This window comes from Idiotropiscis lumnitzeri, chromosome 17 (genome assembly GCF_059441095.1).
Source record: "Idiotropiscis lumnitzeri isolate Australia: NSW breed Sydney's pygmy pipehorse chromosome 17, RoL_Ilum_1.0, whole genome shotgun sequence".
In the NCBI taxonomy this organism is placed as follows: Eukaryota; Metazoa; Chordata; class Actinopteri; order Syngnathiformes; family Syngnathidae; genus Idiotropiscis; species Idiotropiscis lumnitzeri.
This window is the reverse complement of record NC_142407.1, coordinates 10131731-10251203: the sequence shown is the minus strand read 5'-3', so window position 1 is coordinate 10251203 and position 119473 is coordinate 10131731. Positions and strand designations below refer to the sequence as shown.

The 119473-nt window shown below is 42.7% G+C and overlaps 6 protein-coding genes across 16 annotated transcripts; 4 read left to right on the top strand and 2 right to left on the bottom strand.

Annotated features, from left to right (window-relative positions):
• Positions 1–1416: 1416 nt before the first annotated feature.
• ltbp3 (latent transforming growth factor beta binding protein 3) lies at positions 1417–30393 on the top strand. 4 transcript variants are annotated; one of them, XM_088278861.1, is made up of 28 exons: positions 1417–1979; positions 15320–15598; positions 15722–15885; positions 15953–16058; positions 17915–18001; positions 18870–18986; positions 19074–19220; positions 19342–19449; positions 19539–19595; positions 19801–19878; positions 20940–21065; positions 21932–22063; positions 22144–22272; positions 22349–22468; positions 22557–22679; positions 23396–23518; positions 23648–23767; positions 24493–24621; positions 24998–25168; positions 25641–25721; positions 25817–25945; positions 26098–26235; positions 26307–26447; positions 27869–27997; positions 28456–28617; positions 28696–28785; positions 29172–29300; positions 29542–30393. In XM_088278861.1, exons 1-28 carry the CDS (start codon positions 1742–1744, stop codon positions 29691–29693), a joined length of 3705 nt encoding a protein of 1234 aa, XP_088134987.1. In that variant the 5' UTR covers positions 1417–1741; the 3' UTR covers positions 29694–30393. The 4 variants fall into 4 exon arrangements, with proteins under 4 accessions (XP_088134987.1, XP_088134986.1, XP_088134988.1 ...); XM_088278860.1 differs by having other exon boundaries at positions 20937–21065; XM_088278863.1 differs by lacking the exon at positions 1417–1979 and adding an exon at positions 14054–14108 and having other exon boundaries at positions 20937–21065.
• Positions 30394–33943: 3550 nt separating this feature from the next.
• On the top strand, positions 33944–65934 carry sptbn2 (spectrin, beta, non-erythrocytic 2). Its single transcript, XM_088278904.1, has 40 exons — positions 33944–34460; positions 40933–41128; positions 50940–51091; positions 51252–51425; positions 51512–51603; positions 51726–51806; positions 52569–52684; positions 52893–53005; positions 53084–53271; positions 53350–53467; positions 53552–53710; positions 53800–54102; positions 54195–54348; positions 54430–54824; positions 54924–55187; positions 55271–55482; positions 56016–56153; positions 56236–56455; positions 56531–57067; positions 57317–57519; positions 57610–57700; positions 57795–57941; positions 58040–58303; positions 58391–58615; positions 58713–58802; positions 58952–59230; positions 59315–59445; positions 59530–59734; positions 59827–60201; positions 60343–60587; positions 60656–60794; positions 60889–60973; positions 61080–61276; positions 61358–61485; positions 61581–61656; positions 62101–62178; positions 62928–63100; positions 63545–63718; positions 64313–64355; positions 64440–65934. The coding sequence occupies exons 2-40, from the start codon at positions 40972–40974 to the stop codon at positions 64659–64661; spliced, it is 7143 nt and encodes a 2380-aa protein (XP_088135030.1). The 5' UTR covers positions 33944–34460; positions 40933–40971; the 3' UTR covers positions 64662–65934.
• A 2040-nt stretch (positions 65935–67974) lies between these two features.
• On the top strand, positions 67975–74643 carry dpf2 (double PHD fingers 2). 2 transcript variants are annotated; one of them, XM_088278892.1, is made up of 12 exons: positions 67975–68118; positions 69301–69461; positions 69646–69753; positions 69844–70022; positions 70450–70542; positions 70639–70720; positions 70913–70954; positions 72252–72392; positions 72472–72603; positions 72679–72791; positions 72888–72969; positions 73319–74643. In XM_088278892.1, exons 1-12 carry the CDS (start codon positions 68087–68089, stop codon positions 73399–73401), a joined length of 1248 nt encoding a protein of 415 aa, XP_088135018.1. In that variant the 5' UTR covers positions 67975–68086; the 3' UTR covers positions 73402–74643. The 2 variants fall into 2 exon arrangements, with proteins under 2 accessions (XP_088135018.1, XP_088135019.1); XM_088278893.1 differs by lacking the exon at positions 70913–70954.
• A 115-nt stretch (positions 74644–74758) lies between these two features.
• On the bottom strand, positions 74759–88843 carry LOC148320151 (sodium/potassium/calcium exchanger 3-like). Of its 2 annotated transcripts, none has more exons than XM_088278881.1 (17): positions 88656–88843; positions 85140–85238; positions 81355–81431; positions 81201–81275; positions 81028–81112; positions 79877–79980; positions 79717–79791; positions 79544–79569; positions 78135–78188; positions 77909–78051; positions 77572–77738; positions 77203–77398; positions 76965–77131; positions 76761–76875; positions 76177–76289; positions 76032–76097; positions 74759–75957 (listed from the first exon to the last, which is right to left on the bottom strand). In XM_088278881.1, exons 1-17 carry the CDS (start codon positions 88753–88755, stop codon positions 75847–75849), a joined length of 1773 nt encoding a protein of 590 aa, XP_088135007.1. In that variant the 5' UTR covers positions 88756–88843; the 3' UTR covers positions 74759–75846. The 2 variants fall into 2 exon arrangements, with proteins under 2 accessions (XP_088135007.1, XP_088135008.1); XM_088278882.1 differs by having other exon boundaries at positions 85140–85235.
• Positions 88844–89841: 998 nt separating this feature from the next.
• On the top strand, positions 89842–94303 carry rab24 (RAB24, member RAS oncogene family). Of its 2 annotated transcripts, none has more exons than XM_088278903.1 (9): positions 89842–90106; positions 90793–90921; positions 91188–91256; positions 91392–91470; positions 92165–92232; positions 92301–92400; positions 92594–92644; positions 92875–92934; positions 93265–94303. In XM_088278903.1, exons 2-9 carry the CDS (start codon positions 90805–90807, stop codon positions 93330–93332), a joined length of 612 nt encoding a protein of 203 aa, XP_088135029.1. In that variant the 5' UTR covers positions 89842–90106; positions 90793–90804; the 3' UTR covers positions 93333–94303. The 2 variants fall into 2 exon arrangements, with proteins under 2 accessions (XP_088135029.1, XP_088135028.1); XM_088278902.1 differs by having other exon boundaries at positions 89844–90106; positions 90716–90921.
• On the bottom strand, positions 89960–118797 carry nsd1b (nuclear receptor binding SET domain protein 1b). Of its 5 annotated transcripts, XR_015839553.1 has the most exons (30): positions 118652–118797; positions 115219–116057; positions 113884–114025; positions 113631–113806; positions 105964–113542; positions 105400–105512; positions 105080–105329; positions 104907–105007; positions 104643–104685; positions 104294–104508; positions 103914–104051; positions 103595–103718; positions 103273–103473; positions 103029–103208; positions 102585–102741; positions 102222–102427; positions 102036–102148; positions 101458–101604; positions 101202–101324; positions 101001–101117; positions 99946–100087; positions 99740–99846; positions 99028–99229; positions 98084–98680; positions 96662–96753; positions 94837–94936; positions 93866–93973; positions 93245–93383; positions 92867–92948; positions 89960–92755 (listed from the first exon to the last, which is right to left on the bottom strand). XR_015839553.1 is itself a non-coding variant. In XM_088278858.1 (25 exons), exons 2-24 carry the CDS (start codon positions 116038–116040, stop codon positions 98091–98093), a joined length of 11988 nt encoding a protein of 3995 aa, XP_088134984.1. In that variant the 5' UTR covers positions 116041–116057; positions 118652–118797; the 3' UTR covers positions 95017–96753; positions 98084–98090. The 5 variants fall into 5 exon arrangements, 3 of the variants coding, with proteins under 3 accessions (XP_088134984.1, XP_088134983.1, XP_088134985.1); XR_015839552.1 differs by having other exon boundaries at positions 96662–98680; XM_088278858.1 differs by lacking the exons at positions 89960–92755; positions 92867–92948; positions 93245–93383; positions 93866–93973; positions 94837–94936 and having other exon boundaries at positions 95017–96753.
• Between the last annotated feature and the right edge of the window lie 676 nt (positions 118798–119473).

Sequence of the window (119473 nt, the reverse complement as noted above, 5' to 3'; positions counted from 1 at the left end):
AATAATAACCTAATTAACAACACCGCTGCCACTGAGTGGCCTAATAGCATAATTACACGTTATTTTTTTTATATATTGTCAAAGTATGGATAAATAATACCAAGATGCTTGCTCATTTGTGTGTGGGTGTGTATGTGTATTCTTCTTTTAGGTCTATGTCAGCCATCTCTTAATAAGCTGCACAAATTGAACCGAGGTAACTGGACTATTTTTTGTTTGTTGTTCGACTCACAATACGGAAGAAATGCAAACATAATTTAACTGCTAGTGACCAAATCCATTTCTGCCCAATTGGTGTCCATGTTTTTTTTTTTTGTTCATTCCACAGGATCATTTTGGACTAAAATGATCTTCGGTGTGCTATACATTGTAGGCTAATTGTTTTGTGTGTGTGTATTTAGCAGTTATAGCAAAGAGAGATGTCAGAGCAGTCTGTGAACTCCATGGAGTCATTTCCTCAGCGCCTGGAAAGTAAACACTCACTTTTTTTTGGGAAGAGGAAGTGACTCACTTTCCCTCTCTCTCATTCTCATTGTGTCTGTCTCACTTTCCCTTGTTGAGCACATGACCCCAAATAGCACCTTCCTCCCTTTGGGACCGCGGTGCACGTCCATTCCAGACACACTTGACTTTTCCCAAGCATAACATCATGTTTGGAGTCATTTATAGTGGGGTGGGGCTGCCGACAGATGTGTTACGTCATTGGGCTAATTTACTCTAATCAGTCGACAGTGAATAGTTGACGGTCACATTGTTTGGTCACGTTAAATATAGAAGGACGCTGAACTTATTGTCGGTTGTAAAGTTGGATTGTTTTCGTTTTCAATCATAAGCTTGGAATTGTAAATGACTCCCTTACTTACAAATGCATGCATACATACATGTATAAAGTATATAGTTGAGAAAATCCATACAAGTTATTTGATCCCTGAACCCTTGGACAGAGACAGGGATACATGCTATACCTGTGATTATTATTACATTAATTATTCATATAAAACTTAAAAATAAAATAATCAATTTGGAGCGGGATTTGCAACTTAGGCTTCTGATTGAAAACAAATTGATTGTGCAAGCGCACCTAATGTTTTGGCAATTATAGGGGAGACCGGGCTTGTCACTATTATCTTCTACGCCATTGGACGCAACAAGAAAGTTAAATACTAGTTTTCTGTTTTATATGGTTGGGACTCGTATAATATCTGAGAAAATAAGTCACATTGTAAGTTGAGGTGAGTGCCAATTAACCGTTTTGCGGTAGTTTGAGTCGCGGCTTGTGTTGCGTTCAAGGCTGGAGCAGGAGGTGGGAAAAAACGCTATGGCTGTCTAACCAACTAGAAAAGCACTTTGAGCTTCAGCTTCACTTCTGAACCGCCTGGCTGGCCTGCTGCCAGTCTTTTTTTGCACGGAGGGCTGGCTCACTTCTCCTCCTCCCTTTTCTTCCCTCCTTCTCCCCGAGCCGCATACGCACTCCCGGGAACCAACAGGCGAAGAAGGAAGAGAGGAGGAAGAGCTGCGAGAACTTTTTTTTTTTCAGTGGCAACTTCCAACCATGCCAAAGTGGTCGCTTTTACGGATGGATCACCAAAGTACACCGGAGGAGTGATAATTTTATTCCTTCTTTAGGAGGGGAAAGCCCACAAGGAGCTTCATTGTCGTCAACTGGCGAGCACAGCGGATCGCCCCCGGCTGGTGGTTTCATGTGTCCGGCTTCGTGAGCGGGGCGCCAGAGGATGCCACGATGCCCTCGCTGATCTGGCGCGTGCTTCTCCTGTGGCTCAGCGTGCACAGGCTGGCGCGGTGCACGGAGCGCTTGTCCACGCGTGAGCGCTTCAAGGTTGTCATCGCGCCGTTCATCTGCAAGCGGATCTGCCTGAAGGGTCAGTGCCAGGACCGCTGCGAGCAGGGCAACAACACCACGCTCATAGCGGAGAACGGCCAGGGGACGGACACGCTCATCGGACAGGGCTTCAGGGTCGGTGAGTGGACGATCAGCTTGCATTTTATTTTTTATTAATTTATTTAGTTTGGCGGTAGGGTGGGGGGTTGCGTGGGATATAATTAGGCTGCTGGGATCAACACCGAGTGGCGCTCTGATGACTTCAATTTGATTTTGGATGTGCATCTGTTCATAGCTTGTCATAGTGTGAAAAAGTTTGATACCCGTCGTCACAGGTGGGGAAAAGGAGCCAAAAGAGTCAAAAGTTACCCTAAGAATAATTGTGCGAATCGGATTGATTTATTTTTCAGTCAGCACGTTAAACAGGTTGTATTGTCATAATTTGCTGATCATCAATCACGTCACTGACAGGTACTGCTAGTTCCAGGGACAATCTGTGTTGTTATTGTTAATGATGTTTTTCAAGGTATTTTGAGGGAATATGTTTTTTCCTAAGTGTGTATCAAACTCGTAGCCTTTCACATTAACCAGTTACTAAGAAGTTTCAAAAAGGTTGGTGACCTCTGCCCTCATCATAGTGTAAAAGCTCACCGTACAACAAAACAGCTTTGCGATGGTTCCCAGTTTTAATTAAACCATTAAGTAGTTGCTGGAAAATGCGTTTTTGCTTGTTATGTTCCAATCCCCTGCATTAAGTATTTATACCCTGGCAGTAGTTGCTGCACTTTTGATCAAAAGTCATAAATAGCCTGCTCATGATGTACATTAGGTGCTTCTCAAACTGGGCCCTGGTGGTTTACGAGTCTTAGCTTGGGGTGTCTTCAAAGTAATTTGCAATCACTTATGTCGTATCATTTTAAAAAGTGCGTACCACCGCACCAATAAAACAAACATAATAAGCCAATTAATCCTCCCTTTAGGGAGAACAGTCTTAACACTTTGCACTCTAACAAATAAACGTTCAACATAGTACCCAAATGTGGTTCTTGGTCTTGGAAGTGCTTTTAGGTACTATTTGGCAACGATTCCCATTAGTTAGCCAATTGTTCTATATAGCACGCACCAAATGAGAACCAAATGTATCTTGGCTAACATCTCCATCTGTGGTCTTTGAAACTCTAAAGTACTCCATGATGCTAAACATCACCTTTTTAATAACGCAATGAACTCCTGAAGAAGCCCAATGGGATTTTTGGACCAAATTAAAAGCTGATAGGATTGTGACTTTTTTTGTTCAACTTTGACAGTAATATGTTAATAATTACACTTTTATCTTTTTTATTTGTGTAGTGACAAAACCTACTATGCTCCTTTAACTGACAAATGGGCTTTGTTTGAGAGATTGACTTAAACCCGGATCAAATGTCCCTCAAAAGCTGAAGGTGATTAACATAAAAATTACACAACCCAATTCATTACCTGAATTGGATGACATGCAATACAAGAGGTGGATGAGAAGCCTCATGACTGACATTGGATTTGCTGCGGTGTAGAAAAGCACTGCGACATACTGACAGGCAGCAAACTTGCAATGGAACAAGTTTTGTTGTTGTAAAATTACAATATTTCACAAGAAAAAAATAAGAGTTTAGTGAACAGTAGTTCCTTTTATTGATTTTTTTTTTTTTTAATTGATTCCTTTATAACAGTGCTTCTCAAATAGTGGGGCGGGCACAGTGCGATGATGAGAGGGGTGCGTGTGACCCAGTGGAACATTCTTTTTTTTTTCCACCCCACTACAATAAAGTGTAATTGCACATCCACTCCAGTAGTTGGCAGTGGCGCTCTCCTTGCTCGTTAACTCTACGGTGTAGGTTTGTTTTGCAACGAAAATGCTTTTTCTTATAGTTGCGGTGGAGAGTGAGTGGTAGTGTGGGAGGGCGAATTGTTTTCTTCTTGCTAGGCGGGAGGGGGGGCGTAACAGAAAATAATTGAGAAGCACTGCGATATAAGAGCAGTCAGAAAATTCACTTGATCATTTTTTTTACTCCCTCATGTTATGAGGTCTCTCAAATGAAATAAAAAAATCAGCTTAGATGTTAAATCCGTATGCCTTTTTAGACGCAATTGATAAAAACTATTAGGTGATGAAATGAGGTGGAGTTCCCTCCATGCGTTATGCCTCCCTGGAAAATGTTCCCATATCACACTTTAATTACTGAGCCAAGGCTCATTACATGGCACATAAATGCACTCTCAGATCTCGACTTTCCCCCCAGTGAGTGGAGCAGCGTCTGGTTGGCGTGAGTGAGAAAGTCTTTCTCCGCTCCATCACATCAAATGTGGCCAGACGTGGAGCCTTACTGTCTACTTTACTTGTCCAGCCCACAATTAACTTCAGTCCTTACTCACTGTGCATATAGAACATGCACACACACACACACACACAAAGAAGTGAGGCTGATTGCTTATCTCAGAATGTTCAGTTGATCAGATAAAGGAACTTGTAAAAAAAAAAAAAAAAAAAAAGTAGTGGCTGGTGAAGCTGAGCCATAAATGATAATCATGGTCCAAGGTTGCAGATGTTAACCATCACTCACGGCGTTCTTTTATTCCGTCATGGGAATGAAATATAGTCTAATATCATAGTAAAATAAATACAAGTCTGACATATTGAGTGACAAATGAAATTACCCTCAGAATTTGTATCTGTGTTATATATATATAAATGTAAAAAAAATCCCATCTCTCCATCTGTGGAAGTCATTAGTGAGTGAACTTTTTCGTCTTTCCATTACTGTATATGCTTGCTGGAAATGAAACGTCTTTGACTCCCGTTCAAAGCAGCCGTGCGTATGCAGCGTTATGTTACACACACATGAAAGATCATCCCCCCCCCCCTCTTGAAGTCTCATTTCATCCAGTGTCAAAAGTTCAAAATTGTGATTATGTTTTTGTTTTCTCCCCCCCTTTGTCCTCGCCTAAATCATGTCGCGAGGTTTCTGCGTTTTTTTGGGGGGGATTGCACCTCGCAGCTGCACTCGGAATATATCCGTCTGGTTCTTTCAGATAAGCCTCCAAACCTTTTAATGCATGTCTTTATTCATATGTAAATTCACATTAGCCCCATACTAAATGACATGAATAGAAATTGTTTTTTTGCGGGCTCACTGCTGCTGTTAAAAAAAAAAAAAAAAAAAAAGAAAAAAGAAAAAGTTTATTGACCTGCTAGGTATTGAATTTAACGGTTTAACGGTAACGGTTTAACATTCTTCATGGTCATGACATATCAAAACAAGTTCACCACTCTATAATAAAGCTACGGTGAATAAAAATCAAGTGAATTGACCTACTCTTTGATAACATGTGTTATGAAGTGCATATAAAAATGTCTTCACCACCTTGTTCAAATTTCAGGTTTTTAAGATATTAAAAAAAAAAAAAAAAAAAAAAGAATAATAACCAAACTTTTTTCCACCCTTAATGTGTACAACTTCACTGGCATATTTATTTATTTATTTATTAAATCTCGTGGCAAGGCTCGTAAAATTAAACAACTGGAAAATTTTTTGCAGAAGTGTGCACACCCTCTTATAACTGGAATGTGGCCGTGTTGCGTTTGGTCCCATTGTCACCTGCTGCCATTTGAACAGGGGTGTGTAGACTTTTGATAACCACTCTAGCTGACTTGGGAGTGTGTATGCCAGTCATCTTCCATCAATGTTGTTGTCGAAATAAAATATTTTACTGAGCAGCGATGCCTTTAGCGCGTTCTTTTTTTCTTTCGCTTTTTTCTTTTCGTCACTTTTGGTTTAAAATATTACAATTGTGAACGGTGAAACTGGCATACGTGTAAATAATTCCATTTGTACTCAATTTTAAAGTTGATGGCAAACTTCAGAGCGTCCACTTTATTACTCTATTGGAATGTAAATATTTTTAACTTCCAGAATCCCGACACCACTTGCGGGGCTCTCAATGCCGGCTCATGTCGACAGAGCAGTACATGCACAGATTCAAAGAGTGAGCGTTCATCCCTCAGCTCAACAATTCTTTTATTCCATTCCAGAGAACACTTTGATTTACTGGCCCGTTGTGGCTTTTTAACCTTCAGACAAGTCTTCGAGTTGAGCATGTCACAGCGCTGCGGATTCTTGCATCCTCCGATTTGCTTGTGTCACATTTTGGAGCTTTTTGTGTCAGACGATTCCGGTGTTAGATTTTAAATTCCCGGAATAACTGCCGATTGCGACATTTGTTCTGGAAATGTGCAAGCTGCTCTGCAAAGCACCTGCATCCTGGATTTATCATCCATAAAAAGAGTGGAAAAATGGGACGGGGCTGTTGCGGCAGCCTGGAGGAGCATTTTGGCTTCCTACGCCACACGAGATGCGTGTTGTTCTGCGTGAGCCCTGGAATGTGTGCGAGAGTGGACGAGTGGAAATTTCTCTCCCCTGTGTTAAATCGGCCACAGCTATAGCGGCAACAATATGAAGACTTATCCATATTTGTGACGTGAGCTCAGCCTGAACAAACCTGTTCGAGTGTGTGCCTGCACACAAGGGCCCGAGAAGGACGGACAAAAGATGACTTGGGCTGATTAATTCAGAGAGTGACAAAAAACAGTCATGTTAATTTGGAGGTCTGTAAGCAGATGATTATGACTCCTGCTATCGATAAAAACAAAGAACAAGTATGAATACCAAAAAAAAATTTTTCCACATTTCCGCTGAATAATGAATGACAAACTGGTTTCTATTTTTAGATTATCTATATTTCATACTTAAGTATAATCTGTGCATAGCAGCACACTATTTTCCTCTCGAGGGATATGATTGAAATTTTCGACATCTCATAGATTTTGGTATATGAGACAAAGTGACGTCAAAACCACAGTAGCGTGTTGGCCGACTAAAACAACACACTTGAGTAAGCCCGGTTTGTTAAAAAGTGACAAACTGCAACCTTGTCAGTCTGTCAGTATCAAAGCGTGCAGAGTATTTGAAGTCTCTCCGACCTGCCTTTGAAAAGTAATCTGATGCCTCTCGCCACCCTATATAGCATCGCTAACGCTGCGGGCCGCTAACGCTGCTGGCCGCTAACGCCGATAGCTGCTAACACAGGAGCCACCGCTAATTACTGGCAACATGCGTCGTCGGGGATTAAACGAAATAGTCTTGATAAATGCTCACTACAAGTATCAGACATTTCACTGCTATGAAACATTTTTTGATATTCTGTGTCCAACTCAATGCTAATGGTTTAGCTAGTTGGTTCTTCTGAACGTAAGTGCCTCAGTGTAATATGACCATGCGAAACAGCAGTAAGGTGGAACTAATTATCTGTGCCACACAAAATTGATTGATTATGTCAGGACCGAAAGAAAGACCCTAGGTTGTTGTCCTTAGTCTCCCTGTCAAGCGCATTTCTTCGGTCATTTTTCAAAAGTTGAGAAGGTGCACTACAGCTGTTGAATAACTCCGCTTGCCGGATACTTGATTGGAGTTGAACTTGGCGCTGTAATGTTGTTGCGTGCGATCGTCCACAATGTTATTTTGTGTTTGGCTGACAAAGTATCCAACATTCATTTGCTTAAGTTTGTTGGCCCGTGACTGCATCTGCTTTGGTTCCTTTTTCTTCAGTTTGATGTTCGACAGAAAAAATCTGGGGAGGCACCTCGCAATCTGTTATTTGGACTACACGTGAATCATTCGACACCATTTAGGAGCATTTCCACATATAGTCAACCAAGGAAATCTTTTTTTTTTTTTTTAATGAATTGAGCCCAACAGTCTCTTATCATACGCGGATGTTGACCTCTTATGTCACAGTCTGGGCTGGTGTTGCTGAAAGTGGACCTCATCATCATTAGTCGAAATGGCTATTCTGGAAGTTCCCATGTGGTTCTCTATTTTAGGTGAATGACAGTAGTAGCCTGCGGTTTGTTTTGTTTCCCCCCTCCCAACCTAGGTCAGAGGTCCATGGGAGTTTGAAAATGTAGACAAGTCGCGGTAAATACACTTGTGTTTGCTCCCTGTCTATTTCGAGTGGGCTGGTTTATTTTACACTGAAGACACCACACACACTCCGTTCTTTCTTTTGGTTCTGGGAAAGGGACTCACACGCTCTCGTGGTGGAGTCAACGCATGTTTGGGGGGGAGGCTGATACACATTCGTTAAGTACTTTCTTCTGATCGTCATCAGAAATGGGTCACAATCTTGTTTTCACTGCCTCTTTGTTTTTCAAATTTAAAGAATTTACAGACAGCAAGGATTTTATCACAAGTAAATAAAATGTACTTTTTGGCTTTTATATCCGTCATTGGCAGTGAATGAGTTAATCAGAATACCGTGTTTAGTCATGTAGAGCATATTATTGTAAAAGCAATTTTTGATTTGACTTCCTAAATATAGCTCGTTTTTACCTGCCGGTTGAGTGGAGGCACCTGCCTGTGGCTAAAGCCAAACTTTTCCTTTCTGCAACTGGATTCTCCACCCCTGCAAACTTTCGTAGGTTGTTTTGTCTTTTTACCATTTTCATCAGTGAGCCTCAGCCCTTTTCTGCGGTCGGGGAATACTGATGGCCGAGATTGCCATATTGTTGGCACGCACGACACAGAAAAATGATCACTAATATTAAAAAAAAAAAGATTTTCAAACACCAACAGAATGAGTTTCCAAGTCAGTCAAGGCAAGGCTTTCATAACATTTTGGCAATTGAACCGCAAGTCATGTAATTCGCGACTTAACCCGACATAAGGCCAAGTCATGTGATTCGAGTCCCCCACCTATGATTGGCTGATTAGACAAGCATTCCCATTTAAATTCACTGAGTGGGAACTGAACGCATCATGCGTTGTCCACCAGACAAAACATTCCCTGAATCGAAACATTCACTTCAGCGAGACCACCCCTGCGAGTCATTTCAAATCAAATTCCTCCTTGTCATCACTTTCTGCAAAAAGAAACAGAAAAAGAGCCAGTCACTTGCATGGGCTATGAAGCATTGCAGTGAAATAATGTTTGGAAAACAAAGCAGCAATTAGGGTTGTTTTTTTGGGAAACGTCACAAGGGAACAGTGTGCATGTACGCACGAGCATGTGCGCCCGAGTGTGCTTGGTGTTCAAACGCTGTTTATCGACCTGCAGCTCAAACAAACAGCCTTCTTTACCATCTTTAACACTCTCCTCCCATTTGCCCGGCCAGGGGGGGAGAATGGGAGCAGTTATTTAAAGCCGCTTGGAGGAATGCGAGCGCCCGGGACTGCCGCCATCGCGCGGGACCCTGTAGCTGTAGCGATTAGCCAGGGTAAACAGAATAACACGGCTTCTGCCAAAGCTGCCGCCATGCTCTTAGACTGAGCTGCATTCAGAAACCTTGAAACGGACACACTTACCATTAATGACTCTTATCTTACTGAATAACATCTGTGCAATGAAGTATTAGCATTTGCAGTTGACAGAGGTGGCGGAAGTACTCACACTCAGTTCTAGTGGAAGCACACTTGGAAAAAGACACTGGTGTGTGTTGGTTTAAAGACAATGTGAAATCAATGAAATGTATGAAAGTAAGAAATGTAGATAATTTTTTTAATCACCAATTATATGTGTATCATAAAGTGCACCTCATTTATTAACATATATATTGAAAAGAAGGGGAAAAAATTGCGGTATGTAGCATGTTAAGTGCTAGCTAGCGTTATTTCAACGTTTATGCTAACAGAAAATAGCATATCGTTGCTAATGTGAAGTGGAAATGTTAGCAAATGAAAAATATGCCTTAAATGTAAGGGTTTTTCAGATTTGTGGCATGTTTAGTGCTAGCTTGCGTTGGTTCAACGTTTATGCTAACAAAGCTTACCATACCGTTGCTAATGTTGTGAAGTGGAAATGTTCGCAAATGAAAAATACACCTTACATAGAAGAAAGTCAAAAAGTCAAACAAACATCGCTTGAAAATTGTATCTCACAATACTTTTTCTCCTCCCATCTTGCACTCAACAAATAGGTGATCGTCATTTACTGAGAATGTCTGACTCAGCCATACCAACCTGAATGACCGCTAGAGCTAACCTTTCCCATTATTCATTAGCATGACGCTAACGAACTTCACGCAAATTTACGTGGTTGTTTTTAACAACACAAACAAGTCATTCTCATTGTTTTGTGTTGCAACACTATTTTAGAGATCAAGCAGACTGAGTACAGAAAATCAACAGCAAGTGGCTGCAAACCAACTAAAGACTGCCGACGGATAAGATGACAGCTTTGTCCCATGCAAAAGTGCTAGTTTGACGCCTTTGGACAGATGCTTTGAGTTTTATGAGAGGATAGATATGAGCAGTTGCATTGCTTGCCAATAAAGCTAGTTAGTTTAGCCTAGCATTTTGACCGCAAACAGAGAGAAACAGTCAATCCCCCCCCTTTGAGCACTTTTAAAGCTCATTAGCGCTATATCTGTTCTGTTTTATCCATCCGGGGTTTAAGTGCCAAACTATTTCCTCCCAAGGGACTGCCCCAATGCATTATGCAGTGTGTGTGCGTGAGTGTACAAAAATAGACAGCTGTTTTCTACTGTCACACTTTGACCATAACAGTTTAGACAACTGCTATTAGGGTCGTGTTTGTCTCGAGATTATCTGTAAGCGCGAGTCTACCGTGCTGTCATAACATTGACTAAAATACATTTTTGTGTTCAAGAGTGCAAGTAAATTATTTGACATCTTAGTAAAGATAGTAAAGATTGTTGTGACGTACTACTTTTGGCAGGTTTGTTTCGGTAAAACGATACATTTATGTTCATGTATGAAAATTGTATTTTAGAATAGAATAATACACCACTGTGCATTATTGGGTAGCACGTTTGCTTCGCAGTCTAAAGGTTCAGAGTTTGAATTTTGCCATTTTATGTTCATGACATCGTTTTGTCATATGTGAAAGCTCAAGTGTATTTTTAATTGGCTGTTGCATCTGCAATGTTGCGATGTGTGCGTGTATGTGTGCGCGTGCGTTCTGATCATCCAAATGTGAGTGCTTCCTTTATTATAGACTTTTCTTCTCAATTCCGACAACACATTATGAAACGATTCAACCTGATTTACAGCGTAATGCGTTACCGTAAATGCTGCTGTGTGTTTGAGTCAGCATACGAGCAGTGCGTCAGAGTTACAGGCCAACAATACGAAAGCGACACCAGTGGAAACGCGCACAGATGAAATGTGCGCGTGCGTGTTTGTGTGCGCTGCCATGTGCAAAAGTAGGCAACGTAGCCCAGAAAAGAGAAACAGTGTCTATATTTAATCTGTGTGTGGGTTGGTTGGTTGGTTGGTACAGGCAGGCCCGTGAATCACAGAGAAAGTGACTCAACTGGCGTCATTATTATTTTACAGTTGGGTTCCTTTAATTGGGGGCGTGGCTAATGGTTGTTTGCAGCACTGTCGTCGAGTCGAGGGGACGCATCAGGTCATTGTGTGTGTTCGTGCGTGCGTCTGTTTGCTGCAGTCAGCTGTATGTGCAACTTTTTTTTTTTACTCTGTGTTTTTGTGGTGTGTAATTTGTTGTTTTTGTGTGGGAAGGGTGCGGCTGTGGCTGGAACGACGCTGGAGGGGAGGGTGGTGGGGCTAGTTTGCGTTAAGGTCGATGCGTCATCCACAGACACCATCGAGTGGGTGGTCGCGTCACAGGGCACTCTCAGGGTAAACCTTGCTTTCTTTTTTTCCCCCATTCTCTCTTTCTTTGTTTTTCTATTTTTTGTCTTTCTACCTTTCTTTCCTTCTTACATTCTCCACACAATGTTTCGGTCTTTACTTGTTTTGCACTTTCGTCTCCTTCCTCTCGTTCTCTCTCTCTCTCTCTCCATCCCTTTGCAACTTCCTCCTCACTTTCATTTCTCTTCAGATTTTTCTGCCTTTCCCATCTTCCGCTATATCGATTCATTTATCATTTTTTTGCACTCTTTTCACTTCCTTCCATTTCCATGCAGCCTTTCTTGCATTTCTTTTTCCCATTCTTTTCCTCTGTCTTTCCTTCCGTCATCCCTTCCTTTCTTCCAGCAGCCAACCCTTCCCATCCCCTTTTTTTTCATACCAAAATCTTATGTTCTTTTCCATGCACGTACATGGTTTTTGTTTTAGGTCTGTGGAATGCGAATAAACTTTTTTTTTAAATAGAAGAGACAGGTTATCACAAGCTCTAGATATCAAATTATTTTCTTTCTTACATATCTTCTTACTTCATTCCCTTACTCTAGCACATGCTCTATACATCATTTTTCCAGTGACACTCTATCCCTTCACCACTCTTGAACATAACCTGCTGTGGAGCATTCAACGCGAGTGTTTCCCTATAAAGCACATGAGCAAAACCTTTTCTGTCAGGCCAGTGAAAATCCTACATTTCCTCTCTGCCAAAGCATGGCAAAACTTTTAATGGCTTAACTGAAACCACATGTACAACGACGACATGCGTGAAGGTGGCGAAGGGCGAGTTGCAACCGCGATTTTGTGATCTCTTTCCATTGTCGGGGCTTTTGCGAAAAACAAAATAATTGCTGTATCGTCCCTTCATCACGCCATAGATGGCTCCCGTCCCGCCTCCCCCCGCTCACACAATCGCACAATCGCATAGCTCAAAGGAATATTGCATTTGATTTTTAATAACACCCCGTCGCAGGAATGTGTTGGATCCTAAAAGACAAAGGCGTGGTACATGCACAGAAAGCCCGTCTTCCAGACTCAAAGAAGCAAACTGATGAGTTAATGAGCATGGGAGCCTCTTAAATTCTGTGCTGATGAAGGCAAAGTCTTCTATAGATGTGAGCAATTTTGCCATGTAGATGCAGTTACCACCCTACATTCCATTGGCAAGCAAACCTTTTTAACTCAAAAAAATTAAAAAAAAATCACCAGAAAGCCTTGGTCTCTTTCTCACCATTATGTGAAGTGAAGAACCACTTGATACCATGTAAATCATAAAGGATAATCATAAATGTGTCAGTCCTGCAGCCTCAAAAAACAAGAGGACAAAATCCAATTAGCAGAGTAATATAGACAAGATGTGTAACTTGGAAACTTTTTTTTTTTTTTCTCGCTTAATAAAGCTGCTGACTGTAAAGTGGGTTTTACTGATTTACACACTATTGCAACCACAAGTGGTTGCTACTGTAGAAATGAACTGAACGCCTTTGGTGGAAAGGAGGTTAATGGGAAATGGAGTTAGCGTCTAACTGTACACCTTAATCTGATAACCAAAGTACGATGCGTATAAAAAGTCTGCGAGTTGAGGTTTTCAAGCGTGCAAATAATTAGAATCATAACAACTAAAATACGCACTCTTGTACAGTAAGCAATCAAACTCAAATTCATAAGTCACAACACACGTGACACTATTCCAATTACCTTTGATGAACCCTTAAATCCATTTCGGATGTTCTAGTAGGCTTTTCCTGACATTTGCTTTCTAAGCCTGAAGGGTTTGTGGTAACACTCAAATTGTTCGCATTTTCCTCCACATTGTCTCATTTCTCATTATAAATCACATGAAATTATTTTTTTGCTCCAAAAACTTGGCACTTGCAACAGGGGTGTGTAGACTTTTTTTATATTAATGTATAAGCTCTTAGTAGGACGCCGAGTCGTTCTACACTTCTAAATATTTCCTGAAAACTCAAAATTGTACACAGCTGTGAATGTGAGTGTGAACGCTTGCTTGTTAAAGTTAGCTAAAGTAGGCTGCAGCTCATCTGTGACCCTAAACAGGAAAAAAATGAAGAACAGTTAAAAATGGATGAATACAAAAGTCCGATTCACTTGAAGGCCTTTCCCCACACTTGAGTAATACGACCCTTAATTGCTGGATGACCTCTCCGTCTCCCTTTGAGTTTCGTTAAGGTGACGTCAAAAACTCTCCCTGTTCTGTTGTTTTTTTTTGTTTTTTTTTAGTCAGACCGAGGCTCAGCTCAGCTCCACTCTTCCCGAGCGCAATCTCTGTGGCTTTGTGTGGGATCGTGTGACATTGTGTAACATTTGGGGGAGGAAAAAAAAAAGAGACTCTTTGGCTTGCATCTGCTTCTGTTATCGTAATTTTCCTCCCCCGCGTCTTTCCCAGTTCCCACCTCAGATGCAAAGTGTAGCCGCAAGCCGATTTTGGAGCGCTTATGTCAGGGGATGTCTGGTAAAGATGAGTGCTGAGTGTGTGTTCTGCTCACCTACTTCCTGTCATTCATGCTGCATGTCGCTGCCTGCTTGGCGGTTTTGCACTGTCACCTTGTGTAAGTGCGCATGCTTGTGAAAAATCTCGTGCGTTGGCGTTTTTATACAAAAGTATTTGGTAGGTTACAAACATTGCAGTATTCGCTACCAATGTTAATGTTATACACCTTTGTGATTTATTACGGAGTGATAACTTACTATTATTAAAATGCATTTGTACAAATCAAAAGCTCCTAAAACAGCTTCCTGTGAATAAACACCTTTTACTTTATTTTGTTCAGTAAATAAGTGTAAATTCATTTCACAGCTATAATCGGACTTTTAGACCGTTTCCTCACCATAAACCTTTCCGCCACGCTGGCTTATTTTTTTTCTCGCGACCCTTTCGGATTGGATGCCTTTTGTCTTTGTCGTTCCGAGGATGTCCCCGCTGAGTTTCATGTCTTCCAGGCCCATAATTACCCCGCAGTCCAGACTCGCTGGCAGTGCTCCCATAATTGTTTCCATGTGGATGCTTTCCTCTTTGTTGTTTGAATACAATTTGTTACCAGCGAAAAGGAAACACTAGTTTGTACACGTGTAGTGGTGAGTAGCAGTGAAAGTGAAACTGCCAAAAGCTCTTCTCTCTTTTCCTGAGAAGTCCCCAAACAGCAGGTTAAAGGTCCAAAATGGAGACTTAAAAGTTGCAGCGATTGCTCGCTAGGCCGAGAACCTCTTTTTTTTTCTCATACATTCTGTAGATTGGGAGAAGCTTCCCCCATTAAGGCTGCTAAACACATCAATGACATCACCTTCTGTTATCCTGCCAAGAGCCTGCTTCTGATTGGCTGTCGGGACTTGCTAGGAATAAGTGGAGGATTTTTGTTTTTTCTCAAATCCTTGTGCAATGTAGACTGAATATTACATTTGACAATTTGCTTTTACTCATGTTTACACTTTATTAGGTTGTTGCATCATTAAATGGAGCAAAATAGCCGATCTTGCAGAGCGAGCAACAATAAAATGAATAAAAAATATAACCTTAAAGGGCAAGTCAAACTCCAAAAATATTTGTATTAATATGCTCAATGTGCGATCACTAGTCGAAATGACGTTCTGGATTAATATTGCAGTGGACATGATATTATTATTAATATGAGTGAAGCAGTAAAATCCACCCGTTTTTTGTTCATCTGAGGGAGCGACCATTTTACCACTTGCTGTTGACTGAAAATGACGCACCGTCTTACGGCATATCAAATATTGTCTCCTCCCTTCTGTGTTTCCACAGTTGTGTGTCCCCTCACGTGTTTGAATGGTGGCATGTGCAGCTCCAGGAAACACTGCCTATGCCCGCCGGGCTTCACGGGCCGACTGTGCCAGTTTCCTCTGCGGCTCCCCCAGCGAGTTCAAGCGGCGCGAGGCAACAAGCAACCCGTCTATCCCATGCCCTTAAAGCCCGACGGCCAGAAGCTTCTGGAGCAAGCCAGCCTGGGACAAACGCAGTTGACTCAGTCGCACTCGGTTTTCTCCATACCGTTCGCACAGCCGGGTCACCACACCTCTGAAGGTACAAATACATGCAAAAACAATTGCATAGGAATGAGTGAACAGTTTTAAAAGCCCGTGCTCAAAATGAAGTAGCTAGCAAGTCATAATTTATCGTCAATTCACATCCTTGCATTGTTTTCAGTGCAGATAAACGTGCATGTTCACCACACGCCAGACACGTCCGTGGTCATTCAGCCCGTGGTCCAAGCCGATAGCAAAGCTCCCCAGAAGACGGGGCTGCGCCCTCCGCCCACGCGACACAAACCCAAGGGGCGTTGCTTCCAGGAGACCACGCCCAAACAAGCCGTGAGTTCACACGTGGAGACCAGGACCCAAGAGATGCTGTCCCTAATCATTTGTCTCATTGCATTAGTGCAACAGCACCCCGCTTCCTGTTCTGACCAACCAGGAGGACTGCTGCGGCAGCGTGGGCAACTCGTGGGGGCAAAACAAGTGTTACCAGTGCCCCAAACTGCCTAGTAAGCCTTTTCAAACTTTATATTTGCATTTTTGCTTTTTAAAAAGAATTTGCTGTGTTTTCTTACAAGGTTAAAATAAATATAAAAGTGGACGATACGGATTTCATTTACAGGTTTGAGGTTACAAAAAAAAATAAAAATCCGCCTGTTGCTGACACAACTTAGCTGAAACATTATTGTAAAATTATTATCCAAAGCTAATACTGGTAACATTGTTAGCTAACACTAATTTGTGCGAACAACACTGCAGCTCTGCTTATCCTTTAACTTTGGACGTGATGCTTCTTACGCCACCGCTCCCAAGTGATTGTCTTGCTCTGGAACCTCATCAGTCCTAGCTGCCCAGTCATTAGTTATTTTAATTAAGTTATTATGTTAATTAGCCCCATAGTTACATAACACAAGTTCAGAACAGACATATATTCAGAAATAAGCAGATAACTAAAAATACACTTGCTTGTTTAATTTCACACTTGCCGAGTTGACGGGTTCTCCCGAGAGTTGTACACAAACAACAAAAAGTGTATTTGACATCATAATTCTCTTTTGCAGTCAGCACAGCAAGAATATCCACACACCGGCAACGTCTAATGAGCTCAGTATCGAAAGGTCTGCCTTTAACAATGTGTTTATTCCTTTGCCCTTCTCATGCACTGCAGTCAAATGAGGTAGCCGAACCGAAAAAAAAAAAACATGTATCGGATGTGTCCAGTGAGCTCAAAAGAATTCCGTTTAAATAAATTAAAAAAAAAAATGTAATCATACAAGTTTTGAGGAACGTGTGGTAAATGTACAAAATCAATCCGATGGTTGCTTGTTTCTTAGGATTATTTGCCAATCCATGACCTTGGCGTCCCCGGCGAGTTGCACCTTCCAACTTTGAAATGTGGATTTGATACCACTGTACATGAAAGTTACTGACACACACACACACACACACACACACACACACACACACACAGACAGTGAGCCAGAGGAGGAGAATGTGGAAAATAAGGCTCTCCGACATCGCCATGTTCCGATTGGCCTGCCCAGCGCAGGACTGTCATCACATCGCCCAAGGTTGAATTTCAAGAAAATGTTGGCTCCACATTCTTTCCACTCGACTATTATTCCAGCTCTCGGCACTGAGTCACACAATACAGCCTTTGACAAAACCCGATACTGTACGTCTGAATTTAGAATTTAGACTACAGCCCCGAGCGAGTCCTGTACGCTTTCTTCCATCTTTATTCATTCATCTCTCATATTTTTACACTCTTACTCACATTGTATGCTTTGATCTTATTTTTTCCAGTTTATATTCAAAATATTCCAGTTCAGTCCACCCACAGCTCTCTTAAATGTATGTATTTATTTTTTTTATTTTTTTTTAATTTTTTTTAACTACCTTTTGTTCCATAAAATTCAGCTGGGCCAGAAACTGCAGACAAGCGAGCCTAATGCATTGTTAAACTTTTAGAGCACATTTCGAGATGTGTGATTGTGAGACGGCATTTCGAGAGCGGGACGGCTCATAAAAGCTATCATTAGAGAAGCAAAAGAGAAACAAAATCGTTTGTTTAGCCGTAAAATGTGGCCAGAAATCTTTCACTGGCCCTGACAACTGCAATTTCTCAGACGTCGGTGCCAAAAATACACGCTGGCGCTGAAATGAGACTTCTTTACCATTTACACTGAAACTCAGAACAGTTTATTGGGGGTAATTTGATTATTTTGGGAAATTGACTTGATTGCCCTCTGCTCGCTTTTCGGCACAGACTAAACTGAGAAGTGTTAATGAGTCAGTTAAAGGTTTATTCTTGAAAGGTCTCTTGATGCTATGTTTACTCGCGTGTGCTTTTCCGTGTCCTCAGATGCTTCTGTCAAGCAGACAATTGTCGAAGATTACGGATCCACCTGCCCGCAAGGCTACAAAAGATTCAACAGCACACACTGTCAAGGTAACTGCCTGATATTTTATGGTCATGTCATAACTGACTGCTCCGTTGATGGCTTATTTATTGTCTTTTCCTGGTATCATGAAATCTGCCTGGCAACACGAGCTCTCTGAAATCTGATTGGCTAAAAATTCAACACTAGGATATAAGATGACATCAATGTGAAGAATATGATCATGATTTCTTCATTTTGTTGGGCCAGCAGAGAAGGCCTTGACTGTCCGCCACTGGATGCTATATATTTTATAGTTTAAGCAGAATGAGAGTCCATTTAATTTGCGCAATCGTCTTGGAGGTGGAGTGATTTATTTTATTTTTTTTTTTTGTGGCAGTAAAACAGGCCAAAATCCAGTTTTGGGGTGAGGCTGCAGGGCGAGGGAGTAGTCGCCAACTAGGTGTGGTGTGAGCGTGTTGAAGGCTTTCTTAAGTCCAGATAAAAATATTTCTTCCGAGATTGTTGCTTTAATATCCTTGGGGAGGGCATTCAAGAGTAATGGTGAAGGCTCTCACTAGTTATAATTCATTTATTTTTTACCTCTTACAGTGCTTTCCTTCATCTTCGTAAATTTTACACAGTCTTTCATGGTTAGATGCCAGACTAACAAGTGGTTTTCAGCTTTCCAACTTGATTTTTTTCAGGCTCTGAATATTTTATGATGGCGACAGTTTGAGTCTGTTCCACTATTTCTTTGGGAAAACGTGTTTTGAAATCAGAACAATTTGGAGATTGACCGGGAGTAGGTTATAACTTCCACGGTACTTAAAGAAACTGTACTCACTGTTCTCCTGTCTTTAAATAGAGATCAGACCCGACAGTGTGTATCTAAGTAACTTTTCCATGTTTTTACTCCCACGCCGGTCGGCCTTGAAGATATCAACGAGTGCTCCATGCAGGGTATCTGTCAAAATGGAGATTGTTTGAACACGCTGGGGAGCTTCAAATGTTCCTGCAAGGCCAGTTTTGTCCTGGAGAGGAATCGATGTGTCGGTGAGTTGAAATACGGCTTAAAACATTCAAAGGTCCGTACTTCGGCCCTCGTCGAGGTAAAAGTGTCCCGTTCCTCCCCGCCTGCAGCCGAGTTGGCTCAGTGCTTCCTGATGGCGACCGACGTCAGGGGTTGCGAGCACGCCCTGCCCACCCAACTCACCAAGGACATGTGCTGCTGCACGGTGGGCAAAGCTTGGGGGCGTAATTGTGAACGCTGTCCGCAGGTGGGCACAGGTGAGGACACCGGTTTTTATAATCATACTTTACCGCCAAGTTTGTGTTGCCTGAAGCTGCAAATGAATAAGCGTACATTGTATGCATTTAATTTCAATGGAATTTCATTTTTGCTCCTCAGTGGCCTTCAGTAATATCTGCCCTGCTGGCAAAGGCTACGTTCTCCATAATATTCGAGAAACTTTGGCCTTCCCCCCGATGCCCTACCCTCACAAGCCTGACAAAGAAGGTCAATAAAGTCTTTTTTTCACACATTGGTACTTGCAAGCACAATCACAATTATAATATTTATGACATTTTTTTTTTGTTCTCATCCAGAGACAACAACTGTTGTGCAGCAGGTTCCAACCAGCTCTCACAGTCAACGCGTTCCTGGTAAGCCAGGAGAGTGCCACTGCTAACTACTGGAGTGGATGTGCAATTACACTTTATTGTAATACGTCGGGAAAAAGACTCCCCAGGGTCACACACGCCACTTTCAGAATCGAGCCACAAAGTTGACTCCTTGTTGTACTTTCGTGTTGACTTCAACAGTCAACTGCTTTCTGTCCTATCCATTTTTTATCTGTTCTGCCGGCAGTTGTCAAACCCACCCCTCCGACAATCATCCGAATGACCCCTGGCAATGACCCCTTTGAAACCCAGACCAAAGTCTCACGTGAGTTGTCTGCGAATGTCAAATTCATCGTTCAGTGTCGTCCACCCCGAAAGATCAGCAGAAAACAATGGGATGACTTTTAGGCTAGTAGCTCCCAAATGAGAAGCTAACGCTACTAATACGTTTTTTTATTACGTTAGCATGCATCTGACTTGTTTTTAGTAAGTACAAAACTGAATCTTTTTCATTTATGATATGCATTCCACTAAATGATATTGTCTGTGTTTTGGATTAAAACAAGTTGGCACCACTGCACTACATTTTAAAACATCTCATTGCCATTTGTCCACATAACTCACCCATTAACTGACATATGAATCACAGCACCTTTAACCATAAGTGTTGGTCTGGTTTTTTTTTTTTTTCTCACGCTGCCAAGTGCCGATTGGTGCCGAGCCTAAATTTGAGCATGACTGCTAATGGAATGTTGCTCCTTACCTCTTCATCTTTTTCTGCTTTCTATGCTTTTATGGTCCTACTCGTGCTTCTTTCCTGAGAATTTTAACCCACTAGAAAGCCAAGCTTGGGCATTCAGTTCATGTCTACTTTGAACTGGATGTGTATGCACTCACCTGTCACTTGATTTGGGTCCACACGGGCTTGGTTTAATGATAAAAAAAAAAATAAATCTGAAGCCGTAGTACTCTGGTTGAGCACGAAACGTTTTGAGGTAGGCTACAGGTGACCGAAACTCTGAGGGCTTCTTGAAAATTTGACGTTCAGGAATGACAAAGCGCAGGTCGATCCCTAGCTCATTAATAATTCAGGAAGCTGATAACGTTCTGATATTTTCTTCTCCATCATCATATTCCTCTCTGAATTACAATCGTGAAACAGTCATATTTCTTTGGCCCAAATGGCCTCGTCACTCATGACAGCTCATTAAATATCCTTTCGGATGGATATTTTGTGGCATCATAAATCTGCGCATGGAACAAATGGTTTTCCCAGAGTGCTAGCAAACGTGTTCGCTAATAAGGTGCCCGGTGAGTGTATATGCATGGCTGTACGGTAGCAGATGCTGGCCCACTAGTATGTTGTGTGTTTCCTCCCTGAAGCAGAGACAGATGAATGTAGGCTAAGCAGGAACATTTGTGGTCACGGCGAATGTGAGAACAGCCTGAACGGCCACATCTGTCACTGTCACCCCGGCTACCGTCTCAGCCCGCAGAGGAACATCTGTGAGGGTAAGAGACGATGGCGGTTAAAGGAGGTGCACACCTGGACCTTTTTTGGGGGGGGGACAATACCAACAGAGGAAACATGCATGCATGTCCACTTGCTTCCAGCAGATTGTGTCCTGTTACATACTTTTTTTTTTTCCAAGCTGCATTTTCTCATTAGTTAGTAGCGAATGAATGGGTGCTGCTTTGAATATTTCATGAGGGGCACACTGCAAAGTGTAGTGGGATGCAAGACAGGTTGAGAGAGAGAGAGAGTGAGAGAGAGAGAGAGAGATAGAGAGAGAGAGAGAGAGATAGAGAGAGAGAGAGAGAGAGAGAGAGAGAGAGAGAGAGAGAGAGAGATATTTAGCTTTTGTTGTCATTGAGGTGAGTTTGATATTTATATCTAAGCGGCTTTCTGCCGTTTTTCTTTTTTAAGAAACATACAAAATATCCTTCATATTTTGAGACTTATTGAATCTCATGAAAATATGCTGTGTGCGCAAGGTCAGAAGATGTCAAACAGATGAAAATGTAATATGGAAAATCCATGCCCGCTTCAAATCTGGCCTAATCTCATCAGATCAGTTAGTGATTTTTTTATTTATTTTTTTTCCTCTCTCAGAGGATCACTGCTACATTTTTATTCCTTTGTGAAAATCATACACCGTTTAAGCTATTGCGATTCAACATTGTTGCAATTGGCGCATTGATTTCCCAGACGAAAAAATGTTAACTACATCGGCGGAGTGCCGTGCGCTCTAATTGCTTTTGTTTGTTTTTGTAAGGGCAGAATTTAAGATTCATCTTCTTTGTATGGGTGCACTCAGTGTTGTGTCTGGTGAGTGCATGTCAAAAGTAATGCGCGGCCATTCCTCCTTCCTGTCCAGATGATAATGAATGTGAGTCGGAGCCTTGCGGTCAGGGCAGAGGCTTTTGCGTCAACACAGACGGCGGCTACAAATGCCACTGTCACCAAGGCTACAAACACATGGTACAGCATGGGAGGCTAAAGTGTGTCGGTAAGTCAGGCTGAGTTATGAGTTACGACCACAATTTTTATTTTTTGTCAGGTCATGAATTTACTTCACTGTGTTGGCAGATGTGAACGAGTGCTCTAAGCGGGACATCTGTGGCGCTGGAGGCCAGTGTGTCAACTTACCCGGGTCTTATAAATGTGAATGTCACAGCGGCTTTAAGAGCAGGTCGCACCGTCATCCTGTTTGTGAAGGTAAATCACAGGAAATAAAAAAATAAATCGTTCATTATGTGTGCCAGTGTAAGTTATTTAGATTTTTTTTTTAAAGATATAAATGAGTGTTTGAGTCCTGACACCTGTCCGAATGAGCAATGTGACAACACACCCGGTTCCTATGAGTGTGTTCCTTGCTTGCCGGGTCACGAGGCCCGCTCTGGCATCTGTTATGGTGAGTACAATAATGCATAAATCCACATAAAAATAAGTTATTGCTTCAAAAAATGAATTAATAGCTCATTTTAATGTTCGTTCAACAGATATAAATGAGTGTCAGAAGCCTGGAATCTGTCCTAACGGGAGGTGTGAAAACCTTCCTGGAACTTACCGCTGCCTATGCAATGAGGGCTTCCTCCCTTCTGTTGACAGCAAAGGCTGCAGTGGTGAGTCACATGTGAGATGTTGATGAAATGTTTCTCGAGTTGTTGCTGTGACTTCAATGCAAAATGAACGAATACGAATTTTACCATGCATTGTAATTTACAGCAATGACCTTTCAGAAAAAATATGCACCTGTTGATGAACCTAACCCTTAATTCTTAAGTATTATTATTATTATTATTTTATTTTTTTTTATTTTTATTTTTATTTTTATTTTTATTTTTATTACTACTAATATTTTGCATTATTATTATTATTTTTATTTTTATTTTTATTTTTATTTTTATTTTTATTACTACTACTATTTTTCATTATTTTTATTATTATTATAATTATTAAAAACTGATCAGAATCAGATTTATTGGCCAAGTATGCAGAACACACAAGGAATTTGTCTTCCCACATATGACGTGCTACACATTTGGAAGCAGTGCAAAAAAAAAAAAAGTTTATTTGCATTTCTGATTAAAAATACTGTTAAAAAAAATATCGAGCAATGTTATGAATGTTAATATTTTCCACTAAATCCTCACAAGAGCACGTCGCTTGCACTTATAGTTGATTAATTTCCCAGAAAAGTGGTAATGCATAGATAATGACTTGACGTGGCTTCAATAAGATATATTTTATTATTCAATCGTTTAATGGTCGTGCGGAGGTGGAAGTGTGGTGAGAAATTAGCTTCCCACTCATTCCGTGTTCCTTTTATGGCACGCAGACATCGACGAGTGTGAGGATGTCAGGCTGTGCGCGTACGGCCGCTGCATCAATACTGAGGGATCCTTCCAGTGTCAGTGCTACCCCGGCTACCAGCGCACGCAGGAAGGCAGCCACTGCGAAGGCATGAATTATCTCCCAACTCTTTTTTTTTTTTTTGGACGTGGTTTATAGTGTACATAAAAGTTCATCATTTACTTTGCTTAGCTCAGTTTGTGGAGACATGATTTACACCTTGCCGTTGTCCCTCCAGATATCAACGAGTGCGAGAGGCCATCAAACTGTCAAAGGGGCCGCTGTATCAACAGTATGGGCTCGTACACCTGCGAGTGCCAGAAGGGTTACACTCTGGTGGGAGGCCGGCGATGCCAAGGTCAGTCGGCCCAAATGAGGCCGCCTGGTTTATTGCTCGTCGCGAGCAATTAATGCAACAATTGAGTTCACCTGGATTGCATCGGATTGTATTTATTAATTTTAACCACAGTTATACTGATAACCCCTTTCTGAGTCACGTCAGAAGTTCTGACTCCAGGTCCGGTCGTTTACGGCAACGTTAGTTGCGCGTGAGCGTCTTCGCCATGCTCCTTGCGAGTGTTTTCATTTCGTATTTGTGTCTGAAAGTACTTCGGCAACTGTCGCTGTCCTTATGTTTTTTTCCCCGCTTGACTCAAGCGGGGGATTATCTGAAGCTCGGTCAGAATTAAAAAACGATAATTGGTCAGAAAGTCAAAGCTGGTAACTTGAAAGAGTTAGTAAATTGTAGTAGGGCTACTTAATTCTGAAAAAAATATTAATCACGATTATTTTAGTAATAATTGAAATAACAATTATTCAAACAAATTTTTTTTCTTGGTACAAAACAAAAACAAATTGTAAAAAAATATATATTTTATTAGTATCCCTTGCTCTACGCGTCCACAAATATGATTTGTCATTGTTTTGTGTAATTTTCCAAACATGAGTCTGCCTATTTTTAAAATGTCTGAGCAAATACCCCAATAACGCACTGTTTTCACACTTTAATCTACCAAAACATTCTTTCGGCTGGTGTTTAGATTGGAATCAAAAAGTTACATCACGTGTTTGTTTTCTTTTCAGACATTGACGAATGCGCATCCGACTGGGGTCTTTGCCAGCCGTACGGCTCTTGCGAGAATCGGCCGGGTTCGTATGTGTGCGTCTGCCATCACGGCTACGTCCTCTCCGAGGACAAACACAGCTGCGAGGGTAAGCTTCCTCTCATTCCTCCTCCATTTCTTGATGACGAGTTTAAACCGGGCTGGAACATTTGAGTCCTCTCAGTCTCAGACTCCGGGTCAGCTCACGTCAGACCACTTACCGAGACGTACTCCCTTTTAAGGACGTAAAAAGGAAATTCCTACTTTAATTGTGTGTGCCAAAGTGAATACATGCTACTGCCAAGCTGAAATGACAAATAAATCAATCCGTGGTTATCCTCGCTAATACAGCATAGGCGGACTGTAAAAAGTCCAATCAATTTACCGCAATGCCATGACATCATTGTCTCACCGTTGATTTGATTTGATTTGATTTTTTATGTTGTTACTGGATAATGACTCAGCATTATACTTCCCTCCCACAGCACCTCAGATGGTCGCGGATGAGAAGAAGGAGTGCTACCTGAACCTGGATGACACCGTGTTCTGTGACAGCGTCCTGGCCACCAACGTCACCAAGCAAGAGTGCTGCTGCTCCATCGGGGTCGGATGGGGAGACCACTGTGAGATCTACCCGTGTCCCGTTTCTCACTCAGGTACAACCGAAACATACTCAGTGTGACAGCAGCAACTGTAGTTAATGCTCAGAGCACGTCTTTAATTTGGTTTTGTGGCGTGACACTATCTGAGCAATATCAACATAAGCAGTAAAATGAACCAAATATGTTCCGAACATTATGGCCGTTACTCAACTAAGCCACAAGATTTAGATCTCACGGCACGCCACCCCGCCAAAAAAAATAAATAAATCACAAAATGTGAATCTAATTGAACTAATCAGTTCGAACTTCAAAAGTCAGTTAACAGTTGACTGATTTACGCTCAACAAGATGGTTTTGTGGAACATTTTTCGTGGTATGGAAATAATAATACCATAAAGTCTTGGAGCATTCTTGCACGACAGTGGAATTCGAATTTAGCAACCAACCCGCGATGCATTTTGGGGAATATCTGATTAAAGTGTTGTGAGAAAATATTAATTCCACTTTTGTTCTCTTATCCACGCAGCCGAATTCCACTTCCTGTGTCCTCACGGGCAAGGTCTCTATTATGACGAAGGACTCATGTATAGCCGGCCTGCCTACCAGGGTAGATATGATGTCATCGCTGTCGCTATCTGCCCTACATCATTAACCCTCTTATTAACTGTCATTTTCTGAGACTTGTCCACGCTTTCTTCGCAGATATTGACGAGTGTTCTCTTTTTGCCGATGAAATCTGCAAGAAGGGTCGCTGCCAGAACACACAGCCGGGATACGAGTGCTACTGTCAACAAGGCTTTTACTATGACGGCAACCTTCTTGAGTGCATTGGTAGGTGTCGAAATAAGTACCATTCCCAGCAAGCGGGACTATCTCCAAAGATTAAATGTCAAATCCAACTGAGCAATACTAGCCATTGCATCTTTTAAAATGATGCAGTTTGAGAATTTAATTCAGTAAATGACACTTTTGTTTTCCCTCAGATGTGAATGAATGCCACGACGAGTCTCTGTGCAGAAATGGCCGTTGCGTCAACACCGAAGGGTCCTTTTACTGCAACTGTAAGCAGCCGTGGACCCCAGACGCCAACAAAAAGAAATGCGTGATCGCTGCAGTGGCTGGTGAGTAAGCTCCAATCTTCTCCCAAAGACGTTGACGTCGGCGTGATGATGTGTTGATCTTTTTTGCTTAGATGTGAATGAGTGTGAGGACCTCGCCAACTGCAAGAACGGTCTCTGTGTGGACACGCCAGGGTCTTACTACTGCATCTGCTCCCCGCCTTGGACCCTCGCGATCGACCGCAACCGTTGTGTGACTCCCGAAGAGCAGGCGGGTAAGTGGAGACCCTCCTATTAGAAAGCAAGCCTCAGTTCCTAGTTGGCGATGGAAATGTAATCGGAGACAGCCAAACAAAGGAAAGAATATTGTCTTTCTGGATGAGTGCATGCTTTGGTTTCATTGCAAGGCAGGAAAGCAGGTGTAAAAAAATAGACCTTGAAAGTACACTAGAGTGCGATTATTAAATTTTTGAGTTGCTCCCGGAAAACATTTTGTCTATTCCTTTAATTAATATTTAATTAATTAACAAATTACCACTGTGCATAAATATATGAAGAAAATAAACAGCATATGTAATTAATCTGTTGCACATAAGTTAAATGAAAATTGTACCAAAATATTGAATGCAATATGTGAAATGCACTATATAAATAAAGTTGTATTTTATAGTATAATATTGAACTTAAAAGTTAAATACAACTGAACTGTACTAAGTAGTGATTCTTTCAATGACCACCAGGGGGAGCAAGCGAGTGCCACATAGAATCACAAGACTACATCATATGAAAACTGCAGTTCTTTTTTTTTTTTAAATTCCATTTTTTCTACAGCAACAAAAATCGTTCATGATTCATTCGAAAACTAAATAATTGAATATTTACAAATTCTAGTCGACGCAGCAACTTTAGAAAGATATCTAATCCTTGATCCCTGGTGCAACACTATTAAAATGCAGCTAATGCTGCGTACAGTGCAGACGAAGAAAAAAGTCAAAGGCTCTTTTTGCTAAATTCCTTGTTGTACAAAATAGGTTTGCTCTGATGTTGTACTTTGTGATACCACAAAATGTCACGCATAATACTGAACGCGTCTTTTAGCTCGCGTGTCTTTGTTTATGATAACTGCGCACGAGGTGTCGACTTTCCAGCTTAGCGTTGGCGAGGCCGAATGCTATTTATTATGGATGAATTTGGGCCTGTGGTTTTGTGATACCAGTTGTTTACCACAACAACAGTTTGCAGGACGGTGTGAGGTAGGATTAGTCCAGATTAGACAGGAGAAAATTGAAAAAAAAAAAATCCTATACTCAACTGCCCTTACCGTTTTAGAAGGGAGCAAAAAGCCGCATTGAAGTTTCCCTGCAGTTATTTTTTTCCAGGCAATATCAATCTATTTCTTTTCAACAACACCTGGTAGGATTTTTCTTTTTTACTAGCATTCAGATATGACTGACACGTTTGAGAAAACAAGAGGGAGGGATTGCCCCTTCAATTTCATGGGCAGTGCACACATCTCATTCTGGCATCTTCTGTTCCTCTTCGTCAGACATGTAGTCAGTCCCCTGGTCAAGTCTGAACTGTCTGAGGTTCTTTGTTAGCAATGACTCAACTGTTTCTGTGTCCACCACTTTGCCAAGTCTAGCCGGCCCCAAACAGATGTTCATACTGTAACCAGTGTCTGTGGTGCCCTTTGCAGATGTGAATGAGTGCCAGGATCCCTCGTACTGTAAGAATGGGAGGTGTGAGAACACGCCCGGCTCCTTTCACTGTTTTTGTGACCCTCCACGCACCTTCAGTGCAGCGCTCAAACAGTGCGTCTATGACGGTGGGTAAAATCAAAATCAGCTAGTTTAAAAAATCAATAAATAAATTCCAGAAAGACTCTTGGCACCACGGTGCTACATGTGATTTCTCCTCATTTCGATGTGTTCATCCGCAGCATAGTTGGCGGCAAGCTTTTTGTCACAGTTCATATTATTATATCTGCTTGAGCATTTAAATGAGCTAAGTAAAATAAATAACTGTGTTGTTAAAAGTACAGTGCTAGTTCTTGAAACATTCTCATCTTTCTAAAGGCATTTTTTTGTGATACCACTTTGGGGCATTTTAGAGTGTGCAGGTGTGCCTTAGGAGGTGAGCAGTTTACTACTCAAAGCTGTTATTTAGTCTGATTTCAAATTCCTCAACGCCATGCATTTATATTCGCCCATTTATGACCATGAAAAAAAAAAGGTTTTCTGTACTCATTCTGTAATTCAATGTAATGCTGTTTTCTTCCTTTAGATCGGACTGCGGCCCACAAAGACGTGTGTTTCCTGCAGGTGGACGAGGGTTTGATCTGCAGCGATCCACGGAGCATCATGCTGGTGACCTACTCGGAGTGCTGCTGCCACTACGGACGCGGCTGGGGGCCAGAGTGCAACACTTGCCCACCGAGGCATTCGGGTGAGTGAAGGTCAACGACACGCTGCCGTGTTGCTGTCACTTTGAGTTTTCCTGAAGGTCTTTCTTGTTTGTACGCAGAGATGTTCAACCATTTGTGCGAGATGCACCTGGAGACGGAATCAGACGGGGAGCAGGATATCCTGACAGCTTTCGCGAACTATAATCCAGGTTAAATTTTTTTTTTTTAAATATAGCGTTCACACCGTGTGTGTTTAGTCCACTAGGCCCCGCCTCTTAAAGGCACATGCATGTAGACCCACAGAGAAAAACTACTCCTACTACAAAACAGTCTATTCTACTATTTTCTGAATTTTGTCGTGGATAAAGTTTGCTGGATGATACCTATCAAGAAAAAAAAAATCAATTTCTGTCTATTTTGTTGTTTCTATTTTGGTGCGTGTTTGAGACAAATACAAATGAATGTTTTTACGAATTGATATCGGGCGATGAAAAGTAAAATCGATTATTTTTTTAATTTTTTTTATTAAACTCAGCCAACCATCCTTTTCCATCCATGCCACATTTTTCCAAATATGAAAAATGTTCTCTTTCAGGTGACAGTTCGGAGGAGGATTCCGACGAATGCAGCTGTGCAAATGGCCACTGTGTGCGCTCCTATCTGGGCACCATGTGTGAATGTAACCAAGGATTTAGGTTGGACCACTCTCACACCCGCTGTATAGGTTTGTACTTTTATTTTATCGCACATTGAAGTGACTGACAGAGCAGACGTGGATTTCACGCAGCATCAGTGATGGACATTTTATGCGAATATGAGTCCATTTTTACGAGTACCAGTGAGTGGTACGCCCTGTTGTGTCAACACAATCGACCTCAACGTTTCATTTTCTACCATGCTGAGTTGGACTGTTATCCGAAAACATGCATTTTGTGTTTATTTCTGCTTTTGATTTCAACCCCCAGATATTGACGAGTGTGCAGAACCAGGAGTTCGCAGTAGCCCGTGCGAGAACGCGCGCTGTGTGAACACTGTGGGCTCATACAAGTGCTACTGCAAACACGGCTTTGTGGCCACACGCAGGCCAAACAAATGTGTCCGCCGTAGAACCCAGTAACCCCCTTTGACGTGTCGCTCTTATTTATCCATGCACAGTATACGCAATACACACTCCATTTAGAACAAGGAACTGTGTACACACACAGTCGATATAAAACCGTGGAAGGAGCCGTGTCATAAGATTAAATGCTGTTAGCTCCTTTCCTGCCCGTTAAAAAAAAATAAAAATAAAGGGGAAAAAAATTGGGATGATAAAAATTTCAGTAAATGTTTTTGTAATTAAATATTGAGAACTTGATATTGTTTTTTAATGTTTTTTTTTTAGCTGATGTTTTCTACTGAAGCCCATTTGAGATTTGTACATTGTTTGAAGGCTACGCGTAGCGCTATCCCTCTTTAAATCTTCGTCCGCATTCATTACTCCTTTGTATTTAATTCTAAATTGCCCTACTTTGAATTGTGTTATTCAAACGCAGATTGTTGATTGTGTTATTGTACAGTTTGTGGATTGAGAGTTGCTGTAAAACTTGTCCATTTTGTTGATGTAAAATATGAGAGACCTGAAGTTTTTGTATAATTTGACATGTGCACCTAAGCTAGAAATTGAAAAAAAAAAAAATAAACATACACTTAGCAATGAACGGTGGGAGTGTTTGCCAACTGTAGCTGATTTTGGAAAGACGAGAATGTTTTGCTGCATTGAACCATTTTGAAAATGTGTTAAGAATTTAATAATAAAACAAAAACGTTTCAACTAATTTTTGCATTTGCATTTTATGTCTGTTGCTTGAGCGTATGCGTGCCGATTGAGAATTTGCAGCTCCGCCTCGTATTTGAATCGTTTGGTCCCGATACAAAGATGATGCTGCTCATCCTGTGAGCTCAGGGACTTCACGTCGCTACAGCGCCACCAGCCCCCTCGCTGTCCTGGTTTCAATCTGTCAGAGCATTATGTAATTTCAATCTGGAACATCAGGGTGACCTTCAGCAACTAGTTTAGCCAGATAAGAACGAGGTCACGGCGCAAAGAAATGGAAGCTGAGCAACAATTACAACGGAAATAGCATAGCTGCCCTTTTGAGGTGACTTGGAAAGGTGGCGAGAGGATATTTATACATTTTAGTGGGTCGCACTGCCCGGAGAGTAAACCTCTGATTGCTCTGCACTGCATTCACTGAACTCAAGTAGGTGTGCTGCGGGTTCGGCGGAAGTGGGGGTGGCGGGATAAACATACCCAGCAATGACTTTCTGAAATGACTTGTCTCCTTCTATCAGTCCCGTGGTTAACTACAAACTTGTTTTTATAGAAAGCGCAAAGCCATTTTATAATCTTGGCTACTTTAGAAAAAATGTGTGTGGCGACGAGCGGAGAGCAGACAAATAGGTAATGTAGTTTGGAATGATTACGCAAACAACCAACCTTTTAAATATCTTGCGCCAAAGTTAAAACCGGTGAGGTACAGATAGTTCCAAAATATCTCCAAAAATAGTGCGAGATGCCATGCTTCAAGTTAGTCATCGGGTGCCACTTGAACAAATAAACGCCTCTCACCAAATAAAGCTGACATAACTTGGATAATTTGTTCCTTGCATCATATACCCTTTTCATATGACAGTACATGATCAGGGTTTAAATTTTATGGCAGTCAAGGACTTCAAAGCCTTCTCAACTGGCCTAACATAATCAAGAATAAATGATCATACTCTTCACATTGATGTTATATTATATCCTAGTGTTGTATTTTTCAGTGAGAGTTTTTATCCAATCAGAATTCTCCTTGCTCGTGTTGCCAGGCAGATTTCACAATACCAGTCGCACGCACTATTCGTCCGAGGCCTTCAGATACAATCGTGCGGGCGACTGTCCTGTCAAAATCAATGGACTTTCAGAGTAGATAGACAGTTCCGATAGCCAATCAGATGACGAGTTGGTTACAGTGAGCCTTCTCACTGTCCTTACGCTGAAGGTGATGAACGCCTCTTGTGATTGGATTGGGGCGGCGCCATGCGGGATCAACACACCCGGAAGTCGTTACTAGCGACTGTTCGAAAATCTAAAATATATTCTTGCTTTTTTTAAACCACAATGGCCAAAAGAGGGAAAAATGTGGATTTAAGATACACTTGCGCGGGTATTTTCAAGACGGACCTTTCAAGAGAAGCTAGGTCGTTCAACACTCACTCAGTACTGTGTAAGTGTGTTTCTGTAAATTATTATTAAGCAGGACTTCACTGAAGGCCTAGGTGGGAAATGTACAGCCTGCCACTTGCTTTTATTGCAGGTTGACTGTTTCTATGCTCCAGAGTTGCCTCTCAAGTCCCTCTGATGATTCTTAAAGGGCAGCATGGAGCCCCTCCTCTTTTACCTCCCCTTGACTGGAGTCATATGATTCAGCTTTAAGGTTGGGAATATCAGTCCCACATTTCACTAGGAGAAAATATAAGCGCCCATCATGTCCAACCATGTGAAAGCACAGTCACGCCAACTTTGCCAAACGCATGCCTGCCGGCTGCGACCCCACCCTCGTTTGCTGCACGCACCAACGATGACCCCCCCGCCCGTCCGGGTCTCATCTATAGAGAGCAGACAGAGGGGGGTTTAGCTCAAAATGCTGCAATCTGCAGAAAGCAATGTGCTGGACGCACTCTGGCAGCCAGTGGCGGACTTATATTCTGCACTCAGCTCTTTCCCTTTGTCACAGTGGATTGGGGATGAGCTCCCAGCACGGGTGTGGGTCTGGGCCCTGGGGTGTAAACATGCTGGGTGTGTGTTAAAAATGTTGACACCTTTTCACGCAGATTCATTAGTGTGATTGGAGGGGCTTTTATGATGTATACACAGCAAGACATCTTTCAGTGCTTTGGACTGTCCAGTTCGCCTAATACAGCTGTGCCTGTTTTTTTTTTTTTCAATGCTTTCAGGGAAGGTATAGGAAATGTCCCATGTCCCGAAAAGTCATTAGAGACATTTCGTTTATCAGGTATCATTTGGACTGACGGAAAAAGCACTGACATCACGGAAGATTTTGATGCTCAACAACGGGTGTTCGGGGCAATACAAAACATTTCAAATTAATTGCCAGGTGTCAAGACTCATTGGAAAGCTTCGGCTACAATAAAACATCCCCAACAAAACTCGCTTGGCTTTTTCGCCTCCACAAACGGCTCGTAATGAATGGGATGCTATTTTCCCAACTGCTCAGCCCTCCCAAGGAGACCCAACATCCCATAAAGTCCTCCCCACTACCACTTTGTTGGTTTAGCTACACCCACACACGCGCATGCACCCACCCTCTCCAGTGCAGATGGAGCACACAGACCCAAAAATAGGCGCTCGGAGTTGCACTGCTTACATGTTTCAAAGGCACCGATTATAGCGTCTTGGGATTTTAGAGTATTCCAGGATTGACTTTTGATGCCAGAGGTCCTCAGTTTTAAGTATGCCTTCTTTATGTCACTTCGCAACTCAGTATAGAGCAAATACAAGGACTGGTTGTCTTTTCTAAGATCCCTTTGAGACCTTTTTTTTTTTTTATGGAGCAATATTATAATATAAATGAAGCCAGGCTGGCAGCTGTCAGATCAACTAGTGGGGATTGCAATGACAAATAATTTGTTTGCTCTGTTAAGAATATTCCCAACATTTCTGTTAGCCTATCAGAATCATCTTTATTCCATTAGTGCTGTTGTACTGACCAATGACGGTTATGCAAATGCTGCAGCGAGTCAACAAGCAAAAATAAAGTGACCAGTTGACTTCACCCATCTTGGGTCACTCATGCGTTCACATTATTATGAAACAAGCATGTTCGGGGGATTGGATTTTTCTTTTTTTGTTAAGTTTTATTTAGGGAAGTGTACACACCCTGAACTTGTCGGAGGGAACTACTGGCAGGGCACATACAGATCCAACAACTATCCTGCCATGCAGCTACCATAGCACTTGATTTAGCGTCATGGACAAGATGGAGCCTACCCCAGATGAAAAAAAACGAAAATTGAAGTGGATTCCATAAATAATACACCGACATGACCAACATAGCATTTCCGAATCCAGCATGCAATTTTGATGACATCAGCAGTAGTAGGAGCAGTGTTTGTACTGAAAACCGATGTCATGTATCACCCCAATCCAAAACAATATGTTATCAGGTTTTTGCGTTTAGCACCAGGGACAGCACCATATTGTGTTTTTGTTTCGTTCAATCGCAGTCCCAATCGGAGCACCGAATCTGTGCACGCTGCTTCGCATGTGACCAGGAAGGGTCAGCAAGCACCCACCCTCACTCCCCCCCACGCACACGTCGAACGACCACCAACAGCAGCACCTCCACCGCTTTTTCTTTCTTGGAGCCGCTGTACTGGAGCGCAGGCAGCGGGAGCGGCCAGTGAGATTGGAACCGGGCGGAGCGTCGGATGCTCGGCCACGAGCTGCTGCGGATATCCGCCTCGTACCTGCGTCTCATCACTTATGTCCCCGAGGCGGACCGTTCTCATGTGTTTCAACTAGATTCCAAAAAGGCCATTTTTGGGGGGGGTTGCCTTTAATACACGGCGAGTTGATAGCAAGCGCGGAGGAGACTATTTTTTTTGATGATGATGCGGATGTAACGGAGGGACATTATTAGCGTCTTGGGGGGGATTTTATTGTTAACCCTTTGTTGTTGTTTTTTTTTTCTTCTTCTAACCGTTAACGCTTGAATTAGCGGAGTGGCACGCGTCGATTGAACGCGAGGGGAGCACGTTTTGATGTCGGCTTAAAATTCCATATTTATGCGATAGGGTAAAATTTAAACATACAAAAAGGCAGAAGACAAAACAAGAGGTAAGCATATTTCCCCCATTCTTCTTCCATCTTCTATTGGCTTTCTGGCTAACCCACTAATAACCAAGCTAATGAGAGAGGCGAGTGATATCATTCAGGTGACTGCTGTTAGCCCGCGGCAGCTATTAGCATCTCATGCCAACAGATAGCTTATCGTCGCCAATGTGTGTTTATTCAACATGATGACAAAAGTCATATTTAACGCACTGGGGCTCATCTGTTGCTCAAACGCTAGCCGCTTGGCCGAGGAGTTGGTTTGTGTTTTAAGTAGGAGCCATCAATCAGGACGTCTGTCTCTTATGCCTTTGTTTGAATCCATGTCAAAGCCTGCCACATTCGGATTTAACATGCTGCCCTCATGTTCACACTTTGGAGCTGTATGCGAGCTGCGTTTACCTGCTAGCTAGTTTATGCTTTCTTTCATATTTTCCGCATTGATTTTGTCTTTATTTACACTATGACGGGCTTTCGATGTTGTTATATTATGATAGGACAGATGTATGCTGCATATGGCCCGAACAGCAGGAACGTATCAGCCATCAGATGCGTTGGCTACTGATTATTTGCATTAAAACAGATTTTTTTTTTTAAAACACATTTTACTTTAGTGCTGTCCCATGAAATTCTTTCAAAAATGTCACAAAAAGTAGATACAAAGGTCAATATATCTTCTACCATGTAATTAAATACAATTTAATTGTTTTGGCGGTCACTATAAATTGCTGGCATAGACAAATAAACAAATACACTAATATAGAATATCTGTAATGAGGGACTCATTTTCAGAGCAATTAAGTCAAATCGGAAAATTTCCCATGACACACTTGGTGATCTCTCATCATGTTACGTTTATTGTGAAGCGTATCATTAAACCTTATTTGAACCAACTTGTTGTTGACATAACTTGCAATGACAAACAACATCACAGCTGTTTAAAATTGGCTCAGAATGAAAGGCAGTTGGACATGGTCTTACTCACACGTACGCATATTGATGACTTTTAATTGCTTTTCTTGAGACCATTATGGTTTCCACAAAAGGGAATTGTCTTAAATATTGTATGATTGTGGCTTTCAATACAGTTCCCCATACACATATTACAACTTGTCTGTGCTTTGATGCAAGCTGATAAAATGAATGACAGCCAACTATGGCATGCTGTGAACGGAAACATTTTGGTGTGGTTATCTCTTTAATTGCCTTTTGACCTTGTCCCTTTTCCATCCTGAGTGATTTATACTTCACTATTTCTCTCGCATTGTTTATGAGTCATGTTACAGTCATTGAGATCTTTTATTTTTTCAGTCATTGAGATCTTTTTTTTTCCTACTAAGGAGATTGCACATAGCTCTCCATGTATCGTGGCAGTAAGGACAGTTAGTCCCTGGGTCCAGGGTTCCACATAGCAGTGTGTTATAATTTTACATTCATTGCATGATTGAGTAGTATTCTGAACTCTAACCCCTACCCTAGCATCAACTATGGAAACTATCCATACATTCATTTTCCCCAGTAGGGTGGTGAGTGACTAGAGCTCACCCCAGCTCACTTTTGTTGATAAGTGTTGTACTGTGCAGTACACCCAGAGAAAATCGAAGACATGCAAACAATTGACCCTTCACTCTACGACTAAATGATTATCGTTATTTTTTATTGAAATTGAATCTGCTGAATCAACTATCATGCACATAAATGTGTCCCTTCTCTCCCACCTAGCACACCAATCAGAAACGACATGCTACCCATGACATGTCATGCAAACCAATCAGCTCCGAGCTGCTGTTCGCGAACTGGCAGGGGGGCTAACACGTGCCGCACCGAGGCACAAGCTACCAGCTGCGCTTGCTGTCTGGCGCAGTTAAATATCCTCCCGTGTTACAGATTTTCTCCTCTAACTAATCTTTGACTCCATGGCGAGAGTACAAGACACACTTCTGATAAAGGATCGCTATCACTAAAGGCGGATGAAAATTAGCAACATTGACAGAGAGAGCACAAGAAGCCAATGCTAATCGCTAAGCTAATGGTTTTAGGCAACAAACACCAGAAGAAGAGCTTTGCTTAGATTTACATTTATTTATATATTTCATTATAATAAACGTCTACTATTTATATATCTATATTATAGCGTATTCATATTTTTACAATTTTACTACGTTTCCCATCATGCCGCCTTTCAGTAAGAATTGAATAGTGCCACTAGAGGGCCACATGTCCTCTTTTCCACCTGGTACAGTAAATCAATGCTACTGAGGGAATTGTCTCAAGGCAGGATTTGTTGTATGTTGGTAGACGGCTCCCTGCACTGTGGTCAATAATTGACACTGGCCCTCTGGAGGTCGAAATGGTACGGACAACAAAATACTGAAGGAATGAATAATTCATGGGCAACTCTTAGGTCTCCTCAAAGCAGGTTTGACTTCAAATTTTCAGCTCAAGACCAAAGAAGAAGTAGGGTTGCCAATGTATATTACGTAAGCATTGAGGAAACAAACACAAGTTAAATCAAGGCTTTGCTTATTTTTCCTTCGAGATGGGAGAGGTAACCTGTTTTATGGGAACTCGGCCTTACTATACAAAAATAAGTCTCACGCATGGTTTCGTCACATTTGTTTCCAATGCTATTTTTATGATAAGAAAGATTGTGTTTAGGTCCTTGGAAAAAAACCCAATGATTTTGTACTTGGAGAGGTAATTTAGTCACACATTTGGTTGCTCATGATATTGTTAACATTAGTAGAAAGTGAATTGTTTGCTAATCAGTACCTCAGTATAATGTTGAGTGGCCCAATTGTGTTTTCTAGAATCCATTAGAAGTGCTGCAGTTTAAAATCTTTTAACTCATGGTTTGAGTCTGTATATTCTAATTTGGGTCTTGAGCTGAATAGGTTTTGGGGGTGAAATGATAATTGCCTCTGCAGTGACACTTTTGTCACATTTCCTTTTTGTTCCGCATGACTGAACTGACGCAAAAGAGAAGCGAATGATGTTTTCCATTATTCTGTATACAAAGCTGGCTTGCTGAATCAAAGTGACATGTCTGTGTCTGCGTGCGGCCGGCGCGGTGGCTTGACTGTTTGATGAATGTGATGCTACAGGTCCACAAAAGAGCCCGCTGTTCTATTCAGCAATGCATTTAGACTGGGATCAGCAGCCTGTGGAGGGGCCTCTGATGCTTACATGCCCCTGGCTGCTTCGTCGCTACTAACAGGAAAGGCCCGAACAACTGTACCAACTCTCTGCTGACTCTTTCATTTGTATGGGAACGTTTGTTGGCACCGGCGTTTTGGTTTCAGTCGCGTAAAGGGGGAGTAGAAATGTGTATTTCGGCTCTCAGTTCATTTAAATCAAGTTTAGTTGTATGGAGGCTTCATTGCAACATTAACTTTTTACAATGATCGATTGAAAGGAAAGCATTCGTGGAATTTTGAGAAAGGTTGCTTTCAAGTCCCGTCTCAGTACTCCTGTAGTATTGAGCAAAAGACGAAAGGAGTCACAGCACTAATGCCTCTCACCTGCTTGCCGCAGATGTTGCGTTGTTGTTGATCAGAGCACAAACTAGTTGAGTGTGAATCAATGGAACTGTGCCGTGCACTCCCCTTTGCCTCAATTGTTTCACAATTAATCAACAATCTATTTTGCAGTTGGCAGGCAAATTGATTTTGCAGTTACTTTGAAAAGTAAACGCACACCGTTAATATTCAAGACATACGCACACACGGCACTCTGTTAGACCAGCCTGTGCTATTCAAGTGAGGGGGGGTGTGATTAAAAATAAGATGGTTTGTTAAGTGCACACGGTAAAAGTCATTCTTTGGTGAGCAGATATAAAAAATTAATAAATAAATAAATAAATCTGTTCAATCCATTAATATCGGATTATTAACGAATTTGCGTTGACTGTAATATGAGGTATTTGATTGATTTGCAAATTATTTCATTACAACTGCTTTTGCATAAAATGCGAAAAATCTTCCAAGTTACCTGCTTCCCTTTTTTTTTCCCACAAAAGAACTTGACAGGTTCATTTGTAGTTTGTGTCCCGTATTCCACTGTTGGACAGTGTCTGTGTGGCTGGCTAATGTACATCGAGCAAGTCATTCCCCGCAGGCGACCGATTCCAGGCTCAATTTCTCATTTACTCCGCTCCTGATTAACGCGGTCACATTGACAAACAGTCCAGCTGGGTGAGGAGAATGAGCTCGCAGGGAGGAGGGCGAGGAGGAGGGGTGACAAAGAGGGGAGACGCAAAGAATGGTGGCGCTGCCCGTCACGCCGCTGGCTCTGCTTGGCGGTGTTGAGCTTGCGCCCGCTGCACAATTGGCTGACATGCGTCTGTCAGGTCAGAGGCTGAGGTTTGGCCCCGAGGCACTGCCGGATGGCCCACTTCCCCTTGGGAGGAGGAGGAGGATGGGATGAGTTCAAAATAAAATAATAAGACATCAGTTAAAAATTGTTTTCTATATTGTATTAGAAGGAACGGCAGCAATTATTATTTTGCGGCAAATTAATACAACACGATTTGTGTCATTATTATATTCACTTTGTTTTAAATTTGTGGATTATGCATCAAGGGGATTTGCTTTTATGGAACCCTTTTTACTCCCCCAGCACCCCCCTTTTTTTTTTTTTTTCTCGGTGAACATCTGTCTGTCTGACCATGTATTCCTTTTTCTGGTCTTAATACGAAGCAGTCGTATTGTTATGAACTCGCTCCAGGCTGTGCATCTGATACCTCCACAAGGGTTATTTTGGAAATATTGTCCACAAGAGGATCCTGCCTGGTTACCCATAACAACAGATGTACTGTAGTTCCTCCTATCTTTGTGTTCTTTTGCGCACAACGGCGCCGTGTGCGATTCAAACTGCTGAGCCGAGCCACATTGGGCCAAATCGTAATACACTCCAGCGCGGTATATAGTTTCATGTTGAGTGGGTGGATTCACTGTGACTTTTCCAGGCAGTGTGTGGTTGTAGTGATTGTGGCTCTGGTGGTTGGTGTAATAGGTCATCCCAGTTTTTTGTGTGGTTTCATTCCACGATGTGTGTGTTTTTTTTTTTTTTTTTGGTGAGTGTGTGTGGGAGGATGAGCAATAGCTTGTATCATAGTAGGTCAGGGGGATTGTTTGTCTGATCCATTGAGGAGAGATTAACACGGACACTGAACAACCACCCTTCATACTTGTTCCCGGAACAGGATTGTCCTGCCCCTCTGCCAGAATCTGTTCATCTCATTGCCCTTTCAGACCCCATCCAGCCTTAACCATACCCATCGATGCATTTTTATGGACTTAGCCATTTCCGTTATGTCTGAGGTAGTCTTTTGAAATTTGTGTAGTTTCTTATTCAACCGCACACAGGCTGGAATTGATCTCTTCTATTCATTGGGAATAATATTCTGATTCATATTCATCATGCTTGTCCAGAATTTGGTGACGGGTGTGAAAATGTGTTCCTTTCTGACCCAGGGTTTAGTGGCAGTAACGAAATTGTGCGTTTTCAGCTCCTTTTACGTCAGCGGTGTGGTCAGTGATGTGAAATGTTGAAGGGGGGTGGGTATGTGGAGGCCGTGTTCTGTCTTCTTCCCTAATCCCTGCCTTTAGTTCCTATTCCCAGACACTCCTTAATCTCCTGCTAATAAGATTTTCAAGATTTTGTTTGATTTTGTGTGTGTGTGTGTGTGTGTGTGTAACTAGCTACAATGTGTGTTGATGATTTACTTTTTTTACTTGATTTAGTTGCATTAAGGTTTACTTTCAGTGTCGGCTGTCACGCTTTTGGATGTGCTTTTATTTCTCACATGCTTAATAATGCAATGAGTCGGGGGTGGGTGGGGGTAATTTCCGTGGTGTGTGTGTGTTTTCTGGCCTTTTTGTAGCTGGGGCCAAGAACACAGGCAGTATATATATAAAAAATGTTCATGATGTTTAATTAATGGTCATAGTGAGCTGCTGTTTGTATGACTCATCATTTGCTATTAGACAACAAATCAAAGTATGTTGGACCATTATGATGGACGTCATGCTTTGTTAGCGATAACTTTGATCATTTTATTTTCCATCAAACATACGCACTACAACAAACTGTTATCAGTGAATCGACTTGTCATGGATGTTAATCCAAATAGTAAGTTAATCATTTGCACATTTCCATTTGGGTATTTGTACAGAAAGGGTGACTTGTGTGTGTTCATTCTTCTTTATTATCCTTATTAATTCATCTGTTCAAGTTGCTTTTGGTACTAATAGGGTGGCATGAAAAAGAGAACGGATAAAAAGGTGTAATGTCATTTTGATTAATCGTAAAGAGACACTGGCTTCTGACTCTAAAATCAAATGCCTAATATTACATTACATAAGCCCTGGCAGCTAGTTGTACAGTGAAAGCTCCTATCTGATGTGCAGCTGTCAATTTTTTTTTTTTTATCCCCCACTTCCCTAATGTGTGCTGACTTTCTCTTCCCTGATTTTAGGTTGGATGAATTTTCCTCTCGCCCGGACGCCTGGACACCATGAGCACCATCTCGCCCACAGACTTTGACAGCTTGGAGATCCAGCAGCAGTACAATGACATCAACAACCGCTGGGACCTGGCGGCAGAGACCGAATGGGACAACGAAAATAGTTCCGCGCGCCTCTTTGAGCGCTCGCGCATCAAAGCTCTTGCAGGTATGGCTTACCTCGCCACTTTAATGAATCTCAATTCATCTGTTAGTCACGTTGCAGAGGGCATTCTGTCTTCAAACACTGGCCTGGTCACATCCTGAGTCCTGACCTTATCTCGTTCGTCACCACAGTGTGGAGATAGCGTGAAATCCGTCTTTGACTAATGGTCACTGATGGTTGCTGATTAGATGACCTTTTATCATCTCCATTTGCTTTCACTTTGACTAACAATGACGTGATCCAGAGTGTACCTTTTGCTGGAGCTGCCCACTTGTGATTGGATCATTCAGAGTGCGTGTGAAGTGTGCTTCTGAGCAAGTGGTTGATTTAAATGAGACCAGCAATTGTAGTAAATTTTTTAAGTGTCTCAACTCAAGCCCTGGCATGTACAGTAAATTATAATTTTTTTCCTTCAAGTGAATGTGCACAAACACTACATTGTCGTCCGTACGTGAAACTTCATTTACACTTGGTCGTCGTCGTCCAAATTTACCCTTTCAGAGGCTTGTTCGGAATAAAGCTTCAAAAGAACTCCAAAAAGTGACACAAAAGGAAAATATCAAAGACTAGTAGTAATCAGAACAAATCTAATTAGGCTCTCGCGTTAGGTACTAACACAATTCCTTGTGGTCCGAGGGATGCAATTTTGTCATTTTAGGGCAAGACAGAAATAGATACAAAAGAAGGCCATGTCAGAGGGAAAGACTTGCACTTCCAATTCACTGCATAAGTAATACAGAGAAGTAATGAGGAGGTAATTACAGGCTTTGTGATTATATACAAAAATTAACCTAAAATGTGAAAAGCACATAATGCATATGCCGTTTTTTGGGTCGGATGAAAATGTATTTTAAAGCAAACCAAATCTGCTCCGAGACTTGAGGTTCATCCAGCGAGGTGAGCGTTCTCGATGTTCTCTTGGCCCATTTGCCCCCCCTCCCCCCAAGCTCGCCCCCCAAGTTGCTCCCAACTTGCAGTATTGAGCAAAACCCAGCAGAGGGGAGCAAGAGGCAGGAACATCCTCAATTACACACTTGACTCCAAGTTGAACAAAGGTTCTGATGTTTTCTGAGTGCAACTGTTGTTAAGCAATGTCTCAAATAAGACGTTTAATGTCAATGTACCAATACAAGAAATTCCTTTTCCCCGTAGCCCCCCCCAAAAAAAATAATCCATCGCCGTCAGTCTTCACACCAAGGCATTATATAATGACTGGCGTATTATTAAAGCAAGCTGGAGGGCTCTTCTACTCCGCTTTTTTTTTTTGTCACCTGCCTGAATGATACTCGAAATAGTGTGCACTCCGACGTGAATACTTGCGATACCATCGCGGCTGGACAAGTACAGGCTTGATGTACACATTCTTTGACATGCTGCAGTAAATATTCCCCCCCGGGCCAGAGTCCCGCCCACCTTTGGCAACTTACAAGACCTGCATCCTGTGTACATGTTGCTGCTTAGTGCTAAATTACACGTTCCTCTTTAATCGCTTTCATAGTCTTTGCCGAGCCTCTCTTGTGTTCGTCTTTGAAGTTTGCTGTAAATCCACTGCTGAGTGGTCGGGAAGTCTCCCGAGAAAATCAACTGTACTCGATTCTGGGGAAATGGACTCTGATCGAAGATTTGTCTTTTTGGTCCTCAACCAACCCCCAAGCTTTGTCCTCTCAGTGTGTGTCCATTCACCAGACCTTTGCTCTAAAGAATTATTAGCTCTATTTTTCTCAGCTCCCAGCTCTCGCTAGCGCTTGAACACACTGCTTTCTCTTTTCTTTGTTCATTGCTTCTATCAGGAGGAAGCATGTTCTCGTTGGATCTCATTAGTCCAAACCGCCACCATAAACTCAGTCACATAAGACCCAGGCCAGTTCATTTCCTAATGAGACCAAACCAGATGCTCCGCGCTCATCAGGATATGGATAAAAAAAAACAAACAGGCCCTTTTAACTCTGCCCCCTGACCAGACCAAAGGCCACAAAATGAAAAAAGGCCATGACCTCTTTGCAGACTTGCGTAATTCTTTGCACATGGAGGCGGATTGTTCCTTGTTTTTTTTTTATCTATTTTTTGGTCATTGCTGAGTTGAGAGTAATAATTGCGCAGTACATGATTTCCAATGACATTACTGTAAAAATGAGAAACACATCATGTTTTATTAGGATGGGAAAGCGCTCGAGAACCCTCAACAACTTCCTTCTCGTCTCAAGTGTTTTATCATGCACCAAAATATTGTCCCGATGAACACAAAAAAGGGAAGAATGAATGTTATCTTTGAAAATAATCGAGGCAGGAGGGACGGAAGCGTACAGCTAGACACCGGATAACACACTTCAGTGTTTGTGCCTTCTTGGCAGTCCACACCCCCCCTTTGCTCCATGGAATTAAGGTGGCTGTGAGTAATCTGCCTCCGGTTACGGCGTGCAAAGCGTTCCTAATGGTTTAGTCCACCTCAACACCTCCCCCTTGCACTCTTCTGTCCACCATTCATTGGAAGCTCCTCCCCTTTGAAGCACACCTTATGCAAATGAGACGAGGAGGGCACAGCAGGCTTTGTTTACACAGCAATCCGACCACAGCCTGTTAGCCTTTTCTATAGTGCACTGCTCTGGCAAATGTGAAGAAGAGTTTCTGGGGAGGAATATTCACTGTTCCTTCGTTGGAACAGCAAGAGATTGGAATCTTCTTCTTTTTTTTTTTTTTTTTTTCAACCTCCACAAGTGTGGTGAAATGATTTACACAAGGAGGTAAAACAGAGACCATATTGTTCTTCAGTTTTGTGTGTTTTTTTTCCTAAAGTAACGACGCCCCCCTTGTGTTTTCATTGGACAAGGTAAAGGCGTCCAACTTTTTGCAAGCTCCACTTTTGCCTTACTGATTCAACACGTAAGGATTGAGAGGAAATGATAAACCAAGACGTTCTGGATATCCAAAAGGTTGATCTTCTCTAAAGCCGTTGAAAGGATTTGATGCAGTCTTAAAGTGGGAAGGTTTTCCTTTTTTTTGCTGTGATATGCTGCAGAGCCCTTCTTTATACAGTTTCTAAGAGGACTTTTTGGAGGGAAAGCCATGGAATGGGACCACAGAGACAGGGAACCCTGCTTGTCTCCTGCAGCATTTGTTAATCAGGTGCAATACTCAAATATCCTGGAAGGAAGGTTTAAACAGCTGCAAGGTAAGAGGTGTTCTCCCATCTTGCTCATTTAACTTCAAAATGAGTGCTTTTTAAAAATGGATTTGCGCCAGTCAATGAAAGCACTCAAAACACACATGAGGCTTCTTCCGCTCAGCGTCTAAAGCAGGGCGGCAGTGTGGCACCTGATTTACTCAGGCCACCTGTCCTCAGCTTATTACAATGCGTGCCTCTGTCTATGCCATGCACACACATTGAACAGTGCTAACGCCAAGTGATTTTTTTTTCTGTTTTTTTTTTTTTTTTTTAACTGTATTAAAAGTAGAAAGGTAGTAATGGGAAGACACATCCTTGCGTTACCGTGTGGCCGTTTTCCATTTAGTCGTGGACGTTTTATTCACAAGCCGCAGGGTATTCGCGCTCATTGTGTTCACGTTACAGTGCGCGCAATTGGCTTTGTGCCACTGGTATGCATAAAGGTCTCGGTGTTTGCGAGCTTCCGGCCCGACATTGGTGGGTCTCTTAAAAAAAGAGCGTTGTCTTACACTTTCTGGAGGTGAGGGGGGGGGGGGGGGTACATTTGAAATGTCAGAATGCTCAGCTGTATTCCAACAATGTAGATGCTGCAAAATAAGATTGAATGTGATTAGTATGCTCATTTATTTATAAGTTAAGACAAGTATTTTCACAGCAAAAAGATACTCTAGAGTTTATTGTAAAGTTGTGAAGGTTCAGGCTGTACGTGGATGCGTTTTAAGGATAGAACTGTAAATATACACTCCATAGTCACACGTCTTATGAGTAACTCTGACTTGTATTTCCAGTCTGACTGCACTTGAGGCTCATTCTTGGTGTCACTCCTCAAGCTCTGTGTTAAGTCATGATTTTGGCTAGATTAGCAGATGGACATAGTTTAGTGTCTGGGCCTCCCCACATCATACAATTGGACGCATTCCTATTGCTTTGGACACACACGTTGCCCGATTTTCCAAGGCTTGGCTTGACATGTATTTTGAGGTGAATTATCTTTTCACCATTGCTGGTCTAAATATGATTGTGTTACCAAATCGTCATAAACTGCGGAAAATTATTAGAATTTTTGACCAAAGTGTTTATGATTAATATTAGGTCTTGATGATGTGGCGCTATTATGTAAACCGGTCATTAAAAAAAAAAAAGGACATTGTCACGCTAGTTTTCCAGTTTAGAGATAATGCGAGCACAAATACATAACTCGTCTAAGTGAAAAAAAATGTAAGCAAGCTCCGACCCTGTGGCGCATAATAACTGAAGGATAAGACCAGTAACTCATTAACCACAGTTAAAGTCGATAACTGTAATGCAAGCGCGAGAAGCATAGTTAAGTTTGTCTGAAGAAAAATATTTGTCTATGGTCACTCATGATTTATTTCTCCCAGCAGAAAGATGTTGCGATATTCTGCAAACTTATTTTAATATAATCATTTTCTCATTCATTTCAAATCACAGTAAGAGTTTTTTTTATATTCTGTGGTCAGGATAGAAGAACAAAATTCCAACTTTGCTTGTATGTTTTAATTTCGTGTGGCTGAGGCTTGTCATTTTAATCAATGTCAAAATCTTGTTTTTGTTCTCCCTCCATTTACCCACTGAGTTAACCTTCTGTGGACTTTTGAACTTTACTATAGTGTGGCCTAAATTCCTTCTCAGCATGATGGTTTAAAATGGCCGCTCATCAACCACAAAAAATAAATAGTTATTCACACAACTCTGAATGGCCTGAGACCACACCGCTTAACTTCACTACTCAATTTGGTCATTCACATCCTTGCAAAACATGCTCAAGATTTTTCATTATCGTCTTCATGTGGGGTCTTTGAACGTTAACTTGTAGCTTCTGAGTGTTGTAACTTCTCATATCGAAAGTTACTCAAGTGTCCCGCAGCAGCTGCATGGAAGAGTCACGTTACCTTTGTGAGATCTCGTTGAGCATCCGCCGAAATGCGCGCGGGCACACAAACCAAAAATTCAAATTGCCTCTTTTTCGTTTGCACAGTTAGACCAACATCGACAGTTTGCTCTGGAAAGTATGTCACAAGACGGTGTCCATTTTGGAGGTTGAGGGACAATTACTGTTGTGTTGACATTTCACTTCTGTTTTCTGTCCAGATGTTGTGGCTTTAGTGGTCCCTGTCTGTGTTTCTGTCTCCTCTCCCATGGGATTGGCCTTGGCCAACCCCTTCCTCACCCCACACTTAGGCATTATCAACTGCAGCTGCAGATGGCAGAGAAGCATGACCTGAATGGTATATTGATGCCTTAGCCATCTTCGCAAAGGAGGAAAAATAGACGTGATTATAACGGATGTTATTGGCCCGTCAACCTCTTCTTGGTTCATGAAAAAGCAACGCGCAGCTTTGCTATCCTGTGTATGTGGCTTCTAACGGTTGTAAGTGGAAAAAAAAAAGTTCATACCTCGTGTTGCAAGGAGGCTGTTTTACCACAGGCCTACTTTAAGTAGCAGGGCTGAACAAAGACAGTTCCGCTTTTCTAGCGAGTGCAGTATGTAACCTTGTGCATCTGTTTGTGCTATTTTGTAGTTTGCACCCACAGTCACAATTTTATTTAAACAGCAATGATTGGGTTTGGCGTTAATTATCTCTGGAAACATGCAGTGCCTTGCAAAAATGTACCCAAGCTGTTACTAGCTTTGTTGTTGTCTTTTGCCCCACGGCTGTCGTTTTCACATTCAGGTAGTAAAAAGACAAACAATTAGCTGGGTTGCTCTGAAACCAAAGTACAGTTGGGTTGGCAAGAAAAAAAAAAAAGGAGATGCGTGGAGCTACAGGCAGTTATTTTTCACATTCATGTCACAAGTTTATCAATGGTGCAGTCCCGCTCCCAAATCATGATCGTACCACCTGCCTGTTTGTCATGACAGGGTGCTAAAATGATGACTGATCTCATTTGCCAGTTGGAAAAGCACAAGTGTCATTTTTAATGTGGGCTACAACATCGTGATGGTTAACATTTAGGCTGGTGTTTATCCTTTGTTCATTAAAATAACACGGATCTGGTTTTCCTCAAATAACTGGGAGACAGAAGTCCTACTCCCACGGATTTCCTCGTTCCTCCACCGTAATCTTCAGAGGGAATGACCAAGAGAAGGTCATTGAAGCAGATTAAAGCAGACATTTGTTTACCCATTCTTCCCGAGGACATGGTGACCAGAAGCAATCATTACGCAAGTTCAGGGTGCGATGGGATGTCACAAGTTTATGGGATCAAGGGCATTTCATCCCAATCGTGAAAGAACGTGAATTGGTGTGAGAAGAAGAATTTAGCGATGAGGTAATTGTCTGGTATCTTTTGGTGATAGCTTATCACAGTAGTTCGCCGGGTTTGACCGTATCAGTCGGGTACACTGTACTCTACTTTCACATCATGAGAAATGCTGCTTACTACAGCGAGCTATTTTCAGACGGGGTCACTTCTTACCCTCTGTGACGACACGGAACCCAAAGTGCAGTGTCATGCGGATACGTTGAATGTGCCGTCGTCCATGTATTGAACTCTTTTTCAGGAGCGAGAATTCAGGGAATGCTTCTTTCCCCCTGCTCCCCTCACGTATGCTGTACTTTATCTTTTCTTGGAAAACCAGACACTGGTTTATGATTGAATGAGGAGTACTGTAATAGTCTCCCTGCTTGTATTTAGCCACAGTGCAAAGCTTTGGCAGAACACGACGACCGCTGAGATCTGAAGCAGTAAAGCTTTGCTCACTGGCACGTGTAGTAAATCAGTGTCAGTGTATGGTTTTGTGTTCTTTCAAATGCACTATTTCATTAGATTTTATACAATCTGTCAAACATCACAGGTATGCTTTTTAGGTCCTGAAGTAAAAAGAGCCACAACTATGAAATATTTCTTTCATTGGTGGGCATGAGGCTTGGCAATTGGACATTGTTTATTAAAAAAAAAAAAAACTGATCCAAGCCAATTCACTACAAAAGACAGACCCAACCAGATTTAGTCTTTCATCCCTCTTGCTAATGTCGCCTGAACATTATTAGAAGCATCATCATGAACACTTGCGAGTGACATAAGAAAGCAAGATCAACACCTTTGACTAGGACTGTATTCTTGATCCTTGATCTTTACGCCATTAATATCTACTCGGCTTGAATGAAACCGCTAAACTTTTACAACAATGCTGCTTATCCTACCACAAACAAACAACACAACCTACAAGTGCCGTTATTGTGACCAAAAACAGCTGCACTCGGTTTGTTCTGATCTACCGTAGCAGCAGCAGCTGATGACAAGTTTGTGTTTGCTTCTGATGATTAACCAGCAAAGTCATCATACATTGATGTCTGTGTTTGTCAGCAATCTTCCTGTTTAGTTGCCTTATCATTTGGGCCACAATGGCAGCATGTTGTCTGCAAGATGCCTGTCCACTGCCCGATTGTCTGCTTCTCAGCTCAGTCAGTCACATCAACATGCCAAAGGAGAAATGAATGAAGCCTCTTGATGTTTATTTATTTAGAATAAAAACAAGCATATTTATATTCCGGACTTTTTTGTTGTTGTTGTTGGGAAAGAATATCCTGTACGTCCCTCAAAATTGCCACGTAGGGCAGTAATATTGGCTGACTAATAAAATGCTACGACACTCGTCAATGCATTGTGGATTTTTATGTACCGTAATATGGTCACTATGGTAACGCAACAGAACAGCTATAGTGTGCATGAACGAGCGACACAAAAACTATTCTATTTTGTCGATATTACAACAAACGTGAAGCCATATTTTCATGTAACGATGATAGCAGTTTTGTACGTGCTCTGTATTATTATTATTATTAGTAGTAGTAGTAGTAGTAGTATTTTTTTTCTTAACTCATTTTGCTAGCTTGTGTGTTTAATAATAGCGTAATAGTGACCGAGACAATTAGCGTCTTGCGTGAGAAGAGAAGTCGATCACTTTTCCAAATAAAATATTTTTCAGTCTTGACTAATAAATAGACCGGAAGTACTGCGATTTTTTTTTTTTGCTTTCATCTGTGTGGTTACAGGACCCTAAGGTCATTTATGGGCAAATGTGGCATTTTCCAAATCATACTCATTGAGTGTAACAGTTTGAGGTATTACGATCAATACCGTTTTGCCTCATGACGACCTTTGATGTCTTAGCAACAGCAAATAGCTGCTTTCCATCTCAGTGTGTCATATGGCAATAAAAATGACCTAAGTGTTATGTGGCCTGGTGTTCACACATTGAACCACAAAATTTCCTTTGAGTACTTGGTAAGTGACTCAGGCTGAGTTTTCTAAATAGAGGTGTGCCGTGTAACAATAGGGGTGTGCCATGCTACATAACAATACTGCGCTTTTTAAATGCATTCTTTTGGTTCTGCAACAAGCTCTAATGCCGTCTTGACTGTGGGAAATTCCATCGTCCATTTTCTATCCAGTCATTTTATCTGAGTCGATGAAGCCTTTATAACGGTCGATTAATCCCACATTAAATAGGCTGCATCAAATTGAATACCACTTACTCTTTACCATCTTTTTTGCTTTCTCCACTTGGGATGTTGCTTTCTTATTAGCACATAATGAGTCATTTACAATACATTGCAAAAAATAATTTATCGTTGCTTCCTTTTCCTACATAAAGTGCAGAACAAGCCAGAAGAGTTTAGTGACAACAATCTGAGAATTTAAAACGCCATGGACTGATTAATCAGGCATTTAAGGATAACTGGAATGACCATCTGCGGTCAGCCGATAAAGTATTAGCAAGGTGTTGCGATAGAAAGGAATCACGTCATATAAAGATATATGAATAGACTCTTGTGAAAACGTTGGGCTTTGATAATACGTTTTGAAAGACCATTCGTGCAACCACTCTGTTACTTTCTCTCAAAGGGGAAGTACCTTCATGCAGCCTGCAATAGTTCAAGTAATGCGTTGTGGTATTGCTCCACCTTAGCAGGCATGTGTGAAATTTTAGAATCAGTTCTTTTTTTTTTTCTTTCCTTGAAATGGTTGTTAGAGTTGTTGATTACGCAACTGATGTCTTATGTTCCCTCATGCTCACTGGACTTTAACCCTTTTGGACTTCATTAATAAATTTCGCAATTTCATTACCTTGTAAGACTTGAACTGTTTACTTCAAATGGTCTTGTAGTATTCATGCTTTCATATAAATGCTGTATTAATTGTTGATGAATGAATAGCACAAAGTGCCATACAAGATGAGCATATTCGAAAGGAAGGGAGACCTTATGTCCTAGAAATGAGGCCACCTTGTTAGCTGGTAGAGAAGGATTAGCCTCTTATTCCCCTCGTCCATATGTCTGAGGTGCCGTTAAGAGTTGAAATCATTCATTCTTTTTCTATAAATTCACTAAAAATAACAAATGGCAAACATTTGTTCTGAAACTTTATTTCAATTTGTTTAATCAAGATAACAGAATGTGCGCAAATGTCACACACAGATTAAAATGGCTTTTTAAGCGGTCAATACAGTGATCCGAGTGACTTAATGCCATAGCTTATAGAAAATGGACTCTCGTCCCCGATCGGGATTTACTGTCTGCTGGCAGAGTTTTAAAAGTTTAATTTGACTTTTTTGCAATTTGGTTGTCTTTTTGGGGCAATTTGATTAAAAAGCTTTTCTCTCTTGTTGTGGTCCCTTTCCAGATGAGCGTGAAGCTGTACAGAAGAAGACCTTCACCAAATGGGTGAACTCTCACTTGGGCCGCGTCACTTGTCGCATCGGTGACCTGTACACGGACCTGCGTGACGGCCGCATGCTTATCCGCCTGCTGGAAGTGCTCTCAGGAGAACAGCTGGTCAGTATCTGAGGAAATAAAAAATCAATCTCTGTACCCCTCCAGGCACCAAAAATAATGAGGAAGGATGCATTATGTGCCTCATTTCATAATTTTTATGTGTGACTTTATTTCTCTATTGGCGTTTACAACCTGGATCCCTTTTCTTTTTTCTTAACAGCCAAAACCCACGAAAGGCCGCATGCGTATCCACTGCTTAGAAAATGTTGATAAAGCGCTGCAATTCCTCAAAGAACAAAAAGTCCATCTAGAAAACATGGGATCACATGATATTGTCGATGGGAATCACCGTCTCACCCTGGGGCTCATCTGGACCATAATTCTTCGCTTCCAGGTAGTATTAACAATCACCATCTGCCGAAATACTCTTTTCTCTCTCATGCGGCACCGTCCTGTATTAATAAATAATGTGGCCCACAGATTCAGGACATCAGTGTTGAGACGGAGGACAACAAAGAAAAGAAATCCGCAAAAGATGCCCTTCTCCTGTGGTGCCAAATGAAAACTGCCGGGTGAGGAATTAGACAACTGGAGTCATTATATTTGGCCATTACGCTATTATAGTCCTAAAGCACTGACCATTAAATGTGTGTGTCACGTTAATGATTCATCACCTCTCTCCTGGCCTCTGCAGCTACCCCAATGTCAACATCCACAACTTCACAACCAGCTGGCGGGATGGTCTAGCGTTCAATGCCATCGTACACAAACACAGGTCATTGACTTCTCCTTGTACTTGATGCTTCTAACTGCATTGGTATGTGCAACGAAACTAGCCGTTGTTGGCCCCTTTGAATGCAACTCGCATCTAAGTGATGTGTGAGATCGTTGTACTGGATAGTAAAGAGCAGGACGGGACACCGAATGCTTAATTTTTTTCCCCCCCAAGTATCACTTGTTGCAGAGCCATCACACTTCTCAGGGGTGCTTTTATTCAGGTCTTCTCCACAGTCTCTAAAATGGCTAAAGATAAAAATAGTCAAAGTGGGAGTAGATGACCTAGATCACAGAAATAATAACCCACTTATTTTATATGTTGAGATAATTCATTCTAGGGAAGTGACTTGCACATGCAGTAGGTTACGGAGCAGTTTGAATAGCTTGCCCAGCTATGAATACGTACGTACATGAAAGACTAAGACTCTGCAATAATCCAGTGGTTACTTGTTATTGAAGGTTAACATTGCTCTCAGTGCAGTAACTGAAAGATACCGACAGTATATAAACTGTGACACTCACATAAGTGATAAGTGTTCAAGGTATAGAGGAGGCAGCACATGATTGCAATGTGTAAGTAGCCACCTCCTTCCGTTGGTTATTTTCAATTTCCTGGTCTGTCATCAGAAACTAATCAGTTTTTTAATAGATTGTAACATTTATTTAAGGTCGCATAAAAAAAGGCAATGACGCTTTTCAATCTTACCTCGCCATGCTGTTTATTCCTATTCAAATAATAATTGTTCCGTGGCCTCTGCAGACCCGACCTGATTGAGTTTGACACCCTGAAAAGGTCCAACGCTCACTACAATCTCCAGAATGCTTTCAATGTGGCCGAGAAGGAGATGGGCCTTACTAAGCTGCTGGACCCAGAAGGTGAGTGATTAAAGCCACTACAAACACACAAAGCCTTATGTAACTTGCACCGCAGCGCGTGTCTCCACTCGGCCACTAATTCCGTGGCCTGATTGATGGATTACCAGGCTCAATTCAAACGACATCACGTCAGTGACTTCTGACAATATACTTCCAAATATAAACTTAACGTCAAACACATTTTATTCCCCCCTCCTCCCCTCTCCAGATGTTAATGTTGATCAGCCGGATGAGAAGTCCATCATTACCTATGTGGCGACCTACTATCATTATTTCTCAAAGATGAAAGCACTAGCAGTGGAGGGCAAACGTATTGGCAAGGTGAGAAGCCCTGCGAATTAATATAAGCAATGAGTATGTGTTTGGCCAGTTGCTTTAATTCTTCGCCCTCCCTTGCAGGTTCTCGACTACGCCATTGAAGCTGATCAGCTGATAGAAAAGTATGAGACCTTGGCCTCAGAGCTGCTGGAGTGGATTGAACAGACAATAGTGACTCTGAATGATCGTCAGCTAGCGAACTCACTCAGCGCTGTTCAGAATCAGTTGCAGGCTTTTAATTCTTACCGCACGGTGGAAAAACCACCCAAGTGAGTGGTCGGAAAAGATCGATTTATAAATCAGTTATAACCATGAAAAAAGTTAACAGAGATTGTTTGTTGCCGCAGATTCACAGAGAAGGGAAACTTGGAGGTCCTGCTCTTTACTATCCAGAGCAAGATGAGAGCAAACAACCAGAAAGTTTACACGCCAAGAGAGGGAAAACTCATCTCTGACATCAATAAGGTTTTGGTTTATCCACAGATGGAAGCGTACGTCAATTAGACCTGGTCGTGGTGTGCTTACTTCCTGAATTTCCTGTATGTGCAGGCATGGGAGCGGCTTGAAAAGGCAGAACATGAACGTGAACTGGCACTCAGAAATGAACTGATCCGCCAAGAAAAGCTGGAGATGCTTGCAGCGCGTTTTGACCGTAAAGCTGCTATGCGGGAAACATGGCTGAGTGAGAATCAGCGCTTGGTGTCTCAGGTCGGTAATTCTTTATAATCGTTTTATTGTCACATTAAAAACACGGCGTACATTTGATGGCGCTCTAATTTGATTCATTTTGTCATCAGGACAATTTTGGAACTGACCTGGGAGCGGTGGAAGCTGCGACCCGTAAACATGAAGCAATCGAGACGGACATTGGTGCATATTGGGAGCGTGTGGCTGCCGTTGAGGCTGTTGCCAAAGAGCTGGAGGCCGAGGCATATCATGACGTGCGGCGTGTGCTTGCAAGAAGGGACAATGTGCTTCGTCTCTGGGAATACCTCAAGGAGCTCCTTGCCGCACGCAGAGAGCGACTGAATGCCCACCGAGACCTACAGAGGCTGTTTGAAGAGATGCGTTACATCATGGATTGGATGGCTGACATGAAGGTACTGCCGAGAGTGACTGCGATTAGCAGACACGCTCCTTGCTTTGTTTGTTTTGGGAGCCTTGAACGTTTTGTGTCTATATTTCTGTGTAGAGTCGTCTGCAGTCCCAAGACAGTGGCAAACATTTGCATGATGTTTTGGACCTACTTCAGAAACATACTCTAGTCGAGGCTGACATTTCAGCACAAGCAGAGAGAATCAAAGCAGTGCAGGGAGCGGCAAAACGCTTCACTTCTCATGACCAAGGTGAGGAGTCAATCATTTTCTGTTTCCATACTTTTACGACACATATACAGTCACGTATGTTATTTCCCTTGTAATTGCCAGCCTACAAACCGTGTGAGCCGGAGCTAGTTAGTGAAAAGGTCGACCTTCTGGGCCAAGCCTACGAAGAGCTTGGGCGGCTTGCTGGACAACGCAGAGAACGCCTTGAGGACTCCCGACGCCTTTGGCAATTCCTGTGGGATGTGGGAGAGGAGGCAGCCTGGATCAGAGAGCAAGAGCAGATCCTGACGAGCGGAGAATGTGGCCGGGACCTCACGTCTGCCCTTCATCTGCTCAGTAAACACGAAGCTTTCAGGGATGAGATGGCAGCACGCTATGGCCCGCTGAGTAACAGCATTGCTGCAGGGGAAGCTTTGGTGAACGAAGGACACTTTGGAGCCCCAGAGGTCACAGAAAATATTAAAGACATTCGTGCACAGTGGACACATCTGGAGGAGGTGGGTGGTGATCAGCATTGTTTGAAAGTGCTTGACAGGTATGCCCCAGGAAAAATCAAATGACTTTTCTTGGATTTGCCGCTGTTTCTTTTTCCCCAGACAACAAAAATGCGAGAACAGAAGCTTAAAGACTCAGTGGCCCTGCATCAGTTCCTAACGGATGCTAACGACATGGATGCTTGGTTAATGGAAACGCTAAGACAGGTGTCCAGTCAGGACGTGGGCCATGACGAGTTCTCCACCCAAACTCTTGCTCGCAAGCAGAGGGAAATTGAGGAGGAAATCAAGAGCCACCAACCCCTCATTGAATCGCTGCATGAGCAAAACCAAGCACTGCCACAAACTTATGCTCATTTCCCAGAGGTATGCTTCTTCTCTTTTTCATGCATTTCAAATACTTACATGCTGCCTTGTAGCACTAAATTCCAGTTTATTGTCAATATTAGGTGGAGGGCCGGCTACCTGCTATTGAGCAGCGCTATAAAGAGCTACAATCCCTGTCAGTGTGTCGGCGTCAGGCCCTGGAAGGTGCTTTAGCACTTTATCGTATGTTCAGTGAGGCGGGCGCCTGCCAACTCTGGGTGGAAGAAAAAGAGAAGTGGTTACATGGCATGGAGATCCCGACCAAACTTGAAGACTTGGAAGTGGTGCAGCAAAGGTCAGTGTAGAAGTAAAATATGGGAAAAGACATGAGTACAATGGTGCTAACTAATTTCAGATAAACACTGCAATTATACAATATGGTCAGTGTTCTTTGCATACCGCAATTATAGAAAGATCAATACTAAAACGAAAACACAACACATACATAATGTGGGGCAGTAGAATCAATATTAATCATAATAACATGACAAAAACAGCAATGTTGTTTTGGAGTTGAACTTGGCTGGCTCTGACCCATCAATCAAAGGATTTGAAAATGCTGACATCATTTATACTAGCTGGTCCTTTGTGGCGTATTTAAAAATTGGTTGATTGGCGGCACATAGAGACTGAAATCTGGACAAAAAAAAAAATCGACTGTCGCATCCACATCGGCTCCAAGTAGTGCAGCCAAAAATATTAAGATAGTTCAGTGCTTCTGATAGTTTTTAGGCCACCATAGAATGTTTTTCTGGCCCTCAGTGTCACCACTGTTTTGAATATTGAAATATAGTGCAGACAATGAATTGATTTCCATTGTGGTTGCAGGTTTGAGACACTGGAACCAGAAATGAACAACATAGGAACCAGTGTCACGGATGTGAACCAGGTGGCTGAGAAACTGCTGACTTCGGATAACTGTAACAAAGACCAAATCCACCAGACACGCGACCATCTGAACAACAGGTCTGAAATAAGACATTAAGGTGGTAATGACGCGAGCATGTCGCAACATGATAGAAATAATTACCATTGGTATCATCCCTAGGTGGAAAGAATTCCAGAAACTGGCTGGTCAGAAGAAACACGGCCTGCAGTCAGCGCTCAATATCCAAAACTATCACCTGGAGTGTAATGAGATCCAAACATGGATGAAAGAAAAGACGAAAGTGATAGAATCTACCCAGAGCTTGGGAAATGATCTGACTGGAGTGATGGCGCTACAGCGCAAACTCACAGGCATGGAGAGAGATCTTGAAGCTATTCAGGTGTGTAGTAACCTCTGTCCTGGGTTTGGAACAATGAACGGGTTTAAAATTCTTGTGGGTGTCTTTTTCTTCCAGGGGAAGTTAGATGATCTGAGAAAGGAGGCAGAAAAACTGGCTAATGAACATCCAGATCAAGCCGGGGAGATTCACGACCGCCTGGCTGGGATCCAGGAAGTGTGGGAGGAGTTGAACTCCACCATGAAACGGCGTGAAGAGTCACTGGGTGAGGCCAGCAAGCTGCAGGGCTTCCTCAGGGACCTCGATGACTTCCAGTCGTGGCTTTCCCGCACCCAGACAGCCGTGGCCTCTGAGGACATCCCCACCTCTCTGCCTGAGGCTGAGAGTTTGCTAGCGCAGCATGAGAATATCAAAAACGAGGTGGATAACTATAAGGACGATTATGAGAAGATGCGAGTGCTCGGTGAAGAGGTGACCCAAGGCCAAACAGATGCCCAGCACATGTTCTTGGCTCAACGGCTCCAGGCCTTGGATACCGGCTGGCATGAGCTGCGTCAAATGTGGGAAAATCGCCACAGTCTTTTGGCCCAAGCATTCGACTTCCAGACGTTCTTAAGAGATGCAAAGCAGGCGGAGGCCTTTCTCAACAGCCAGGTTAGGAAAACAGACCTCAGAAGTTTATTTTCTTCCACAATATTTCTAAAAATATCCGGAGTGTAGTCCTTGTAAGCAAAGACGAGGCTGCCAGCTGGTGTGCTAACAAAAGGTTCCACAGTGTTGCAGTCATTTCTGTAATGTCTCGAGGTTTTACTTATTTTGTGCAAAAATGGCTTGTCGAGAATCAGCAAAATTGGAATACTGTTGTGAATAGAGCTCCAAAAAAATTTTTTGCTCTCTTTGTAGGAGTATGTATTATCCCACACAGAGATGCCGACAACTCTTCAGGGAGCAGAAGAGGCCATTAAAAAATATGAAGATTTCCTCACCACCACAGAGGCCAGCGAGGAGAAGATAACTGGTGTTGTGGAGGCGGGGCGGCGCCTCATTCACGATGGCAACGCAAACTCTGATAAAATCCAAGAGAAAGTGGATTCTGTTCAGGAAAGGTTGGAGCAGATTTAAATCAAATACGTTTTTGTTTTTTTTTTTCGCTCGTGAAGGCGTCACATTTTAATGTTCTCTTTCGCTTTGATCAGGCATATGAAAAATAAGAAAGCTGCCAATGAATTACTGGTGAAACTTAAGGATAACCGCGAACTGCAGCACTTCCTCCAAGATGGACAGGAGGTATGAGTAGGGGAAATCAGGAGAAATAATCGAAAACTAATAATCACATGATACATAATCCGGTTGTCGTCTCCTATCTGTTGTCTTTCTGTAGCTCACATTATGGATTAATGAGAAAATGCTGACGGCTCAGGACATGTCATATGACGAGGCTCGAAATCTTCACAGTAAGTGGCAAAAGCACCAGGCCTTTATGGCAGAGCTGGCGTCGAACAAAGATTGGCTCGACAAAATCGATAAGGTGTGACTTAAAGCTTTTTTTTTTTCTTTCATCTAAAACTACACACGGAAGTGAAATCAAGAATAATTGCCATGCTTGTGTTTTGGTGTCTTTAACAGGAGGGCCAGGCTCTTGTGGCAGAGAAGCCAGAGTTGAAACCTGTTGTTCAGAAAACCCTGGAGGAGCTGCAGCACCAGTGGGAGGAGTTAGAGGGCACCACCCGCACCAAAGCCCAGTGCTTGTTTGATGCCAATCGGGCAGAGCTGTTTACACAAAGCTGCTGTGCTCTGGATGGCTGGGTGAAGAACCTCGAGGGTCAGCTGCATAGTGACGACTATGGCAAGGATTTAACCAGTGTCAACATTCTCCTCAAGAAGCATCAGGTAGACCACAGCAGTGGCGTCCCATTCGTGACAAATAATTGTCCGTTAAGTGAGTGATGTCTCACACTCTGTTTTCTGCCTGTATAGATGCTGGAGCACCAGATGGAGATCAGGGAGAAGGAGGTGCAGTCGCTGCAGTCTCAAGCTTTGGCTTTGTCTCAGGAAGATGCTGGACTTTCTGAAGTGGACGGTCAACAAAGGCGCGTCACAGACAGCTTTTCCAGCCTTCAGGAGCCGCTTGGGTTGAGGAGACAGCGGCTGCTTGCCTCTAAAGAGGCACACCAGTTCAACAGAGACCTGGAAGATGAAATAGTGAGTTGAATTTTGATATACTGGATTATTTCGAATATTTATGTTTTTTGCTTATTCATTCATTTATTCATATTTGACTTGAATCTCATTCCTACAGTTGTGGGTGAAAGAACGGATGCCCTTGGCAACCTCCACAGACCATGGAAAGGATCTTCCCACGGTGCAGCTACTTATCAAGAAGAACCAGGTATTTTGATTTCATGATTTTAACCTTTAAGTTCTAAACTAGATGATGAATGCATGTTTTTTCCTCAAGTACAAGAAAATGGAGATTGCTGGAACAACTGTGACCGTACACAAATGACAGTCTGATCATGTCGTTTGTTTCTGAATCAGACGCTGCACAAGGAAATCCAGGGTCATCAACCCCGCATTGATGACATCCACAAACGAGGCAAGACTCAAAGCCAGGTAGACGGGGAGCGACAGTCCGCTCTCGAGGAGCGACTCGTTGAGCTGAAAGAGCTTTGGGACCAGCTGATTGGCGAGACCGACAAACGCCACGCCCGTCTGGTAGAGGCCAATCGAGCCCAGCAGTTCTACGCCGACGCGGCGGAGGCAGAGGCCTGGATGGGTGAGCAGGAGTTGCACATGATGTCGGAAGAAAAGGCGAAGGTAAACCAAGACGAATCGGAAAGCGAATGGACTGATTGCCCCATTACCTCTTTGATAATATCACCGTAACTTTTTGCCTCACAGGATGAGCAGAGTGCCCTCGTGATGGTTAAAAAGCACCAGACTCTGGAACAAGCACTCGAAGACTATGCCCAGACCATTCACCAGTTAGCCAATAGCAGCCGATTAATGGTCACCAGTGAACATCCAGAGAGGTTAGAGAAACGCGTGATCCGTTTGAAGTCTTGTAAAGTACATTCCAAACGACTGATTGTCACGGTGAATGTTCAATTTGATAGTGACAGAATCACATTACGACAAGCACAAGTGGATAAGTTGTACGCTGGGTTGAAAGACCTCGCGGAGGAGCGCCGTGGGAGGCTTCAAGAGAGACTACGTCTGACCCAGTTAAAGCGGGAGGTGGATGATTTGGAACAGTGGATCGCAGAAAGGGAGGTGGTTGCCGGCTCCCATGAACTAGGGCAGGACTATGAGCATGTCACAGTGAGTTGGATTCCACCGCCTGCATGTCCTGATGATTATGCTGCTGTGGGGGGAAAAGTAGCCGAATGAATTCATGGTTTGTCTTTCCGCAGATGCTGAGAGACAAGTTCCGCGAGTTTGCTCGCGACACCAGCACAATTGGCCAAGAGCGCGTGGATGGCGTCAATGGGCTGGCAGACGACCTCATTGAGTCCGGTCACCCGGAGAACGCCAGCGTGGCCGAGTGGAAGGACGGCCTGAATGAGGCCTGGGCCGACCTGCTGGAACTGATCGACACACGCACGCAGATGTTGGCAGCCTCCTACGAGCTGCACCGCTTCCATCAGGATGCCATGGAGGTTCTTGGGCGTGTCAAGGAGAAGCGGGAAGCGCTACCGTCTGACCTTGGCCGGGATCTGAATACTGTCCAGCATCTTCACAGACAACACAACACTTTTGAAAATGACATTCAGGCTCTCAGTGGACAGGTAAAAGATGCTGATAAAATGGCTCCTATGTAGATAGACATTTCCTGAGAAGGATTTGTGAGTGGAAGAATTAATCTCTCTGTTCCTTTTTTTTTTTATTTTTTTTTTTTATTTATTTATTTTTTTAAATTTCACCCCAAGGTGAACCAGGTGCAAGACGATGCCGCGCGGCTGCAAAAGGCCTACGCTGGAGAGAAAGCTGATGACATTAACCGGAGTGAACATGCTGTGAGCTCTGCCTGGGAGGATCTTCTCAAGGCTGGCGAATCCCGCAGGGTGCTCCTCCTTGACACAGTGGAAAAGTTCCGCTTCTTCAACATGGTGCGAGACCTCATGCTTTGGATGGACGGGGTCAACCTGCAGATTGATGCACACGACAGCCCCAGGTTAGCGCTTAATGGTCATCCCAACACGTTTCTTGCCGGGGCAGCTCGTACTCATTATGTTGTTGCAGGGATGTCTCTTCTGCCGGCCTGGTGATTGCCAATCATCAAGACATCAAGTCGGAGATTGAGACCCGAGCAGACAGCTTCACAGCCTGCATTGAGATGGGCAACGCACTCATCAACAGTAACCATTACGCCACTGATGAGGTCATTTTCTCTTGCGGTGATTCACCTTTTAAAATTAAAAAAAAAAAAAAAAAAAAAAGGACTGTGTCATTGCTCATCACATCTTCATTTTTAGATCCGGGAAAAGCTTGCTCAGTTACAAGGAAAGAGAGACCGGATCAACAAAAAGTGGCAAGACAAGATGGACTATTTACAAATTAGTATGTAGCCTCATCTTATTAACCATTTATGAGAGGGGAGAGCTCACACTTGCTTCACTTACCAGATAATATAGCGTTGCATTTTTCTGCTCTCGTCACCTTTCAGTGCTTGAGGTTTTGCAGTTTGGACGTGATGCCTACGTCGCAGAGTCTTGGTTGGCTGGCCAAGAACCTCTTGTGCGGACAGCAGACTTGGGCTCCAATGTAGACGAGGTGGAAAGTTTAATAAAGCGCCACGAGGCCTTTGAGAAGCTTGCTGCTTCCTGGGAAGAACGTTTTGTCCAGTTGGAGAAACTTACCACAGTGAGTCGAGTGAATTCAGATGGAATTGTGATATAAGAAGTCTTCGGTTTAGACATGACAACTGAGTGTGTTATTTTTCAGCTGGAGGAGCACGAAATTGAGAGGAGGAGAGCGGAAGAGGAGAGGGCACGACGGCCCCCCACGCCAGCCCCCATAGAGGAAGCGATGCAGTCGGAGGCAGAAAGTCAAGTGCATGACTCCGCTGCCAGGTAAATCAAAGGTTGATTTTTATCTAACATAAAGCTGTGGGTTAACACTGTCAACATTGTTTGATAATGTGCGGTTATCTTTTTATCAATCACAGAACCAGTCTCGACCAGACGACACTGAATCAGTCAGTGTCTGTGAATGGAGTGCACAGCGACAATGACACATCACAGGTGAGAGATTTTTTTTTTTCCATGATCAATTATGTAATTTAAATTTAGCTTTTAAAAGAAATAAAATGTGATCCTTGTTACAATGAGATGATAATACTGTTTCACTTCACAACTAGCAAGCAATCAGAACTATACCAACATTTTGAATCAAAACATAACTTGCCACTAATGCCTGTGCTTCATTTGTATTCCAAAATTGAGCTGAGATTCTAAGTGTCATTGAAACATATCGTATAGCTGTTCTGCATTGTCTTCTTGACTTATCGGCCTTGTCCCTTATCAGATCGCAACATTGTTCTATGCAGGGTGGCACTTACATCATCATCATCATTATCTGTTTAGCTCCAGGGGACATCCATGTTGAATCCACACTGACTGCTTGTGTGAAGACACATTTTTTAACAGTTGACACGATTTAACAATGTCCTGTTGCGTTTTTACCAGCAGTCGCTATCGCTATCATTGTCAGTGGGATCGAAATCAGAGGCTAAGCGTGTGTGTAAACCAAAGCAGCCGCAGCGTGTGAGTACCAAGACTTGGTCAGCTTTGTAGCCTGAGCTCAGCTCCTGGTCAACTGCAGCGTCATTGCTACATGTCACTACCATCGCTTTATCATGAACCGTAAGATCATTTTTGCCATGGCCTCTGTTTGGCACCTGCGCTTCAAGGCATGATGCAGATTCATGGATGCATGGTGTTCATGGATACAATATGCTTTTATATATATATATGTGCTCATATTGACCAGGACACGAGTGACTTTAGAGTTGCCTATGTGGTGATAAATGTTTAAGTGATGCCTAGTTTGTTCTAGTTCTTCCCTGTGTGTGACAGTTGCCTTAGCTACCCTCTCAGATATCAGAATCTGAATCAGAAGATAGATTGTCTACCTCCAATAAAAGATAACGAAAAAATAACCGTATTCTAGGGGTGCTTGTTCTATATTTTCAAGCTGTATAATTTACGAACCATTTATGACAGGTGTGGCACGTACGTTTCCAGGAAGTGTGGCTGTAGTGTAATTGTATGTCTCAACTGTACAAGCGACTGTAAATGTACGGTTAAACATGCTGTACATACAGTGCTGCGATAATGTGTCCAGTATACGGACCGGCTGAACTGACGAAATGATATCCTTGCGGCGACTGTCATTCGAGCTTTCCCATGTCAGCCTGTGAAAAGCTGCTTTGCTCCTCACGTCCTCATGTCCTCCCATCAAAATTCCCCTTCTCCACCGCCACCCCCAACTCATGTTCTCCTCTGAACCGCAGGGCTCCGAATCGGAAAACGGACCGGGTCGAGACAGCGGCTTGGCGTCCTCACGCCTCGAGCCGTCAGCCACGTTACCGGGCCGAGGGGGAGCCGACGCCGACCCGGACACCATGGAGGGCATACTTTGTCGAAAACAAGAGATGGAGTCGCACAGCAAGAAGGCAGCAACCAGGTTACATTCAAAATAAACTTTGCTTTTGTTTTTTGTTTTTTTGTGTGTGCGTGCATGCGTGGTCATCTGTACCAGTGCTTCTCAATTATTTTATGTTACGCCCCCCCGCCCCCCTAGGAAGAAGAAAATAATTTGCGCCCCCCCCCCCCCCCCCATCACCACCCAATCTCCACCGCAACTATAAATAATAGTATTTTTATTGCAAAACAAACCTACTCCATAGAGTTAATACTCGCTGCGCACAATGGACAAGGAGAGCGCCGCTGCCAACTACTGGAGTGGATGTGCAATTACACTTTATTGTAGTACAGTGGGAAAAAAGCATATTTCCCAGGTTCACACGCGCCCCCTCAGCATTGCACCGCGTACCGCCCCAGGGGCCCGCCCCACTTTTAGAGTAACACTGTCCAATACACTCCTAATTGCTTTTTTTAATAATCTCAGGTCATGGCAGAATGTATACTGTGTCCTACGAAAAGGAAGTCTGGGTTTCTACAAAGACGGCAAAAGTGCCACTAATGGGATTCCATACCACGGAGAGGTTCCCATCAGCCTTGGAGAGGCTGTTTGTGAGATCGCACATGACTATAAGAAGAGGAAACATGTGTTCAAGCTCCGGTGAGTAGATACCTTGCTTTAGCCTTATTACTGTATTTCCTCAAATAGTGGCCTTTTAGAATGGATTTATTCCATCCGGGGTAAAAACTACTGAGCTGTATCCTAAAAAGTAAGTCAATGACAGCGAGCTACCGTTTAAGGCACAGGTGTCAAACTCAAGGCCCGGGGGCCAATTCTGGCCCGCGACCTCATTTTATGAGGCCCGCAAAGGGGCAAATCATGTGTCTCAACTGCCTGTTTCTAGCACATTTGATTCACTTTTAACAACATTGAGATATGAGATATTGCCCTTTATTTGTTATCAATCCTCCCTTTTTAGAATAAATTGACAAATTGTTGAACAATTACTTATTGACTTCTGATTTCAAAACTGGCTTTCCATCGATTTGTTGTGTGTATGTGATAACGAAAGGTGATCCTACATTTATATGGGCTCGCAGTCAGAATGGCCCTCTGAGGGAAAACATAACTACGATGTGGCCCGTCCACAAAAATGAGTTTGACACCCCTGCTTTAAGGCATGTCATGTGCCTGAGAGAAAGTTGAATTTCCTGACGTGAGAGTCAACTGACCATGTGAATGTTGTGCTTTTAGGCTAGGAGATGGAAAAGAGTACCTGTTCCAAGCAAAGGATGAGGTGATATACAAGAAACACTTTTTAAATGTTTTTTTATTTTGTGCTCTGAACCGACTGATTCAAAATGTCTTTGTCCTCTTCAAGGCGGAAATGAGCTCCTGGATCCGCTCCATCCTCAGTTCCATTCCATCGGGATCGGCGGATTCGCCCGGAGGTCCTCGGGTCCTCAGCCGCGCCATGACCATGCCGCCCATCTCGCCCATCTCGCCCGGCTCAGTCGACACTGGAGGCGTGACCATGCGCAACAAAGACGGCAAAGACAAAGATCGGGAGAAGAGGTTCAGTTTCTTTGGCAAGAAAAAATAGGACTTTTGTTCAAATCATGGATGCAACCGACCTACAAACTTGATCAAGGCAGACGTAGAAAAGTCCAAAACGACACACTGGTCCCAGCGTAAGCACGCTGTATTTCGACAGCTTCAGAAAATGTACTTTTTTTTCCCCCCCCTCTGGTTTTATCTGTCGCTTTCTTTTTGATTCAGCAGGATTTCCCAACTATTAAGTGCTTCTCAACCACAGAAGCCCTCATCCAGAGACGCAACGCCCAGCAATTAACACAACTAATGTTGTTTTTGAGGGGAGGGGCTGTCTCGTTTATCTCTTGTCCACTAATTGGGTTCGCCTGCGTTTGCGTGATCTGTGTTCCTGCCGTTGTGACTCCCCAATTGATGAAAGCTCTTCTCTTTTGGAGCAATCGCCTCACCTCAGACCCTTGGTTTCTGCTTTTGAGCTTGATGTTATTAACCTGACCAATATTAATGCTGTTTTGATGATTATTTATCTTTTGTTATTGCTGGATTGAAGAAAACTAATTGATTTGATTATCCATGTTGTGGAGAGAAACAAAGTAAAACTTGTGGAGAATGTTGGGTTTATCTTTGTATGTATCGTAATAATTTCTTTTAGGAATGATGCTACTTGAGTTTCTTTTTTTTTTAATAAAGCTCATTTAATTTTAGCAGTCTGCAGTAAGTGAACACAAATTAAATTGGAAATTTAAATATTTAATAAGCAATATTTTTTGGGGAATTGCTAAATTTGCCTGAATTGATTATCATTAGAGTGATCTTTTATGCTTGATTTGTGATGTTTTGTTTTGTTTTTTTTGGTCTGTACAAAGCAGAGAAAATTAGTTTTTCTAGTGTGTGGGGGTGTGTGTGTAGGTGTGTGCGTGCGTGCGTGAGTTGTGGTGATGTGGATTTTGCACGTCAGTATTTCCTCCTCATCGAATAACAGCCTGATGGATGCTACTTTTTGGTACTCAAATGCAGATAAAAATGGAACAGAAATACAAACTATAACTGGAATTATTTTCTGCAGATAAATGCTTTTTGTTTACTTCTGGGCTTTTTTTTGGGGTAAACATGACCAAGGAGGTTTTTTTTTTTTCAATCATCACTTTGGCATTTGGGGGCTATTGGTCGATAAAAAGCTGAAGCACATTTGGTGTGGCAGACATGGCTGGATGACAGCACGTCCAATCACAGCTGGTATGGATTTGATGTAGGGAAACTGAATACATGCTGCCGGAGTGCCGCCTTACTTGAAAAAATTCCCCTGACCCCTGTACACAAACCTACCTACCCTCCATCCAAACATTTTCCCTAAATAAGCTTTCACAGTACGGAGATAAGAATGTGACCTAATCGGGCTATGAATTATACATGTAGGTACAACAGGTCCACTGGTGCGCTAAAACATCAAGGTCTTGTCAAATAGCGACACATTTTCAATCCTCTCAAATAATATTTGTGCTCTGTGGCATGATTATATTGTAGGTTTCTCTTTGTGTATCGCCATCAACCCATTTGTGTGGATTTCTGCTGAGAATGCGATTGCTTCATTATCAGGGTGGGAGAGCGATGTTATACGTAATTGGCATCCATAATCGATAGAAAAACACGTCAGGCGGTCTCTTAGAATCTTCCAATGACTGTATTTGTTATACGGTATTCCGTGAGGTAGTAGAGCAGTTTTCTCTGAATGCATATTGATTATTGTCACTTTCATCCATGTGTCAATTTGCCTTTTTCTGACTGCCAAAATTCAATGAGGATAACTTGATAACGCTAACCGGTAAGGTTTGCGTTACGCCACAGGTAATCTTTTAATGGTAATCCGTTACATGCCGATCACGACGACGCTGACAGAAGGAGATGTAAACCGACATTATGGTTGCATTGGTTTGAACTGTAATGCTTGGCCTTATTTTGTAGTTCCAAATGAATGTGGAACCAGTTCAGCCATCGCTCCAATCCGAGTACAGGGTGACCAAACGTCCACTTTGGTCCACAGTCTGAGGAAGCCAAGTTACAAAGGTTAATAATGCATAAACAAGTGACCATTGGCACTGTTATATTGAGCACAATGATTCAAATGTCTCGGTGGTTGAGTACTGAGGTCAAAGGTCATGCGGAGGTTTGTCTTCAACTCATTTGAATGTAAATGAATCCACTTCGGTTGGGCCAAATTGGTCATGGAAGCAAAAAAAAAAAAACAAACTTAAGTGCTCTCTCTTCCACCCTCACATACACTGCACTTGAATGCGAGAAGCGTGTGCAGGTCTCCTCAGGGGACTTTGGACAAGAACGAAAAGTTGCTTGGCTGCGAGAGCACTCGTGAAAATAAAAGTTCTGAATGAAGAACGGCTTTGATGTGTGAACTATTTCATAGAAGTGTGTGTGGGGGGGTGCACTGAAAAGGGGTGATTTTTGTAGAAAGAGGCAGGGTATTTGCAGTCTAGTTGGAACTGGTCATTTTTTCATCCAGTGGGTTGTCTTGCAGCATTGGATAAAACTCCATTTTCTCTTTTCTTTTGACAATGTCCGTTTTCTTCCTCTGTAGTTGTTAATAACACTACTATTATTAATTGCTATTATGATCATTATTGCTACTGTTGTTACTATTACTACTACTGTTACTAATGCAACTTATTGCAAAAAAAATGTAATTGCTGTCCATTTTTCAGGTATGTGTCTGTAATAGCAGACTTTTCCACATGGTGTCAGTGTGCCGTGGAGCATTTTCATTACAATTCCAGAAATGTTTGTTGACTTCTGTATCTACAGGTACAATATTAGGAATAATAAAATCTGGTTTAATCAAAAATGTGCTGCTTTTTTAGGAGAAAATTGTGGATTTGGGGAAGTTACTGTACGGGAAAAAAACAACTAAATTTTACAGTCCCTTCTCGACGTATCTTTTCTTACAAGATATATTTGATCTTTTTCTGGGCTGACAGAAGTTTCACAATGCAGCGAACATTTTTTCCTCCCAAGAAAAATCTTAATCAATACCAGCATCCCATAAAATAGACATGCAAAAAGAGCATACACCACACAAACATTATAAACCGAACCATTCATTGTAACAAAATTAAGAGGGCAGAATAAAAATCTACACGTACACACAAAAGGGGAAGAATAATAATTAGACGTCCATTCAAAAAATAAACCCATCATATTACGTATTATAAAAGCCTGTTTTGTTTTAACGCTCCATTTTTTTTTGTTTTCCGTTTTTTTAAATGACTCGAAAACAAAGGGTAACGCTTAAACACTCTGCACCTGTGAATACAATGTTCTGCCATAATTATCCAAATTAGTAAACGCAAACTTCCTGTCAGTATGACTCAATGCTCCTGCAATGACCAAGAATGACCACTAAGCGGTGCTAAGTGACGACACTGGGACACATTTCCCAGCAGCCCCTTGGCCGCATCCTTAAGCAAGATGGCAGCTGTTGTCGAGAATGTTGTCAAACTGTAAGTGTTCCACTTTTCCTTCACACTTGTATCGCTTTTAGAAAACAAACGCCGTGGCCAACCCACGACGACCATTTCATAATTCGACCACACGCCGCGTCACTTTGTTGCCCTAACGACATTACGGCTGGACGGTCGAAGGTTATCAAACGCAGTCGGAACGTCGTCGAGTCTTCTGTGGTGGAACATGTCCCACAATGGAAGTTAGCAAGCACGAATTTGACGCCTTGAATATGTCGAGTCACTGTGATGCCGCAAATCAATGTGCTGGATATACATGTCCGTGTGGGTAGTTTGAACGTTTTAAAGCTTTTTCGACCGCTAGTTCACGTCGGTTGGGACCACACAAGCCAGGTGTCTGTCACGCTAACTAGCTAAAGTTAGCTAAAGTTGGCGTTTGAGGGTAACTGGTTGACTACAAGTTCCAAATTGAATTGAATACTCCTCATTATGTCACCCCTTCAAAGTAACTTATTACTGCGCGGGTTTTTCGTTCTATACTACAATTAGTACTGACTTAAACGACTAAGTTTTCCGAGTCGTCATTCAGTCCTGCTCGGAGTTGAAGTTTTACGGCAGGTGCTTTAAGAACTTAAGATGCTGTCAAACTATTTAGGTAATTTATTCAATGAGCCCATACGGTAGTTGTATAAATGTGAAAACTTGACAAATACAACTTTTCCTATTCTAGCTATTTGCCTTGGCGTTTCGGACTTAGTTACCAGTTGAAATTGGCACCAAATAAATTCCACCGTAATAGACGCGGAGAATGACTACAAGTACTTACAGATTACCAATACTTGATATGTTGTTTTGCAGTTGTGGTGAAAATGTTTGATTAAAAACATAACCTTTTCCTTACTGACATTTTTTACATCCAGCTGCATGCTTTTTCGAAACCCCCTGAGTAGTGCCACACATTTTCCTGAAAAGTAGATCAGGGCATGTCGACTGTGGGTATGTGAAGCCCTTTGAGGCTGTCTTTGATTAAGAGCTGTGTAAAAAAAAAATTGACTTGGCTTGACTGGCCTGGTGTCTCAGGCCGAACCCCAGTGTGTTCGATAGTCTGGTGGCTATAAACAAGTAGGAATGGGGAAAGCTGTCAGCCCAAACCAAACATGTTCCTAAGCGAAAGTACACCCTCTCAATAATGTCTTTGATTTTTTTGGTGTGTGTCAGCAGGTTGGGAGAACAGTACTACAGAGATGCCATGGAGCAATGCCATAACTATAACGCTCGCCTGTGCGCAGAGAGGAGCGTACGCATGCCCTTCCTGGACTCGCAGACGGGCGTGGCTCAGAGCAACTGCTACATTTGGATGGAGAAAAGGCACAGGGGGCCTGGTAGGGATCAACTATGCTCGGCTTCGCGCCACACAAAATTAGAAAGATGTCTATGTGTAAAATGTCTATTTGCCTATGATGATAATATGTTGTTTTGTGTAGTCACTTGACTAACACACATACTTCATTTCGTCCTAAGCGAATGTTGAGAAGCATCCCAGATGGCGTTTCTTATGCTCCTCAGGCAGGGCTCCGGGCCAGCTCTACACATACCCTTCCCGGAGGTGGCGCAAGAAGCGAAGAGCTCATCCTCCCGAGGACCATAGGCTAGTCTTTCCCTCAGCCAAGTCAGGTATTTTGATTTTGGATGCTCTCAAAGGGAGCCACCCTTCGGATACTCGGATGGAATGATGGAGCCGCGCTTTTGTGTTTGGCTGCGCAGAGCTGGATTTAGGACTGAAGAAGGATGCGCTTCTGTCGTCTGATGGAAGCAGCCTGGAGGCGTTGCTGAAGGGCGACACTCTGGAGAAACGGGCACCCGCCGATCCGCGAGCGTCTGAGGAAGACTCCAACCCCAGCGACTACACCGTCGGCCTGAACCCCGCCGCACGCATTCGAAAGGTTCTTCTTCTCCACATACATACATGTGACGCTCCAAACTAAGAGTGCGATAATATTTGTGCTCAAGGGCAGTCGCGAAATTGCGGTTGTTGAAATACATTGACAATATGTTTAAAAAGTGTTTACAGTGTGTTGAAGGGGTGGTTAGATTTTTTTTTAATTCTGTTATTACATAAGAGTATTTTTAGATAGCTTTAAATGTATTTAAACTGTGTGGGAGGAAAAAAATATATCTGAAAAACCCTACTGGAGCATCTGAAGTTTATATTTGGTTAATCAGAGGCCGTTATGTGCTTAATCCCATATCACATGCCTTTTAATGTGAACAGTTATAGGCGGGTGTGTACACTTGTGCAACCCCATTATCAACTGTTATTTGTATGAGTGAATCTAAAATCAAGCTCTCGCGTGCGTGTCTCCATGGCAGAAAATCTTGGAGCCGGATGACTTCCTCGATGACCTGGACGATGACGACTACGAGGAAGACACGCCCAAGAGAAGAGGCAAAGGCAAGGGGAAGGTGAAGAAAGTCTCAGGACAAGAACTCATTCGAGAAACTTGTTTTAGGGAGAAGTCATCGTTTCAAGATTGTATGCGCATGTGTGTGTGTGTTCAGGGTCGCGGCGTGGGCAGCAGCAGCAGGAAGAAGTTGGACTCGGCAGCATTGGAGGACCGCGACAAGCCGTACGTGTGCGACAGTGAGTTGACGCCGACCGTCCCCGACTTTGCCTTGACCTCCATCTTGTCTCTGCTCCTTGTGATCCCGTCAGCTAGCCAAGCCGCTGTAGACTTCATCTACGTCTTAATGTGTGTTGTTTTTTCGACCTGAGGGGGATGACATTCTTCTGAGTGTCTGTCTGTGCTTTCTTGTCTCCTCCCCTCTCTTTCAGACGCTATCAAACAAAAGCATATTTCCAAACCTTCTGAAAAAGGTACATTAGCTTTCCTTTCTTTCGTCATCTGCATGTCACTGTTGAGTGTCACTGGCGTTTTTGTGGACGAATTCAGAGGAGGGCAAAAAGTTGAGCCATTTGTCGTCCTGACACAATCTGCATGCTGTGCTTCAGTTTGCGCTTGAATCTTGTAGATGGAAGCATGTCATTTTGTTTTATTTCTTTTTCTGTTTGTGCTTCATCCCTTGTCTTTTCACTCCACACTCTGCACCATTTTGATATTTTTAGAACCTGGGAGGACGAGGTTCTATTTCATCCTCGTGTTTGTGACATTATTTGTATTTAAATGTGCTTATTTATTCTCTTTAGATTTTGACGGAAATAGCCTATTGATACAATTTTAGAAAGCTTTGAAGTGATTTGTCAAATTTCATTAAGTTGGACTAACATTTGCTATGTTTGCCAGGCAAGCAATAATGTCCAAACAAGTTCAATTGCTTCATATGACGTGCTTTTAAATGTAATGAGGAACATTTCATTTCCTCCTGCTGATGGCTCTCGTTCCCTCTTTCTTCCTCGGCTGAACTTGTTACGTTAGAGCAGCGTGTGCAAAGTTCTTGGTGGATCCATGTAGCCGTTTTCCCCTAAAAGTGGTTAATGAATTTTATAGGTTTGCCCACCCCCCGCTTTTGGTTTTGGCGTCTGCTTTTTTGCCTCTTTGACCTGAGGTCGCCGTACACAAGTCACATCTCGGCCGATCGCGGTTAATGTGGTGGAGGCCTAAATTGTTTTCATCCCTCCTGATTACAACGTGTGGGAATGCAAGTAAGCGGAAGTGAAAGAAGAACTTTGTTTTGGCTTTTAGCCGCTGACACGCGCACACACGCGCTCCCCTCACATGCACATACATCACAGCTTCCTTTCGCCACACGCACGCTGTATTAACAAAGCACTGTGAAAGACTCGGAAAATAATGATTTGGGAAAGTAAGTTTGAAGCAGTTTGAAGATGACTCATTTAATTGCTGGTTGCAACCAGATGTTAGAATTAGAATTAGAAATCCCTTTATTGTCATTGTACTCAAGAGTGCAACGAGATTAGAGAGCTCCCCTCTCCAGTGCAATACAACAATAATACAGACAAATATATGTGTTGCAATAGGCAGTAAAAAAATAAAAGTTATATCAACTAGTATATCGTTATTTGGGCAAATTGGATCATTTATTGTATGATACATGGTTGGTTGAATTTTGTTGTTGAGTTATAAAAGCGAAAAAAAAAAAAAAAAACAGCCTTTGTGGTGGTCACCCGTTGTCATTTCCGCTGTTGGCATCAGTCTGCGGCAAGCGCTACAAGAACCGCCCCGGCCTGAGCTACCACTACACCCACTCGCACCTGGCCGACGAGGAGGGCGAAGAAAAGGAGGAGATGGAAGTCAGCGAGCCGTCAGCACCGATGCTGCCGGACGCGCCCAAAAGTAAGCGGTCGGTGCTCGTTTGACTCGGCAGGACTTCTTGGCTGGAGGTGCTTTAGCTTCTCTTTTTGTTTTTGATCAGCCCCAAAGCGAGGCCCCGATGGGCTGGCCCTACCCAACAAGTACTGCGACTTCTGCTTGGGAGACTCCAAAACCAACCACAAGACGGGCCAGTCGGAAGAGCTGGTGTCCTGCTCCGATTGCGGCCGCTCAGGTTGGTAACTCGTCCCCTCCGCCGCCCACTTGCTCCCTCGCTCGAATGTGCTAAAAAGACGTGTGATGGGTTCAGGGCACCCGTCGTGCCTGCAGTTCACTCCCATCATGATGGCCGCCGTCAAGACGTATCGCTGGCAATGCATCGAGTGCAAGTGCTGTAACATGTGCGGCACCTCCGAGAACGACGTGAGTTCTTGCACCTTTTACCACGGATGAAAATCAGAATCCTTTGAAAATGGTCTAGATTTTTTCTCATTTTTTTTTTTTTTTTTGTTCCTCCAGGACCAGCTGCTCTTCTGTGACGACTGCGATCGAGGATACCACATGTACTGTCTCAAGCCGCCCATGGCAGAACCTCCGGAGGGTACGTGTACGGATTTTCAAAATTTGATCAACACTTTTTACACACTACTAAAATCGCTGTCCACAAGAAAAGAATTAAAGACTTTACGCTTGAAACGTTTGAAAAGTGTCGGAAAGCTTGGGGGGGAAAAGTTTTGATTTTAGGTGGAAAAAATTTTACAAGCAAAAAATTTTGCATTCATTTTGTGAGGAATGTTTCTCAGATTTACAAGAGTTTAATTTGAAATATTCTGCGTCTTAATTTGATGAGAACAAATGTCACATTGAAATACTATATTTAATAATGTACAAATTTCTTATCAGCATTGAAAACAAAATGTGTGTGTGTGTGTGTGTGCGCGCGTCATCAGGGAGTTGGAGTTGTCACCTGTGTGTGGACCTGCTGAAAGACAAAGCATCCATCTACCAGAAGCAGGACGCCCCGCCCTCATGATGGCCGCTCCTTCTGCACACACTTCTGCGGTGCCGCCCCGCCAGTGTGTCCAGAGGGAGGCTGTGATTGGTCCAAAGGGAAGTACGTGCAACCACGCAGGCCTCATGTTTTCACATGTGACTGTTACACCCAGTTACATTTTTCTTTCGCCCAGCGAGATCACCGGAATCGTAGCAGCATGGCGGCGCTTTTGTACAATTTCTATCTTTCTGAAGTTGATCTCGGAACATTTTAGCGGATGCTAATTTGGGTTCATTTAGATTTTAGGAGAACTTTTAGGCCGTCGCACACAGGCTAAAAATAGATCTCTGATTCAAAGGGCTTCGAGACTGCAGGGAGGGGTCACATCTCAAGTGAAGCAATCCTTAAAGGCAAATATGCTACCTTTTTTATTATAATGGACATAAACAGCAAATTATATTTATTAGCAATTATGATATACACTAATATTCAAAAGTTTCGAGTCACTGACAAATTATTTTTTTTTAAAGAAAAGCACTAGTTGTAGATAATAAATGTTCACTTGATTGGTATTTAAGATTGTCTTACTCAAAAGAATTAAGTATATATGTTAATGTGTATATATATATGTATATATATACAACGCAAATATTTGGAGTATGACAGTTTTTATTGCAGTTGTAGCTTGCAAGGGTGCACTGCAACTTTAAAAAATATATATATTTTGCCTTGGCTCGTAAACATTTTTTTATAATTAAGACCTCTACGGTTCATTTAAAATTATAATAGTATAATGAAGCAGCAATTGAACAAATCTTTTTTTTTTTTTCAGTTTCTCATCTGTGTTTGAGGGAAGAATGCTAAAATAGACCTCCCGAAAAACATTCCTCCCACCAAACTGCAATGTTAAGGTCTTCCTTGCTGTGTTGCAGCAGTTCCATATTGATCCTAAATTGCAGCGCCACAATTCTTTTCTAGTCATCGGGATGAGTGGAGGCCACAAAGCCGTTTGTTGCATTTGGATGAGATGAGGACAGTCACACTGGCGCAGCAACGACGTGCCCTCAAAGCATCAAGCGTCGTTTCCTTCAACGTGTGAAACAAAGGCCATCGTGTAAGAACGGAGAGGCACTGTTGGAGGTTCTTAGATTGGCTTTGGATTTTTCTAGAGCGCGTGTGTTTCACTGTAAGATCACTGTAGGCGACTTCTCTTAGGCTGACTGATGGAATGTCCCATTGTTCTTTTCACTGTAGGAAAATTAAAAAAAAAATACTAAGCACTAGGATGTGTTTTTGTGCTTTACTCAGCAGACGCGCAAGGACACAATCTAATATCCAACATGAAAATATTCCTGATAATGTTAACACGTATTAAAAAGTTTCAGGTGCAAACAAATATTGTTGAACTATTTTATTGCACTCAGGATATAACAGTCTATATCAATGCCTAATTAAGAAAAATAATCTAATCCATCACATTTGAATAAACTGAACATTGCCACAGAACAGCCATTAAACAAAACATTCAATCTTCGGTTTCTATTTGATTTCTGTCTCAGTGTGCTGCCTTTCACAAAACCATTGCACGTGTCAACGGCCCTAAAATATTCTACACACTGAAACATGCATTAATTAGTCTTATGATCTAGTTTTAATATAAAAAGAAAACGCCACAAAACGAGTTAAAACGTCATTTGCTAACCTAAATCAGTGATTTAACAGTTACAAAAAGTCTTGGCAAGGAGTCAACAGTAATAAACATCCGTTCGGAAATCAAATCACTTTAGTGGAACATTTAAGACTTAATCTGTTTGTACCAAAATGTGGCGGCTTATTTACCTCATAGAAAAATAACAGATCGCTTTAATTTTATGAGGAAAGGAGCAGCAGTTTAAAGCATCAATTATATTGCATTTAATTTATGCATCAAGTACCGGTGAAGGTTTGTGCTTAGCATTAAAAATATTCCACCAAAATGAATTCATCGGATTTGAAACTCATCTTTCTTTGTACCTCAATTGGACAATTCAAACCAACCTAAACTCATCAAAGTTGATGACACACACATTAAATATACATTTAATCATAACGCCTCTAAACAATAGTACAGGCCAATCTCTTGACAAAATTTTAATTGTACCAATACTAGTTGAGAGGCTGAAAATGTGCTGTCCGATTGTATTTCCACTCCGGATACGTTCAAGTTGTCCCTGTAACGTAGGACGTTTGAGCCTCATAGATTGCGGCTACTTCATGTAAATATTACACTCAAATATTGACGAGAATAAACAATAAATACTGTTTGCTTTTTAGCATGGGTGCAGAACAAAAAAATGAACAAACAGGCGGTGGTGCTGTCAAACACTGTAAGAAATCAAAGTAATGAAAAGTGCTGCTGTTACAAGACTCAAAAGTGTGTTAGCAAAGCGAATCTTTCTTTTGGCTTGAGCAAAAAGGCTGAACCAGGTGCAGTGTCACTTAACTTCACATGTGCCCAAAGAGGATGGAGCAGAGCAGGAAGATGGCGTAGAGGAACAACAGGCCCAGACCGAGGCGGCGATCCAGCTGCCAGCGGTTCAGATGAACGCTCGTCACCTGCGGGAAAGCAGTTTTGCTTGCTTCGTGACCTGAAAGTGAAAATGTGGGGAAAGTGTAACGTGTTGACTCACAGTGAGGAACACGGAAGCCAGCAGCAGGACGACAGAATACACCAGTCCTTTGTTATTGATGGACACCTGCGGCGAGAACGAGACGTCAAGCGTGTGTGGCGGCTACGAGACGACATAAGAAGGAAAAGTGCTACTGTGAGCCTACGGATGAGCCGTGGTCCACCAACAGGGTGCGGAGAGCCCACGGGAAGCCCAAACCGAGCAAGATGTCAAAGATGTTGCTGCCAATGGAGTTGGACACGGCCATGTCGCCCATGCCTGAAGGGAGACGAGATGCGAGTCCTCAATTAAGCAGCAGACGGCACTTACGATTGACGCGTTACATCTAAAGTGGGTAAAATACGGCGGGCGCGGCGAATAAGCCCAAGAGTGGCTCAACTTAAAACATTTGACTCTGCCCACATCTTTTTTTCTCCTTTTGGGTTAACCTGTTTCCTAATCCTCATGTCACATTTTTTGAAAACTTATGAACTGACTGAACCAAATATTAACCTCAACCATACGGAGAGTCTGCCCTCTGCTGGGCACATGTGGTACTACACAAATCTAAAATTATTACACATTTGGTTGCATGAACATAAAAGCAATTTGTCACAACGAACTATAATTTTATGAAGACATTTCTCACATATTTACAATTTTTTTTGCAACCTCATCAATGAATGACTTGTCCCATGTATGCGTTTGAACTCGAGGGCGATCCCTAAGCACCCAAGTTTGCCCGCTCACCTTGTCGGGCAACGATGAGGCTCGCCATGCAGTCGGGCACGCTGGTCCCCGCTGCCAGGAAGGTGATGCCCATGATGTAGTCTGGGATGTCTAAAGTGAAGCTCACAATGGTGACCTGAGACAAGCAAGCACAGCCACATACGACGCTGTCAATTTAGAGTGACGATAACAAATCGGTCCAACGAGCAGCATCCTGGCGCTTACCATCCACACCATGAGGTAGGAGAAGACAGCGATCCACAGCGTGGAGGCCACAAACGTGACCATGAACCAGCGATGCCAGCGCGGAACGACGCAGTTGGGCACCGTGCAGTAGAGCAGCAGGCCCAGAGGCCACGTGATGACCCACTTGACCCTGGCCGAACAGCCGGCTGACGCACACGCGGACGCATGTCACTTGAACTTGAGCTAAGCCGTCACATTTCCCGTCCAGCTTCCTCACCTGGGATGCGCAAGGGGTGAAATGCGCCGTCGTCGTCGTCTTCGTCTGCTCCCGGCTTGTCTCCGGACTCCACGTGTCCGTTCTCCAAACTGCAGGAGCCCGTCCTTTTCAGGCTATTGGCGGCGGAGCCTCTTCGGGACTCGAGACCGGCCGCACTACCCCATGGGCTCTTGGAACTCCGGATGAGCCTCTGCCTCTGGGAGGAGAGAAAAGCGTTTATACCTGAAATGTGTGCGTATATACAAGTTGAATTCCAATGAAAATGCCATTTATCTGAATGAAAGCAAATTAACTCATTTACTGCTACTATCTCAACTCTGCACTTCCAAGTCAAAGAGGGGGGAAAAAAAAAAAAAGAAGAAAAAAAACCTCGCTGATGACCACACGGCCAGCCATGGAAAGTCTGGTTCGAGGCGAGAAGTGTGGCGTGATCATGATGCGCAGGCCGGCGTCAGGGAAGGACAGCTTGTGAGGGCTGAGGATGAGAAGCTCGTCCACCATCACAACTGGAGTGCTCTCCTGATTATGGACTTGAGCTAAAGAGACACAGAAATGAAACTGTCAAATCTTGACGGCCTTCAGGGTTCATTAAAAAAAAAAAAAAAAAAAGTTTCCTCCTCTAATCTGTATTCTCCAACTTAGTTAATTCAATCACATTCATAGTGTTTAACAACAAACACACTTGAAGTGTAGCCGTTTTCAAAACCTTTGTTTAAGAGGGTCAAGGCTGTGTGGCAGGCCGCGGCGTCGTCTGCCATTTTGTCCTCTCTGCGATCCTCTGAAGCGACGCAACACGGCCTGGCGTGCCGGAGCCGTCGCGTCACAAATGTCAGAAGGCGAGTGTTGAACCTGCCAACACAGAAATGTGACGCATCATTTAACGACGAGAATGTCATCGCGCTTCGGCTGGATGAGGGGGCGTGGCCTCTTACTTCATGATAACGATGTAGATCACGTACATGGTCATGAGGAGCAAAGACTCCCACCTGCAAAGCAAACAGAATTGGTGCGAAATTGCTACGATAAAGTCCAAATCGACCTTTGAGTTTCATCTGTACTAAATATTCTGCACCATTGATAAAGCATCACTTGGCAAAAATGCACGTTAGAAGTGTTCAGAACTAAAAATTGTGTGTGTGTGTGTGTGTGTTAGTGTATTTAATATCTATGTGCAACAATTGATTAATGGAAAACTAATTCAAATTAAATCATCAAATTGGTTGCTCATGATTTTTGATAGTTGATTAATCATTTAGAGACCTCCTTTGTCTTCAAATTGCCCCAAACCAAAGATTGCCTTGGTGTTGCTTTTCAAAAATGAAATGAAAAATGCAAACCTCTGCTTTTACATTGAAAAACGATCAATATTTAGTAATGTGATGCACCTAACAGTAACTGACTCATAATTAGGTCTTTTTTGCACAATTTGAAATGATGTTCTCTTTTTTTTTAATAAAGGGATTGCAATTAAAACATTTTAATCTGATCTATTACCAAACTACCTGACTGATTAATTGATTATTTAAAACAATCATTAGCTGCAAGATATATACATAATGTATCACACATATTTATTTGTATGTGCCCTGCGATTGGTTGACTAATCCAGTTCGAAAATGTTCCTATTGAGCGCAAGCGCAATAGAAAATGTCGCCTGGGTGCGCGTTTGGTTGTTTGAGGCCGAGCTCAATGAAGATGATGTAATGGGACTGTGCTGGCAGATGTGCTTTGTTGCACCACTACAAAGTCCAAACGGATTCAATAACACCCTTGCAAGCATGTTTGGGGATTACAGAATTTTGCATAAAAAAATTAAATAAATTATTTTAAAAAATATATCTTATTTCACCCTGTGTTCTGTGCGTCCTAAAAATGCCTCATCATGAAACACCACTCAATCAAATTTAATGTCAACGCGAAACAAGCTTTTTTTTCTCTTCCAAGCATGCTCACTCCGCGATATGCAATTGGGTTCCCATAAAATACAACCGTGCGATCTTCACGACAACATTGGCATTTAGGGAAAAGTCACCATCGTATATCAACTTGCATTCCATTAAGTTTAGGGATAAATTAGTAGTTTCATTAAACGAAGGACGAGCTGGAGAATGACTTGAAAAGCCGCACTCAGAGGAGAAGCTGAGTGACAAAACTTGCCGGGTGTTTATCTTTTGACGGCTTTCCAATCATCAGGACAACAAATCGATGTTTCGCTTTATGCCGGCCTGACTGACGTGTTCGTCCTCACATGTGACAGCTCATTAGTTTGGAAGCGAGGGCAATTGCGCATTGTCCCTCAAGCGCATTTTGCAAAAAGGCAAGAAAACAAAGATGGACTCACCAGACGACCACAGCATCATAAATTACCTTGAAGAGAGGACACAGACGATTCTAATCAGACGTCAAGACGGTAAGGCTGATCGATTCAGCCATTTTGTTGATTCACTTGAGTTGACTCATTGGCTGCCATTGACGGATATTGAAGTCTAAAAGTACATTCATTTGACAACTCACCCCGATGAGCGCCAGCACAGACAGGATGTAGTAGGAGGAGTCTCGAAATAAAGGCCACCACGTCAGCTTCACCGTCTGTGGAGAGGCACAGCGCCGTCACGGCGGCGTTCAGCCCACTCGACGCAACTTGACTACAATTTCATCATAACGTGATTTTGACCTGGCCAGCGAAGATGCCGCTCAGGCCGATGATGACCAGGATGTTGAAGACGGCCGAGCCCACGATGGTGCCCACGCCAACGTCTCCTTTGGTGATGAAGACGCCTGATAAGGACGATTGCAAACATCACTCAAAACTGTGCTACAATTTGACATCGTTACAGGGGGGCGGGGCACACACTTGCTAACTCGATGCACGACAAAAATATCACTTCAAATACGGATAAAAAACAAGCTGGCCTGTTAATTGACGGCCATTGAAAAGCATTGGGCAAAAAAAAAAAAAAAATCCTTCAAAACATTTGTTTTAATATTGAAAAAATATTCACACAACAAAATAAAAAAAAAATGTTTTCTTAAAATTTAAAAAAAAGGCTTTTTTCTTTTAACCGATAACTGACTGGGACTACATGCTCCGTTCACAATGCTACCTAATTTTAGTAATAATATTTGGGGGTTTTTCTGACAATTTAATTTTTGGGGTCGATTTTAGATGGTTTATTTTGGTGTATTTGTACAGCTTTTCCTAAAAAACAAAAAAAATTGTATATTTAAAAAAATAAATAAAAATGATGCGCCAGAAAAGTACTCCATTTATGAAAAAAAATAAACTAATAAAAGCTGAACTGAAACAAGACATTTTCAAAAATATAAAGAAATTCCCTCTGAAAGGCAAAAGTCTCAAAAAAAATTATTATAATGAATAATTCAAAACTATTAAAACCCTCACGCCTACACAGAAAAAAGGTTTTGTAACAACAACAGTTCGATATGCGGCGACAATCAGCCGGAAAATAAATTTGAGTTCAAATGAGGACAGTTCAGGAAGGGCTGCGTATCGCAATTAGAGAGCGGTCCCATAACAAGCAACGAATTCCCCTCGGCGCATGTCGAGGGAGTAGCACTATTGAATCAACACCAACACAGATGAGAAGCGGAAGCAAGACAATGACGGCCCAACGCTAAAAAGCGGCACATGCGAACCACATCCGAGGGGGGTCACATGGTTGCGAGGGGTTTACATTTATGATATTTGAATAATAAATAAGAGAGGGAACAAGTGTTCCAAATTGATAAAATGATAACTATTAACTTGTTCCCCCCAAAAATAAAACTGCTTCTCTTTTGAAAATTTGAAAACCAATTTGTCACCAATGAGCGATGTGAAGAGCTCCGGAGCGGAACTTCCTGCCGCCATGAACGTTGCCCCGGCAACATCCTCACTCAGCTGAAGATTCTGAACGGGGCAAAAAGAAGCAACATTGTTTTTTAAGCATGATGGGAAGAGAACTAAAAGATGCGCCAAACATTCTCATCGACCTCACCTCAGATATTTTCTCAAGTGAAGGAACAAAGTAGTCATCGCAGACGATGGCCAGAGCGTAGAACATGTAGATGGCCTGAAAGGACGACACACGAGCACTTTGGTCAGAAGACGTCAAACACACAGACGATCCTTGACGATTTTGAAACACTCACACAGAGAACATGCAGTAAGACGGCGCCGTTCTTCCTCTGCTCCTTGGAAAAGATGTCTTCTGGAAATTCGTGAATGGCTGCAAGGCACAGGAATGGCGATGGAAATGATGACTCAACAAACTCGGACCCAATTTGAGACGTCAAAATTTACTGTCAGAGTGAATGCGTTAAAACGGGGCTGTTTAATCCTGTTCCTCAGCGGCCCTCGAGGAACAGGATTGAAGACTCCTGTTGGAAACACCACTGTCATCAGTGACTGGCATTTTTTGCTTGGCGGGAGGTCGGCACTCGTTTGAATGAGAGGCTTCATTACATTGAATTAATGACACATTTAAAAAAAATAAATCAATAAATAAATAAAAAGGGAAGCGTGTTTATCATTTTATGCATGATCAAAAATCATACGCATTCTCCAAGGAGACCGTTTTGTGTTCAATATGCGTCAAGGCATCACACAGGAAGTGAAAGCGGCAGCAGCTTCCTGTGTGTCCTCAAGTCCAAAAAGACGAGGGAAAAAAAAAAAAAAAACCTTAAATGGATAATGACAACTCTGCTTCCCCTTGCGACCTGACAGAGTCTCCAGAGAATCATATCATACTCCGGCTCCAATTTACAACTCGGATCCGAGCGGGATGAATTTAAACTACTGGGGGCACGGAGAGGAGGGTGCGATGTTGGGTGTGTGTGTGTGTGTGTCGGGGCTAAAAATAGCCGCATGCTGCGAGCCCACAGAGACTTCACAAGCACACAATAAGGAAAGCAATTGAGACATCTATTGTGAGGCAAGCTATGAGAAATGATCTGTGTCAGCGAGGGAGAGTGAGGGGAGCGGCGCCCCCGCACCCCCCACAGGAGGAGACATTTGGCCATGTTGAGATGGAAAATGTAAATGTTTGCGCAGTTATGTTTAGACTCGAGCACAGCGTTGCCCGCCTCCATCATCGCGCGGCCATCAGTGGGCGTTTTTCCGATTGTGTTTTCTCAGAAATCGGGGAGGAAGTTTTGGATATAAATGGTCATGTGATCATGTATGAAGAGGTCAGTCTCAAAGAGCCTCGTCTAAATTGTGTTCTCTCATCAGTCACGATGGAAAAGCATCCAGGCTGCTTTAAGTCATGAGATGCGCTCTCAGGTGTTACTGTCACTGGAAACACGGGGCTGTAACACGGAGCTCTCATGGACCTGTAGAGGAGTTGCTCTGATGAAGGCTGTTGCCGTGGCAACGTTCTCCCAGGGGGATTTTTTTTTTCTTTTTTTTTGATGGGTGACAGTAGGAAGCCAAAGGCAAGAGGGGGTTGCTGAGACGGGGGGGGTGGTTATGCATCTTTCCCATGGTTAGAGTTTATGAAAAATGAAAAAAAATAAAAGTGACAGCAGCTCGGGATTGCAATGTCTAAAAATATTTATTTTTCCCTTTAGAAACTCTCAGGAGAGGTCTGAGAGAGAGCGAGAGAGCGCCGGGAGAAGGACAGAAAACAGACGCATGGTGATTTAATGATGTCGTGTTTGCACGAGAACCTCACGCCGAGTGTGTGCGTGTTACCTTCAGTGGCGGCGTGACGCACGTCATATAATGTTACTCTGACAACGCGCGCATCCATGCCGCGAAGATCGAGAGCATTTTTTTTTTTTTTTTTTTGCTTGATGTCTTTTTACTGCGAAGCAACAGATGGCAAACACTTTGGCTCCCCTCCAAAGCCATCACAACATTGAGGCCAATTTCCTGATTGTGGCTGAAAACTAACAATGAATCCAATTCAAATCGACATCACAATGTAGGAGAATTATTTACGACTTTCAGGTCATTATAATGACAACAAATAAATTAGATAAAAAATAAAAATCTTAAATCTCCTGCGAGCCAATCGGGTGGCTTTAGAGGGAGGCTGCACGTGCATTGGGTATTTTTCATTAGGTGCTTAAAAAAAAAAAAAATGAATATTTCATCCCTGGGGAGCAAAGTAAATTCAATTATGCATTTGGTCTTTGATTTTGCCATCCTTTGAGGTGGGCTGAATACAGCAAAGATGAGAAGAGAGGCGATCTTTTAAAACAACCTCGCCTTGACACTGCAACATGAAAACAACAGTGGATTGGATGTGGTTGAATTTTTTTATGATTGTTTTTTTTTTTTTAACAGGTCACATTATTGGTGGATAGAAAACATTTAAAAAATAATGAATCCCAAAAACCTGGCATTTGATCAGGGGTGTGTAGACTTTTTATTCGGCACTATTAATATTGTTATGTTGTACCTCAAGTGATGAGTTGACAATCAAATCTAATTTCCCAATAGCAAAACATTCAGTAAATAATCAACTTAGGTTACGGGCATTTTTTTTTTGTATTAAAAAGAAATAAACTTTGATCTGATTACCACTCGCTTTAATCAACCCCAGCAACTAGCCTTTGATGACGAACTCATAATGAGCCGTTGGCCTCATTTGCATAATTTGGATTGACTGCCACCCCCTACTTACAGCCTATTTTAGTTCCGTGCACTCGTCTGGGCTTCAGAATTTACAATTTAGTTGCCTAGCGACAACCTCGACGGAAGCTCCGATCACGCCGTCTGCCACCTTGTAAGCAATCCCCGAGACGATATCCCTCCGGTTACGGCTGCCGGCTTTTTAATCACGACCACATCATGTATTACGTAATGGCTGCCAAGCCTCCTGCTGTGGAAGACAGCGGCTGCCGGCTACTTGGACCTGCTGCGTCTTAGAGGAATCTTTCCAGGCTCACGTTGGCTCATTTATCTACCGCGTGTCCTCACGGGACACAATTAGGTCGACTTCACCATGTCGGCACTTCACAGCTCAATTCCCATCATACAGAACATACGTTCACCCTGCGATTGACTCACCAGTCGCAGCTGTCGTCCGATGCGCAGCGATAAACTTAGCCCCCTGCCTTGACCCTGAACGAGCAAAGCGGCATTGAGAATGAAAATATTGCTCAGCAAACTCCATGAAGAAGAAAGCTGCATTAAATCGGGCCAGGTTTGAAAATGATTTATGGATTTATTCATCTTAATGATGTGCCCCCGAGGATATTGTAGCCACACCAAGGGTTATTTATAGCAAAAGCAGGAGACTGTATTAGCATAATTTCATTTGCATACATTGAGCCGTAATAATGAAGGTGCGAAGAACAATACAAGAGAGTGGCAGCTGAAGACGGGTAGTGTGAATACGAAGAATGAGAAAGTTGTGCGCTTCTCCTGCCATTCATTGTGCTTCTTTCTTGCGTCATACGTGCCGACATTAAACATGACAGCTGTGATAAGCGAGGCTCACCTCATCAACCAGCCGGATAATTAGCTTGGCATCATCCTCATCATCATCATGTCCAAATTCCAAAAGGAGACAATAACCGTCACACCTTTAAACTCATTTTCTCCCTGGCAACTTCCATGAAACTCAATTCAGGCTTTACAATCCTAAAAACAAAAACTTTCCCTTCACCCGGCAGGTGAGAGGAATTTCTGCTTTCAGAGAGTCGCCTTTGCTATGGTGCCAAAAATCCCGTGTGACGACACATTGTTTGATTTGATTACTAATTAAGGTGGTGCCTATATATTTTAAGTTATATCAGCAATCACTATTGAGTCTTGAGGTACGAGCATAAAGTCACATCACAGCAGATCGAGGCTGAAATCTGATTGGACAAAATAAAAAAGAATAAACAACTAAATAAACGGGAAGCAGTCATGTGGTATGCCATGATGAAGATATGAAAGACGAAGTGAACACAAAGTGATGTTGAGATGTAGACTGACTGACCTGCTCCGTGTTCGGCCACACTCTGGTTGTCGGGCATCTGCATGAGTCGGCGTGTCCGATGGCCGTCATCCCCACCACGACCGGAGCTGGAAAACTCTGCTGAAGAAAACAAACACAAAGGCCATCATTTTTTTTTTTTTTTCAGTGACCATAATGTTATATCAGAAAGGTGCCAACCATTTTGTATATGTTCACTTGATGGATTTAATTTTGTGACACCATTTTATTGTAGTCTATTTTTTTTTTTTTATCCCAATCAGATGTAGCGTAAAACGACCATGCGAGGCAGCAGTGAGCCCAGCAGCAGTCAGCTGTCCTCGGTCATCATCTGGAGTGAGATCTTTATAGCGTGTATTTTAACTCTCCGTTCCATTCCTCGACAGCTTATCTCTGGAGTGGGCGCAGTTATTGTAGTGTTACTGAGGCGACCGTACACGAACACCCACACATACTACAGATAATATTTCTTATTATCTTCCCCACGGGAATAAAAAAAAAAAAAGAAGTCCCAGAGATCATTCCACAAACGGGCCGAGACGAAAGCAAGACACAGTTGCTTTAAGAAGAATCGTTTTTGCGGCTGCCAGGAGCTTTTCTGTACCTTTGTACCTTACAGTTCAACGAGCCCATTTTGACGAGAGGAGGCGAGGAGGCTTTCATGTGGCGACTTCAAGAGGAGCTCGCCTAGTGTGAAATTGGGTTTTCCGCCACCATTTTCCACACGAGAGCCTCGGCATCGCAACTCAACTTTATTTATAGAGCACTTTAAAACAACAGTCGCAGCAGACAAAGCGATGTATACGGGGAGTTCGATAATAAAGACAGTTTCATAAGTAAACGCCATAAAACACTAAAACAATGGCGGGTATCATGCGCAGTCAAAAGCTAAAGAATAACAATGTTTTAAGGCGCTAATAAACATGCATTCTACTGAAAGATTTTTCTAAGATTTTTCTAAAAAAAATAAAATAAAATACTGTACTGTACTACAACAATGCGAACTACATCCACCAGGCAATAATGACTGGAGTGGTAGATGATATAAATGTTAGTAGGTCAACAAAGTCATTACGTAATGGGGAGGGAGCGTTACAGGTAATTATTTTTATGACATTATGGAAATACGTGATTTGTACCAAGACTGAAGGTTAGGATCTCAACGCGAAAGAATACTATTTAAAAAAAAAAAAAAAAACTAAACAAAAGGACAATTGTGTCAAAAGTCCTAATAAAAAAATTAAAAATTAAAAAAAAACTATTAGAGTACATGTCATCTTAACAACTCAACTTGGAGTATGACAAACGTGAAATTCCAACAATGCTTTTCTATTCCTCCAAACAACTGTTGCCTGTCTCGGTAGCAGAAAGACAACATCTGATGCCGTCAATCACATTGCGGACTGAGCAACAGCACTAAAGAAGAAAGTCTAGGAAGGTTATTATGGGTTTGATTTTCATTTTTAATTGTTAGTTTAAAAGACTTCATCGTAATGTAATACCGCTCTGTTCAATTAAAATATAGTTCAAAAGCAACAGTTGTGACAAACAAAGCATCTATCCATGTTCAGGAAGGCCAATTCTGAAGTATTAGCACTAGCAAATACAAAGTGTGAGCATGTCTAGCGTTTGCAAGACGGTGCTTGGGTTTTCACTCAGTTGGCAGGTCAGAGTGACTTTTTTTTTTTTTTTTTTAAATCAACTTACTCATGTCACTACATTTTGCAGACTCCCTGCAGAAAGAGCGCATCCATAAATGGTGCTACAAGAAGAGCAACTTGCGATGGTACATGTTGAACATTGTCCAGGTGCGGCCAAAGTAGCTTGGCTGTCACCCTAACGAACAACAGATCACACGCTTTGTCCAGTGCTTCGAAACTGAGCAGCCTTTGGTCCTTAGCCAAGAATCCTCCTCGGGTCGCAGACACGCTCATAATTCTGAGGGGAAGTATAAATATTCATGACACGACTACTTTTTCAGACGACTGATGGGGAGGATGAGGACGAAATCAAAATGCACTTGACTGAACAAAAAAAATAAAGTTCACTTGCGGTCATGCCATTATATCGTTGCCACACACACACACATATGTACACACAAAAGTATGGGCAGAGGCACGCACAGGTGCTGATGCTGCTGATGAGCGTGTAGCAGGGTGTGAAAGGTGTTGAAAGGCTAATGAGCAAGGCGGGAGTATTTTTAGAGAGCTGTTATGCTTTGGCTTTAAATAATGTTCAAGATCCAACTCATTTCATTCTTTGAGAATCGAACAATATGGAGGCATTGAAGTAAATGCAGAAGTTGATGACAAGGACTTAACTTCCTTTGACAGGAAGACAACAAGAAGCGACGCCGAATTATTAGATTTTTACAGTTTTACAAAAAAAAAAATGTCAGTCAAAATGTAATATCGGACACCCGATGGATGCAATCCTCAATGATTGGATTGCGACATGCCAAATGTGTCTTACATAATCTTCCTGCAGCAGCTATGAACAACAATTTCAATTCCAACAGAGAGCCTCTACCACCTGTAAAACACAAAAAATTAATCTGAAAATATTTTTTTTTTCCCAATGGCACAAGGCGACCTGCACAGCCATGAGTGTGCACTGTTTCGGATAATAAAAAAATCTGCATTTTCATTCCATTTCAACCGGAAGACTAAATGTGATAGAGCTGCCTTAACAAAAATAATAATTCTCCGTTTTTTTCATCATTGGACAAAAGGAAGACAACCCACAAAAAAAAAGCAAAGAGAGACAGCCATTCACATTCATAACATCACAGAGTGGCAACTTAATAACATTAAATTGTGTTAAATTTCCTTTCAGAAGCAAAACTGAGCATTGCTATCTATGATTATGATTGACAACTTTCGTTTTATAACATTGAGTTGGCATAATTAATCATCGGTCATATTGATTAGCAAACACTGACACCTCGTACCATAAGAGATCATCGGGTGGGACAAGGGCAGTAATCCAATTTCACATAGTTGGTCTGAAATTTATACTAGTCTTGAACGTTGAAATCTTTGTTCATCTATTGATGCCAATGACATGTAGTGACAGGCAGAACAGTTACATGCACGTCCACTAGATGGCGTAACAATTAACCAGTGTAGCCACCTGTTAATATTCATACATTAAGTAATAGATTTATGTCATGCTAAATAGGCGAAGGTTAAATTTGTGAGTAAATTGAGAAGAGGGCGTCATTATTTCAGCAAATGTTTTTCGTGACATTTTTTTTTTGGGGTGTTGTGCCGTGAGATATTTCAAACGTAAAATACAGCATGTGCATTGGTTCAATCAGGAATAGGAAAGACACCGAGCTACAAAAGTATAAAAAGTGGGGAACGTTTCTCCTGTCAAGAGGCTAGTTCAGTTTTTCACATCGCTGATATAAAGAAACATTTTGCTGTCATTTAAAAACAATCGGAATTGCCTATCAATTGTTACTGTGCGTGGTGGAAAAACAAGTCGTAGTGTTTGCAAACATTTGATTGAACTCACCTGGTGCGTGGATGACTTGAGAGAGCCACAAGACCGCGAGCAGCCCAACTCCGCAGCAGCAGATCCGCTGGAAGGGCCGCCGGTGCCTCGCTGCTCTCATTCCTCCGATGCACTGCAGTCAGGCCAGCCTCCACTCGCAAAGACGAAGTCAAGCCAGCCGCCACAGTTATTTTGAATACTGTACGTCACGGTACATTACGGTAATGCGCCGAAAGCGCTTGTTGTTGGCCACCTTCAAAATAAAAGTTCACAAACTCATGTATGCACGTCAGTGGTTTGGATTAAAAATAATGTTAAACTTCTCTGTTCACCCAGTTGGAATGCAAACTTTCTCAGAATTGCAACAAGAAATGTTCTGAATTGAGATATAAGGAGAAATCAATGTTAACTGTGCACAAATGACTGACATTACAATTGATTTAAAAATACTTAAGTATTTGATGGGAAAAAAATGTTTTTAATGATTTTTCGAAATGTGTGTCACGGTCAAATTTTGAGATTTCGTTTGCCTTTTATTTTGAAATGTCACATCCGGTTTCATTTAAGGTACTTTGGTTGGATACCTGGGGTGATCTAGTGTTCCCCAGCACTGGTCTGGTTGCGGGATAACGAAAACTTACATTTTTAATTTTTTTTAAATCAGTTGTAATGTCAGCCATTGATGCACAGTTAAGATTACTTTCTCTTTTTATCTCTATTCAGAACATTTCTTGGTGCAATTCCGAGACAGTTTGCATTCCCCCTGGGTGAGCATAGAAGTTTAATAACATTATTTTAAATCCAAACCACTGACGTGCACACATGAGTTTGACAGCTTTTATTTTGAAGGTGGCCAACAGCAAGCGCTTTCGGCGCATTACCGTAATGCACCGTGATGCACAGTATTAAAAATAACAGTGGCGGCTGGCTTGACTTCGTCTTTGCGAGTGGAGGCTGGCCTGACTGCTGTTCCGCTGCCTACCCGAATAAACAAAAGTGACATTTCCGCAAACGGATGAATCACTAAATTCTTCTGTTCGCACTCATCCATCATTTCATAACAGAGCCCCGGTTTTATAAAATCGAAACTATGTTTATTTTCCATTTCTGGCACGTTTTGTAGTTCTGATGTGTTCTGCCATTGCGCAACAGGGGAGGGCACGTTCGCCAAAAGCAGCCGGTGTTCTGAAATTCCTTCCTACCCATTGGGACGTCCTACCAATGCCTAGTGCGCATGCACGCGCATGCGCACAATGCCAAAAACGATTTCCTGGGAAGTTTGGAGCTCTTTGGCAGAACACCGGCTTCGCTTAGCTTTAGCTCACTTTAGCTTGTGGAGGCACAGCTGACAGCCACATTCTCGGCCGTTCAAAACATTTAGTCGCCGCCGATGTCATCTTCACGTTTTCGCCTTCCTGTGGCTGCTGCTGTAGAGCGACGATGAAGACGTGTTGAGTCTTGCTAGCTGCCTGGTAAGCTCGCCATAGTCACCCAAATTGAATTATTTATAGATTTGTTTTTTAGCGAGCTTCATATAAAAATCACAAAACAAATCAGATAATCTGCTCAAAGTAAAAATGAGTGTTTGTTTCAGCCCACGACATAAATTAAAATGCCCGAATTGCGCATTTTTTCACGTCAAATAAGCAGCTGATCGACTTTAAGCACTGAAATAACGTAAAAAAGGAGTAGTGTATTTCAACGGAGATTAAAGCCATGATTAAAACATTCTAAATATAAATATTTCACAAGTTAAAGTTGTAATCTTGCGGGAAAACGTGTCCTCTATTGTCGATTTCGTCATATTCTCAAGATAATTTCCAAAATTATTATTATTAATTATGAAAATGTTTTCTAAAATTCCCCTATCAAGGAATTTTTTAAATAGGTTGTATTAATTTCCCCAAATCGTATTTAGTAAATAGTTAAAGTTACTAATGACTTGGTTGTGATTTAGCTAAACTGTAGGATGCTCACAATCTAACCTTTTGAGAAAAGCAACACATTGTACAACTTCCTTCGTAATTCCATCTGGTGTTTTATGACTTCAATAAATTGTCCTACATCATTTCTTTTCACAGGCCAGCTATTCCTGACTTTCTTCCTTCCGCACTCACTTCCTTCTCCCTCCTGCTTTTGTCACTACGTCCACGCAAAGTGGTTGAGAAGCATGAGCGGCATGCGTGTGGACGCCAAGGTGGTGATGCTGGGCAAGGAGAGCGTGGGCAAGACCAGCCTGGTGGAGAGATACGTCCATCACCGCTTCCTGGTCGGACCCTATCAGAACGTGAGCTCCAATGCAAGAACTCAATTTGAAATTCGGCTTTAGATGTTCACTTCAAGAGTACATCGTCAAATGCGAAGAAAGTCAAATATTGTACAGTGGTTCGGGATCGAATCAAAATAACTTATTTAAAATTTTAATTTAATGTTTTTTTTCCTTGCAAATGTAACTAATAGTATGAAAATATGCACATTTATTCCCAATAGACTATCAACACAATCTTTTATCATGAAAATATACAAACATTTTCTTATAAATCCTCCGTGCAGACCATCGGTGCCGCTTTTGTGGCCAAACCAATCCAGGTGGGAGACAAAGTCATCACTTTGGGAATATGGGTGAGTCAAGTTCTGGCTTTATCACCATCTTGTGACATAACATCTGTGGCACAAGATGGAACTATATCGCTTTATCATTCTAATCACAAGGAAGATTGTTCTTTCTGCCATTGTATGTGTGTCTGCCGCTACCAGGACACGGCCGGGTCGGAACGCTATGAAGCCATGAGCAGAATCTACTACAGAGGCGCTCGGGCGGCTGTTGTCTGCTACGGTAAATCACGTGTGCTGGCGGCCATTTTATGTCACGTTTGTTGGAATTTAGTTGGATTGAAAATCATGTCAAATTGTCTCTTGGACTTAAATTGCAAACATTAATGAAAATATTAGAAATATTTATGATTATAATAATAAATATGGAGGCTTTTATATACATACACGTTGAAAATCAATTCATATAAACCTGACAAGTTTTTCATTTATTAACAGTTTCACATTCAGTTTTTTTTTTAACTACAGTACTTTTTTGGGCACCTAGCAACATTGATGATGTCAGCGAAAACAAATAACATCCATTGAAAAAAAAAAAGAGGAAAAAAGGACGCATACACTACCCTCCTTTTTAACAATTAAGATCCTATACAGTAGGTGTGCATTTTTATGAATGGACCCGTTTAAAACTATTCTATCATATTTTAACAATGGATCCCTATCAATTTCATTTATTTTCCAAATTCTTTACATTTACTTTGGATAGCAGCTCAAAGTGCCTAATTTGAGGTTGGACACATTTATATAATTCTTTTGGGAAAAAAATAAAGCACTTTTCTTGAAATTAGCTTTTTTTCTTTTTTTTTTTGCTGAGAGTTACAAAGACCCATAAACATTTTGAGAGATTTTTGGCTTTCTTTGTTGATTTATAGCCATTGCAGAAGCACATTTCATTTGCGTATTTTTGTCCCTTTTAGATCTGACAGACAGCAGCAGTTTCCAGCGAGCTCGTTTTTGGGTGAAAGAACTGCAAAACTGTGAAGAGGTATGAGAGTTTCTCAGAGGCTGATATGCTCTTTTTGTGGTTGAATTTATTTTTTAAACTGTTTTTAGCACTGTATGATCTACCTTTGCGGTACAAAAAGCGACCTGATCCAAGGAGACCGGAGTCTTCGTCAGATCGACTACCACGACACTCAGGACTTTGCTGAAGGTGACAACACGAGTTCCCCCAGAACGAGCCTGTACGAAAGAAGAAACTCGGCTTTCCGTTGAAATTAACCGTGAAGTTATGCTTTGACGAAGAACTGAACGAATAGTCAAATGCCCTGATTGTAAAAATGTTTCCTGTTCCGGCATTTTCTAAATGACTTGACTGTTCTTGTATTGTTCCTTTTTCTTTGTAGAGATAGGAGCGCAGCATTTTGAGACCTCCAGTAAAACAGGAAGCAACGTGGGTGAGTCACATTTGCGCGCAGATATGCTGGCCCAATGCATGCCTGCCTTTTATTTATTCATAGTCTGTTGATTCGAATGAATACTCACGTGTAGAGCGGACTGGACATTTTCTGGTCCGTTTTGAAGTTTGACATGAAATGGAATCATTGTTAGCTTGAATTTGCAAACATTGTATGAAATTATTCAAGAATGAAAATGTACCGTAAGTCAAAGACTCTTACCGCCACAGATGAGCTGTTCCAGAAGGTGGCCGCAGACTACGACAACGCCACTTTCCAGTACATGACAGGTGAGTTTTAATCACTGTAGACCCCCAAAATGAATTCCTGATTGCTTTAGCTTAGCTTGCCAGTTTTGACGTGGGGGGACAGTGAGGCGACTTATATCAAACTCAATAACACATTTATGGTTATTTTTTTACTTTGAAATTGTGGGCTACTTTTTTTTTTATTCAACATTTTTAAAGAATTAACATTATTTGATTCAAATAGCCCCACGTCATTAAAATATTCATTTGTAGGTTAAGGTGAAATGCCCCAAAATTTGAACGAATCAATGAAATTATGAAAAAATATAAATAGATAAAAATAAATCCTAACCTTGCACTGTGTTTCAACAGAAGAATCAGGGGTGAACCTGGGCCAGAAGAAAGAATCGTATTTCTACTCGTGCTGCAGCAGCAACTGATGCTGATCCCCCACAGAATGAAAGAATGTACTGGATCAGAACACAACTTCTCTAGAAGAGAATATGAAGAAGAAAAAAAAAGAGCAAGAGAGCAAATCGTCATTTCTTTTGTGCCATGACGAACTATTTGGAGGAACCTCTGCCTGGTGGAGGGTTGAAATTAACAAACATTTCATCGAGAAGGGGATCTTCCACTTAAGCTGTGCTGTGTGAAGACAATTTAGCTGCTGTGACTATATTTTTTTCTTTTTGGGGGGAAGAGGGTGGCAACAGCAGATGATTTAAGAACGTGTTTTTGACAGATTTCTGCCAAAATACCCCAAGTGTCAAGAATTAGAGCACACTACATGATGTCAACGTGTTTTGAGGGCGCAACCGTGTCAGCCACCCCACGAACTGGGCCACGGGCGAGTACGAATTTTGGTACTTTGGGAACCCCAAAAGTGGAAAATGCAATGCACACGTGAGCCCAACCCGACAAAAAAAAAAAAAAAAAAAAGCCCGGATTCCATTTTCTGTGCATCCATGCTTACCTTTTCACTGTCGTGTCGTGTTTTAAACCCTCTCGCATCCAGTCCAGACTGCACATGAATGGCGGCTGCGCAAAAGACCACTGGCGAATTAAACTGTCTCACTCCTTCCTGTAATCACGGCAACACATGTTCAGGTCCTCAAGTCGCATGGTCTGAGCTGCCTGAATGAAAAAGTGACTGACTTTCTGACTCACATTTTTTTTTTTTGTGCGGATTTCTTCTGGTGAAAAATTTGGTCAACATGCAAAGAAGACCTCAGTGGCACAAACTTGACAACTCACCTCAGGATGAGATTGACACTTAACTGTCATGTGTTTGCGCACCTATTTATTGCCTTTTCAAAACACAGTGTCAGATTGCGCTTCAACTGCTTCGATTTTTTTTCCCCAATACAAGCTGTCAAAGTTTTATATATATTCGATTTTGGGGAATTACAAGCTTCATCAAATGTTTCATGAGTCAACCTCAGCTGGGCTTTTTGATGCAAAATAAAGTGGAAATGTGCATTCATGAACTATGAATGTAGCCTGCAGTGCAAAAATGATTCATGGCTTTTTTTTTTTTTTTGCTCATTTCACACATTCACCGACTGTTTCGTTAAGTGTGAAATAAACATTTGTGCATGAAAAAAAAAAAACATTGGAAATTGAGTGAACTCTTTCAAAACCCATAAAATGTCCAGTGAGTGACTCCTTGATAGGAAATTAATTTTTTTACTTAATTGTGGTGCTTTCAGCAAATACTGGGATATCATTGCTCTTTTGTCCCCCATTTATTTTTTCCCCCCACCCATCCATTATCCAAGCCGCGTCTCCTCACCAGGCATGCTGGAGCCTATCCCAGCTGTCAACGGACAGTAGGCGGGGCTAAGCCTGAACTGGTTGCCAGCTAATTGCAGGGCACACAAAGATGAACAGCCATTCATGCTCGCAATCACTCCGAGGGACAATTTAGAATGCTCTATCACCTACCATGCATGTCTTTGGAATGTGGGAAACCGGAGTACCCACGCAGGCACGAGGAGGCCGGAGCTGCGAGGCGGACGTGCTAACCAGTCGCCCATCGTACAGCCTATGTTTTGTTTAAACAAAAAAATATATATATTAGGTGTGCTCATGAACAGAATAATGATTCCATAGTATCTCAAAACATTCAATCACATTGTTTCAATGTCGTTTAAATGCAGCCACTTCAGGTAGCACATTTACATGGTACCATGGGTTACTACAATTTATTCTGAAATAGTCCATAGATCAGTGAAAGCATTTACAATAAGCATCTCAATATGTCATTTTTTAAAATTTATTTAAAAAAAAAATTCTATAAATATTTTTTTTTCAAAAGAATTAATTGTAAAATATTAAATGAGAATACAATATAGTGGTAATCTTAAATCAGAATGTCTTTTCTGCGGTCACCCCTTTAATCATTTCATACATCAAATAAACAATATAAACATAGTAACACATTTAAACAGGAATTGGCCACTTGCAGTTCTACTTTTTATTTTGGCTTCATGTTGGAGCAGAAAAAAAAATGAGGCCAGTACAAAGTGCTTATTTCACAACATCTCTCTCTCTATATATATATATTTATATATATTTATATATTTACTGTATATTTTTGTAGATTTGTGTCAATAGATGGTGGCGAGACGGAACCGGCTGGAATGAGACGTATTAGTAAGGGGCGCCAAATCCATTCCTTCAAAATAGCTCCAGGGAGAAGACACTTTAAGGCTGATCACTCTTGCGAGCACACACACACACACATACACACACACACACACACACGCCATACTTAATTTAGTCTTGAGAATGACATACACGCACACGCACGCACACAGAAGCAACATGGTGGTGGTTGTTGTGCGTCACATTTACAGTAATATAAATAAATGACTACGGCGGACACACTGCGACTTCGTGCCATCTCTCCGCTGTTTCAGTGTTAAGACCATTTTTTGTTAGTTCTTTTTTGCCCCCCTTTAATGCTTCTTGATGGCAATATCTGACCTGGACAAAAGTATTGGGATGCAGGAAGTCCAACAAATTGGAAGTTGAAAGCACGCAATTGTCCAAAATGTCTTGTTCAGATTCAAGGGGAGATAGAAAGGTTCATTTAACATTTGAAATTATGCATTGATGTGAATGTGAGCCCCGACCAGTCCCAGGCTTCTCTGGCCAAGTCAACCTTGCCCTGCAATTGACTGGTGACCAGCCAAGGTTTTGTCTCTGTCAGTATTGGGCCTGATTTTAAGGCATCCTCCGATAATGCAAAGGAAGAATTAAAATCTGACAGTGGCTAAGTCCTGCTTGGTAGTAGCTGGCGCTATACTGTGGCAGTTTAACACATCGACGAATCCTCATATGCGCCAGAAAGGTCTTGTTCACATTTTTTTTGTCATTGTGTTAATTGAAATTTGATATATCAAAACTACTACTATGTATTGGTCTAAAAAAAATGTGTATCGAACATCTCGAGTTTATTGCGTTCGAATCTCGACTTGGGACCTTTCCGTGAGGCGCTTCTATGTTCAACCTGTGCCAATAACATACAAACTAGATTAACTGAAGACTAAATTGCCCACACGTGTGAATGGTTGTCTCGATATGCACTGCAATGGGCAACCAGTTCAGTGTGTAAACTCAAAGCGAGGACAATAACTAAAAGGCATCTAGTCCAAGCGCTGATTGAGGGCTTCGTCCCAATACTTTTGTCCATTGCATGTCACATTCTAAGAAATGTCCTTCAGACTCAAGTGCTTTGTTATGATTCCCGTCCGCAATTTGTCACCTTCACGTTTCGCTCAAGCACCGTTGGAGGCGCATCGCTCCCGTGATTGGTCCAAAAGGTCCAAAATGTCCCCGTCTGCTGAGGCCGTGCGTCTAAGGAAGCAACAAGTGTCCAGTAAAACACGAAATGGCCAAGGACAGTCCGATAGAGGTTGACTGAAGTTGACTGCTACTCAAGTGGATTACGATGCAGATGCATGAGATTCAATATGAAAGCTGGCTCAAAAAGATTCCCCTTTACACATGAGAAAAAACATGTCACCCATCTGGAGGATAAATAAATAAATAAATACAGAAAACCTTCCTGCCACTAGCAAATGTATTGGTCAATTATGTTTGTCAACATGTAGGTGTGGAGAGGGTCGCATCCCGTTTTTAAAGCATTGTAATGACTAACAGATGCCAGTAGGGGTCAGTGCTGCTTTGCTTTGGATTTGAGACAAGCACAGGTTTTGGGCAGAACATCATTATTGGGTGATGACAAAAAACAAAGGTCACCACAGGTTAAATGAGTTTAGGCAGCTCACACTCAAAGAATACAAAATTTGTGTTGCCATCATGAAAAAAAGATTTCAATTTGCAATTCATGGAGTAAATTGCGAACGGCATGTGTTAAAAAAAAGTTTAGATGGGAACTCGGCTTTGAAAAAAAAAAGTATAGTATCCAAGATTCAACAAAAAATGTATAATCGATTGTATATACACTTTTTTTTTTTAAATGAAATTTTACATTACTGATTGCACTAGACATTTAACACTAAGTATTAATACCTCCACTAAGTGCAAAAGTGAGTACAAAAGGTATTGCTTTGTTCGTCATTTTGTTCGTTTGTGTTTTATCACTTAATTTAATTAGCATGATTACACAAAAGAGAGACATCCAATTTCCTCAAAGCCATCTTGGTCACATTTTAGTGAGTCAAAAAGGTTTGTAATTCCCTATAGCAGCCACATGATGGCGGCAAAGCAACAGCCTCAGCAATTGGGAAGCGCCTCCTCATTTTAGTTGTAGCCGTAAGAGAGGTGAACTTTTCCGTGAATAACTGGCAAAAAAATGTGCCAACAGGCAAATTCACCATTGCAGACCACTTGCATCGGTAGCCAAAAGGTAGAATAACCAACCTGATTCAGCAGACTCTGCAGGACTTGACTGGAAGATTGTTTGGCCAATTATGACGTGTGTGAAAGGCAGAATTTGTGGCGACAGCTCTCATATTGACTCTCCTGAGGTGTACCTAATGTGATGGCTGGCGAGCATGAAGGACGCTGGAAATGAGGACATGGCGCAAGACCGTGCCCATTAAACTTGTTTTTTACAGTTGTCGCGAATATGTGCAAAGGGCCCAAGCTTGCATCGCAAGTGCTTCCTGTCACAGAACTAATGACAGACTAGTGGGATTTGATAAAGTCGGTATTAACAAACCACTGCGTCACTCCTCCTCTTCCTCATCATCATCTCTGATCTCAAGATATTCCAGAGCCTCCTCGTCGTCGTCGTCCTCTTCTTCCAGCATATCCTCCTCCTCCTCATCCTCCTCCAAGACGTCCCTGTCCTCCTCGTAAGAGGAGATGGGCGAGTACTGCGGGAGGTCAAAGTCAGCGCCGCCGCCGCCGCCGCCCGCAGTTGGCGAGGCAGCCGGCGCGGAAACGGGAATGGTGATGGGCACCGGGATGGAAAAGGTGGGAAACGACTCCTGGCCAACGTCCCGGAGCCTGGTGGGGGCGGGGGGCGCGCCGGCAGGGGGGACGCTCAACGCAGCCGTTGAAGGGGTGATGACGGCCATCCCCAAGCCCGACGTCAACGCCCGGGCCTGAGGGTCGTACTCGCGGATCTCGCCCGGCTCCAGCGGGTTCGGCCCGCACGGGTCGTGCTCGGTACAAGACAGCTTGCCGTCCAGCTTGGAGATGAAGAGCAGGCCATCCCGGTGCTGCCCGCAGAAGGAGCTGGGACACGTCTCGCAGAAGGACAGCGCCTCCTTGCCGCAGATGTCGCACTGGTGACGCGGACACTCCCAGCGGCCTGGGAAAAAGTGCAGCATGGGGGAAAAAAACAAAACAAAAATATTTTAAATACAGCTTTCTGTGACGGCACCAAACACTTGGCTAATAAAGTAGTAACTGCTGATTTTTGTATCACACAAACAGCCATAATTAGGGTTGTCACTATCAATTAAATTTACAATCAATAATTCGATTGAATAAATGGAAACAATTTTATTTTACATCAAAGTTCTTTTGTCCCAGTTTAATGTTTATTAACCAATTATTGTTGTATTTATTAACCAATTTAAAGAACTGAATAACTGTATAATAACCACCACCAATTTGCTGGTATGACACAAGAGAGCGTGATTGCTGGACACTGACCGGCAGGCCTCCGGGTGAGGTTGAGGCAGTCGGCGTGGTAGACCTTGGGGCAGCCGGGTTTCTTACAGGAGACCATCTGGCCGCCGTCGCCGCAGCTGAAACACTCATCCTCACGCTCCTTGGTCACCACCACCTTCTTCTTCCTTCTGCCATGGCCGCGGCGCTTAAGCTTGCGGCCTTTGTCGTCCGACGGAGGGTTGTTCTGATGGCAAAAGACCATTTACCAATGATTCAGCACAGAACTCGTAATTCCATGACAAAAAAAAAAAAAAAAACTGTCAAAGCGAGTTTCAATAGTTTTGGACTTTATTATAGTTGTCCATAAAAGTTTGACATTATTTCACCCATAAAAAAAGAATATGAAACAAAACAGCACATCAGCATTCACCCAACAGCTATCCCAGTTCCCAACTAACAATTTTACACTTTCATTCACCGACACCCATGTCACTCACCTGGCCAGGCCCCACCTTTTAAAGAAATTGACATTCAAAATTTAAGATACTACAGAAGAATATGAGGATGGCGACCCCAAATAGACAAAAATCATAGCTGCTCTGGCTCATGCACATATTGTATGCAATCATGTAAAATCCGTTTTTATCCAATTAAATCGACGGGATTATTGGTCGAATACTTGATTGTGAAATTATTCAATGAATACACCCTTAATTTCCAAGTAAAAACAAAGACTGATAAAGGGAAAACAGACCTTGGGCCTCACGCCAAGAAAGCCGCTGCAGTTGGGCGCGCCACACTTGCACACCGTTTTGCCATTGCCCAAACACTCCAGGTTGTAGTTGAAGGTCAGTTCGGTGCCTGAGCACAGAAACACACTTAAGAATGCGCCCGGACCTCAGGATATTTTGGTTGATTTTATTTATTTATTTATTTTTTTTAAATTGTGGAGAAGCCTACCCGCTGAGATGTCCACCAGAGCGAACAGTCCCACGCGCGTGTCGCCGCTCACCGTCCATTTCTGCGTCTCGCAGTTGGGCTGGCAGCAGTGGTTCATGAAGCGAGCCTCGTTCCCCTTTGGACCGGCGTCGATGATGCGATCCTAACAAGTCAGAACTTTAGCTTTATTTAATGCAGAGTACGAAGTCCATTATGATTAAATATAAAAAGTGTGTGTGTTTTTTGTGTTTGCTTTTAATGCAGAGTGCTAAATTATGTATGAATAAATTGCCTTGTTTTAGCATTGTTTTCTTATTTATTGTCTGAACAGAGGGCGGCACGGTGGACAACTGGTTAGCACGATGGCCTAACAGTTCAGAGGTGAGGGGTTCAATCCCGGGTTCCGGCCTTCCTGTGTGCAGTTTGCATGTTCTCCCCGTGCCTGTGTGGCCAGTTTCCTCCCACATTCCAAAAACATGCATGCTACTTTAATCAGACACTCCAAATTGGCCCTACGTGGTTGAGAGTGTAAATTGTTGTTTGTCTTTGTGTGCCTTGCGATTGGCTGGCAACCAATTCAGGGTGTCCTCCGCCAACGCCCCGAAGATAGCTGGGATATGCTCCAGCACGCCCGCGATCTTTGTGAGGAGAAGCCGGTCAGATAATGAACGGATGTCTGAACAGAGTACCGAATTCATAATGTATGACTACAATGGTAATCGTTAATGATTTTTTATCTTTATGTAATTCAATGTATCGTACTTAATCCATAACTTGTCTCATAAATTTGATTTTTTTTTCTACTTATATTTTATATTGTATTAAATTGTGACTGCATGAACAACATGTCTATTAATATTAAATGTATATTTAATATATATAAAAAAACTTGTCTCGTGATGCCTATTCTGCTTTTTGACATTGTATGTAATGCAGAGTATGAAACCTATTGCGCATGATTAAATTTAGAGTATGGCCTAATTGCGGTTTTCCTATTTATATGCAATAGCGAGCAGTTAATCCACTGTGTATGAATAAACCTAAATACTTCCCGTCATAGTTTTTAGTCCAGGTACCTTGTCCAGAGTGAGCATGTAGAAGTTACAGATGTCGTGTTCCTGGGCGTGTCTGATCCTGGTCCGGCACTCCTCCTCGTCGATCACCTCCCCGACGTACTCGCTCACAAACTGACCCTGACGGCAAACGGGCGGAAAACCTTCCACCAACGGCATGAAGGAGCATGCGGTCGCGCGTGCGTATGGACATTTTTTTGGTACCTTCTTGATGTCGTGCGCACAGCGGAGACCCCAACCTCGAGACAACGTCCTGAAGATCTCAACCTGGCTGTACTGACGCCTGCTGAACGTCTGGTTGAGGCAACGCTCGCCGGCCGGGCAAACCTGCGGCAGCACAATGCTATGAATAAACATCGCTTATGCATTTATTTATTTCATAATGCAATATGTGATGATGTGTGTAATACAAGAAGAGCTGTACAGAAAATGAAACACACGGCTGTGCTTTCCTTCGTACCTGCGGGTGACATTCGTAGAGCAGCATGCGGTTGATGCACTCGGAGTCCGTGCCGCACGGGCTCTCGTCCGTCGCCTTGCAGTTGCATCGCGGGATCTCCGACAGGTCGGCCGTGACGATCTGGACCTTCCCTATAGGCCGGTTGACCTGCAGGAGGCGGAGTCAAGACAGGGGGAGACGCTGTGTGAAGCAGTAATGGAAGACTTCAAGACATGTTGTACTTGCTCCAGTTTTCCTCACGCTCGGTCGTTGGCTGAGTGTGGAGCCGCTGCAGATATGTGACCGGGTGAAATGAATGTTGATGACGATACGGAACCAAAGATTGGGGATGATGTCACCCCGAGTGCGTGTATCCATATTCAACATGTCGAGTGAACGTCATTTTTATTGTTTTGTTGGGATTTGAATTCATACATTTTCTTAGTATAGGAACATATCTATTTGGAATAAAAGCATACTGTTGATTTTTATTCTTTATTTTGTTTCTTTGAATGTCATACTTGAGAATTGCTTTTGCTATTGTAAATAACATTGGTCGGAACTGTAAATGTTTAATCCGACTGTACAGTATATCTGACCTTAATGTGTTTGTACGGTGGTGGCTTCCTGTCATTCTTTCTGTCCTCTTGAAGCTGCCGAAGCTCCTTCTCGGCCTGAAGCTCTCGAAAGCGCACCGCCGCCTCCTCCAGAGCTGCAGGAGGGTGCACAGGAAGCCATCACAACTTGTCCAGACGTGCACCCGGACGTGCATTTTCCTTTCTGACCTTTCTTGTAAGTGGCGTCCACGCCTTTGCCCATCTTCTCCTTGCTGTTAGCGTCCACGTCCATGTAAGGAAAGACGCGCGCCTGGTAGGTCCACAGGTAGTCATTGGAACCGAAGAAGTGGACGGGGAACTCGCCCACGTCGTGCCTCATGCGTTGGATGTTCTCCGGGATGCTTTTAGGGTGGCTGACCTCGGCGGGCCACCACCTTAGCGGAAAAAGCAACAAATAAAACAACTTCACTGTAAATAGGCTGTATGTGATTAAACTTGATTTGATATTATTTAACCACAATCACTATATTTCTTATGTGAGGATGTTCTATTTTTCTTTTTTTTTAATCCAGAATGTTTTCTGTTACTGACCTGTAACGTCCCACCTTGACCCACAAGATGTCCTTGTAGCGAGGCTTCTTGCCGGCCTTGCAATCGTTGCAGTACCAGCTGCCTTTGGGCATCTCCATGTTCAGACACTCTCGGTGGAAGGCGGCCGGGCACGACTCGCAGCATAAAAGACTGCCTCCTGCACAACGGAATTACGACATAGAACTGAACAAGATTTCCTCAAAGCAATAGATTCGTTGATGTAATTAATGTGTCCGAATGGTGCTGAGCTCACATGAACTATGGAGATGCTCATGAAAGTCATTTTGACTCAAGTTTAAGTATCTCAAGGGATTCATGTAACATGGAGTATCCATATTTTTGTTCGGCAAATCTAATTAAACATTAAATATAGAACAATTCTGTTCAAGGGTTCATATTACTATCGCAGTGCGTGTTTAGCCACTGAGAGTTGTTTGTCGTTACCTTCGGTGCACACAAAGCACCAGCTGACGTTCACATGCTCGTGGTTTTTGACACCGCGCCGCGGCGTGAAATGGTTGGGACAGATGATGCTGTTGCTGGAGAGGACCACGCAGCCGGCCACCATGCACACGTCATTGGCGTGGTAAGCCACCGGGCAGCGCACGCACCGCACCAGACGACCTGTCCACAACAACATGCGTAAACCCAGGGTGCGCCGCGGCACTGGGGACGAACGGCCACTCACCTTTGGAGGCGGAGGGACTGCCCGGGTTGGCGATGAAGCAGGTGAGGCAGACGTGGATGGAGCAGCGGAAGCCACGGCTGACGGGCGTGGTGGGAGCGTAGGCAGCGATGCACTCGCCGTGGTAGAACTTCCCGCACACGGGGATCATGCAGCGCCGCACGTCCTCGCTGCGCTTATTGCACACGAAGCAGGTGTGGGTGCCTGCGAGGCAAAAAGACACCCTTTACGACATTTGACCTCGACAACCGGCCAAGGTTTGTCTTGTGTCTCATAACAAGCAAAACCAAATGGGAGACTCTTGAAGTCTATCTGCTGTACTTACCCGACTTGCATTCCGGGCACACAAACTTCCCTTTGGGGGCCTCAGCCAGGGAGATACAGGCCAGGTGAAATGCGCCGCAGCATTGACCCTCACAGAGCAGCAGCTCCCCTGTCTTCTCACACACCTGATAACAAACAAGCATTTTTAGGAACAAAATACACTTAGGCTACACTTTATATTTTCAACTCAAGAATTTTTGCACCCTTGGAAAAGTCACAAACACTTAAAGGTTAGACACTTCCTAGTCCAAACTTTGGCGTTATCCTGCAACTTTCAGCAATGTCCACTATTTATGATATGAGGGTGAACGTGAGGACACCTGACACACGTTCTCCTTCAAGGAGGCGGGGCCCCCTCGGTCACCGATGATCCTCCTGCCTTGTCCGAGCGCATCGTTGCACAGCGACAAGCCGTCTCGAGTGGAGCAGAAGCTCTGGTCCAACATGGAGGCTTCACTCTGGGGACAAAAAAAGAAATGAATATTTAATTAAAAAAAAAAAAAAAAACTCAATTATTAAACACACTTCCCCAGAAATACACGACTGTCGAGTAAGTATAAGAAGATTTTTAAAAGACTGAGCATCCCCTATTATTGTGCGTGCATCATCCTCCTCAGGGATGTTTCAAATATTTTTCCTGTCAATACCAACAAATCTCATAACCACCCTATTTTTATTTACAAAATCTGATCCGCAATACCTCTGACTCTGTGGTGTACTTAAACCCGTCCTCTGCTTGAGGGAGGTGGACATCGGCAAGGATGTCCTCAGCCTGTTCAGACAGCGCCGGTGCCAGCGTGGGGGGACCAGGAGGGCTGGGGGGAATAAGGTGGGTCGCCATCGCCGATGCGTGCGACGATGTGGAAACAGCCGGGCTCATTGGTTTTAAAGCAGGGAGATCAGGATCTGGATCAGCTGTCAGACAAATGCTTTTGTGAGGTCAATCAGAATTATCTTTTCTGACTAAGAACTGAAATTGGGAGGGGGGCGTGCTGGTTACTTGTTTGGCTATAAAAGCTGCATGACTTCAAATTAGCCTCTTCACTGACCTGTTTGAGGACCATCGTATGAGTTGTTCTTCACAATTTTGATCTGTGAAAAAAACAACAAAAAAAACCCAGTTTTGAACAGGATATAATTGGTAAATGCTCCATGAATACTCATCGGACACTGTTTTGAGACCACTTGCACAATTTAAATGTGTTTATTTATACAATTGTTCTACAATTCTATTTGATTAATTCACCCCCCCAAATAGCATGATGTTCAGTTTTGAGGTAGTCATTTCACAATACTTAGTACGGATGACATACCTTTTTCTTCGGGCCCACTGAGGCCTCGGCTTCAAGACAATATGCCAGGATTTTCGGAGTTGGTTTCCTCTTCCGCTTCTTTTGGAGCAAAGGAGCGTTGCCTGAAAGCAAAATTTTACAAAAATGCATTATAGATTATTACTAGTGTTAAGAAAAGGGCATCGGCATCTCACAGTCGTCTCCGGCAAGGTCTTCAATTGGCGGCGGGTCCGCTTCGGTCTCTGGAGGCGGGGTCAATGTGTCGATGGAAAGGGCCTGTGCTTCCGGTGGGGACGTGTTTTCAGTGCTTGGGATTTGAAGTTCAGTGGTGAGGGTGATTTCCTCCGGAGGCGGGGTCTGCATTTCAGGAAGTGCGTTCAAGGATGGGGGCTCGAGTGCGTTCTTGGCCAGTAAAGGAGGTTGGGATGAAAGTGCTTGGTTGTCCTAACAGAGCGCCAGATTTTATGTTTATTTGCACAGAAAATTAATTAGGATTTCTTTGTTCGTTCCTTACCATTGTAATTGTCGGAAGAGGCCTTTTGGTTTTCTTCCTCGAAGAAAATATCTGGTGGCACTCTTCAGTCCATTCTAGCAGCCTCTTGCTTGGTTTCCGTACTCGTTTATTGGCTAAAAGATGTAAAAAAACATTTACATACTGCGGATCCACATTGATTGCAATATTCACACACATGGTAAATTAACAATAATGCATTTCCCTAGGATGTTGAGTGAGCAAGACCTCAAAATAGGAGAAAAAAACTGAACAGTCCTGTTCTTTTTAGTTACAATGCACAAAGCAGTTCCACAGAAATGCGTACACAATCCCCTAGTTGGTTTCATCTAACGTATATGTCAATGTGAAATTTCTGAGCATTTTAAAGTAAAAATGGGATTATGATAGGGATGTATACTTGTTTTCTCAAGACTTTTAAAAAATGTATTATTGATTACAATGGTATCCTCAAAATCTCGATCTAGTCAGAAGATATAACTCAGGAGAAGAGGACAGCTGTTGTGAAGGTGTTGTATAATGCAGGATTACTTCAAACCAAATTTTATCTACATGGTCCTTCCTTACCAGATGAATCATCATTGCCTTCTCTGGTGTCGCAGGCCAGGCTGGTCTTGGCTTCGGTGCAGTTGGAGACAAAGCCATTCATCTGTTGAAAGTCTGCGCCCCACCTCGACAATCCTTCATTGCTCCCGGGCTGGCCCTCCCAGTGGCAGGCCTGCACATCCAACAGGGACCGGACCTTCGCCGAATAATCCAGTACAGAGGAAAAGTCAATTCCTAGCAAAGACCCCACGCCTGGGTAACCAGGCCCAGACCCGGTAGTACGACTTGGCACTTTGCGGTCAGCTTTACTCTTCATCCAAGTCGAGCTGCTGCTTCTCTTGAAAGGCCCCTTGGACATGTGACTTCTACTTGTGTCCCTGTATGGGCTAAAATCGGAAACATCATTCACAATGTCTTGTTCTAGGCCTGGGAGTGCAGCCATTCCAGGCATCACTAAGGGCTCTTCCTTGACATGGGCACTTGGTGGTCCAATCTCAAGTTCTAAGGGGGCCCCGTCGCGCTCTCGAGTGTCGTGCATGTCTTTCATCATCATCAGAAAAGTACTAAACTTGTAGTTCATGTCTGGTTTGAAGACAAGGGCTTTGCCGTTAACCTCGTCAGTCAAGGATTGGAAGGACACCTCTTTGACATTTTTCAAATCATTCATAAAAGAAAATGGTGATGGATGTGAAGACAAAGCAGTGCTTTGGCCCACCTTTGTCTTAACAATAGAAGTGAGTGGTATGAAGTCCATTGGTGGTGTTGAAGATACCGAAAGGACATCTTCTTCACTCTTGACTTCAGTGCAATCTTGAAAAAGCAAAGGAGGGGTATTACAACTGGAAACACTGTCCTGATCAGAATAACAAATTCCACTATATTGAGACTCGACTGGTTTTATTTTAGCACAAAGGTCCAAATTGCTTTCAGGAAACCAAGTGGAGTTTTTAGAATGGTGCTCGAGATTGGCCAGGTTTTTGCTACGATGCAAGAGTTCTTTCTGAGCAGCGTTCTTTTTGGCTTTTCTGTGCTTCAGCTTTTGGAGCACCTTCATAGTTTTGAGGGCTCTTGTCATCAGTCGATTGCTGGCTGGAAGATGTGCAGGCGGATCTGGTGGTAGAACTTCGGGCAATTTATCAGGAATGTGCTTTGATTTAAGGGTATTGGTCATGGGGGATGACGGCTCTTGGGTCACCTGACAATTGCCAGATACCGAATTTCTATCATATTGAGAGGGTACGGGGATTGTGGTGTGCACCAAGCTTGAGGCACAATTCTCATGTTGCAGTGAACTTTGTGATAGATTGCAGGAAATGGTTGTACCTTTGGAGGTAACAGTCTTCCACTTTGCTTCAGTCTCTGCCATCTGGGCTTCTGAAAAGCCAGCATCATTCCTGGACACACTTTTGTCTATTCTATTTCTGGAAAAACTTGAGTCCTCTGTGTTTTTAAATCCACTTCTGTCTTCAGGAACAGTTTTGGCATCAGTATATTTGGTTCCACTTTTGTCTTCACAATTTCTAGAAACGCTCTTCTCTTCCTTTTTTCTGAAAACACGTTTGTCTTCACCAATTCTGGAGACAATTTTGTTCCCGCTATTTCTAAACACAATTTTGTCTTCACAATTTCCAGGCACACTTTTGTCTTCAATAATTCTGGATACACTTTTGTCTTCAGAATTTCTAGGCACACTTTTGTTTCCACTAATTCTGGATACACTTTTGTTTTCAGAATTTCTAGATACACCGTTGTCTTTACTGTTTTCAGACACATTTTTTCTGAAAACAAGTTTGTGTCCACCATCTAGGGGAAAACTTTTCTCCTCGCGATTTTCGCACACTATTTTGTCCTCATTTTTCCTGAAATCATGTTTCTCTTCCATAAGTCGATAAACCACTTTGTGTTCACTATTTCTAGACACAGTTTTGTCCCCATTTTTTCTCAAAGTATTTTTGTCTTCACTAACTCTGGAAACAATTTTTTCTTCACGATATCTGAACGCACCTCTCTCTTCATGTTTTCTGGAAACGCTTTTGCCCTCACTATGTTTAGAATCACTTCGGCCTTCATCATTTCTGGACACACTTTTGTGTTCAGTATATCTGGATATGCTTTTGTCTTCACAATTTCCAGAGACACTTGTGTCTTTGGTATTGCCCGAAACAGTTTTGATATCTGTATTTCCAGAAACACTATTGTCTTCACGAATTGTCTCTACACCATTTTTAGAGATACTTGCTGCTCTGTCCTTCAAGTTTGACTTAGAGGAGTGAGCAACTGTCAGTGATTCATCACTGTTTGGACTTCCAGTGGGGTCGTTGTGACCAATAGTAATTTTAGACTTCAAGTAATTCTGAACATTTATGTCTTCGCGCATCAACTTAACAACTGGCAGTTTACACATAGCAATCAAAGTTTTTTGAAGGTCTGTTGAAAGATCATTTACATTGAACTTGGCATTACTTTCTCTATCTTCTGTCTGGTAAAAACTACGTAGTGCAACCCTTTTACTGGCCCTCAATTTACAATGATCACTTTGACGGATGCGCTTTAGACTGGCCCTCTTGTTGAACCTTTTAACACGAGTACTACTTTGAGGAGAAGACCGTTTAGAATTAGGGATAATTTGCCGATCCTTTAAATAACCACACTTTTCAGAGGACCTGTGAGAATCCACAGACACTTGTGATGATCCACGAAGGTAGGAGGAATCCTTGTACTGCAGTTTTTGTGAAGCTACAAAAGGGTCAGAAGTATCCAATGACTTCTGCTTGTGCGTCGCTCTTCGGAGCTCAGACGAATCCACTGACTTCTGCTTATGTGATGCTACTTGAGGGTCAGAAGAATTGACTGACTTCAGTTTGTGTGACAAAACTCTAGGATCAGAAGAATACTTTGACTCCTTCTTTTGTGATGATTCTTTGGGGGCAGAGAAATTCTTGAACTCCAGCTTTGATAGTCGGAAGTCAGAACAATCCATTGACTTCTGTTTATGTGACAATCTTTGATGCTCACACGAATCCACTGACTTCTGCTTATGTGATGTTCTACGAGGGTCTGAAGAATCACTGGTATGGACTGACTTCAGCTTTTCTGACGAAACTCGAGGGTCAGAAATATTCTTGGATTCCTGCTTTTGTGACAATCCTCGATGGTCAGAAGAACCCCTGGATTCCATTTTTTTTGACAGTCCACGGGAGTCACAAGAATTTGGCTTTTGTGATGATCCTTGATCAGGAAAAACCCTGGGCAACTGCATCTGTCTAGACCCGCGAGAGTCAGAAGAATCCGACGACTTCAGCTGTTCAGACAAAACCCGAGGGTCAGATAACAACTTGGACTCTTGCTTTTGTGATGAACCTTGAGATTCTGAAGAATCAATTAACATCAGCTTTTGTGACGAAACGCGAGGGTCAGAAAAATACTTGGATTCCTGCTTTTGTGATAATCCTCGATGGTCAGAAAAACGCCTGGACTCATGTTTTTTTGACAGTCCACGCGAGTCACAAGAATCCATGGAATTTGTTTTTTGTGATGATCCTTGATCGGGCGAATCCCTGGGTACCTGCATCTGTGATGACTCGCGCGGGCCAAAAGAATTCACCGACTTTAAGTTTTCTGGTGAAACGCGAGGGCCAGAAGACATCCTAGACTCTTGGCTTTGTGATGATCCTTGAGGTTCTGAAGAATCCATTAACTTCAGCTTTTGTGACGAAACCCGAGGGTCAAAAGACATCCTGGACTCCTGCCTTTGTGGTGATCCTTGAGGTTCGGAAGAATCCATTTTCTGCTTTTTTGACGACCCCCGAGGAGCAGGAGAACCCACTGACTGCTGCTTTTCTGAAGAAACTCGGGGTCTAGAAGACATCCTAGACTCTTGCCTGTGTGATGATCCTTGAGGACCAGAAGAATCCATTAAATTCAGATTGTGTGACGAAACTCGAGAGTCACAAGAATTCCTGGACTCCTGCTTTTCCGACAATTCTCGATGGTCAAACGAACCCATGGACTTGTGTTCTTTTGACAGACCACGGGACTCACAAGAATCCACGGAATTTCTCTTTTGTGAAGATCTTTGATGGTCAGGCGAATCCTTGGATTTCTGCTTTTGTGACAACCACAGAGGATCAGAGGAATCCACTGACTGTTGCTTTTCTGAAGAAACCCGAGGGGCAGAAGACATGACAGACTCTTGCCTTCGAGATGATCCTCGGGGTTCAGAAGAATCCATTAACTTCAGCTTTTGTGACGAAACCTGAGGATCAGAAGAATCCACTGATTGCTGCTTTTCTGAAGAAACCCAGGGGCCAGAAGACATTCTAGACTCTTGCCTTTGTGGTGATCCTTGAGGTTCAGAAGAATCCATTAACTTCAGCTTTTGTGGCGGAACTCGAGAGTCAGAAGAATTCTTGGACTCCGGCTTTTCTGACAATTTTCGATGGTTAGAAGAACCCGTGGAATCATGTTTTTTTGACAGACCACGGGAGTCACAAGAATCCATGGAATTCATCTTTTGTGACGATCCTCGATTGTCAGGCAAATCCTTGGACTTCTGCTTTTGTGACGACCCCCGAGGATCAGAAGAATCCACTGACTGCTGCTTTTCTGAAGAAACCCAGGGGCCAGAAGACATTCTAGACTCTTGTCTTTGTGGTGATCCTTGAGGGTCAGAAGAATCCATTAACTTCAGCTTTTGTGGCGGAACTCGAGAGTCAGAAGAATTCTTGGACTCCGGCTTTTCTGACAATTTTCGATGGTTAGAAGAACCCGTGGACTCATGTTTTTTTGACAGACCACGGGAGTCACAAGAATCCATGGAATTCATCTTTTGTGACGATCCTCGATTGTCAGGCAAATCCTTGGACTTCTGCTTTTGTGACGACCCCCGAGGAGCAGAAGAATCCACTGACTGTTGCTTTTGTGACGAAACTCGAGGGCCAGAAGAATCACTGGATTTCTGGCTTTGGGGTGATCCTTGAGGTTCAGAAGAATTTATTGATTTCAGCTTCAGCTTTTGTGATGAAACTTGATGGTCAGAAGAATACTTTGAGTCCTGTTTTTGTGACGATTCCCGACGAGCAGAAGAACCCCGGGACTCCTGCTTTTTTGACAGTCCACGGGATTCACAATAATCCACAGAATTTGGCTTTTGTGACGATCCTCGATAATCAGGAGAATCCCTGGACTTCTGCTTGTGTGACAACCCCCGATGGTGAGAAGAATCCTCTGACTTATGTGACAATCTTTGGGCATCTAAAGAATCGACTAACTTCTGCTTTTGTGATGATTCTTGGGATTGAGAAGAATTATCTGACTTCTGCTTTTGTGATGACCTTCGGGGATCTGAAGTATCAAGGGACGCCTGCTTTTGTGACGATTCTTGAGAGTAAGAAGAATCCACCGATTTCTTGAGGGACAAACCTACGGGGTTAGGAGAATTAAATGATTTATCCTTTTCCAATGATCCTTGTCGATCAGAAAAATCACAGAACTCTTGTTTATATGGGCCAGAAGAATCCATTGACTTCCACTTTTGTGACACAAATTGGGGATTAGAAGAATCCCTGCACTCTTTTTTTAGTGACAATCCTTGTAGACCAAAACAATCCACTGACTTCTGCTTTTGGGACAATGGTTGATGGTTAGAAGAATTAACAGATTTTTGTTTTTTTGATGATCCTTGGCTATCAGAACAATCCCTGGACTCCTGCTTTTGTGACAATGTTTGGTGTATAAAAGAATCTCTTGACTGCTTTTTTGACAATTGTGGGTCAAAATAATCAACTGAGTTTTGCTCTTGGGATGACCCTTGGGGGTCAGAAGAATCCCTGGACTCCTGCTTTTTTGACAGTCCTTGACGGTCAGAAGAATCCACAAACATCTGTTGTTGCGATGTTAATCGAAGGTCAGACCAATCCATACACTCAATTGTTTGTGATGACCTTTGAAGGTTCAAAGAATTTGTGGATAATGTTCCAGGATTAGAAGAATTTTGTGGCAAACTTTGAGGGTATGAAGAATCTGCTGACCTCTGCTTTTGTGATGATCTTGGAAGGTCAGAACAATCCATGGACTCGCACTTTGGTGAGAATTGAGGGTCAGAAGAAATAACAAATTGCTTTTTTGACAATTGATCCGAAACATCCATAAACTTCTGCTTTAGAGTTGCGCTTTGAGAGGCAGAATAATCCAAGTACTTCTGCTGGTGTGTGAATATTTGAGGGTCAGAAGAATCCAATGACTCATTTTGTGATAGTGCTTCAGGACTAAAACAATCCACATACTTCTGTTTCTTAGACGATCCTCCAAGTTCCAAAGAATCCACTGACTCCTGCTTTTGGGACAATCCTTGAAGGTCAGAAGAAGCCACAAATTTCAGATTTTTTGGTGATCCATGAGGGTCACAGAAATTAATGGATTTATGCTTTTGCGTTGATCCTCCAGGATCAGAAGAATCCAATGATTTATATTTTTGGGACAATCCCCGGTAGTGTGATGAAACCACTGACTTAGTCTTTTGAGAAGACGCTCGAGGGTCTGAATCATTCATAGACTCTTGGTTTTGTGATAGACCTCGTGGGTAAGCGGGATCCACAGCTTTCTGCATTTGTGACAATTCTAGAGGAACAGAAGATAACACTGACTCTTGTTTTTGTGGCAAAACTAGAGAGTCAGAAAAATCCTTGAGCTCCTGCTTTCTTATCAATCCTTGAGAGTCAAAAGGCCCCACAGACTGCTGATTTTCTGAAGATCCATAAGGTTCAGAAAAGACCACTGACTCTTGCATTTGTGACAATCCAAGTGGGTCTGAAGAATCGATTGACTGCTGCCGCTGTGACAGCAGCTCAGCAGTGCTTTCCAAAGGGTTGTTAGTTACAGTGTTTTTAGAGTGCAACTGCCATGACTGTTCAGACACAAGCTTTGTTTCGGGATTTACCAATCCATCCTGGTTACCTTGCCCACCTAAGGCTGTGGAATCACCTTGAGCGATCATGTTTTTATTAACAGCAGAGGACTTTTTCTTACTGATGACATTGGTGAAAAGTGTACGATCTGACCGTTCTGGAGTGGCAGTTTTAGGTCGCCTGTCCTTACCGGATTTACTAAACCACAGACCGCTTTGCATCTCTGGTTGTTTTTTTTCCTCCTTGGTGACATTAGCAGGTGACTGAGTCAACATAGTTTGACGTTCAAGTGCCTTAGGACACAAAATCTTAGGGACCGAGTCAAGGTCTGAATAAGGGCACTCTACATTCTTATCTGATTGGTTGATGCTATTATGCCTTTTCTTTTTAGACTGCTTATTTGAGGAGTTAACATATTCCCTCTTGTCAGACGACTTCTTTAAAGTGCCTTTCATATTTTCTACAGGGGATGATATCTGGGAAGATATTGATCCACTGATTGTGTGTGATTTCTCCGGAATATTAGAGGAAGCAGGGGAAGAAGGAGAAAAAGCTGAACAGGGTGTGGTCAGAATCGGGGAATTGTCTTGAAAAGTATTGTCTATGTTTAAAGAGTCAATGTTGGGTCTTTGCTGGAGAATAGTTTCGGCTTCAGCCACACTGAATTTCCAAGATGCCTCATACCGTTTAGCGATCTGTGGAAACACAAAGTCATTGAAAAGCCAGATCAACGTTTGATTATTGCATGCATCAATTACAGTAATACATAATGAAGGTAATTACTGTGTATTTGTGGTTCTGCCCCCTTTGCTTCCCCTTACGATGCATTTGCGCAAGCTGCTCGAACTGAAAGCCTCCGTGAAAAATATGAGTTGATTTATCCTCCACCCAGGCTTGCTCCTCTGGATCCCCAAAAGTCCTGATGTGGTAGAGTCGACAGGGTCGCCGATCGCTGGGCTCTAAGGATGGTCACAATCATCGGTTAGCAACAAAACAACAGAACACTTGCCTACAGTCAACAATGTTACTAGCCCACCTTTAACCCTGTGATAGACTCCCTGCGCAGGGTCAACAATCACCTCGCATGGCCACCACGGCCGTCGGTTGAACTTCGCCCAAATGACCTCACCCTCTAGGAACTTGACGGGTGGTACAGAGCTTCGTTTCAAGTCACTCTGCTGTTGACAATGGATGTAAAAAAACAGCCAAGAAACATTTAGACGTTTAGCACTAACTGGACACGGGATTACTAACATCTAGATCCTCAGCATCAACAGACACCTAGAATGTGTTTTCTTTTCTTTTTTTTTCCCCCAATGGAGCCATCTAGCCAGTGCACGCCTCTAAACTGTATCTACTACAACACTCTGTGTAACTAAAAAGAGCAACAAGTTAAATCCACTGGTAAGGAAAAGGACCATGCTAAAATTATAAGTGCCATGACTTGCTGTGAGGCGACAATGATCATAATTAATGTTTCTGTCATGTTCATTGAGAGATAAAGCATAGTTAGCAGCAACAAACGACGACGTAGTGACCATGGTTCTCACCATAAGCAAAGCCTAAAATTATGTCGTACATTACAATAACAAATATAAAGTTCCTAGCGGGATGAAGAAAGAACTATGGCACATTTACAAAGGATCCGTGACTTACAACAGTTTGGATATACGCCGCATTGAGGCTACGGACAGCGCACAAGGATGTGTGCAGCAGTGTCACAAGAAGCCAGGCTCAGTTAGCGCCATACTTTGAGCTTTTTATTGAAATTCGGGTATTTTAAGAAAAATATTTACTCTGATTTTATTTTATTTTATTTTTGAGTCTGCCAGTCGAGCCACTCTAGTTTGTACAAAATGCTGCCGCTCATCTCTTAACTGGATTTCATAGGAGGGCGCACGTAACTCAAATTCTGTCTTCCCTTTAATGGCTTAATGTTCACTTTAGAGTTAATTTTAAGATTCTTTCATTTGTTTTTAAATCTTTAAATGGTTTCACCTTACCTTTTGGGCTCATTTGACCCCACACAACTGCCTGATGACATTATTGGAGATGCCGAGGTCTAAACGGAAGCTCAGATTCAGCATGTAATTCATTGTTTTTGGGTTTAATTGTATTTACTGTCTTTATGTTATCAATTTATTGTAACCATCTTTGTTTTTCTAGGGCCGATTTTTAAGTCATGTAGAAGAATTTGTAAGCAGTTAGGGTTGTATTTTAAGTTCTCCATAAATAAAGTGGAGTTGAGGAATTCATTTCCGACTGCTTTAATGTAAAGTAGTGATAAACGGTGTTCCAACTTAAATAAACATTCAGGTTATGCTGTAGGAACGTAGCTGATGTAAAAAATTGAAATTGGGATAACACTTGCCATCAAATGCCTGGAGGGGCTATCACCAAAAAGGAAGAGATCTGTGTCGCTCTCCCATTCGTCATCGGAAACGTCCCAGTACCTTCGTCGAAAGCCAGACGACTGGGACCGGGTGATGACTTTTGCTGATGAAACATTTGTATCCTTGAATTCCAATTGCAAATCCACAGTGGTAGACCGAAGCTCTTTCTCTGAGGTCTTGCGTTTCTCCTGCGAGTCTGTGACGGCAACATACGTTTCCTCCTGCTGCTCTTTGTCACAGTCGTTCTCCTCATCCTCGAACAAAGAGGATTCAAAGTGAAGGAGACCATTTGCAAAGGGGCTGTTGCTATCGAGAGAGAAGGCTGGGCTGGGCGGGCAGGAGAAACAACCGTCAGTCTTCCTCTCTGACACGCTAGGACTGCTACAGCTGGCGGCGGGCTCCACTTTCGAGCTGCCACTTCGGACCTCGGCTTGTTTTGCAAAACTGGCGTCGTAGTAATCCCTGTCGCCACCGTCGACCCAGGAGTCCGGCTCAGACTCTTTTTGATCGGACCCCCACTCCCAGCTCTTGCCTGGCCGGGCAGGCAGAACCAAGTCTGGCTGGCTCACCATGGTGGTGAGATGCTGCAGCCTCCTCAGGGGGCTGTAGGTGGATGAGGGGGGTGAAGGGTCCCTCTGCGCAAAGCCGTAGATGGATGCGTGCTGCAGGGAAGAGGCGGTGGCGGACATGTTTGGGCCGGGATCTTTATTGTGTTTGGACCGGGGGTAGCGGGAGAGGTCACAGGCATGGGATATCGGGCGGCTGGACTCCCGGCTTGGGCCTGCATGTAGCCCACTCATGCTGGCATGCTTCCTCCCTGGAACAGGAACAATGTCATTAGCATATAATTATAATTAAAATAATTATAAAGTTCTCTCATCCCCCCCTAAAACCTGGCTACACCCCTATATATATAATACATACTTTTCATAGTTATGCAGATAAAGGGCCTGTTTGTTGCAGTAAACCAATAGAAAACCTAGATGTTAAGACAAGTGAGGGAACCCCCGCACATATGCAGTTGGGCAATCAGGGTTTTTTTTTTTTGGGGGGGGGACCTATCCTCACTTATTCACTGAGGGTGAGGGTTAATTTTCAGTAGTTGTTTTTTATTAAATATTGCTTTGATGTCATCTGGGGCGGCACGGTGGGCGAATGGTTAGCACGATGGCCTCACATTGAGAGACAGCATCGGGCGTGGGTTCGATCCCGGCTCCGGCCATCCTGTGTGGAGTTTGCATGTTCTCCCCGTGCTTGCGTGGGTTTCCTCCGGGTACTCCGGTTTCCTCCCACATTCTAAAAACATGCATGGCAGGCCGATTGAACACTCTAAATTGCCCCTAGGTATGAGTGTGAGCGCGGATGGTTGTTCGTCTCTGTGTGCCCTGCAATTGGCTGGCAACCAGTTCAGGGTGTCCCCCGCCTACTGCCCGAAGATAGCTGAGATAGGCTCCAGCACCCCCGCGACCCTAGTGAGGAGAAGCGGTACACAAGATGGATGGATGGATGTCATCTGATGGCATCTTGGGACAAAGGAATTGTGTTGAAGTGAGGGCAGAAGGCCATAACTACATCTAATTTGGAAAAAAAGTGCTCTTTCGCCATCATTTGGCATCTACAGGCCATCACAAACCTTTTTGGGTGAGTGTGAATTATTTTTACTTTTCATGGAAGAGCTCAGTCTCTACTTCCTGCAAATGGGGAACACTATTTGATCCATTTCATAAAACTCGTTTGGATCTTGAGCTGATAATGGTGGTGCAGCAAACGCCTGCGCTTAGTACAATTTAAAAATACAATGGTGGTTTAGCATATTAACTGTACATATTCAAACTATACAATACAAAAAATAATCACATTTCAGATGGCAAATGTGGCTCTTGAGCTGAAAACTGTGGTACATGCCTGCATGGAGTTTGCAAAAGATAGAAAAACATTGGTTTGGAAATTTACAAATTAAAAACATTTTACATGAATGATTTCAACTACTTCTACGGTTTGCCATGATTTGGGCCGTGCATGGCAAAAAAAGAAAAAAAAAAAAGTTAAAAAAAAAAAGAAAACCCGTCTAAATTAAATTTTAGGTTAAAGTTGTAGTGCCAGAGATTAAATGTGTAATGGGAGTATGGGATAATAACTGGAATTTTAAAGATAAAAAATATTTATTATAGTAATATTCCCGTTTTAACTAAAAACAAAAAACAAACAAAAAAAACTACAAACGCACCTCTATGCAACTGCCAGTCGGTTCATCTTGTTATTCTAAGTGGGGAGCCAGAAGTGTTGAAAGAGTGTGCTGGGATAAAAAAAACTACAATACCTTCCCGTCTGGTAAAAATTAGGAGTATTCAATACCACTTTTTTTCCCAGACAGATACCAGTACTGGTATTCACTGAGTCTGTACCCATATAGAATACCAATAACCAAAGCAATTTTGATGTATAAAATGTCATTTAACACCAATGGCAAACAATGTGAACATTTTTTTTCTTTCTAATGCAGATTATGATTCGCACATAGAACAAGCTGCTGCAGAGGAGGACTAACTCAATGTCCAATTTTTGTTTGCCTTAAGTATCGGTGGCTGGCATCGGTGGCATTCACAAGAAACCAATATCCTGATACCTGGTATCAGTATTTTCCCAACCCGAGTAAAAATCTAAAAAGATAAAATGTCTGTTTGATACATTTACATGAAAACAATTTACACGATGGTCACCTTATAGGGGGTGCGTCAAGGGTGTTGAAAGGGGGTGCATGTCTTGAAAAAAAAACATGTGAAAAATATACCACACATTTTAAATTACTAATTTGAGCAGAAAACTGGTATATGTGCAACATTGGAATGCTGATTGTGAATAATAACTATAATATCCCACAACTACTGCTAATCAGACGTTCTCTTTCTTAGTGATGCACAGCTTGAGAAGCCCTGCCGTCAGGTCAATGTTTCAAGAGAATCCATCATTGTGTGTCAAATGACAACAGGACTGGGTGATATGGAAGACATCTTTTTATGGCTGGTGCAACCATTCCGGGATGAGGCATCCATTTAATGAAGATCGTGTCATACATGCGTTTGTGTAGTGTGTGTACGTGTGTAAGCGCACGCTGCATGAGAACACACACTAACAGAGGCATTAAAATGGCCTTCGTCGTGCATGTGCGCGCGACACTGCGTGTACAAATGCGCGTTTGACACCGTGTGTTGTGTAGTGTGTGTGATGTCAAAATAGAACAAATCATGCAACAGAGGACGACACTAATAACACGCGGGAGCGCGCACGCACACACTGATAAGGTAAGCGTGTGTCTGTGTGCACGCGCATCAGTATGGTTTGAGAGGCACGTTTAAAAAAAAAAAACACGCAAATCGCGCCCGAACGCGGCATTCGTGACGAAATTCTTACCATTCCCATGTCGAGCAGCTTACACGCGAGCCCCGCCGCCTCCATTGTGCCCCCCAAATGAGGCAATTCCCGGATTTTTGACAGCGGATGAGAGCGACAGGAGAGTCTCGGCGGCGGCACTACTAGGCCCGGATCCCGAGGAGCACTCACCCCCACCCCTCCTCCGCCTCTTCTTCCACACCACCCTCCTCCCTCCCTCCCTCCCCCTCCTCTTCTTCTTCTTCCTCCTCCACCAACACCTCCCCTCTAATATAGGCTCCCTGCAAGACTAACTTACCCCCACCCTCTTCTTTGTACACAACTTTATCCTCTGAACGTGAATTTTATCTACCATAAACGCCCATTTCCTGCCTTCGAAATGCCCCTTCCCACATGTGCCCACCTCGACCTAACGACGACTTAACGAGCCGTCAATCACTAGTAGTCGGCGGCGGTGACGTCACGCGCCGAACTTCCGCCCAGCAGTCATGTTCTACCTACGCCAAAAAAAAAATCAAGATTCACACTCAAGAAAACACGCGTGGGGCTATATCGAGTGGCCTTCCTTTTCTTCACCGAGACGAGGAATTGAGTTCACTGGCCGCACACCCTTACAAAATGGAGTCCTCCACCTCACGGGAGGTGGCGATGGAGGAAGGGGGGGGGGGCGACCAGGGAAGAAATAGGCCCACAAAGTGTTAACGTTTGTGGATTTTAACGTTGGCGCTAATGTGGCGGTGGGGTTACGATCGCAAAAGTGTAACCCGACAACCAACGTGCATTCTTGTGACTCCACGCGCACGCCACATTGAAGAGCGGAAGCGGCGTGAATCGCAAAATGGC

Excerpts from the sequence above, each read along its gene's own strand:
- ltbp3 (XM_088278860.1), top strand. The coding sequence starts at position 1,742 with ATGCCCTCGCTGATCTGGCGCGTGCTTCTCCTGTGGCTCAGCGTGCAC. Across the intron at positions 22,469-22,556 it reads CCGCTCTGGCATCTGTTATG|ATATAAATGAGTGTCAGAAG; the intron begins GTGAGTACAATA and ends TTCGTTCAACAG. Across the intron at positions 28,786-29,171 it reads TTTCGCGAACTATAATCCAG|GTGACAGTTCGGAGGAGGAT; the intron begins GTTAAATTTTTT and ends GTTCTCTTTCAG.
- sptbn2 (XM_088278904.1), top strand. The coding sequence starts at position 40,972 with ATGAGCACCATCTCGCCCACAGACTTTGACAGCTTGGAGATCCAGCAG. Across the intron at positions 59,735-59,826 it reads AGGACTATGAGCATGTCACA|ATGCTGAGAGACAAGTTCCG; the intron begins GTGAGTTGGATT and ends GTCTTTCCGCAG. Across the intron at positions 62,179-62,927 it reads AACCAAAGCAGCCGCAGCGT|GGCTCCGAATCGGAAAACGG; the intron begins GTGAGTACCAAG and ends TCTGAACCGCAG.
- dpf2 (XM_088278892.1), top strand. The coding sequence starts at position 68,087 with ATGGCAGCTGTTGTCGAGAATGTTGTCAAACT. Across the intron at positions 70,023-70,449 it reads CCGCCGCACGCATTCGAAAG|AAAATCTTGGAGCCGGATGA; the intron begins GTTCTTCTTCTC and ends TCTCCATGGCAG. Across the intron at positions 72,970-73,318 it reads CATGGCAGAACCTCCGGAGG|GGAGTTGGAGTTGTCACCTG; the intron begins GTACGTGTACGG and ends GCGCGTCATCAG.
- LOC148320151 (XM_088278881.1), bottom strand. The coding sequence starts at position 88,755 with ATGAGAGCAGCGAGGCACCGGCGGCCCTTCCAGCGGATCTGCTGCTGC. Across the intron at positions 85,239-88,655 it reads TCAAGTCATCCACGCACCAG|CAGAGTTTTCCAGCTCCGGT; the intron begins GTGAGTTCAATC and ends TGTTTTCTTCAG. Across the intron at positions 81,113-81,200 it reads CACTTGAGAAAATATCTGAG|AATCTTCAGCTGAGTGAGGA; the intron begins GTGAGGTCGATG and ends TGCCCCGTTCAG.
- rab24 (XM_088278903.1), top strand. The coding sequence starts at position 90,805 with ATGAGCGGCATGCGTGTGGACGCCAAGGTGGTGATGCTGGGCAAGGAG. Across the intron at positions 91,471-92,164 it reads GGCGGCTGTTGTCTGCTACG|ATCTGACAGACAGCAGCAGT; the intron begins GTAAATCACGTG and ends TGTCCCTTTTAG. Across the intron at positions 92,233-92,300 it reads AACTGCAAAACTGTGAAGAG|CACTGTATGATCTACCTTTG; the intron begins GTATGAGAGTTT and ends AACTGTTTTTAG.
- nsd1b (XM_088278857.1), bottom strand. The coding sequence starts at position 116,040 with ATGAGTGGGCTACATGCAGGCCCAAGCCGGGAGTCCAGCCGCCCGATA. Across the intron at positions 105,008-105,079 it reads AGACCTTGCCGGAGACGACT|GCAACGCTCCTTTGCTCCAA; the intron begins GTGAGATGCCGA and ends TTTTGCTTTCAG. Across the intron at positions 99,847-99,945 it reads TCTGGTGGACATCTCAGCGG|GCACCGAACTGACCTTCAAC; the intron begins GTAGGCTTCTCC and ends TTCTGTGCTCAG.